Source organism: Cyprinodon tularosa, unplaced genomic scaffold (assembly GCF_016077235.1).
Source record: "Cyprinodon tularosa strain WSP-4 unplaced genomic scaffold, ASM1607723v1 ctg557, whole genome shotgun sequence".
Lineage (NCBI taxonomy): Eukaryota > Metazoa > Chordata > Actinopteri > Cyprinodontiformes > Cyprinodontidae > Cyprinodon > Cyprinodon tularosa.
Genome location: NW_024039293.1, coordinates 35,001 through 142,500, shown reverse-complemented (window position 1 = coordinate 142,500; position 107,500 = coordinate 35,001). Strand labels below are relative to the sequence as shown.

Genomic DNA, 107,500 nt, shown 5'->3' with positions numbered 1-107,500 from the left:
ACCTCAGGGACATGTTGATCACAGAGCGAGCTTTCTGGGAACTCAGAGGAGCCGCTGTGTGCTGTTATGTGCTTTGTTAATGCTGCTTCCTGCTGATGGAGGTTCAGGTGCCATGCCCAGGCAGGGTCCAATCAGAGGGACCGAGAGCAGAACACTGGACCAGATACCTGGATGATGGTTCCACCTCTGAGCACACCTCATCATCAAGAGGATCAACCTCCACGTAAAAAGGTCTCGTTGCTCAGAACCGGATCCTCCTCCCAGATGAACAAACAGACTGGTGATGCAAAGGCCAGTAGTTTCCAGGTGTGGTTCTGGTTCTGTTTCCAGCTTCCAGATCATTACCACCATGCAGCCAGACGACTGACATCTGGATCAGCTTCGTTCTTCTCAGCCCTTCCAGAACCTGGAATCACATTTTCAACACTATCTGTTCAGCTTTATTTTAGGCTTAAAACTGAATTATTTGATCAACTCTACGAAACCTGCGGAATAATTCAGAATAACGCTCAGAAGATGCTAAGGTTGACATGGAGGCGGAGCCTTCTTCCATCAGAACCAGGAACAGGAAGTTAGACCTCAGACCAAAAGCCAGAGGAGAACTGCTGGTGGCTGAACAGGCCGGTGCTTCTGGGTTTTGTTTGGGACATAAACGGCTGAACTGGACCTTCAGGAACCATCCAGGGGGCGTGTCCCTCTGCACTCTGAGTTCTGATTGGTCAGTCAGTTGAGTCCTCCAGCAGAGGGAGCCACTCCAGCCTGAGATGAAACTGAACATGATGGGAGGACTTTGATCCAACATGATTTAAAGCAAAAAGGACATTTAAACAAAACCTGTTTTAAAAATGAAACTTTAAGAACATTTTCTTATTAAAAAAAGTTGAGTGATATATAATGTATTTGCAAAATACACCCTTTTACTGTGACGTGTAAGGCCAGGCTAGAGATTTTTTAAATTGTTCTTATTTTGAAAATAAAGTCATAACATTACGAGAATAAAGTCGTAATATTACGAGAATGAAGTCATCATACCACAACCTGTTTCAGAAAGAAGCTTCGAGCTTCAAATAACCGGTGGTCACGGTTTGGTTGGAGGTTATTTGAGGAGCCAAATGCAGAGACCAGTGAAGCAGAGATAAGTTCTTGTTGGTTTAATGAATAACTGAGGCAGACATTCAAAAATACAAAATAGTAAGAACCAAAAAAACCAGAAAGCATCACGTAAAACTCATGTAGGAGGCCAGAGATGAGAAAACAACTAACAACAACTGAACAACAACAAGAAACCATAGCTGAGTGACTGCAGAGGTGGAGTATAAAAGGGGAACAGAACAAAGGATGGACTGATGAGCTGAATATGGAGCAGGTGTGGGTGGAACTAACTAGAAGGAAGCCAAGGGGAAGGAAACAAGCACAAGGGGGCAGCAGAGAGTAGCTAAAGACTTCTGGAATAAAATGGAAAATAAACCAAAGATCAACAAAACAGAATAACTGAAAACAAAAAAAAAATATTTGGAAAATAAAATAAAAAAATTGGAAAATAAAATAATCAAAAATAACAATCTTTAAAAAATAAATAAATAAATTTTTTAAGCATTTTTTAGTAACACTGAAACTAATTTCTCTCAATGAAAAATATTATATAAAAAAAACATAAAATTCAGAAGATCAGAAAAAAAAAACTAGAAATGGAGGTGAATCTTGTGAATACAAATTTTGAATTATTCTAAATATACAAAAATTCCGGTCATCAAGGAATAACCAACACATCATTATTTATACCTAAAACTAATATGTTCACAGTGATTTAATGAATTTTGCGTTAATCAGTAATAAAAATTATTTTCGTCGCCATCACTGAGTCTGGGAGCGGCCATTTTTGCCCAAATATAGTAGCCCCTCCCTCCTGCCATCTTCCAGCAGTGACGTCACGGTGCGGTAAGCCTAGCGCCATTCTCCCCGCTTTACAAGCTAAATCAATGGGAACTACTAGACACATCTGCAATCAACAACAATTATTGAAGATTTCCAGAGGACTTCACCATTGAAATTCACCAGAGCTATAGTGAAACTGACAATGCCCACGTGCATGGCAGCTGGATGCTGGAATACATCGGGTAAAAGTGGAAAAAAAAGAGTTATTCCACCTTTCTGATTCCTGATCCTCCACGGACGGGTTGGTCGTTGGATCGCCAACTTGAAGAGGGAGGATTTGCCATCGAACTTCTGGCCAGAGAAAAAACCCGTAATATGTAGCCAACATTTGGAAGAAGAATGTTTTCAAGATGACTTGGATAATAGCGCGTTGTGACAAACACCAGATACAGCACTGGGACTTGATCAACAGCCGATACCGCACCGTGACGTCACAAACCAGTAGGTGGCAGTAGTGTTCTTTGACAAACATGGATGCCTCCAGTAAAGCACATTCACATGAAAATTACTCTGAATTAAAAACACTGATCATTTATTGAACAGGATGGAATCATTTCAGATTTAAAGAACTTTCAGAAGTTTGGATTATGAATATGAGCGATTTTTCCTTAACAGAAATTTTGCTTTGAACTGATTGTGTTAATTGCCTTGAATAATATTGGAACAAATTTCTCTCCATACCTGCAAAAGGCTCTGAATATCAACCAGGTCTATACAGATTAATCTTTGTTAAACTCTGATCTGAATGTCAAATAGGTAAAGATTCAGTTTACTTTAGTTAAAATGACAGAAAGCGAAGTGAGGAGATCCTAATTGTCTCCATCAGTGAAAGTTCCCCATGAGGGACCCAGCAGCATCAGTCCCATGCACAGCCTTTTCTCCTCATCTCCATTTCCAGAATCTGCATGCAGATCAATTTTAATCTGCTTCCTATTTGGGTAATTGAGATGGAAATGTGATTATCTCCATGCTGAGTCATCTGGGAGTGGAACCACACTCGGGACTTTTTCCACCTCTGCTTCTTTTACACTGAGGGTGGAGACATGAGAACTTCTCAGCAGGAAAATATGTTTACAGTTTGTTTTACATCAAGAGAGCTGACAGCCCAGCAGGAAGAACTGGACCTGGATGGATCGAACAATGAGACGATCAGAAGGCATCCATCTGATCTTCACATGTGGACGTTTTCACCGATCAGCCGGGAGGAAATCTTAAAATACATCTGATTCTTTTTGGTAATCTTTTCCTTTTTCTCCAACATAGCGAACGCTTTGTTAAGGTAGATTATCATTTGTAACCAACCAACAGTGACTGAACAGGAGGTGTATAAATGGGAGACAAAAACCAGTCTAATCAGCAGATTGGGAGCAGGTGTGAACAGAGGAGTCTAGAAGGGAGCTAGGAGAAGGAGATCTGACACAAGAGGGCAGCAAAGAGCAAACAAGAAATTCCTAAAAAATAACCTGAATAACACAAAATGGAAATAAAACTAATGGAAACTCAAAGATAAAACTTAAACAGAACTAAAACCATGAAAATTTCATTTTTCAATATATTCTTTTCATTTATTTCTTCTTCAAATTTCTCTGTTTCAGAATAAGTTTTATGAGTTGCATTATTTTCAAATTGCATTTTACAGATCAACTTCTCTTCATTTCAAGCCCTATTCAGAGAGTGAACGCACACACAAACCAATAAAAATGTTGCTGCTAATGTCCAGCAGACCAATAGAAATTAGTCTTTACTCCTAAATATTGGAACTGATCATCATGCAAATAGAATATAAAAAACAATGACATCATATTCCTGGACGTTTTTACAGCCTTTGTCATGAGACTCTGAAATGAGCTGCAGCGGTTGACTCACCAGCAGTACTTGAGTACAAGTGTTGATACTAATAGTCAAATCTTACTCGACTACAAGTAAAAGTTACTCAGTGAAAATTTGCATTTAAAAATAATTAAAGGAATAGTACACCCAAAACATGATTAGCCTTCATTTTCTACTCACCCCCATGCTGAACAACACCCTGGAGTACTTTTTTGATATCTCAAATGCATCTGGAGATCTGGGAGGCTTCTTGCTGTCTGCTGACATTCAAATAATGGAGGTCTATGGTGCCCGAGACAGAAAGGTCCATAAAAGTCCACAAAAAACGTGTCAATATTCCTCCATACTGCTCGTCCAATGTATTCCAAGTGTCCTGAGTGGGTAGCGTCCATAATTTACTCGAAACGAAGTCATTTAGAATGTTTTTAGAGCATAAAGAGTAGTGTATAGGATTTCCTGAAAGCGTGCGCCGGCGCGTTCACGACGCTAGGGAAGCCGGCAGACCAAACCAGATGAAAGTGCGCATTCAGCGTCTGCTCTGCCGATAATGCAAGCGTAGAAGAAGAAATGTGCTGTTTACCTGTGCAAAGAAAGAAACAACGAAAGAAAAATGTCTGAGGACTTCAGTGTTGAGGAAGAGCATGAGTTCTTTGCAGAGCTGAATGCGCACTTTCATCTGGTTTGGTCTGCCGCGGTTTCCGTAGCGTCATGAACGCGCCGGCGCGCGCTTTCAGGAAATCCTATACACTACTGTTTATGCTTTAAGTATTCAAATTTTTTTCATAACAGTACATTTATGTATACGGTTAATTTTAAAGAACATGTAACTTTCAGAAACCTCCTGCATGTATGAATGCGTAGAACCACCTGCTATAGATTCTACACCACCTGGCAAGAACGTCCAGGCTCGGTCCATGGGGCCCCAGAACATCTAAGGAGGGTCTGTGTGACCATCAGCATCCCAGGCTTCCTTCAGGAAGGTCAGAGCCGATGATGATGACGCTTCTGCTTCTACATTTCCCACTGCCCTGCTGGAATCTGGGGTGGGGTGGGGGCTCAGGGTACGGGGGGGAGTCACTTTAATGACCCTGCCAGGCTGCTGCTGCTCAGAGATAATGACCTGTCAAGGACCGGGACACTTTGTGCCTTAACGTCATCTTTGAGGTGCAGGACTTCTCGTCATGGTCTGCCATCGCAGTAATCCATCGCCTGCAGCTACATGAGGCACCGAAACAAGTTGGGGGGGGGACCCGGCCTCAGCTGCCTCCATCCAAACCCTTTGAAACTTCCTTCAGCTTCTGGTGACTTCAGACGGCCCTCTCCCCCTGACCTTTATTGATTCTGCTCTGCACACTCTCTGACGCCCCCCCCACCCAAGCTGTCTCCACAGAGCCCTGCAGCAGCAGCATGACGAGCTGTAATGTTTCTATCACTGATTCTGCTCACTGTTCAGCACAAACATTCAGACTTTATTCTCTCATTTTCATGTTTGCTTAAAAACAACAGAGATTATGATGCTGAAAGTGATAAAGTTCGTAACATGAACAATGACATGAAATTATATGAAAATGCGACAACAACCAGGAGCTGTTTTATAACCAAACAAGTGCTGCAGATCTAAGTGTTGCTGTTTCAGATACATTTTAGAAAATTATGGCGAATAAAACAGCTTCTTTGCCAGAAACAGACGTGATAATTTCCCCTGTTTCTTACCTGCTGCAATCAGTGACGGTTACTGGATGATTAACCGGTTCCTCTGATAGTCAGATGTTCTGCTAGCCTCTGCCTAAGCCTGCTGGTTTCTGTCTCTGTGCTCCATGACCTCTGACCTCCAAATTTCTGACATTTTGAATTGAAAAAGCTTCCTGGATGGGAAGAGAAACATCTTCAACTTGGAAACAAAATCCAGTAGATTGTTTTTAATTTTCTTTTTTGAAATGTCTCTGACCTGGATGACTGAGAATCTTCACCAGAGTATAAGTCTGATAAAAAATTTACAGTTTCCAACAATCAGCGCTATCTTTTTTTTTTTTATAACCCCATTTTAAACAACGTCCAGCAGTCTAATGGAGCTGGGGAAGAAGCTGTTCTGGAATCTGCTGGATTGGATGCTTCGAAGCCTCTTCGAACCAGGACGGGGCCGCCTGTGGAGCAGGTTTACAAGTTCCTTTGCATCTATGCTTCTTTTTCTATCTTCTGTCTCCTTGAACCCCAGTGGGCCTCAGCAGATGGTCACTCACACTGAGCCTGGTTCTGCTGGAGGTTTCTTCCTGTTCCTTGTCTATTTTTATCCTTCAGGTTTTAGTTTGTTGTCCTCTGCTGCCCTCTTGTGGTCTCCTTTTTCCCTAGGTTCTTTCCTGATTCTGCCCTGTTCACACCTGCTCCCAGTCTGCTCATTAGTCCTCTCTTTGTTTCAGTCTACCTTAAATACTCTCACTGTTTAGTTTTTCATTGCTGGTTCCTCGTCTAACTTCCTCCAACTCCGTCTCCCTGAGCCTTTCTCCTCGCGATAGTTTCCCCCCTGATGTCCCAATGGTTTCTGGTTTGTTTTGACTTTGTTTTCATGTTTTGATTTTTGGATAGGGTTAGGGTTGAGCTAACCTTTCATTAAACCCAGAAGAAAATCACCTCTGCCTCCCTGCCTCTGCATTTGGGTCAACAAACTACAACCAAATCCTGACATACTGGAGGTTTCTTCCTGTTCAGAGGGAGTTTTTCCTCTCCACTGTCGCTACAAGCATGCTTCGCGTGAGGGATTGCTGAAGAGTCAATGAGTCGATGCAATCAGCTGGTTTTCCTTAGATAGAAAACTTTGAATCAATCTGACTGGATGATCTGGTGAACTGGAAAGTGCCTTTAGATGAGATGTGTTGTTAATTGGTGCTATAGAAATAAAGTGAATAGAACTGAATAGTGAGCAGCAGGGAGAACAGTCCATGGTGGGGTGTGAGGTCATTATAATGTTATGGGCTCAGGAAAGGAAGGAACTGGATTTTTGCTGTGGTTAGTCCCTACACTTTTTTGACGACCTTCTTCAGGGTTCTGGACCAAATCCAGCAGCTGGGGGTCAGCATCAGAGGGTTAACAGCTGAGAGGGGGTCTGGATAAATAAACTGTCCAATAAGTCATCAATGAGCCACAGAGAGAATCTAGAGCAGATCAGCAGCAGTTCAGATGTTATTACTTTTAAAAGTGAGGCTGTTTGATTTTTAAAACGCTCATTCTGCTTTTTGATGAAACCTCTGAGGATGAGTCAGAACATAAAAGCCCCCCCAGTGTTTCAGTCTAATGGCTGCCATCGGTTTGAGCTGAGTGGGAGTTAATTCTCTGAAAGCGACAGTTTGCTGAGTTCCCATTAAGGCTTTTAATGTAATTATTATAAAACCACAAATGTTGGGAAAACACAATTTCTGGGATAGTGATGCGGTTGCTATAGTAACCAAACTGGCTGTACTCTGTTATGCTGTTGTGACCCTGAAGGAGACGAAAAGTGAGTCTGGCTTAGAGAAGCTCATTGGATCCAAACTGTGGGCCTTCAGGGCCGCCGCCTGCTGATGTCAGAGCATTTCTCTGAGATACAGAGAGGCTCCTCCTCCTCATCAAAGTATCGGTTATTATCAAGCCGACTCCATCTTCCTCAGCTCCTCTAACAGCTGAGGTTTTCTGAGGTTCAGGGAACATCCTTTGGTGTTTGTTTGCAGTAGGGATAAAGATGAATGAATGTGATCAGTTTCCTCCCTGGAGCAGATTCTATTACTGTCTGCATTCCTGTTGTCCGGTAGCATCAGTGGGACTCCGTTTGGACCCCCGCCTCTCTCCTCGGGGGCTCAGGTGCTCCTCTGCACGGCCTTGTAGACTTTTCTTTCAGCGATTTGTCATGCTCCGCTCAGGCTGCTGTGTCGGCGTGTGCCAGCTCACCGAGGAGGCCGGACCTGAGCGCCAGACGGCCGCTCGGCCCTGCAAGCTGCCGCTGTCAGCCGGGGGCCCCAGGAGCCATCGGGTGCCCTGGCAACCAACCCCTCCCTAACCACCACTCCCCAGCTGCATCTCGGCGGGCTTTTTCATTAGTAGCAGAGATCTGCAGGTTGGGAGTCAAGCTCTTAACACTCAGTGCTTTGTTTATTGTTCCCATCTCTGCAACAGCAGAAAGTTCACAGGAAGAAATGAGAAGCAAGGTTGTTTGTTTCATTAAACTGAAAGAAAAAAAAAATTAATGACATTTTCATGAAAGTTAAAATAACCAAAATAAAACTCTCCTATCTAAACTGAAAGTAACCTGTGGGCTCTAAAACTGGATCTACAGGTTCAAGGAAAAAAGCCCCAGAAAACTCGATTCATGTTCTACTTCCACATAAAGTCTAGGAGGTGAAACGTTGATTCTAGATCAGGCATTCCCAAACTCAGTCCTCAAGGCCCCCTGTCCTGCAGGTTTTAGAGGTTTCTCTGCTTCAGCACAGCTGGTTATAATGATTGCAGTACACCAAAAGCCTGTTAATCAGCTTTCAATTAAAATCAGCTGTGCTGGAGCGAGGATACCTCTAAAACCTGCAGGACAGGGGGCCTCGAGGACCGAGTTTGGGGATGCCTGTTCTAGAGCATTTAAGATTGACAATGTTCCCTGTTAGTTCTGGAAAGTCATTTCCAAGGGTTGAAGGAACCCTTTCTGGAACTTACCCCAACTTAACTCTAACGTCTGGAAACAAACACCCTGTATGTTCCTACAATAAAGGAAGTGTAATGCGAACTTAAGGTTGGACCCAATATTCAGCAGACAAACAGAAAGTTTCAAAACAGGTTTATTTCAAAAATAACAGAAAGAGGACAATGGAAACTCGTCAGAGCGGGTTCTCTGATTCTCTGCTGAGACAGGAAACTCAGGTTAGTGACAAGAATGAAGAGTGGAGAAGACAATAAAAAGTCACTGACCTGGTTAACAGTTCAGTCAGAAACTCAGAGAGGTCGTTACCGCTTCGGAGAACAGAGTGTGGGGGAGCCGGCGCAGAGCGAGCTACAGTGTCCCTGAGGGATTATGCAAAGCCGAAATCCAGTCCAGAATAGTGTCAGAAACCAGGAGATCCAAGAGCCGAAGAGACATTCAGGGAGAATCCAAGCCGAGGTCAGAATCCGACACTGATGGCAGGAAAGCAAACAGCCTAAATAGCTGCAGGGAACAGGTGAATCAGACTGGCAGTAATCAGCCACAATTCAATTCAATTCAATTCAGTTTATTTATATAGCGCCAAATTCACAACACATGTCATCTCAAGGCACTTTACAGTTCAACCAGATCATACAGTCAAATTGATACAAAGTTTTCTATCTAAGGAAAACCAGTTGATTGCATTGACTCATTGACTCAAATACAATCCCCCACACTAAGCATGCTTGTAGCGACAGTGGAGAGGAAAAACTCCCTTTTAACAGGAAGAAACCTCCAGCAGAACCAGGCTCAGTGTGAGCGGCCATCTGCCGAGGCCGACTGGGGTTCAAGGAGACAGAAGCAGAGATACAAAAAGCAGCTGTAAAAGGCGGCCCCGTCCAGGAAACACACAGCCAGGCAGACGAGCTCCAAGGCAGCTCCCATGTCAGAGGACGAAGAGAGCACATCCACTCAGTCACGGTCAGAGAAACAGGACCACACTGGAAAACAGGCCGATCTCCAACATCTATTAACAAGGGTGTTGATAGAAGCAGCACAGCTGATGTTTTTTTCCAGGATGACGTCACAGCCAAACAGGAACAGACGAGGCAAAGCTACTCTGAGGAAAAGCAGAGAGAGCAGAAGGTTAGAGATTGAACTAACAGATTCTGCAGAATAGGAGAACAGAGAGAGAATGAAGCAGAATGATGAAATGGGGGTCCCTATGTCCTCCAAAAGTCTAAGCCTATAGCAGCATAACTATAGAGATAGCTCAGGATAACCTGAGCCACCCTAACTATAAGCTTTATCAAAAAGGAAAGTTTTAAGCCTAGCCTTAAAAGTAGACAGGGTGTCTGCCTCACGGACTAAAACTGGTAGTTGGTTCCACAGGAGAGGAGCCTGATAACTAAAAGATCTGCCTCCCATTCTACTTTTAGAAATTCTAGGAACCACTAGTAAACCTGCAGATTGAGAGCGAAGTGCTCTGTTAGGAACATAAGGAACAATCAGATCTCTGATATAAGATGGAGCTTGGCCATTTAAGGCTTTATATGTGAGAAGGAGGATTTTAAATTCTATTCTTGATTTAACAGGAAGCCAATGAAGAGAAGCCAGGATAGGAGAGATATGATCTCTCTTTTTAATTTTCATTAGAACTCTGGCAGCAGCATTTTGGATCAGCTGAAGGCTTTTAACTACAGTTTGTGGACTTCCTGATAGTAAAGAATTACAATAGTCCAGCCTTGAAGTAACAAATGCATGGACTAGTTTCTCAGCATCACCCCTGGACAGGATATTTCTAATTTTTGCAATGTTCCTCAGATGAAAGAAGGAAATTCTAGAAACCTCTTTGATCTGGGATTTAAATGACAGGTCCTGATCAAAAATAACACCAAGATTTTTTACTTTATTATCTGAAATCAGTTTAATCCCATCCAAATGAAGTGACTGGCTAATCAGTTTCTTTTTCAGAGACTCTGGTCCAAAGACTATAACTTCTGTTTTGTCTGCATTCAGAAGCAGAAAGTTAAGAGTCATCCAGGTTTTTATGTCTTCAAGACATGCCTGTAATCTATGTAATGGGTTAGCTTCATCTGGATTTATAGACAGATATAGCTGGGTATCATCAGCATAACAGTGGAAATTAATCCCATGCTGTCTAATAATTCTACCAATTGGGAGCATGTATAAAGTAAAGAGAATTGGTCCTAGCACTGATCCCTGTGGTACTCCACAGGTAACCTTTGAGCGTGTTGAAGATCTATCATTAACATGAACAAACTGAATTCGATCAGATAGATAAGATTTAAACCAGTCTAGTGCTGTTCCTTTAATTCCAACAAAATATTCAAGTCTTTCTAAAAGAATATTATGGTCAACTGTATCAAATGCAGCACTAAGATCCAACAGGACGAGCACAGATACAAGTCCATTATCTGAGGCCATGAGAATATCATTAGTGACTTTCACCAGAGCTGTTTCAGTGCTATGATGAGCTCTAAAGCCAGACTGAAACTCTTCAAAAAGTTCATTATGGTGGAAGTGATCGCAGACTTGTTTGGCAACTACTTTCTCAAGAATTTTGGATAAGAAAGGAAGATTGGATATAGGTCTATAATTGACCAAGTCATCTGGGTCAAGAGACGGTTTCCTAAGCAGAGGTTTAATTACAGCAATCTTAAAAGCTTTAGGTACATATCCCTGTAACAGAGATAGATTAATCACATCTAAAATGGAGGAGGAGATCAAAGGGAATACCTCCTTAAATAACCTGGTTGGAACTGGATCTAACATCCAAGTTGAAGGCTTAGATGAAGACAATCGCGGATAGAGGAGTGCTTATGATTTTATTTTTAATAAGATCAATCTTATTTATAAAGAATCCCATAAAATCATTGCTGCTAAGAGCAGGTGGAATGGACGGTTCAACAGAGCTATGGCTCTGGGTGAGTTTGGCAACTGTATTAAAAAGAAATCTAGGATTATTCTTATTCTCCTCTATTAATGAGGAGAAGTATGCTGCTCTTGCTTTACAAAGGGTCCTCTTATACAGCAGTAAACCATTTTTCCAGACTAGGAAGGACTCTCGCAGGCCTGTGGAGCGATATTTTCTCTCCAGTTTCCTAGCATTTTGCTTCAAAGTACGCAGCTCTGCATTAAACCAAGGAGCAAGCTTTCTATTTTTAACGGTTTTCATTTTCAAAGGAGCTGCGTTGTCTAAGGCAATACGCAGAGAACTAGCAACCCCATCAACAAAATCATCAACCTGTGAAGGGGAATAAGCTAAGCTTTTGCACTCTGCAGCACTGCTCAGTGACACAGAGCAGAGAGAAAGTGAAGCAGATTCTTTAAAATTTATAACTGCACTATCTGATAAAGATCTACTAAAATGTAACCTTCTTTTGGGGGAGGAGAACTCTGTTAAAGTAATCCTGAAGGTTATTAGAAAGTGGTCAGAGAGGACAGGGTTGTGAGGAAATACTGTTATTTCTTCACATTCTATGCCGTATGTCAGCACAAGATCCAAAGTATGAAGATGAGAATGCGTGGGACTATTCACATTTTGAACAAAGCCAATAGTGTCTAAGATAGCATTAAAGGCTGCTCTTAAGCTATCGCCTTCAATGTCAGCATGGATGTTAAAATCTCCCACTATGATGACCCTGTCAGTATTTAATACCAAATCAGAAAGGAACTCTGAAAACTCATCTAAAAATTCAGAGTAAGGACCTGGTGGACGATACAAAGTTACAAAAAGAAGAGGTTTTCTTGCCTTGAAATTTGGATCAGGGAAATTAAGGGTTAAATGTTCAAAAGAGTTGTAGGTATTAATTGTTTTGGGAGTAATCAGTAAGTCAGACTCGAAGATTGTTGCTACTCCTCCTCCTCGCCCAGAACTTCTGGGGATGTGAAAATTTAAATAGCTTGAAGGAGTTGCCTCATTTATGCTCACATAATCCTCTTGCTGCAGCCAGGTTTCTGTAAGGCAAAACAAGTCAATGTGATTATCACAAATCAAGTCATTAACTAGTAGACTTTTAGAGGAAAGCGATCTTATGTTAAACAGACCGCATTTAATTGTTTTAACTTTTTCCCCAATTGGAGTTATTTTGATTTTAATTAGATTATCATGATTTACTCCTTTGGGAATCTTTGCTAATTTATTAGATTTTGGTCGTGGGCAAGACACTGTCTGGATGGAGTAAAGAGTGGGTAACAGTAGAGAAGCTGCAGAGATGTGTGTTAAACTACAACTCTGCTTCCTGGTCTGCACCCTGGGTGGTCAGGGTTTTGGAGGACTAATAAATGTGGCCAGATTCCTAGAAAGAAGAGCTGCACCATCCAAAGTGGGATGGATGCCGTCTCTCCGAATCAGACCAGGCTTTCCCCAAAAGGATTGCCAATTATTAATGTAGCCCACGTTGTTTTCAGGGCCAATTAGGCAGGTGAGCAGGAGCAGAAAACCCAACCATCAGCGCCTGGATTATGACAGTAAGTTCTGGAAAATCTGTTCTTAACAATAGATAACCAGCAAGTTCGAGAAGGTAACATGTTGGTATAAGTTCTAGAAAGTTAACTGCTGGTTTAGAGAAGCAGCCATTATTTCTGACACATAACCAGAAAGTTTTAGAAAGTGCACTGTTTGGTCTATGAAGGTAACAAGGAAGTTCTGAACGAACTTTGGCATCTCGTGGAAAGCAATGTAAAGATGTGGAGAAACTGAGACTCTTGCAAAAGAAAGTTCAAATTTATTTAACGTCATTAGATGGAGAGAAAAGCTCTGTCTGGGGCAAGCCCAGCAAATTTACACCTTACAAAATCCCAACACAGTCTCTCTCCCATGGAACCATCCCAGCCCTGCATAAAGAACTTTCTCACACAAACATTTGGCAGAAAATAACTTCAGTTCATCAAGAACATTCCCTGTTTGGTTAATAATATCTTTCACAGGCCTAAGGGAGCCTTAAGCACCTAAGAGGGCATGTTATCTATATTTCACCCTTGTCTAGAGTAAGGAGGCAACGCCTCTCTGTCACCCCTACCTGAAACATTCAAGCATAAAGAATGGCACAAGATTTCTCTAAACTCGCTCCTATTAGGCCGAGAAAAGGCACAATCTAAATATTTCATCTCACAAAAAGGCCGAGGAAAAGCATGCTTTCACAGCAACTTAGACAGTCTCCTGGAAAATAACCACATTACTATTATTTAAAGTCGTAAGGAAGCGGCTGTTCCAAAGGTCGCAGTTCCAAATTCTCCCGACTTTACACGAGTGAATAAAGTGAATGTGATTGGTCGATCATAAAGGGGCGGGATTGTTGTGGCGGAAAGTTCGTAAGCAAGTTTGGATTGTGGCCGGTTTGTCGGAAGCATCTTGCTAACCAGTTAGCAACTTAGTGCTAGCAGGTTCCCAATGGGAAATTCCAATGGGACCAAGTAGCACTAAATTGGTGACTTAGAAACGACGCTGTCAAGGAACGCTATGGACAGCGGAAACATGCAAGAGGAGGAGAGTTTAGTGTCGGAGGTCGTGGATGAGTCTCCTCCGTCATCCATTTTTTATTTAGAGGAGGAAAGCGGGGACGAAGATGTTGTGGAAGAGGACGCCAGGGCGGCAGAAGCTTGGTTTGGTGTAGAAGGCTTCCAGCCGTACATGTTTGAGCCCTTGCCTCGCAACGCTGCCAGTTCTGTTAGCTCTACGCCTGCTGAAGACACAGACGTCCATCCCCGTGAACACTGGGACGCAACTCAATGGGAAAGGAAAGGATTCGGATTTCAACCGTTGCGTATATTAGCTGCGACATATGAATCAAGATGCTATGACCGAAAACATTTGATTGACAGATGACTGTTGATATATGATTGGACGAATTTAGGTGTTCAGGCTGACGTAGAACTAACTGGCTAAATTTTCTAACTTTTGGGACAATATGGTCTGATAAAGAGAACATTTATATACATGTTTAACCCAGAATGATTTGACATTTAAACATGACTATCCTACGACTTTAAAGAGTTTTTCCAAAAAATGAACCGGAGAGAGAGAAAGCTTCAGGGTGTAGACACAGAGCTTTTTTTTTAACAACAGTTGGGTTTCCATTTAGATTTTTTCATGAGAATTGAGATCAAAACTAACGTGACGTTGTTGAATCCCCAGAACAAAACCAGAGGAAAGCTTTTTTTCTGGACTGAAGGACCAAATCCTCGTTTAGGTTGTTTTAGTGGAAGTAGACGCCTACAGATACGCTCATCTCATTTATCACCATAATCACACTGAGATGGAAAAGGGAGCAAAGCAAAAGTAGGAGGATCGTCTGGAGGCTGATGATCCAGAGGAGGACAGATGATGGGATATGATCTTTTCTCCTAGAATATTTCTGTAATTCTTTACGCTATTATATATGTTTGAGGATCTAAGCCTACATCCTTTGGGTCAGGTCACTGTCTGCTCTCCTGTAACTTCTACTGACCTGGAGTCAGTTCTCCTTCAGCCCAGCGCCCTCATTAGGAATTCACTCTGAACAGCTTGTTATTATCTGTGGCCCCTGGACGTGTGAATAGATTTACAAGCATTAGGGCGGCGGCTTTGAGAGGAGCATGTGTGGAGGAGGTCCGGGCCCCATTGTGTTCACAGGAGCCCTTAAATCAGCTGCCAACCCGCCCTCAAACCGCCCTGACCCCACCCATCAGCTCAACGGTCGCAGCAGAAGCTGACAGAGTTGAATGGATTACAAATCAGACAGAAAAACGTCTCGTTTTGGTCAGGATTACAGAGATGATTACATAGACATGTATAGTTAATATTTAATCACACATTTTAATTCAACTTTTGCTTTAATAGGATGACATACTGCATGTATTTGAAGAACCTTGAATGCATGCATGCTCAGGATGAGGCATTGCTGCAAAGACTCAATGCAATCTGTTGGGTTTCTTTAGAAAGAAAATGCTCAACCAATCTCAGTAATCAGAGGAGGATTTACCATCAGGCAATACTAGGCAGTTGCATATGGCCCCAAGTTCCTGGGGGCCCATAAAACTCTTCAAGAAAATTCAAGAAAAAATGCACTTATTTTAAGAAAAAATTACTTATTTTTCCAGTGAGTAAACAGGCAGCATCTATCATACACTCCTGATCAAAATCTTAAGACCAGTCAAAAGATTGCAAGAATTTGCACTATTGGATCTAAAGAAAGGCATTGCTTATGCAGCTCAGCAATCCTACCTCGTTCAAAGTCAGTGAGCTTTTTTGCTTTTGCCATCAGGAGGTCTTGACAGTGTAAAGACTTGACAGAAAATGACATGGAATCCAGATTTTTGCAGCTTTTGGCTTTTAAAGACTATGGTCTTAAACTTTTGATCAGCTGAAAAAATAATGTTTGAGTGTAAATGCAGTTTTCAGAAAATTCCCTGCTCAAAAGTTATTCTCTCTTGCACTGATTTTTTCATTTAACATGAACGTGAAGCTCTACTTTGAACATTCTTAAGATCCAATAGTGCAAAATGCAAATTCTTGCAATTTTTTGACTGGTCTTAAGATTTTTATCTGGAGTGTATTTTCTGGGTCTGCCCAAAACTCACCCATTTCTGGAAATCTATATTTGATGCTCTAGAAACTATCCTCCAATACCCTTTAGAATGGAGGTCTTCAACAGGGGGTCCGCAACCCCTAAGGGGTCCACAAAGGTACTGCATCGGGGTCGTGAAACTTTTGGTTTATTAGACTTTTTTTTTTTATTCCCTCCTGCAATTTTTTTCCACTAATATAAATTTCTTTAAATCCACATTAACATGAATTCAACAGACTGCAGTAAACAGATAAATGGAGGCAGAAGATGTCTGTCAGTCATCAATGCCAGTGGCGGTTCTAGACCAAATGTTCCAGGGGGCCAGGAGGGGGCCAGTGTGTTTTTATGGGGGCCCAGAAAATCATGAAATAAAAAAAACAGGGCAAAGGGATTCAAGTATATTAATATAGCTGCATGAAGTGAAATTTCTATTCAATTACTGTAGGTTTTATTAAAATGATTCTCTTATTAGGTCAATATACATTCATTTTCAGGAATCCAGTTTGTGTGGTCTGTTTTTGTGTTTCCTTTTCTCCTCCACCAGGTGGTGCCCCTTCCTCATTGGGCCTCCCTGCACACCTGCAGCTCGTTGCCTCATTACCGGAGTGTTCTTAAGCTGCTGACTGCCTCTACCTCGACGCCAGAGTGTTTGCCAGTTTTGGGTACTCCAGCCAAGCTGAGTTTTGCTGAGTCAAACTGAGCTTTTGTTTACCTGAGTTTTAATCTTGCTGTTTTTGTCTTTGCCTCTCGGCAGGAAGTCATCCTGCAAACTGGATGTTTTGGACCTTCTCCCCCAAGGAAGGATTCTCTTAGCTCCAAACTGAGCTGAGGATTTAAGTTTGTGTTTTGGATCAACTTTCCCCCCAAGGATTGTTTTGGGCTTCTCTCTGAGCAGGGGAATTATCTCCACAATAACCCGTTCAAGTACCGCTGGAAAAGTAAGTGGCAGTCAGCTTCTCCGCTCACCAAGGAACAACCGCAATCTGGGTAAACCTTGTCTGCCCTCCAATGAACAAGTCATTCACTGGAACAACCCACACCGACTGGATTCAATAAGAGACACCTTTTTCTGGAAATGTGAGTCTGCAACCTTTATTCCCTTCTTCAATCAAGAAAACACAAATTTCCCACTGAGCCTGAACTAACCACAGAATCCTCCCCTTCTCTTTTCAGTCCCGGTTCGACAGTGTTCAGAGCAGCACTGTCCTTCTCTCTACTTGCTCTAAATAAAACCTGTTAAACTTTTCCTGGTCTGTCTGTTTGGTCGTCTGCATTTGGGTCAGATCTTTAGTTAAATCATGACATTCATAATTTAGGAATTTTACATATTTTTTACTTAATTTAAGATAAAATTACTGTTTTCTATAAAATCCGAATTAGAACTCATGAAAAACTGATAAATTCAGCCATGACAATTAGAGCAATTTGTTTTGAAAAAAACATTTTTTTAAATGGGACCATATCTCCATCCCATAATCACTGCTCCATAGAGCTGTGATTATGGGGCGTGTTTCAAACGAACCAGGGGAAAAAAATGCCTCTGCACTCAATTGGATAGACCTACAACCAATAAGAGCAACGGAGTGCGTGACGCATGTTAAGCGGCGCATAGTTGCTGTCAACAAAAATCAAAGCGTGCAGTTGCACGCCTAGAATAAGAAGATGAGCCTTGATCGCGTTTCTCTGTTTCTCTTTTAAAATTAATTTGCTGTCGATATCTTCTAGAACAGACCTTATAGTAGAATCTACTCACCTCAACTCTCCAGCGGCAGCCATTGTTGTCACTAGTGTTGCATCGATACCAGTATCAGACGGGGCCCTGATACTGCCCTAAAATGATGGTATCGGTATCGGCAAGTACCAACAAATAGGGCACCGCTACCATTCTGAGAGCCATAAATTAATTCAACTATTGTCACCCACTCCTGGTAGGCAATAAAAAGTTCTACTGGATTCACGTTGTATTAGATTTTTTCCTGCTTCACGAAGGTAGGCAGCAGCTTGACATGAAGCCATGATGGCAATTATTTTACATTATTATGGTATCGGTATCGGCAGATACTGCACAGCCAGGCAGGGCCGGCGATTGCTATAGGCGAGCTAGGCAATTGCCTAGGGCGACAAATGTGTTGGGGGCGCCCTCTATACTTAGCGTCGCCCTTAGGCTTACTTCCCATTAATCATAGAATTAGAAAAAAAAGCGAATTAAACCGGTTATGAAGCGTCCGTCAGTTTGACTTAAGCTTACGTATATATAAATATCAAAATATGAACAAATAAATATACCACCGTTTTTTTATTTATTTTTTCACATTTAAGAGAAAATCGGAAAAGATTCTGAGCTCTTTTCAAGCGCCCTCCAACCCGGAAGTCGTGACGTCAATCACTGCAGCATGTCCACCAATATTTTGGAATGAAATTGTAAGCAAACAGATATTAAAAGTAAAACAAGTGAATTCTGACACTTAACTTTGCTCGCGACTCGAGGATGGCTGAACGGAAAAGACTCCTCCTCCTCCTCCAGCTGCTGCCGCAGTCGGCCCGTCTTAATCATCCACTCAGAGTACCACTGGTAAGCGCACACAGACTTTGTAGCTTGTCCGGTCAGTTAAAAATATTAATTGTGAAATCCGTCTTGTAATCGGAAGCATACAAGCTAGTTAGCTTGAAAAGTAAATAAAGTTTCAGACGTGCTGCGTGATGATGTGTTCAGATTGGCTCAGTAAAACGACAATTAGGTTATCATGATGCGTTCAAGTGTAACGTAAAGAAAACGGGAAATTTTGTTTTTGGCGAAAAACATGAGTAATACAGTTGTATATTGCTCTATATATAATTAAACTACTGATGCCAACATTTATTAAAAATTACATTTAATTTAAAATACAATTATTTATTTGTTAAATATTTTCCTAATCACTAAAAACATGATGAAAAGTGACAGTAGACAATACATTAACCAACAATTGTGAAAATATATTCTAGTTAGTTTTATGTCATTTCCAAGTGGCCTATTACATTAGCCATGTTTATTGAAGGCTAGAAACGTTTTTGTTATGCTCACTTGTTAAGCAATAGAAGCAATACCAGTTCTGTTAATAAAATTTTGTTGCATCGTCTTTCCACCAAATAACAGAAAAGTATCGATAGTGGTATCGATAAAGACTCGGATCGATAAGGAGTATCGATAAAGGTATCGATATCAATAAATATTAACGATCCCCATCCCTAATGTTGACATTTTTTTCTCAGAATTATGTGCTATATTATTAGCTTGAGAATGGGTAGAAGATACTAATATAAATAAAATATTTTGTAGTGATTATCTGCATTGAGTGTTCAAAAGGGATGTACAAATAATCATCAAAATATATGAAGTTATGGCTGTTCATCATAGAATATGTGAACAAAAAAAAAACAACAACTTCAAACTTTTAATTTTGTAATGGTATTCATAAAAGCACTTTTGTTTGTAGAGGGTTAATCCTTTCTTTAATCACTAATCAATGTCAGAAATCAGGGTAAATATACCTGATATATTTTATTTAGAGGAAAATTTTGTTTATCTCATTTCTATTTATGTTCAAATTATTTAATTGAACTGGAAAAGAAAATTTAATTTAATGTTTATCAATTACTTTTTTATGTAGTCCTTGGTTGAAGAATTTCTTAAATTTATTATTTTTTATTGTTATTTGGTAATTTCTGAAATTGATTTATTTAATATTTGTTTAATGTGTGTTAAATTTGTTAATTGTCTGAAATAAATTCATTCAATGATTCAATCCAGTTTTTTAGTTATACTTTACCTAAGTGTCCTTACAGATGGTTAAAAGTGTTTTTGCACAGTCCTAACTTTGAGTGTGTAATAAATTATTTAAAATAAGAGGTACTGAAACCTATTCTGGTATTTGTCTATGCATCACTCCATGCTAAGTTACAGTTTTTTCTGAATGCTTAAACACAACCTTGATTCTTATAGCACAATTTCTAAAACTATTAATACTTATAGCAAATCCACTCACTGAACTCAATGAAGCACTAAACAGATGCTGAAAACAGTATTCGTATTTAGCACGGCAAAAGTGAGCGGGGGGGGGGCAAAACTCAATCTCGCCTAGGGCAACCAAAGGGCTAGAACCGGCCCTGCAGCCAGGTATCGGGTATCGGTATCGGGGCCAAAAAATGGCATCGGCGCAACACTAGTTGTCACCCAAGCGCGCTTTGGTCACGTGGTTGATTACGTTACTGTTGATCATTTGTCCATCATCGTATAAAGCCCGCCCTGACAATTTGATTGGCCCGCCAGATATTGTGCGAGCATACTCGCGCTACTACTGAGCAATGCCAGACGGAACTTCCCGACCTCAAACATTGTGGACGGGACTAAGTTCGGAATGGCACCCAGGCTATAATATCTGAGAACAGGAAGGACAAATGGAAAATCCTAAAAATGACTTTCCTAGAAATTTTAGACAAATCAAACAGTTACTTTACTTGTAGAAAATGAATGGTTGTTAAAAGTAGTGTTGCTTAATGTGGCTAACTGAGCGAGCTAAAAGAGGCTAACCTGTTAGCTACAGCTAGCCACAACGCTACCCAGCTCTTTATATCACTGTCTAACAGGTATAATCTGTCGTTAGACATGATAATGCTACAGAAGCTCAGCACACTGATGCTGTGTGATGTTATTATCGTTGTCTGGGCAACCACAATGTTTTCCATCATGTGGCAACGTTCAGCCAATCATGTAGCGTAACATCTTTAGCATGCGCCGGGCCCGAGCAGATCTGGTAGCTACAGAGTTTAACCCAAATGGGTTTAAACCCAAGAAAAGTAAAAGAAAAATCTGACCAAAGTCTAAAGCATCCAAATTCAGAACCAGGTTTGAAGTAGGCTAATACCACACAGAACCCGTACAGTTCCAACAAAGACCTGAAACCAGGTCTGCTCCGGGACCAGTCCAGGAGCAGAACGTTCCTCCGCCGGTTCATATGCCAACATCCTGATCAGAGGCGCTGAAATCTGATCAGAAAATCAAGTGGGACCCGCAGCTCGGTAAATATCTGAGAGGCTTTCAGCCCAACAAGGCGATTAGAGCTTAATGCGAGCCGCGCTAATCAGACGGAGATGGTATCACTGCAGCTGGGTCTGGTTCTGGAAAGCTGCTCAGCTGTCATCCACCCACGCTGACCTCGGAGTGAGATAAGATCTTTATAACAGCTGCTGCACCTTCTCTGCTGATTAAAAAGCACCTAAAAGTTTCACACCCCTTCTAAGCTGTTGACCCGTTCCAATATGGCAGGCTGTCAAAAAGTAGCATTAAGAGGTAAAAGGAGAGCAAATCACAGCAGTCATCCTTGTTCTTTACTAAATATTAAATCGTGTTCTGCTCATCACGCAGCCCCTCTAAACCGAGACCCCAAAATAAAACTCCCTCCAGAGGTTTTCTGATTGCTATCCAGAGACTGTATTGTCATTATGAACACAAGACATTTCCATTCTTTAACTTAATATATCACAGAACTGTGGAGAGCTGTTCCCGGCCGCTGCCTCAAGGCGCCACAGTCATATTATCCATATATAGAGGGCAGCTGGGCTTAGTTCAAACTGAGTCTAACGGCATAAAATAATGTAGGACACACAGTAAACATGGAGGAAGGTGGTCTACTCAGAGGAGACCACAACTAAACTTCTCTGAGAAAAAAACACAGTTTAGAAAAACCAGCACTGAACACATCATCCCCACAGTGAAGCACAGTGGAGGCAGCATCATGCTGATGGATAGGCAGAGATGGCAAAAGTACTCACTTTCCGTACTTGAGTAAAAGTACAGATACTTGTGTTAAAAAATACTCTGGTAAAAGTGGAAGTACTGATTAAACTTCTTTACTCAAGTAAAAGTAACAAAGTACAGGCTTGTAAATTTACTTAAAGTATAAAAGTAAAAGTAGAAACCACTTTTTTCATGCCGTTGCCTACATTTTAAATGGATGTCTGCCAATAGGACTAGATCTCCGTTGTGTTCATTTTCAATCATCTCGTCGTCCATGCTACTATGCTAACGCCACCGCCACCAAACTGCAATGATTTGCCGCCAATGAATACCGCCGAATCTGTCGATTCATCTTGTAGCGGTGCGTCAAATGCAACGTAGATTCCCATCCAATTAGATTGAATTTGGTATTGATGACGTGAAAAATAATAACGGTAACTCCATTGAAATGATTCAAAACTAAAGTAACGAGACAATTTTTTAAAATGTAAGGAGTAGAAAGTACAGATATTTGTGTAAAAATGTAAGGAGCAGAAATAAAAAGTCGCCATAAAAATAAGTAGTGAAGTAAAGTAAAAATATCAGAAAAATCTACTTGAGTACACTTCCCATCTCTGTGGATAGGATATTGAACCTTTGGCATTAGTGTTGGCCTAGAGGTCAGAGCAGTGCGCTTGTGCACTGAGAAAGTTGGAAATACAGTTTGATCCCTACAGCCTCCACTCTGGGTCCCTGAGCAAGACCCTTAACCCCACACTGCTCCTCGGGCGCCAGCAGTGGGAATTTCTCCATTGTGAGATAGAAAAAAGTTACATTTTTTTATTATTACTAAAAGAAAAGTCGCTCATATTCAGAATTCAAACTTCTGAAAGTTCTTTAAATGTGAAATGATTCCATCTGTTCAATAAATGATCAGTGTTTTTAATTCAGAGTCATTTTCATTTGAATGTGCTTTACTGGAGGCATCCATGTTTGTCAAAGAACACTACTGCCACCTAGTGACGTCACGGTGCGGTATCGGCTGTTGATCAAGTCCCAGTGCTGTATCTGGTGTTTGTCACAACGCGCTATTATCCAAGTCATCTTGAAAACATTCTTCTTCCAAATGTTGGCTACATATTACGGGTTTTTTTCTCTGGCCAGAAGTTCGATGGCAAATCCTCCCTCTTCAAGTTGGCGATCCAACGACCAACCCGTCCGTGACGTCACTGCTGGAAGATGGCCGCTCCCAGACTCAGTGATCGCGATGAAAATTATTATTTTTATTTTTTTGACACTAGATCCATTAAATCACTGTGAACTTATTAGTTGTAGGTATAAATAATGATCTATTCATTAACACAAATAGACTAAATCCATAAAACACTTGCATTTTGTAAAGGAGAACATCATCAGCATACGGTTCAGTATCCTCAGCATCACCCAGTAGATTATTACCTCATAGATTAATGTTTCCAAGCCTTTAATTCTGTACATTCTGGTGAATTTCTGTCAGTTTCAAGACATTTATGATGTAAAATTTTATCAGACCGAAAAATTATTATGAATCAGCTGCTGTTCTTTGACTGTCCTGTTCTGCTCTGAAGTCACACATCAGTTCTACGTCATGATATTGATCAGAACTAGACACACGGATCTATACCTGCAAACAGGTTTGCTGTTCACGCTAAGAGGTGGTTCAACCAATGAGGTTCCAGCATCGTATAAAAGGTCACCTTTTCCAACATCAGCTGACGTTGCTTTACTTATTTGAGCTGCTTTAAAAACACCTTTACAGCTTTAAATCCTTCTAAGGGTTGACCTTTGACCTCTTGGTGCCCTTTATTTGTCTTCTATCAGATGGAAACAATGAAACCAGGCAGCTGTGGTGCTTTTTCTCATTCATTCACTTATTGAACGTCTGTTTCTACTGGCTGCTGCTGCTTTTTCTGCAAGGATGATCTGGTAAGTTAAATAGTTCAGTTTTAATCAAACTTTATTGGTGAATAACCTCTTTAAGCTTCATTTAAAGATATTACAACAAATTTATTTAATGTGGATTTAATCTTAATCAGTTTATCATTGTATCTTTATTATTATATTTTTCTTAAAATTTTCTTTATTTAAACAGAAAGAATGTACGGGGTTTTAATCAATAGTCAGACAACAAAAATATGAAAGTATAGAAACAAATTTCACTTTATTAAACCCTTTAGAAATAAAACAGATAAATGAGTTTTGGCGTGATTGTTTCCATCTAGAACTTCCTCTTAAGATGCTTTGATAGAAGAATCAAAGAGCTCAACTGGGATATAATGATGAAAGAAAAACAGGAAATCTGATTCTCAGTTTGGTTTTATTGTTTTTTGGACACTTAGCAAAAAGTTACTGCAGAAACATCCAGAGCAGTTTGAGAGCAAAACACACAGAAACACAAGAAATGAGCAATAAATAAATAAAGAAGGTGATTGCAGAAGCGGCTGATGACATTACTGATTGTTTTAGAGACACTTGAACACATCACAGCCCCAAGACAACTCAACTGATTACAGCAATAAATAATTAATAAATAAAAGTGATGTTTTAAGGCGGTTTGACAGCAGGAGGCGGCTCTAAGTGAAGAAGCGGTACAGCTACTCTATCCTCTGCCTGCTGCAGCTACTGATCCAGTCCTATTAAAGCTACTCAGTGATGGGAACAGGCCTGTCCAGAACCAGACCGGATCGATTTGGACCGGACCTCTCTTAGGTCTACCAGCTAATAGCACTTGTGCAGATTCTAAAGTTTCCCCCAATCGGAGGAAAGTGCCCATGAGCAAGGCACCCTGTCCCAGCAGCTCTGAGTTTCCTCTCAGAGAAAAGCTGCAAAAGAAAAAAAAAAAAAAAAAAAGGCAAAATTTAGGAAAAGTGGGAAAAATTCCCGTGATCGTTCCCGGCCTCAGCAGGCGGGGCGCAGCGGCACCTGCAGCAGGATCACCTGGCGGCTCTCGGACGGGTGGCACTTGTTGATGTGTCGGGTGAGTCCCGGCGAGCTGTGGAACAGGGCGGGGCAGTATTTGCAGGGAAACACCTGGGCGGAGTGCAGCAGGCGGAGGTGGCGCTCCTGGCCGCCTCTGCTGCTGAAGCTTTCCCCGCACACGGGACACGCGTGTCCGGTGGACGCGCTGAGGTTGAGCGGGCCCGCGCTGATCCCGCAGCCTTGCGGCTCCTTGTGGTCCTGCTGCGGCTCTGCGGGTTTCTGGTGAGACGCCAGGTGCTTCCTCAGGTACGCCTGGCGCTTGAACCTTTTCCCGCACTGAGGGCAGTCATACAGTCCGTCCTCCGAACCGGACTCGGACGGTTCGGGGCTGGATGAGTCTCTGTCGCTGCAGTCCTTGCCGGATGCCGCCGGCTCGCTGTGCGCTCCGCTCTGCGGCTTGGGTTTGTGCCAGCGCCGGTGGGAGGCCAGGTTGGCCGGGCAGCTGAACACCTTGTCGCACTCGGGACAGCGGTACTCGACCCGAACTATCCTGGAGCATTTGTGCTGCGCCAGGGAGAACGGGTCCTGGTAGGATTCGCGGCACAGCTGGCAGACAAACCCATCCAGGAGGGAGCGCTCACCGCCGGTCGGCTTCTGCTCCAGCGGAGCCTCCTTGATCTTCAGCCCCAGGACCGGGGACGTGGTGACGTCGTCCTCAAAGTGCAGTTTCCGGATGGCTTTGGTCTTCTTGGAGGGGGGCGCCTTGGCTCTTCGCTCCGCGTCGCCCGCCGGCCTCTTGGCCCCTGCCGTGGGGAGAGCTCCGGAACCGATCTTCAGATCGATGGGGGCGAACAGGTGGTCCAGCGCGGGGAGAGCAGCCGGCGTGGGGAAGGACTCTGCGGAGACCGGGGAGCCGAGGCTGAAGCGCCGCTCCGAGGCGCGCTCATGGTCCTGGCTGACGGGTCGAGTGGGGCTGTAGAGAGCCTGGCACACCGTCTCCGGATTCCCGAACTGCACCGGCTTGGCGGCCGGATGTGATGCCGGAGCAGCGGGCGCCGCTCCGCCGGTCTGAGCGCGCGGGGGGATGAAGGAAAGGCGCGGCGGAGGCGCATCGGCGGCAGCGCGCTCCGCCTCCTCCTCCTCCTCCGAGCGGACCCGGTAGGACACCGGGGTGGTTCTCTTGTTCCTCTTCACCAGGAAGCCTCTGGGCATGTTCGGTCCGGACGGGAAGATGGAGGCGCTTCAGGTTCGCTGCGGGAATCAAATAAGAGCTGCGCGTAAAAGCCAAACATCGGCTGCGTGTTTCCGCTCCTTCCTCCGGTTCTGATCCACTGTTGTTCTCAGATCAACATAGCTGCACTGTTTTTAAGTCCACATGATGACACCGCTCCCAACCTCCCCACCGACCAATCAGGAGCGGCCCTGATCCCCGTGGATTTGGGGAGTGAGTGTGGGAGGGGGGGGGGGGGGGGATGTTTGCAGATTGGAAAGCAGATGTACCTGAGGGGTTTTATTAGCCCCCCCTCCCCCCTACGACACACGCCAGCAGCCTCCTGCTTTCACGGTCTGATGACTTTCTATAGAAATCCACGCGTGTCCTGCTCCGGGTGGGTTCCCGTTAAACTTTGGACTCAAACTGAGCAGAAATGTCTTTAAAATCAAATCAGCTTTATTCAGAAAAGGTCTAATTCTGCGTCAGGCTTCAGGATCGATGAGGGCGTTTCACAAACCGAACCCTGAGCTGGACCCACTGGCCCCGCAGGGGCCCCGCAGCCCGGGGGCCGCGCTGACAGTTAACTCCGTCTTTCACACATACATAATTAACGAGCAGAGGAGGGAACCTGCTTTGCATCACAATGGAAGCTGAGCTGCAGCTCCTCCTGATTGGAAAGGAAATTGCACAGTTGACCCCCCCCCCCCCACAAACACACACACAGACACCCCCCACCCCCCTCATGGCGCGTGCTGTGCGTAATCAACGCGCGCTTTCAGTCTCCAAATGGGGCAAAGCCAGATTATGTGTGGGTGGAAACAAATCAGAGCCAGTAGTAGCGGCTCGCTGCTGATCTGATCCGCGTCGGACCTGATTCCGGTTCAGGAACCTAAATCCTCTCCCAGTTCCTCTGGGTTCCTGCTGGGACCTTCTGCGCTGCTGAAGTCAGATGGCGGTTCCATAGAACCTCTGCTTCTCCCAATGAATCACTTCAACCAGTAACAAGTTGATCCAACTTATTGTTAGAAGTATTCATGATTATTCAGGGGCAGATTTTGGAAATTTGGGGCCCTAGGTAAAGACAGGCAGGGGCCCCTGTGAACTGAGAAGACAACACATAGAACATTCTCCAGATAGAGAAATGTTAATAGAATAGACATCCATTATCTGTTCTAGGTTGTGTCCCTCTCTTCTTGTCCCTTTTCTTCTTGTTTTCCTCTCTATGTTTTGTACTCAGCTGACTTTTCATGCTGTCTCTAAAGGAATGAAAGATTTTTTCCAAGCACTAAGCTCACTTAGCTGATTGCTCCTTCCTGTGTTTCCAAAAAGGCCAAAGTAAATAACCCAGTCCTTCTTTTCACTGTAGACAAGCCATGATCTGCTTCTCTGTTCTCCATTTTTCATTTGGATGAAATAATAGCTGCATGAATCATGACAGCAGACAAGATAGAGGAGAGCAGGAGGCGGGGTTACCAATCTACTGGCTCTGGAGAGCAGAGTTCGCTGCTTTTAGATGTTGTCTCCAAAGTCTCCAGTAGCAGAAAAAAGTCTCTAGATTTGGCGCTAGGAGCTTTTTAGAAATCAAAGTGCTAGAGGGGTCTGAAAAGTGGCTAAATATAGCGACTAAAGCGCTAAGTTGGCAACACTGCTCTTTGCATGGTTTGTTTTCAAATGGTTTGCTGCTGTCTGTTTGGACCTTTCTGAACATGTGCAGCAAATGGACTGATCCAATATGGTGGACACTGAAGGGGGGGGGGGGGGGGGGGGTTCGGTGCAAGAAATGCAGGAAACAAATGTTAAGGCCAGAAGCTTTACTGCTCTACCCTATTAAATGAACATTTTTCTACATTACTTACTTTTACTTTAATTTCATAGTTTTCATAGTTTTATAACTACAGTTGAGTACTTCATCCGCCCAACAGATTTTACTTTCACAGTGTAGCGGTATGGCTATTGCCATACTGCTCCATTTGTTTCATGCACCTCCACCTTCATCCACCTCTGCTTGTTACCAAGGGAATCCATCCATTAAAGTTGGAGCAGCGTTTTCTTTAGATGAGTCTCTCCGGTTCTGCTCTGTGTCCTTTCAGCAGGTTGGTTCTGGTTCTGAACCTGGTTCTGGTCCCTGCTGGACTCGGGTGTTTAAACATGTCAGAGACGTTTGTTCGGACTGACGTCTGACCAGAACACACAGAACCTGCGATCCGTTCAGCAGCCTGAAGGTCTGTGAGTCGGTGTTCAGACACCAGCAGCCTGAACCAGTTCAGACATATGCTGTGGGTGTGTGGACAGCTCAGCCTCATTAGCATACAGCTGAACGCTGTTCACTCCCCCCCCCCCCTCCCCTTTCAACATGGTAGCTACTGCAGAGAAAGTGACTGTAACGGGTTCTAGAGACGGGCCTGATCTAACAGAACCAGAACTGAACAGTTTCTATGGAGCAGCAGTGAAATGGAGGCCAAGGAAGTGAAAGTGTTGGATGAAGAGCAGCAGGGAGTCTGGAGCTGGGGGGTGGGGGGGTGGATGGGGTCTGATTAAACCTGCAGAACTACTGGTTCAGATCCTGGTCGCCTACTGAAGCTCAGCAGGTGGTCCTCCATCTCTTTCTTCTCATTAGAGAACAGGCGTAACTTTCTGAAGGACTGGTGTGGACATGTCCCCACCAGTAATCTCCAGTTCATCCAAAGCTAACAGGTTGGGTGCAGCTATCTGTGTTCACAGCGGTTTGAGTCTGCTCCCGCCTCTCGCCTCTCGGTGTTACATCATCAGATCTGTAGCTTTCAATCATCTGATTTGTCGTCTCATTTCACTGCGGTCAGAGTCACTACGTGTTTGGATGAGAGACTTACCAGCACTCTGAATATAAACCTGCATCTACTTCGATGTTTAAAGCTACAGTGTGTAATAATTACAGGGATATACAGTCAGAAATGTAATATATTATACATAACTATGTTATTTATCATCATCTACGAGCTCAGCCTCTTAACCTTAATATTTGCGTTGCCTTAGAATTCGTTATTTATAATTACATAGGAGCGGGTCTCGCAGCCATGGAGGCAGACATCTTTGCGCTACGGCAGCGCAGAGCCAACAAACTAGCGATTGCGAGATCGCCAAAACGTCACAACGATGTAGAAAAAATAACGGGTATATTTATTATCTTAAGTCTACATGAAATCTATACCCTACACAGACTAATGAAATACTTTCTGTAAAATTATCTATGTAAACAAACCTCATCACTTGAGAAGGTAGGTGATGCGGACGTCGTGGAAGACATTTTGTCCCGTAACGCTCGTCGTACTGTTGGGGGGGAGAAGCGGTGGGGGGGAGACGTTCATGTTGCTGCGGTCTGCAGTCTGACCGCTAGATGTCGCTAAAAGTTACACACTGTAGCTTTAAGTAAAAGTTAGGAGACAGTTTGGTTAAAAAAAAATTACAGATGTCACCGAAAAATCTGTTTGTTAGACATCTGGAGTTATTTTTTTAAGCTAAAAACAGCAACAGATTATAAATTTATACAAGTTAGTATTATAATGCAAGAAGCTTTAGAAAACATTGTTTAAATTCGTTATTATCTTTTTTAATTCAACGTATGCCAGTGTTTTGAGAAATTTTTTGTACGTTGGCATACACTGGCTAAATAGTCAAGTTGTTACAGCGCCATTACGGGAAGTTCTTGATATATTTCTAGCCTGGTGAGACCATCCTGATCTCGCGAGCTTTCAAGGTTTCACTCGCTAATCAGTCTGGAGACTCTCCGTTGAAGAAAATTTGGAGCCGTTCACCAAACGAACGTCCAATCAGCGTTGGCTTTGAGGCGGGGTGAGGTGTGACGCAACGAGAAGCGCGACAGTTCAGTCTAAAGAACATGGCGGCTTCTGCCGATGAAACTAGCGTTAGCGTGGCTATCGAGCAAGTTTTATCGGAATTACAGAGTATTTCTTCACTGAAAGAAGAGCAAAACACTGCTCTGGAGGCTTTTCTCAGAGGAAAAGATGTTTTTGCTCTTCTCCCGACTGGTTTCACCAAGAGTTTGATCTATCAATTGGCTCCTCTTCGTCGTCGCTCTGTTAGTACGTCATATGCCTCGTTGATCTGATTGGTTTATTTGGCCCGTCTATCACCAACATAGGCCAATCAGCTAACCAGTATTTTCGCCCCTTCCCAAAATTACTTCAACGGAAGGTTTCCAGATGGATATGAGGAGCAAATCCATCTGGCGGAGTCAGGTTAGGTATATTCTGGATCTAACAGGAAGATGATAGAAAGAATCTAAAATACAAATTTTCTTCTAGATATTGAAGAATAATAAAAATCACGCTGTCTACAAAGAAATTCAAGCAAAAGCAGCAGAAGAAAGAATTTAATGATGATGAAATTAGGATTTAAAAATGAATTAGCTCTTAAAGCTTTGCTTCAGTGCAGTAATTTCGTTAATGTTTTAAGAAATTATTGAAGAATGGAGTCAATTTAAACTTTTTAAACAATTAATTAAATGTGTAATTCATTAAATAAATAAGGAATTAAATATATAGATGTGTCATTAATTTAATAAAATACATCTTCATTTTATTAAAAAAATATATATCTAATTATTTCAGTGTGCATTTAATTATTTCATGGTCCTGTGTCGCAGTGCATCGAAACCATTAAAAGAATCTGTCAAACTCACCCATCAAAGTTAGGGGGCGGGGTTAACGTGAATCGAGTCTCTGTAATCGATTTGCTTCGCCTTAATGTGCAGGGTGACCAATCAGGTGTTAGATAACCCCGCCCCCTAACTTTGATGGGAGATGTATTTTTATTAAATTAATGACACATTTATATATTTAATTACTTATTTATTTAATGAATTACACATTTAATTCATTGTTTATCGCTGTATTTATTTATTTAATTGTGGCACTTTATATTAGTGACGTGGTTTTAATTAATGAATGACACATTTATTTAATTCTACATTTAAATAATTATTGACACATTTTATTTATTTAATGCTGTATTTATTTAATTTTGGCACTTTTTATCCTCCATATCCATCAGCCCCCACCTGAGAGCCCCCACCATCTTTCATTACAAAGTTACACCCTTGCATTAGAGCAACACGCTGTAACTTTGAGCCACTAGGGGCGCTAGACCTGCTGAAGGTAGCGCTGCTTCCAGCATAACTGCCTCCTCTGCTAACAGCTGTCAGTGGATGACAGCGAGCAGGAAGCCCAAAAACCAGAGGCTGCATCAGAGGTTCCCTGTTTGAATGTTTGAAAAGAATCATTTAAAAACCACACATGTATAAATGTTTTAACCTTTTTATTGGTAACGTTGAACTGACCACTGATTGGCTCCTACAGTTTCTCTCTTAAAGATCTGGTTTGCTCTGGGATGGAGAACATGGGCAGCAGGTTCCTGTTATCCAGCAGGAACTTCAGAGCGCTGCTCCTCAGAGCCGCCCGTCGGTCTGCGTCACTCGGACCGGCCTGAGGAAGGCAGGGTGAGTCATCCTCAACGTCACCGTCCTGCAGACAGAGAATACAAGATCTAAAGAGATTAAGGAAAATGATCTTCTTCTTTAAATGATGACAGAAGAAGGTTAGAAGGCATGAAGAGAAGGAATGGGGATGGGAAAACACCACAACTGTGAGTGAGGAATGAAAGGTACGGACCTTCTGCTCAGGTGACATCATCTTCATCATCCTCTGATGGAGGTCGGAGAACCTGTCGTGGAAAACAGGCAAACAGCAGCTCTGCTGGAAGAAGCTGGAAGAGAAGGAGTCAGGAAACCCTTTTAGACTTCCTGCATGATCCAAGCATCTGCCCAAAGTCCGGAGGAACAGCGAACCGAACCAAGCAAAAGTCTGTTCTACGGGTTCTAGAGCATTCTGATGGTTCTGACCTGGTCTGAAGGATCAGTTAAAAGCAACATATTTGGGTTTGGTTCTTCTATATGGAATATATACAGTATAGAAACATGTATGGGTTTCATTCTGCTCCTCTCCGTCCCGATTAAAACAATGAAAAACTTTTTCTGCTGCAATCTTTCTAATAATTTCTTCCACAGAGGTTTCTGCAGTATAGAGTTAGACTGTCTAGAATCAAACAGTAAATGTTGAGGTTCCCACAGATGGACTGTTCTAGCTCCTCTGTAACTTTGTGACTCAGCAAAGCCGTCCAAGCTCAGCTTTGTCCCGCCTCCCCTGACGGATCAGGGAGCTGCATAAACAGATTAGGAGGTTTGTGTTTGGGGGGGGGTGGGAGGTCATGTGTTGAAACCTCAGAAGCAGGTCACCTGCTGTTTGACAAACACTAATGGAGACAAAGAGAGCAGCCTGAGATGCTGCTGCCTCTACAGAAAGCTGTTCCACATCTGCTGTGGTGCTGAAGACATTTCTGGTGTTTTCAGGAGCTCATCAGTTCAGGTGGGTCAGTATGACTCCTACATGACTGTCTGCATGTTTTTATACCCTCACCAGTAAAGATAATCTGTTCCTCTTGTGTTTCTCATCCTGCAGGCAATTCAGTCATTTATCTCTTTGACCTCATTCTTCAGCTTCCATATACACATGCTCTTGTTGCCAGATTAATGAAAGCCTTCGTGCTAGTCACTGTCCAGCGTTATTTTGTCGGCAGTACCAAATTTTTTAACTTGTTCTCGTCTTTAGCCGTACCTCTGTTGGACATCTCATTAGTTTTTGTTTTTGGAAATTGATTGCCAGCCTGTTTCTCTGACCTTGTCCGTGACCTCTTGTCTAACCACTAGGATGTGTGAGCCCTCCGCCCGCCAACCTGTGTATGACCACCTTCTGGATAAGGGATTTACTGCTTGGCTCTGCTTCAAGATCAGATATAGATCCTGGTTCTAACCATTCAACATATTCTCATTATCAGTTCGTATGAAATCATACGAAAAGTTATGCACAGTATTTCGTAAGTTTTTGACGTTGTTCCTTGAAAATACAGATCAGTGCGCATGCGCAGGCAGACAGACGAAAAAAGCAGATCCGCGGACGGACGTAAAACTGGGAAAAACAGTGCAATAATTACTTCTTGATGTCTCTAACTAGGTTGCTTGCTGTTTTGTATCTTAGGGTCAGGGTTAATTGTATGTTAAATTCTATGTTATTGAATGGTGCGTAAGATGCGCATGCGCAAGGATATCTTGTCTCGAGGCAAGACGTAAAAATATGACGAAATACGATGAAAAAAACATCAAAAACGTACGGAATTACTGTGCATAACTTTTCGTACGATTTCATACGAACTGATAATGAGAATACACTGAACCATTGTTGGTTGGATTTGACTAAAGAATTATAGTTCAGACACTGATTGGTTCATAGGTTTAGGCCACAGTAACTTGGTCACTCCTCATACAGTGACCGAACCGTTCCTGTCCCACCTGTAAAGGTCCTGGACCAGGCCCTGTCGGTAGCGGTTCAGAAGTTGGCCCAGCAGCTCCTGGTGCTTCCCAAACAGATTCAGGTAGTTGGAGACGGGGAGGGGCTTCAGGGACAGACAGGTGATGGTCTCCCCCGTCTCCAGGGGGCTCAGATGAAGGCTGAAGTAGTTCCCGGTCTCGGGTCGTCCAGTCATGATGCCTTCACCCTGAATCGTCACAGTAGAGCCAATGTTGCTGTGTCAATATGTTGCACATAGTACAAACCCTATATATATTCTCAAACCCTATGCGTAATATTTTCCATGTAAAATCAGTGTTAAATTGAATGTGTTTTTTTTTTCTCTCCTTTGTCACCGGTTTAATTACTGGTACACAACAATGCGATAGTGGCGTAGCTCTGTCTGTCCGGCTAAACTCTGGAAGCTTTAGCATCGGTAAGATGTGTTGCGATGCTCCCTGCCTGCTAGCATAAATTACTCTGTCTTAAAGTGGATATAAAGGTAACCATATCATTGCTAACGCACTGCTGAATATATTTATGCTTGTCTTGGCCAGGGAAAATCACCATTTATTTCTTCAAATTTGACAGAAATTTCCCTCATTTGCATATTTTATGATCTGCTGCAGGAAACTGAAGGCTGGTTTATGCTTAGAAACCAGGTCGTCTGCGTGTGTCGCAGTTAACGCAGATATGCCCCGCCCCTTCCGCAGGCACTCTGCTGCACCTCTCCAAAGCTGTAGGTGAGCGCAGACAGGAGGCCTCTGATTGGTCAAATCTCCATCCGCTCTAAGCTATGCGTATTACCTGTTTGGTTCCTTACCGGCTGGTTTGTTTGTCTGACCGCCATTGTGGAAAACGAAAACGAGCATGGTGCTTTAGAACGCTGGGACCCTTTTTCCACCTGGATCCCACTTCCTCACCGCCACGGCCGTATCTAGACCCACAGCTAGCTCCTGATTGGCCCTCTGGCGTTGTGGCGTGGAATAACGCAGCACAGACCACGCTTCAATGTTGGTCTTATCTGCTACAAGCTCACTGCGACGCACGGCTGCAGGAGGATAACCAGGCCTTTAGAGGATCTAAAAGCCTGTGTGTGTTTACTGACTGTGTCCCCCACTACTCTTACAGGTGTGTTAAGGTATAAAATTGTTCTTCTGAATTCTGTTAGGTATTTTTTACTAAAGGACTGCATAGTTTATATAAAGATAAGCCATATATTAAAAGTGAAATTAGTTTTCCTCATGCAGTGATTTTTCTTGTGCACTTCCGTCCAGGAAACACACAGCCAGGCAGACGAGCTCCGAGCCAGCTCCCATGTCAGAAGATGAAGAGAGCACATCCAGTTAGTCACAGTCAGAGAAACAGGACTACACTGGAAAACAGGCCAAGCTCCAACATCTAGAAACAAAGGTGTTGATGGCAGCAGCACAGCTGATATTTCTCTCCAGGATGGAGTCACAGCCAAACAGGAACAGACCAGATGAAGCTACTATGAGAAAAAGCAGAGAGAGCAGAACGTTAGAGATTGAACTAACAGATTCTGCAGAGTGGGAGAATAGAGATAGAATGAAGCAGAATGATGAATAGATTCCTGTTCTAACTCTGCTCATCCACTGAACAGCTCAGGCCTCTCCTGCTGCGCCACAGATATCTGGCGCCAAAACACAAAGTGTTAGAAACCAGCTTTGCTCATGTTGCCTCAGATTCCCAAACTCTAATATGGAAGCAGATGGCAGCAGTTGTCCTGATGCAATCTGAACATTTTAAGTTTGTTATCTTTTATTGTTATTCTACTTATTTAAACTGTTGCTACAATATGAATATGAAATGAAAGCAGACTAATCTCACCATAAACAAATTAGCCTACAGGTATTAATAAAGTTAATTGATTAAATGATTGATTGAGAATCGGAGGCGTTGGAACGTTTGGAAACTGAGGTTTGGTCATAGGTGGTGGTTCTTCGCTGGCAGGGATTAAACAGAACAAACCGGGTCACCATGCGCTTAACGAGGAACTCACACGTTGGACAGGAGGACCCGTCCGGATGCTCGGAGACGGTTTGGTCACATGCAGGAAGTGATGTCCACCAGGAAGAGTCCCTCCTGAGAAAGAGAAGACATGAAAAGCTCCATGAAGAACAGATGTCTTCTGTTTTCTGCTCTTTAGAGGATAAAGCGTTTAATCAGAGCCAATAGATGGTTTAGGATTTAACGGAATGAATGTGTGCAGAAATGAAGCCTCTGTTGCTGAGAAACGTGAATCTGAAGCTGCAGAGACGGACAATAGTCCTCCCACTCAGCCCGACGGGCAGAGGTAATAAACTCAGATAACAGGCGGTGATGTGGCTGTGAAAAGGCCATGCGTGTGAGAAGGACAGCGCAGAGAGGCTGCTCTGTTGTTGGAACCTACGGAGCGGCCTTGGTGACTCTGCAGAACAAAGCCGCCCGCGGTGGACTGAGCCTGCATCATAACAACAGGGCTGTGGGTGGAAGGAGGCTTTTATAATCCACTAAAACACAGTCAGAGACCCTGGACTTGTTCTGGGTCCTGAGATCGGATCAGAACCCTGCAGGAGTTCATCAAGCACCTCAGTTAAGAGTGAGGACGGACCTTGGATCTTAGGTTGTTTGTAAAGCGGGATCAGAAGATCTGCCTCGGACGGGGGCTCCTGCGGCGCCGCCCGGGTCGGATCCAGCAGGCACAGCAGCACGGCTGCCAGGTCCCGGCCCACCTCCTTGGAGCTGAAGCTGGAGTGGGTCCATTCGTCTGAGTAGTGTCTACAGTAGAACTTGGTGAGGGGCCCGGCGGCGTAGATTGAGGCGTCGCAGGTCAGGAAGCGGCTGGTTATCAACAGTCGGTCAAGAAAGGGCAGGAAGCAACCAGTGATGCTCTGGTGGCTGTCATGGTCCACCCTTTTATTGGAGAGGTTGATGAAGACCTGGGAGGAGAAGATCCAGCAGAAATCAGTAGAAACAGACGGTGGATCTCTGACTGTACCACCATCTTTATTCATAAAACACTTTCAAACTAACCAGGTTCTTCACTCAGCAGATAGAAACATCCAGGAAACAGACGGGTTTAAATATTATAGATATTCTTGAAACTGTAGTGGCTGATTATTGCATTTAATCTGAGGAGAATCTCAAAAGATTAATAGTCTAATAATCTGTTCTTGATTAGTATATCAATTTCAAAAAAGGATAAAAAAGACTTTGTTTCAATCTAAGAGTGGAAGACTTGCTTAGATGGACACAGCAGTAATAGATGTGTCAGTGATGCTTAAATATAATCCCATCTGGATAAAATTAAAAATATAGATTATTGCGACAAACAGCTGCCTGTTGGCCTCAGATGGAGGAATCTGAATTCCTCGGTTTGTGATGATTGGCCAAGTTTCAAGGTCTATAAAGGACCAGATGAAGGTTTTTAGTTTATGGCCCTCTGTGCCTTTACACACAACAAGGTGAATTAAATAAAAAATCCTAAAAAATAAGAAACAAGATTCTCTTCCTTTTTTATATAACAATAACAGAACAGATCTGAACTCCTGGATGGGTTCTGAACTTCCGAATCGGTTCTGAACTCCTCAGTGATGAACGTTACCAGTTGGACGGCTCAGCACCGCTGTTCAGGTTGCGATTTGTTCTGAAAGAGCGGGTCCACCTCACCTAAAAAAGGGAACTTACTCCACACTGCAGATGGAGAGGCTCTGAGTCGGTGGTGAAGGATACGGATGTGATGGGGTCGGGCGGCCCCCCGTCGTTTATCTGAGCCAGGATGCAGTTCTGGTGGACCTGGACCTGGGCCGTCCTCATGGACTCCTCCACAGCCTTCTCCACGGAGGCGTCTGGGAGGTAGGAGACGCCTGGCGCTGAGGGGGGGAGGGTTAGGTGGATGCGGGGTCCAGGGATGCCCAGACTGAGGAGCGTCTGTACGGTGATGTAGACATCCAGGCTGTTCCCGTAAACGATGGCGTGATCTGAGGCCATCAAGAAGGAAACATAACGGAACAGTGAAGATTTCTACAATCAGCAGATCTAACTTTACAGGAAATAGACTGAGATCATTTCCTTCTCAGATCACAGAGGCACTCTGAGAGGGCCGACGTTCTCCCAGGAGAATCTAACAGCAGCTAAGAGCTCAGAGGAATCCACCATGGAGAGCGGAGGGGTTGGAGGCTCTGTCCATGGTGCTGAATCTGTCACAGCTCTTAATTCTGCTTCTTTTTACTTTAAAGCTGGATTAAATAAAAAACATCGAGAGAAGATAACCAAGCATGGGGGGTACGGAGGGTTAGGGGGACAAAATGAAACAAATAAATACAGCATTAAATATGTAAATCTATAAATAAATGAACGAAATAAACATACTATTTTTTTTCTCTAATACATCTTTAAATAATCAAATCATACAATTTTTAAATGCAAAAGTTAGTAAATAAATATAGCTTTTGAATCATGACATTAAATAATCAGTCATTTTTAAAATACATTTCATCTTTTAACTGATCCTGATCCTTCCATAGAAAAGCTGACGTTTGATTGGCTGACAGGAAAAGACAACTTCTTCCTTTTTACTATATTATCACTGAAAACTGGAGGAAAAAAATCCAAAAGTGGATGTAAAATAATCCAGAAAAACCTTTTTTGATTAAACAATGAAGTATATCAGTAAATACCAAATAGTTCCTGACAGGGGCTGATTAAGGAAATGTGGGGCCCTAGGCAAAGACAGGCAGGGGGCCCTCTGAATTGAGAAGACAACACATAGAACAGCCCCATTCTCCAGATAGAGAAATGTTAATAGAATAGACATCCATTATCTGTTCTAGGTTGTGTCCCTCTCTTCTTGTCCCTTTTCTTCTTGTTTTCCTCTCTATGTTTTGTACTCAGCTGACTTTTCATGCTGTCTCTAAAGGAATGAAAGATTTTTTCCAAGCACTAAGCTCACTTAGCTGATTGCTCCTTCCTGTGTTTCCAAAAAGGCCAAAGTAAATAACCCAGTCCTTCTTTTCACTGTAGACAAGCCATGATCTGCTTATCTGTTCTCCATTTTTCATTTGGATGAAATAATAGCTGCATGAATCATGACAGCAGACAAGATAGAGGAGAGCAGGAGGCGGGGTTACCAATCTACTCGCTCTGGAGAGCAGAGTTCGCTGCTTTTAGATGTTGTCTCCAAAGTCTCCAGTAGCAGAAAAAAGTCTCTAGATTTGGCGCTAGGCGCTTTTTAGAAATCAAAGTGCTAGAGGGGTCTGAAAAGTGGCTAAATATAGCGACTAAAGCGCTAAGTTGGCAACACTGCTCTTTGCATCGTTTGTTTTTCAAATGGTTTGCTGCTGTCTGTTTGGACCTTTCTGAACATGTGCAGCAAATGGACTGATCCAATATGGTGGACACTGAAGGGGGGGGCTGAGACACACTTAATATTATCAGCGTTCTGATGGCATTTTAGCCAAAGGATTTTTATGAAAAACATAATTGCTGTTCAAAAATAAGGAATAGTTGTATTAACCATACATGGAAACAGAGTTTTATGGGGCCCCCAGGAACAGGAACTTGGGTCCCTAGGCAGCTGCCTGGTATTGCCTAATCCCCGCGTGGTTCCTGCATTCCAGTTCACATTCAACATGTTTCCAGAAGCTTCACTGCCGTTTGGAAATAAAGTGACACTTTCTGCTCCTCGCAGCAGGAGGAACAGACCTTGACTCCATCAGAGACAAACACATTTACATGCACTCTGCGGTTCCCTTTAGTGGCTGTAGTGAAATATGGAAATAAATATGCTATTTCTGAGCATCTTCTGTTATAATTTGCATTTATTAATGCTTTTCCTTCATGACTTAGATCAGCCAATTAGTGAGAATAAAAGCCTCACTCTGGATGGCAGCAATTCCTTCAGAGAGCAGATTGATTTTCCTAATGACTCTGTGTATCTCGCTGCCTCTCAGACACCGATCTGATAATGGAAACATGGATGGAAGAGGCCGACCTGATTCACAGAGATGAAAGATTTCTCTTCAGCTAATTAGCGGCTAATTATAGCGGAGCACTTCAGCGTTGACTGGCGTAGTAATGACATGCTGCTGATTCATTTTAGGGCCCGGCTTTGGATGGAGGAGGGGTCAACTTACCCTCTATATTCAGGAAGTTGTCCAGGAGCCAGCGGCGGGCGGCCATGCCGTCATGGAGGTCGTTGATGGTGAAGAGGTTGGAGGGGATGGGCCCCGTGAAGCTGCACTCCAAGACCTCGGGGTCCAGCTGGCTGTTTGTAACAGGCTGGGTGATATCCACCCCGGTGGGACAGGGGACCTGCAGCAACATCCCGGTTTAGACTTCAGAAAACTGAACCACAAAACATTTAAAGATGGATTGATGGAGGAACAGATTAAAGCACAATGTAGATATACAGTAGCAGCCATTAAAAATGGCCCCTCCCAGTCAAACGCCAGCCAAATGGCAACCATTGGAGTGACCCCCTCTGCATATATTTTTACTCTGACTCTTCCCTTTCACTGAATTACAGGGTCTGACCAGGAGATGGCGCTTCTCTTTAGGCCTTAATGTCCACAAATCATGACAGAAATAATATTTTGGTAAAAAGATTGTTGTTGATTGATGTTTAAAAAAAGACCAGCCAAGGGCCAACCAATGAAAGTCCGGACATTTTGAACGGCTTCTACGGTTGCCGCGTATGTCCGACGTCCCAGAATCTCCTAAAACGCTGGAATATGCTGAACTTCCATGTATTTTTTCAATTTTGTGTGTATGCATAGAGTATTGATAATGTATGGAGCCCCTAAAGGGACATGGAGGGAAAAAAAAGAACTTTGGCGAGATCCCGCAATAGTTTTGCAGGATCATGAAGTCTGGAGGAGAACTGATGGTTTCCTTCTGTGAACCCCCTTTATACCAAAACGCTGCCAATACGCCATTATACAGTAGCTGGAAGTTAGAAACACGTTCAGTGCTCGTCTGGAACACGTCAGATACCTTGATATGCGTTGGAGAGAAGTTATTATTAAGTCTCTGTAGCTTACGGAGACTTAATAGTATTGGCTAGTACTGTAATACATTTTTCTCCTGTGCTCTGCCTAGCTCTTACGATGGTTGGTTTGGTTATGTTTGGTGCTTTCTGAGCATTTCCAGCAGCAGTATTTTTAGTTGCTCTGTAACAGTTTGTCTCACCTGGTACTGAAGGCCTGTGCAGAGGATCAGGTAGTCATATCGGACCTTCTTCCCATCAGAAACCAGGATGAATTTGGACTTTCTGTTGATCTTCACCATCTTTCCTTCCATCACACGGATGCAGGAGAGCAGGGGGGTCTGGGCCAGGCCTCTGCTGCTGAAGGCGTGGCTGCAGGAGATGGAGAGGAGATGTCAGGCGTTCTGGACTCACCCCGGCTGATCCTACACCAGCTGTTAAAATCACATTATCCTCCAATCCAATAAATATGTGATCTTATAAAGACTTCCTTCACTTAAGTTATTTTTCAGCCTGAGTTTGGACTAAAGTTACATCAAAGACATTTGTAGAGTTTCATGGTTTTGGTTCTGTTGTGCTTTACTTTGCTCCTTGTTTTCTAGTTTTATACTATTCTGTTGTAGTTTCTAGATTTATGTTAGTTCTCAGGTTTTTCTGTTGCCCTCTTGTGTGTGTGTGTTCCTTTCCCTTTGGCTCCCTCGCACCTGCTCCTTATCTGGTCGTTAGCCCTGCCTTTGTCTGTCAGCTACATATACTCTCCCTCTGCAGTCACTCCTTGTTGGTTCCTTGTTGTTGCTGGTCCTGTTGTCGCTGTTGTCCTCTCACCTCGTCTCTCCCTGGCTCCTTGTGCACGTTTCCCTTGATGTCTCCATGGTTCTGGTCTGAGTTACATTTTAGTTGGATTTTTGGATTTTGCATCTGTTATTAGTGTTTTCATTAAAACTACAAGAATTCACCTGAGACTCTCTGATTCTGCATTTTGGGTCCTCTTAACTACAACCACGACGTGACATAGAGGTGAGTTTAAATCAAACCGGACCAAAATAAACTTGGCATTAAATATAGTAGTAAGCATTCATAATGTCCTCACTTTCCTTGATGTGCCCTTAGCTGGTCCCCCACAATTCCCTTTTAAGCATCAATCTTTGTACTAAAATATTCTTTCTATCTTGATTTGTGGACATTTAGATCTAAAGAGAAGCGCCATCTCCTAGTCAGACCCTGTAGTTCAGTGAAAGGGTGGAGTCATAGTTAAAAAAATGCACGCCCAGGAGAAGAACAGTGGTTGGAAGTTGGAGGGGATTTGGCTGGGAGTCCCGGGGGGGAGTGGGCTGCCATTGGGCCGGCGTTTTACTGGAAAGGGTTATTTTTAATGGCTGCTACTGTAAGAACACGACTGCCATCCTTCCAAAAAGCACCTCGTGGACAGAAATCCGACTTGATGATGGTCGTACTTTCCAGGGAAACCATGGGTTGAAATCAGGGTGAGGTTGGTGAGTCTCAGGTGGGGGCTGGAAGCGGACAGACAAAACAGAAAGAAATAAAAACCAGGAACATGCAGACATCAGACTAATGCAGAAGTTGGTCTCAGCAGGTTGTGGAGCTTTTAATAGAAGGTGGAGCCGAATTAACCAGTGTCAACAGAGACATGGCTGTCAGACAACAGCTGATCATCAATAGAGGACGTGATCTTATTTGTTAAAAAAAGACAAATCCGAGCCGTTTTACTGAAGATGTTGATCCTTTATCCTCTACATGTCTCTCTGAGAGCTGAAACACTGACATGATCGTCAGAGAAGGAAAAACAGTTAGAGATCATCAAAGCAGCATTGAAGAGCAGACCTAAAGATGGAGCTGTTAGAAGGAGCCTGGAGGCAGTCCTCTCGGACTGACAGGACTGACCATGGCATGACAGACTATAGTGGGCATGGAGGAGCTGGTGTTTTAACCAGCAACCAGCTGCAAGGAAAAATACTATCTGATGAAAGCTGGCGGTAATTACAGGGAAAAGAAAAATCAACCTGCTTGGCTCAGTTTCTTAGTTTAAATGTATGGTGGAGGATTTTCCCCAAGTTCCTGGAGGCCCCATAAATGGTGGGTTAATACAACTATTCCTTATTTGTGCACATTAATTATGTTTTTGATAAAAAATCCTTTCAGTGTCTCAGCCCCCCCCTTCAGTGTCCACCATATTGGATCAGTCCATTTGCTGCACATGTTCAGAAAGGTCCAAACAGACAGCAGCAAACCATTTGAAAACAAACCATGCAAAGAGCAGTGTTGCCAACTTAGCGCTTTAGTCGCTATATTTAGCCACTTTTCAGACCCCTCTAGCACTTTGATTTCTAAAAAGCTCCTAGCGCCAAATCTAGAGACTTTTTTCTGCTACTGGAGACTTTGGAGACAACATCTAAAAGCAGCGAACTCTGCTCTCCAGAGCGAGTAGATTGGTAACCCCGCCTCCTGCTCTCCTCTATCTTGTCTGCTGTCATGATTCATGCAGCTATTATTTCATCCAAATGAAAAATGGAGAACAGATAAGCAGATCATGGCTTGTCTACAGTGAAAAGAAGGACTGGGTTATTTACTTTGGCCTTTTTGGAAACACAGGAAGGAGCAATCAGCTAAGTGAGCTTAGTGCTTGGAAAAAATCTTTCATTCCTTTAGAGACAGCATGAAAAGTCAGCTGAGTACAAAACATAGAGAGGAAAACAAGAAGAAAAGGGACAAGAAGAGAGGGACACAACCTAGAACAGATAATGGATGTCTATTCTATTAACATTTCTCTATCTGGAGAATGGGGCTGTTCTATGTGTTGTCTTCTCAATTCAGAGGGCCCCCTGCCTGTCTTTGCCGAGGGCCCCAGATTTCCTAAATCCGCCCCTTGTTAGGATAATAATATCAGTTTGTGTCCCTGCAGGGACACCAAGCGAGCAGCGGATAACGCCCTGGACAGGTCACTGTCCATAGAGCGTCCAGAAATCCTCATCAATGGTCCCACAGAGGGGACATCTGTCCTCTGCATGCGACCCAATGGATGGCCCCAGGGAGCAGTTTGGGGTTTTGGTCTTGATCAGGGACCCAGAGGGACAGTTTTGCTCCTGATGAAAGGTCTTGCTCAGCGTTCCTTTTGACCATTGACTCTCTGCTGACCTTCTGTTCATGGATGGAACCAGAACCAGGTTCTGATCAGTCCACCCTGCAGCTTCATCGCTAATTTAAACCTTTTCTCCTCCTGGTCTGTTGACCATAACAGCAGGATGTTAACCTGTGCAGTAAATCTGTCCAGGTGGACCTTTTAGAGCAATCCTTCACAGGCGGCCCGCCTCTTTGTCTCTAGAGGACAGCCGGTCCTGTGATGTAAATGAGCTGTTTTGTTGTGGCCTTGAGGACATTAAGCAGCTGATAAGAGCAGCTACAGCTCTGCTGCTTATCGCCTGATGGCCTGCTGCTCCGCTCTTATCTCTGCTCTCTGTAATATGAACGCCTGGCGGCTCTCTGCACAGCCAGAGAAAAAACGCTAATAAAGGCTTCACACATCAGGACTGATGGCGGCGGGGGACTGGTTTCTGTTCAGAATCGGAGCCTTGGACGGATGCTTGGTTCTGCTGACTGGATCCGTTTATCTGGGTTCTGACCCTCAGCTGAACCTAAAGGTTCTGCTTTACTGATGTGTGAACAGGCGAATCAGAAATATATGGAGTAAACTTTGTTCCATTATTGTTGCAAAGTACCTGTTAAATGGATATTTGAAAGAAATATAATCCACAAATGAAAATCTGAAAAAAAAGTCTTAATAAGAAAAAAGGTTTGAATTAACTTTGCTGTTTTTTTAGATTTTATTATTTTACTTTTTGTTTTTTCCAAATTTCTCTCCCTAAAAAAGCATTTTCTTCTATTTAAGCCCAATAATACGACAGAGTCTTAGGGCCAGACTTGTAATGGGTTCTGCACTGATTCTGGCCTGATCACTGTAATCACTTGTAATTTTACGACTTTATTCTCGTAATGTTATGACTTTATTCTCGTAATGTTACGACTTTATTCTTGTAATTTTACGACTTTATTCTCGTAATGTTATGACTTTATTCTTGTAATGTTACGACTTTATTCTTGTAATTTTACGACTTTATTCTCGTAATGTTACGACTTTATTCTCAAAATAAAAAAAATGAAAAACTCTCTGTCCTAATACTCGTACTCGTACTCGTCGTACAATAAAACGCTCGCTCTTGGCCAATAAAAATGTTGTTGCTAACGACCAGCAGGCCAATAGAAATGCGTCTTTGCTCGTCCCCCCAGAGGAAAGCCCGCCCCCAGAGGTGGACAGCACGTGATATGAGAAAACACATTTTAAAAAGAATGAAATTAATTAAACTCAATATAAAAATGTAACAAAATAATGACTGAAAATTTAAAGATGGAAAAAAAAATATGAAAAACTAACATTTTTTTTGGGTTGGTGGACAGTCCTTGTCTCAAGTCGAGGAGTTCAAGTATCCCGGAGTTGACAAGTGAGGGACTGATGGAGCGTGAGATCGAAAGATGTATCGATGCGGCGTCGGCATTGATGCTGTCGCTGTATCGGACTGTCGTGGTGAAGAGGGAGCTGAGTCGGGGGGGCAAAGCTCTCAATTTACAGATGGATCTACGTTCCCACCCTCACCTATGGTCATGAGATCTGGGTAATTAAAGGACAAGATTGCGAATATTAGCGGCCAAAATGAGTTTCCTTCACAGGGTGGCTGGGTGCACCCTTCCAGATGGGGTGAGGAGCTCAGTTACCAGGGATGAGCTCGGAGTAGAGTCGTTGCTCCTCCATGTCGAAAGGAGCCAGCTGAGGAGGCTCTGGCATCTGCCTCCTGGTCGCCTCCCTCGGGAGGCGTTCCAGGCATGTTCCATTGGGAGGAGAACGGGTGGAAGGACCAGGACACGCTGGAGGGACTATGTCTGTGAGCTGGCCTGGTGGCGCCTCCCCCAGAGCAGCTGGAGGAGGTGGGAGTGGATCAGGAAGTCTGGGCATCTCTGCCTCAAAGATAAAGAGGAAAAAAAGGATGGATGGATTTTTTTTTTTAAACAACTAAAAAAATATATTTAGTTTATTAATTTCCATTTAACTTTTACTGGGAACAATAAAGTTCCCTGCTAGGACCCGTGTTCCCCATATGTAGAAGGTGGAAGGATGTGAGCCGCAGCTCTGAGGCATAACGGCTCATTATGGGACAGAATCAGCGCTTCTGGATCCGTTCTGTTATCAGACAGTGACAGACGGCCACGGTGACCCTTCAGGCTGACCGCGGCGGGCGGAGGACCGAGCCGCCGCTCAGCTCTTTATCTGTCCGAGCCTGACCCAGTCGCTGATGGAGCTACAGAGGGGAGGGGGGTGCTCAGGGAAATCAGTTTAGGGTTAGAAAGCTGAGAGGGGGTGGAGGTTTGGATGGAGCTGATAAACGGCCTCAGCAGCCGGCGCTGACCCACAGTTCACCCTCTGAATGTGTCGCCTCCTCAGCATCACTCTAACGGCCTCATTAGTCAGCTCATTAGAGACAGCAAACACAGATCGCTGCCGCAGATCCCGACCAGTGGCTAATTAACGGGGGCTGGAGCAGGACCAGCTGAGCGGCAGGCCTCACGCAGCTGCCTGCTCCGGCCCCAGCAGCTCCCTGATATCTCCCTCTCCCAGAACAACGGCTCTGGTTGCCTGGCAGCTATCGGTCAGCTCTTCCTCTGCAGCCCCCAGCTCCCCATTGTCCGCCCTGCAGCTCGGCTCACAGGGAGGACAAAGGACGGCATGCAAAACGTCCACCGTGGACTCAAGGAACCATTCCAGGGAACATATTCCCAAAGTAGAGACGAAGCTCTCCTGTAAGTCAAACTGCCTCTGACTCGTGGCAGAGAGAAACATTTCTTGGATCAACATCTGCCAGATGTTTATCTCGTCCCTGCGCCGCGCTTCTATCACACAGGATGCAATTCTAAGCTGACATCTCCATCAGCAGCTGCAGAAATCCCTGAGGACACCTGGCAGGTCTCTATGAGATGCTCGAGACTTTCAGGAACGTTCTTCACTCAGCAGGTAAATCAGGCCGAGGTGTCAGGATTAGGGTTAGCATTTAGGAAGGGTTTGATCTTGGCCTTATTCTCTCACTATTAACTTTAGAATAAGATTTAATCCTAAAACTGGGAAATCAGCAAATCAAAGGGAGAAAAGCTTGAGGATTTAAAGGGACCTTTGTCCTTCAGAGAAGCATGAATTCCAAAAAGAGGATTTAGTGTCCTTCTACGGACTCTTTGGGCTCAGTGAATGTCTGAGACACTGGAGGAACCATCATGGGGGGGGGAAACCCCTGCATGGGATGTACCAGCGACAGAGAGCTGACTAAATCCTAGCAGCACAGCAGCAATAGAGGCCCAGATCTACCAAACCAGGCAGGATCCCAGGTCAGGCCATGCAAAGAGGCCCCAGATACAATCCAACGTGACCTGAAAGGAATACATCAGGTAAAAAAAATTAAATAATATTTTTTGTCACGATCACTGAGTCTGGGAGCGGCCATTTTTGCCCAAATATAGTAGCCCCTCCCTCCTGCCATCTTCCAGCAGTGACGTCACGGTGCGGTAAGCCTAGCGCCATTCTCCCCGCTTTCCAAGCTAAATCAATGGGAACTACTAGACACATCTGCAATCAACAACAATTATTGAAGATTTCCAGAGGACTTCACCATTGAAATTCACCAGAGCTATAGTGAAACTGACAATGCCCACGTGCATGGCAGCTGGATGCTGGAATACATCGGGTAAAAGTGAAAAAAAGAGTTATTCCACCTTTCTGATTCCTGATCCTCCACGGACGGGTTGGTCGTTGGATCGCCAACTTGAAGAGGGAGGATTTGCCATCGAACTTCTGGCCAGAGAAAAACACGTAATATGTAGCCAACATTTGGAAGAAGAATGTTTTCAAGATGACTTGGATAATAGCGCGTTGTGACAAACACCAGATACAGCACTGGGACTTGATCAACAGCCGATACCGCACCGTGACGTCACTAACCAGTAGGTGGCAGTAGTGTTCTTTGACAAACAGCCTCTAACGACCACCTCCCCATCAGGAATCATAAGGTCGGGAGAAAATCAAGCATGTTTGAAATTCTGTCAGCCGTCTTAAGGTGGTCATAGGGAAATCGCTCAGTGCGCAAACAAGGATTCTTCTTCTTCTTCCTCTCTGGAAAACTCAGCAGCATGGCGGGGGTGCAATGAGTGAAATGGAGTTCTTTCTGTACAATTGACAGACTGTAGTAGCCACGTTAGCTCAGCCATGTCTTTGTCCAAATACGTCGTCTCCTTTTCTTTTTTAGGGCTTTCAGCACAACATTGCACAAATTTCCAAGGCAGCGAGTTTCACTCTAGTGAGCTTCATATTCCTCTTCTACTCGTTTGGCTTCCAGATAGACGAGTCTGAGTGGCGCCATCTCACTGCGGAGCTGAGTCCCACCTGGTTTTTAGACCAGTACAGTAAGCAGGTAGATCGCATCAGAGCGTTGAGAGCAAACATTGCACACGAGGAAACTGGAGAAACACCAAGGCTTAAGGGAGGAACTAGAGAGAGTCTGTATAATGGTTATTAGAGGACTGCAAACACAAACCCCCACGGTGGGGAAGAGGCTCCAACAGAGACCTGGAGTAACATCAGAGATCTCGGTCCTGACGAGGCAAATTAACTAAACTTTATGGAGATGTGGAACCCAGAGAGCAGTCTGGGGTTAAGGGACCCATAGTGGCAGTCTGTGGGAGTGGGGCTTGAACTCGCAACCTCAGGATTCCAAGTGCAATGCCCTAACCACTGGGCCAATTCTCCCCTAACAGTGATTTCTGTGCACATTTTCATCTCTCAGTGAAAAACAAACATGGAGGAATTAGAGGCTATTTGGTCTGAGGCAAACTTGGAAGAGACAGCTGCTCCAGAGGGTTTCTGTAAGAGAGGTACTGCAGGACAGAGGGGAACATGGAGGTCAGACCAAAAGGACTCACCAGAAACACAACTCCTCCAGTAAAGACAGCGCCGTGTCTGAGGCCCCCACCACCACCACGCTGGTGTTGATCCGCACCTTCTGCTCCATCCAGAAATGTTTGCTGATCAGGTTAAGGGCAAACGGAGCCTAAACGACACAGAGACAACAGATTTTATCAGAGACAGAGACCACAGCGTCTGATAGAGACAGAGACCACAGCGTCTGATAGAGACAGAGACCACAGCGTCTGATAGAGACAGAGACCACAGCGTCTGATAGAGACAGAGACCACAGCGTCTGATAGAGACAGAGACCACAGCGTCTGATAGAGACAGAGACCACAGCGTCTGATAGAGACAGAGACCACAGCGTCTGATAGAGACAGAGACCACAGCGTCTAATAGAGACAGAGACCACAGCGTCTGATAGAGACAGAGACCACAGCGTCTGATAGAGACAGAGACCACAGCGTCTGATAGAGACAGAGACCACAGCGTCTTATAGAGACAGAGACCACAGCGTCTTATAGAGACAGAGACCACAGCGTCTGATAGAGACAGAGACCACAGCGTCTTATAGAGACAGAGACCACAGCGTCTGATAGAGACAGAGACCACAGCGTCTGATAGAGACAGAGACCACAGCGTCTTATAGAGACAGAGACCACAGCGTCTAATAGAGACAGAGACCACAGCGTCTGATAGAGACAGAGACCACAGCGTCTGATAGAGACAGAGACCACAGCGTCTGATAGAGACAGAGACCACAGCGTCTGATAGAGACAAAGACCACAACGTCTGATAGAGACAGAGACCACAGGGTCTGATAGAGACAAAGACCACAACGTCTGATAGAGACAGATACCACAGCGTCTGATAGAGACAGAGACCACAGGGTCTGATAGAGACAGAGAACACAGCGTCTTATAGAGACAGAGACCACAGCCTCTAATAGAGACAGAGACCTCAGCCTCTAAGAGAGACAGAGACCACAGCGTCTTATAGAGACAAAGAACACAGCGTCTGACAGAGACAGAGACCACAGCCTCTGACAGAGACAGAGACCACAGCGTCTTATAGAGACAGAGACCACAGCATCTGATAGAGACAGAGACCACAGCGTCTGATAGAGACAGAGACCACAGCAGACCACAGCGTCTTATAGAGACAGAGAGACCACAGCGTCTGATAAAGACAGAGACCACAGGGTCTGATAGAGACAGAGACCACAGGGTCTGATAGAGACAAAGACCACAGTGTCTGATAGAGACAGAGACCACAGGGTCTGATAGAGACAGAGACCACAGCGTCTGATAGAGACAGAGACCACAACGTCTGATAGAGACCACAGCGTCTGATAGAGACAGAGACCACAGCCTCTTATAGAGACAGAGACCACAGCATCTGATAGAGACAGAGACCACAGCGTCTGATAGAGACAGAGACCACAGCCTCTTATAGAGACAGAGACCACAGCATCTGATAGAGACAGAGACCACAGCGTCTGATAGAGACAGAGACCACAGCCTCTTATAGAGACAGAGACCACAGCATCTGATAGAGACAGAGACCACAGCGTCTAAAAGAGACAGAGACCACAGCGTCTGATAGAGACAGAGACCACAGCGTCTAAAAGAGACAGAGACCACAGCGTCTGATAGAGACAGAGACCACAACGTCTTATAGAGACAGAGACCACAGCGTCTGATAGAGACAGAGACCACAGCGTCTAAAAGAGACAGAGACCACAGCGTCTGATAGAGACAGAGACCACAACGTCTTATAGAGACAGAGACCACAGCGTCTGATAGAGACAGAGACCACAGCGTCTAAAAGAGACAGAGACCACAGCGTCTGATAGAGACAGAGACCACAGCGTCTGATAGAGACAGAGACCACAGCAGACCACAGCGTCTTATAGAGACAGAGAGACCACAGCGTCTGATAAAGACAGAGACCACAGGGTCTGATAGAGACAAAGACCACAGTGTCTGATAGAGACAGAGACCACAGGGTCTGATAGAGACAGAGAGACCACAGGGTCTGATAGAGACAGAGACCACAGGGTCTGATAGAGACAAAGACCACAGTGTCTGATAGAGACAGAGACCACAGGGTCTGATAGAGACAGAGACCACAGCGTCTGATAGAGACAGAGACCACAACGTCTGATAGAGACCACAGCGTCTGATAGAGACAGAGACCACAGCCTCTTATAGAGACAGAGACCACAGCATCTGATAGAGACAGAGACCACAGCGTCTGATAGAGACAGAGACCACAGCCTCTTATAGAGACAGAGACCACAGCATCTGATAGAGACAGAGACCACAGCGTCTGATAGAGACAGAGACCACAGCCTCTTATAGAGACAGAGACCACAGGGTCTGATAGAGACAGAGACCACAGCCTCTTATAGAGACAGAGACCACAGCATCTGATAGAGACAGAGACCACAGCGTCTGATAGAGACAGAGACCACAGCCTCTTATAGAGACAGAGACCACAGCGTCTGATAGAGACAGAGACCACAGCGTCTGATAGAGACAGAGACCACAGCCTCTTATAGAGACAGAGACCACAGCATCTGATAGAGACAGAGACCACAGCGTCTAAAAGAGACAGAGACCACAGCGTCTGATAGAGACAGAGACCACAGCGTCTAAAAGAGACAGAGACCACAGCGTCTGATAGAGACAGAGACCACAACGTCTTATAGAGACAGAGACCACAGCGTCTGATAGAGACAGAGACCACAGCGTCTAAAAGAGACAGAGACCACAGCGTCTGATAGAGACAGAGACCACAGCGTCTGATAGAGACAGAGACCACAGCAGACCACAGCGTCTGATAGAGACAGAGAGACCACACCGTCTGATAGAGACCTACCTGTTTTTTGTGGCTAGTTTTATATTTATGGGTTTTTTTTGTGCTGTTTAGTTTTTATTTATCATCTTTTTTTTTTTTTTGTCCCTTTTTTTCTGTTTGTTTTATGTATTTATATAGACATATTTTGGTGTCTTTTTTGGTTTAGCTTTTATTTAAATTAATTTTTATTTTATTGTATTTTTTCTGTTTAGTTTTGATGTTTTCATATTTACCTTTTTTGGTGATTCTATTCTTTAATTTTTTATTTTTAAGTTAAATTCTGGATTCTAAATCTTTTCCCCAAAGACGTTAATTAACAGGATTTCAGGGAAAATCAGAACATGATTTCACCCTAAAAATAAATGAAGTAAAGTGGATTTTTGAGCTGGTGTGGGATGGAGACCGCAGCGGCACCTCCTCAGAGCTCCATGAGACGCCTCCAACAGCGAGGAGGTGATCAGGTAAAGGCTGATGTCAGGTGGAGCAGGTGCAGCTGCTCTCATCACCTTTAGAGAGGCAGAGAGAGAACAGGTGGTTAAACTGTGAGGAAGAGGAGGCTGAGCTCAGAGATGAAGCTCTGCGTCACAGGAGGAGAGCTGATGTCTGGAATAGATTTAACATGAAGGACGGTAAAATAGATGGAAGCCACAAAGAGATTGAGGAGGATTAGAGGAAAAGATGATGAGATGCTCGCTCCTTCTGTTTCTCCCAGTCAGCTCTGATCTGGTCCAGAGCTATGTCGGTAAATCTGGTTTGGATTAAACCGCATCAGAGGTGTAAAGATGGGTTTAAGGGGAAGCAGAAGCTGCAGCAGGTTCTCCTATTAAAGGTTAAAAGGCTGATGGAACAATGTGAACCTGAAATTTGGATCAGTTCATCTCGTCATGAAATAGCGCCCTCTAGTGGACGCTCAGATGCTATCCCACTGATCTCAGCTGGCAGCTGCTGCTGGGGCCCACCTGGTCCTCTGTGATCCGCCGGGACGGGGCGTTAGTGCCAAGCTCCTCCAGCGGGTAGATGATCTGCTGCCGAGGCCGGACCGGAACCGACCGGTTCAGGATGAAGTCCAGGGGGTGAACGCAGCAGGAGGTCTGTGGGCAGGAGGAGAGGGTGCACAGCTAAAGGTGAACCAGGCTGATAATGAGGTCCTGAGAGGAGGTCCATGCAGCTGATCCTGTGTGAGCTGCTTCATCATCATTATGAGGGCGGGGTCAGAACAGGAAGTGTTGGATTGGGCTGCAGTGAGGTGGAGCTGGCAGCATCGGCAGCACCTGCTGCAGCCATTTTCAGACAGATATAACCAGCAGGAGCCCGTTGGACCTCTGCATCATACCGGACCGGACCGGCCTGGACAGGACCTCTGCATCGGACAGAACCGGACCAGCCTGGACAGGACCTCTGCATCATACCAGACCGGACCGGCCTGGACAGGACCTCTGCATCGGACAGAACCGGACTGGCCTGGACAGGACCTCTGCATCGGGCAGAACCGGACCGGCCTGCACAGGACCTCTGCATCAGACAGAATCGGACCGGCCTGGACAGGACCTCTGCATCAGACCGGACCGGCCTGCAGGACCTCTGCATCAGACCGGACCGGCCTGGACAGGACCTCTGCATCAGACCGGACCGGCCTGCACAGGACCTCTGCATCAGACAGAATCGGACCGGCCTGGACAGGACCTCTGCATCGGACAGAACCGGACTGGCCTGGACAGGACCTCTGCATCGGACAGAACCGGACTGGCCTGGACAGGACCTCTGCATCGGGCAGAATCGGACCGGCCTGGACAGGACCTCTGCATCGGACAGAACCGGACTGGCCTGGACAGGACCTCTGCATCGGGCAGAACCGGACCGGCCTGCACAGGACCTCTGCATCAGACAGAATCGGACCGGCCTGGACAGGACCTCTGCATCAGACCGGACCGGCCTGCAGGACCTCTGCATCAGACCGGACCGGCCTGCAGGACCTCTGCATTGGACTGGACCGGACCGGCCTACACAGGACCTCTGCATCAGACAGAATCGGACCGGCCTGGACAGGACCTCTGCATCAGACCGGACCGGCCTGCAGGACCTCTGCATCAGACCGGACCGGCCTGCAGGACCTCTGCATTGGACTGGACCGGACCGGCCTACACAGGACCTCTGCATCGGGCAGAACCGGACCGGCCTGGACAGGACCTCTGCATCATACCGGACCGGACCGGCCTGCAGGACCTCTGCATTGGACTGGACCGGACCGGCCTACACAGGACCTCTGCATCATACCGGACCGGACCGGCCTGCAGGACCTCTGCATTGGACTGGACCGGACCGGCCTACACAGGACCTCTGCATCAGACAGAATCGGACCGGCCTGGACAGGACCTCTGCATCAGACCGGACCGGCCTGCAGGACCTCTGCATCAGACCGGACCGGCCTGCAGGACCTCTGCATTGGACTGGACCGGACCGGCCTACACAGGACCTCTGCATCGGGCAGAACCGGACCGGCCTGGACAGGACCTCTGCATCATACCGGACCGGACCGGCCTGCAGGACCTCTGCATTGGACTGGACCGGACCGGCCTACACAGGACCTCTGCATCATACCGGACCGGACCGGCCTGCAGGACCTCTGCATTGGACTGGACTGGACCGGCCTACACAGGACCTCTGCTTTTGCTTGTAAAGCAGGGAGAAGCAGGGAAGATGGCAGGAGGGAGGGGTTACTATATTTGGGCAAAAATGGCCGCTCCCAGACTCAGTGATTGCAATGAAAATTTTTGTTTTTATTTTACTGATTAACACAAAGTTCATTAAATTCATTATAGATAATGATCCATTGATTATTCCTTGCTGACCGGACATTTCTTTTAAATAAAATCAGCTCATAGAGGTAAACCTTCAACCTGCTGCATTGATTTATTATTAAGCATTAGTCAAACTGTTCTCCATATCAATATTAAATGATGATCAGCCAATCAGCTCTCTCCGTTTCCTCCTTCTATTCTAAAATTCCTCCTCACTCCTACTATTCTTCACTGCAGCTCTCTGAGGCCCTTTGTGAAGAAACAAAAGGTCCCATCGGGCCCCTGCGGTCGGGTCGCCTTCATCAGGCTCCAAGTTTACTGACCTCCTCTGTGAGCAGAGGCGAGTAGATCCGGTGGTACAGGCAGGACTTGTGGGCCATCCGCAGAACCTTCTTGAACCAGTGCTTGGTGATGTGATAGAAGCAGGGCTTCAGGACAAAGTGGCGGATGTGAGCGTGCTCCTCGTAGCCATGGCGACTGAAACAGATCAGCTTATCGATGTCGTAGCTTGCTCGGAGGTACTCCACATCCTTAAAGACAAACATTCCCGACGGTCGGTCCCCAGAACGTCATCATCAACCCAAAGTCAGTGAGAAACGTTTACCTGCTCGTCTCTGAGGATCATTATTCCGACCACCTGACGGCCCAGCAGGGCAACAAAGGCCTGCAGAGAAGCTCCATCCTGACAAACAGCAACACAAAAAGGAACAGAACATCTGCACGGAACCAATCATGAGCCATGAATACACATGAAGGAGCAGCTTCCTCGTTCGAGAAGTAATTATGGCTTTTGGAGCTGCACAGTGACAGCTGGGGTGTAAGTCAGAGAGAAACATCAGCTGAATGCTCAGCAATCTGTTCCCTGACACATGTGCCAATCCTCATTATTCCCAGACAATCGGCACGGAGCTCCAGTCCAGATACAGAGAACCGTTTGAAATAAAGCTCTCATGTTGAAACTCGAAGTTCTAAAGAGTCCCGGTTTACGAAGGTTTAATGTCGACTGAAACCGGATCTTTATTGGGAACGGTTCGGAAGCAGATCTCATTTCTCTCTGTTTGATCCATATAATGTTCTGTTAAACATGCATGTCTTAATCCCACATACACCCACAGATCAGTGCCATATCATATCATATTTCTACAGCGGTGAGATCAGAGCCTTTCAGCAGATTAATGTTAACCATTTAAACCAGTTTGGACTGGTTTGAGATTATCGTCCAGTTTTAAACACCCAGCAGGTAGATAGGGTCCAGCTGTTGGTCTAAGGATGAGCTTCCTTTCCCTGTACCTCATCATGATGTTGCCACCGCCATGCCTAAGAGCTGGCAGCCAAACAGCAAAAGGAGTCAAAGGAACCCAGTCAGCCTGAATAACTGTGTACAGACTAACCGGGTCACTGCGCGTCCTGAAGAAAGAGTCCAGGTCCTCCAGAACTGATCCGGTGACATTCAAAGTTTTTAGCAGGTCGTAGACGGGCTGTCGGTCTGCAGGAACAGCTCGCCTGACATCAACACTCCTTCAAGAGATATGGAAGATACAGCCGCACAGATTATAGTTCAGAACAGATTATATCTCAGAACAGTTTATATTTCAGCACAGATTATAATTTAGAACAGATTATAGTTCAGCTTAGATTATAGTTCAGAACAGATTATAATTTAGAACAGTTTATAGTTTAGAACAGATCATAGTACAGCACAGATTATAGTTCAGAACAGATTATAATTTAGAACAGATTATAGTTCAGCACAGATTATAATTTAGAACAGATTATAGTTCAGCTTAGATTATAGTTCAGAACAGATTATAATTTAGAATAGTTTATAGTTTAGAACAGATTATAGTTCAGAACAGATTATAGTTCAGCACAGATTATAGTTCAGCACAGATTATAATTTAGAACAGATTATAGTTCAGAACAGAATATAGTTCAACACAGATTATAGTTTAGCACAGATTACAGTTTAGCACAGATTATAATTTAGAACAGATTATAGTTCAGTTTAGATTATAGTTCAGAACAGTTTATTGTTTGGAACAGATTATTGTAAAGCACAGATTATAGTTTAGAATAGTTTATAGTTTAGATCAGATTATAATCAGCAAAGATTAATGTTCAACACAGATTATAATTTAGAACAGATTATAGTTCAGCTTAGATTATAGTTCAGAACAGATTATAATTTAGAATAGTTTATAGTTTAGAACAGATTATAGTTCAGAACAGATTATAGTTCAGCACAGATTATAGTACAGAGCAGATTATTGTTTAGCGCAGATTACAGTTCCAGGGGTTATCAGGTTTTTTGGAATGTCTTTCATTTCCACTCGCTCTAGAAGTGTTGAAGCATATAAGAGGATCCAGAGCAGAAAACATCTGAGATTACCTAACAGGAAATGAAATGAGAGAAAAAGGAATCCACCTGAATCTGGACCTATGGAGGATGTAGAGACAGGTGAGCAACGAGGTGCCAGGGCGCGGTGGCACCAGGGCAAAGTTCTGTAACCAGGGGAACTCTGGACCTGCAGATGGAGTGGCGATCAAACAATAATCCAGGTCCTGGAAAAAAAATATATACAGCAGAGCCATAAAAAAATCAAGGTTCTTCTTCTCTGACCCTGATCCAGACAGCATGAGGTTCTGTTTATTGATCCCAATCAAACCAGCATTAAATGGAACTTAAACTGGAAGTTCTGCAGAATGCTCCGTTCACTGCCTGGAAAAAACTTTGGAAACATGAAACTTACATTTTTTTTCCTTTAATGAGACATTCTGACTCATTTCTTCATTTAACCCTTTATAGAGTAAACTGCGAAAAACTGAAATCTAAGTAAGTCAGTTTTTCTTAAAATAAGTGCATTTTTTTCTTGAACTGAGCAGGAAAGTGAGACACTTTGCAAATGGAATAAGAAAATTTACATTTAAAATAATGGAAAAAATGCAGTCTCCTATTTCAAGAGCACAATATCAAATAATCACATTTTAAGTATAAAAATGCTCCTTCAGCTCGGAGATTTTCTTATTTACCTTCTCAAATTAAGGGTAAATACACTTATTTTAAGACATTTTCACAAATGTAAAGATAATTTTTTGTCATGATCTGGCCTGTTTGCTCCTCCCTAATTAGTCATTCCTTTCACCTGTCGTTTTCCCTCCCTGCCTCAATTATAATTTATTCCTCTCACCTGTTTCCTCTGGTTTATATTCAGTTCAGCCTGAGCATTCAGGGCCAGATCATTACTTGTCTTTCTGTCAGTCTGTCTGTTCAGTTTATTTCTTGGTTCATGTCCTGGATCCTAGCAGCCAGTGGAAAGAGGGTTTTAGTGTTTGTGTCGTCTCCTGATCATCCACTGTTCCTCCCCTGCGGAGTCCTCTGGGATTTTGGCTCAATATGGGGGGAGGTTCAGTTTTTATCCAGTAAGCCTGGCTCCAGGGAGGAGATCGGTTTAAAGTCCTGCTTCAAGTTCCGGTTCCACGTCCTGTCTCGGCTACCCTCTTCCACTAAGCCTGCTCATCTGCACCTATACCTGTCTGCTCCTGTGCGTGACCACCTGGTCCTGCTTCTGGTCCCAGTCAGACTCTGAACCTGTCCCGGAGCTCTGTTTTAGCCTGGAAGCCTGGATCCTGCTACCTGTTCTGTTCCTGCCTGATCTGAATCCCTGATCAGGATCGGCTTCCTGCAACTCCTCTGGAGCTGCAGCACTGGTGACACTCGCGCGTCAGCTGTCAGCCCATCGGCTGGATTGCACCCCTCTCAAGGGGTATGGACTGATCTGCTAAACCAGGTAAGTGACTCACTGAGAACATCATCTTCTGTCAGATGATCGTGGTCACTTACCTGTGTCTGAGATTGGGCGGTGCCCCGCTCCCCATCCTGCAGTGCCTGCGAGCCACAGCTCCACTTTAGTTTGTTTTATTTAATACATTTTTTGAACTTTCCTACTGGCTGTCTCTCCTTGAATACTGGGTCCATCTGTCCGCGGTTCATGACAATTTTTATTGGAATCCAGGACAAGACCTTATTACCTTTGTAAAGTTAAAAAAATATGTATATTTTGATGGCATAAAAGAATGTCAATGTAATTACAAGAAACGGCAACTTGCTTGATATACTAATAAAAAATAACAAAAGTGCTTCTATGAGAAATTCATAAAAACACTGAGAGTAAAAGAAATGGCACTCCATTTGTAAGGTCATCAAAAATGGTAACTTGCTCTATAAAGGGTTCCAGTGTCTCCATTGGTCTTTATCTAACAGAAGGTTCTTAGGAAGGAGGTCAGAGAGAAGAACCCTGACCTCCATGTCTGCTGGGCCCCCTCCCCCACCGCCCTCTCCCAACTAAAGATTTAAAAAAAAACTTACAGGGAACAGCTGGAACAAATACGGGAAACAGTCGGCTGATCTGTAAGGAGAGAAGAAGAAGAAGAATTTAAAGTTTAGAGAAGAAATGGGCAGGAGCCAAAGTGATGATGATGATGGTGGAGGAACAACTGGTGGAGCAATCTGTGCGCAGCTCCAGCCCTCTGTCACTTTAAGCTGGTCGCTCATTAATAACGTGCTCAGTCTCTGCAGGAAGCGCCTCTGCGCCATATTCAGGAACAGCTGGGAGGTGAGGAGCACAGCGGGAGCCAACTAACAGTCACCGCTCTCCCAGCGTTCCCAGCATATGACGGACAGGGCTCTGGATGGCTGCCACCATCGCTGCCAGGGCGCCGCCTCGCAGACGCACAGCGTCCCAACGGGGAAGACGGAGAGGAGAAACATCTACGGCCTTTCAGGTTCGACAGATTCTCCACCTTGTTCACGTTATTCCTGCTTCCTCTGGATACGGAGGTTCGGTTTGAGGAGCCGCAGACCAGAAGAACTGATCATGATGATGCTCCCCTCCTCAGGTGAGGCGCTGGGAAGGTCAAAGGTCAACTCCAAACCATCAGAAGTCTGTCATGATTCCTGAGAGGAACAATTTCTTGGACAGCTGCCAGGTTTCCACAACGTGGAATTCCCTGAAGGTTCAGGCCCAAAGAAACCCAAGAACTCCGCCTGGGTTGGAACAATAGATACGTTCTGAGTCATAAAAAAATCCATATTTATGAACGAATGGTTAAAAAAAAGGAATATGGGCTGTTTCTCATTTCATGGACAATAACCTGTCACTTCATCAGGAGTTTTGTAAAAAGTATCAAATCCAGTGTAATGTGAGTAAATATAATCAGATCTTAAAAACATTCCCTTTACCTCTTCAGGCTATGATTAGACAAGATATAATATTTTCTGATATTTCTCCAAAGCTCAAACTAATCTCTTATAGACGATGTACATTTTTTCAGCACTCGATGCAACAATACATTTTTGAGGTGTTATTTGACATATTGTTCATCTTCCAACCACATAAAGAGAGAATATATTCTCAAAGATTTCTGTGTGGAAGCAAAAAAGATGATCAGAACTAAATTCCTATCATACCTCCAAAAATGAAGGAAATTCAATTTAAAATAATTAACAGATTTTATCCTACTAACGAATTTCTAAGCAAAAAAATTAAATTTTGACACTGAAAACTGTTGTTTCTGTGAGGCTGAAAGTGAAAGTCTGGAACAGCTGTTCTTTGGTTGTTCTGTAGTCCAAAGCTTTTGGCTTGATTTTCTGATGTGGATCCAATCTAAAGACTAAAAACACATTTGTTTAGGATCTCCTTCCACTGTTCTAGTTAAACAGTTCAACTAAAACATATTTTCTTTAGTCTACCTGTTTTTAATATTCTTTTTTGTTTCTGCATTTTTCATTTTATTTTTTTCCCTACTTGCTTTGATTCTGTTTAATCTTCCTGTATTTTAATCATGTAAAGCACTTTGCATTGTCTTTGTACTGAATTGTGCTATACAAATAAATTTGCCTTGCCTTGCCTTGCCTAAAGAAATTCAATTACCTGATTTTACCCTAAAAGCAGCTTAATTTGGTATAATTGCAAAAATTGAACATAATTTTGATTTTATCAGTTAAATTTTATTTACACAAATGCTGTTACTTAACATGTAAACCAGTTTTATCTCTTTGGAAAAATGAGACAAAATCTGATGTTAAATCTTTAGAATTTGTAAGAACAATAAGTGCTGGTAATTTTCTTTCTTTTGTGAGTAAATTTAATCTGCTGGTTTAAAGCCCTGTTCTTGAATCTATGTATAATATAATGTTTCCCCTTTTATTATTATTATTATTATTATTATTATTATTATTTTATTTTTACTATTATTATTGTTCCCTCTCTGTTTATATTTGGTCTTCCTCTGTATTCAGATATGCTTTATGCACTTTCTTTGAATGCAATGAATGCAGTTCTGTACTGGTACCTGGTGTAACGTACATTGGTTAAATAAAATAAAATAAAAAATTAATTAAAAAAAGAAAAAAACTCCACCTGGGTTAGGGGGTAAAGGTCAAAGGTTACGACTCAGAGCCAATCTGGCTCATAGACATTATATACGTAGACGCCTCATTGGAAGCTGGCTGACATGCCTAGAGGGCGGCCATCTTGGATCAGACCACAGTTCAGACAGCTGCTGTCAGAATGAACAGGAGGCGCCTTAGATCTCATTTTAATCACATGAAAGACGAGTCAGAGATAATATTAAATTCATCTCTTACATTTCACAACTTCTTAAAAGCCCAAAACAAATTTTAGCAGTTAACACGATTTAAAAAATGATCTTACAATATATTAATATAAAACTTTGTGTTTATCATTAATATTTTTTTGCAAAATATATAACTTTGCATATATCTCATTCAGTTTAAATAGGTTTTAATCTGAATAAATCTGTGTAATCTAACTGAAAGGTAATTTTAAAATTTCTTTTGGGCTTTTAAGGGGTTGTGACGTGTCAGAGATTATTGTAATATTATCTCTGACTCGTTTTCCGTGGGATTAAAATGAGATCTAAGGCGCCTCCTGTTCATTCCGACAGCAGCCGTCTGAACTGTGGTCTGACCCAAGATGGCCGCCCTCTAGGCATATCGACCTTGCTGCCGACAGCATCCAGTGAGGCGTCTATGTAAGTAATGTCTGGCTGGTTGAAGGAGAAAAGGGCACTAAAATGGCTGCAGGAGTGAGGTTAAAAAGCTGCTTCTGGGAATAAATCCCAACGGTCTAGTCAAAGTCCAGACCTCAGTCTGCTTTAAATATGGGGTCTTTAGGAAACTGAGCAGCACCTCTGTCAACTGAAGAATCACTGGGAGGCAGAGTGGACCAGGACCGAACCCAGACTAAGACGCGCGTTGGTGCTGGTTCTGCTGATGGAGGAGGACATGGTGGACTGGGAGGTCTGCTGTTCTGGTCCGGTTAGCTCCGACATTCCTCACCTGAGGAGATCCATTGGACCAACCTTCCAACCCTGAACAGGAAACAGGAATCCTGATCCCACCCTGAATTCTCAGTCATCCGGGTCACGGCGACCACTAAACTGGAGGCAACTGGACTTTTAGCGGACGGTTTAGCACCTATCCTGGAGGCTCTGATCATTCTGCAGCGAGGAGGTTCATCCTCCTCAGCGCATTCCCAGTCAGATGCTAACTGAGGTTAGCATCTAACAGGTGTTTACCTGCTCTGGAATTCCCTCTCAGCTATAAACTGCTGAATGCAGAAGCAGTTTGGCCCGGTGGGATCCAGGCAGGTGGGACGCTGCTGGTCCTGCAGAGAGACGGCAGACGTGATGGATCCTGGTTCTGAAGTGCTCCAGCTGAGAGCGGCGTCTGTGATACGTTACCTGGTTCTGATGGTTCTGATTCTGCTCTTCTTCCCTCTGCTGTTCTTCACTGTAGAAACCTTCAAACTGGCTGAGGTCAAAGTTGTCCAGCAGAAGCTCCTCATGAAGCGTAGAGGTAACTGTGATGAAGCCCACGACGCGTCCTTCGTCCTTTGGAGACAAAAAGAAAACCAGAACCAGAACCCGTCACCTTCAAGGATTTTCTCTTAATGGGTTCTCATTCCTGCGCCGGTTCCTGAATGTTCCTGATCGGCATCATGGGAACGTCTCTAATGGTTTAGAAACTTGGAGAGCAGGGGCGGATTAAGGAAATTTGTGGCCCTAGGCAAAGACAGGCAGGGGGCCCCTCTGAATGGAGAAGACAACACATAGAACAGACCCTTTCTACAGATAGAAAAATGTTAATAGAATAGACATCCATTATCTGTTCTAGGTTGTGTCCCTCTCTTCTTGTCCCTTTTCTTCTCTATGTTTTGTACTCAGCTGACTTTTCATGCTGTCTCTAAAGGAATGAACCGAATCAACAGATTCGATTCTGCTGTGTGATTCTTTCTGAACCTCTAACCTGCTTCAGAAATGACAGGTTCTAAGTGGAGCGCCGAGGAGCGGTCCAAACCACCAGGGACGGTGCTGCCCCTGCGGTTCTGAGCAGAGTCGCTGGAGGAGCCCAGAAATGCTTCTCCTGTCTGGACTCCATATGTTCATTGGGAGCGTGCGTTGGCCGAGCGTCAGTCCGCCATCTGCTGCTGTCAGTCAGAGCGTCTGCCGGGAAGGCGGTTCTGTCCGGTCCGGTCCTGAGGGAACCGCTGCTGTTCTTACATTTCTACAGAGATCACATAGAAAGAGAGGAACGGACCTCCAGAAGAGTAGCATGGCAGTTCTGGTTCTGTATCAAGTCCATCAGTGCCGGCAGCTCCGTCTCCTGCCGTCTGACCATCAGCATGATGTCATCATAATCCGCAGCCCTGTAGCACAGAGACACACAGCACAGTTACAGCTTCACTTTTCTGACCCGGTTTCAGGTCCGTAAAAAATACGGTGAAGCGTCTAACGAGTCCATCTGGACCGGCTGGAGGAACTTCAGCGGAGAGGCTCAGACATCAGGTTGTCTCTACAGGACTGCAGTGCCACCAGTGCAGAGCTTGCTCAGCAACGGCTGCCTCTGTCCAGGAGGAGCATCAGAGGAAGGTTACCTCCTCTGCGATCACTGCCTGCCGCTTGTTTTATTTCTCACTTCCTGTTTGTGAGCGCCCGCCTGCAGCTGATGGCCTAACATTAATATAAAGGTCAAAGGTCATCAGAGGTCAGTCAGGAAACGCCCTCTGCTGTGCTGGAGCGTCAGTCACTGATCTCTAATTATTCACTGGATTGCCTGAAAAAAGTGAAGTCACCGGCCGCCATATTGGTACTCCCCACTCCCTATCTGTGCAGCATTTGGCTGCAAAAACCAGCAGTTTCTGGCTGCAGGAAGATCTACAGGTAATTCCAGTCAGTGGATACATTCTTGCATGTATATTTTTTTCCAATTATCAGATTTTTGTTGTAACTAAGAACAAAAAGCTAAAAAAGAACTTGATGTTTTCTGTTATTTGACCAATTAATGTGATTTTTCTAGTGTAGAAACTGAGGCTCTGTGGAGTTATTAAATGGGTTCATTAATTTAGCTCTATTGTAAATCTGTCAGATTAAAAGGCTAATGCACAGACCCAGTATAAAAGTATATGGCATCATGCATGTACAATCTGCGAATAGGAAAATACTAGAGAATTAACAGACATGTGCATTTAATTCAGTCTGGATGTAAAAAGTTAAAATCATTTGTAATATGCAATTACCATAACAATGTAATAAATACATGTACATCATCAATATAGCACTTTTGGCTCATCTGTATTATTCTGCCCCATTAACACATTACATTTATTGTGATGGATTTGTATAATATGTTATATTACATGATTTATAGAATTCATTGACTTCATATTGAGTTTTCAATGTGATGGGCTGATTTTTTTATTATAAGTTTTTTATTATAAGCTGTTTAATAGCATCTACTGATGCTATTAAACAGCCAGTCGGTGTCAAAGTGATGAATTTATCTTTATTTTAAAAGTCTTAAGTCCCCCTGAAAATGAGAACATCATCGTTGCACACGGTTTGTTTACATTGTGACCGGTCTAACTAGGGAGTACCAACATGGCGGCTGGTGGCTTCACTTCAACCCCGCTCTACCAACAGGCAATCAGCAATAAATAGATATCAGTGGTAGAGAGTAATCCTGTCAAACAGCTCCCTCTACTGGTTACAAACATTTGTTCCTCTTTCCTTCAAGTTTTGATGGTATGGAGTAAATTCTGTTCCGTTTTTATTTCCAAGAAAGCGTGCTGCAAGAGGAAACTTTGAATGACTTCTTAATTAAAGGTTTTGAAAGTAACTTTACTGGAGCTTTTTTTTCTTTAAATGTTCTTTTTTCAAAGTTTATTTATGTTACATATTTTACAGCTTTTAGATTTTTAATTTTCTGTTTCAAATTTTTCAGTTTTTTTTCAGCCCAATCCAAACACTGGTTCTGACCAATAACAGAGGCTTCACTAACATCCAGCAGACCAATAGAAACCTGCCTTGGTCCCCCACCCCAGAGTAAAGCCCGCCCCCCCAGGGGTCAACAGCGATCTGTAGAAAATGCGAATTGAAAAGGCCATTTGTATAACAGTGTAAAAAACAGAAATCTGTTTTATAGAGACATTTTTCTAAGTTTTATTTCTGGATTGCACTTTTTTCATTTCCATTTCCAAAACATTTTCTTTGCCTTTCGTTGGTGTTACAGCTGCGGTTGAAGCTACGACAGAGTTTTAGCTCACAAACATCCCACCTGTTGGCTCTATATGGAGTCAGAAACGGGTCAAAATGTTTGTTAACTTGAGAATCTTAGTTGAAACTGAAAAAAATAGTAGTTGATATTTAAAGTCAAGTTTTTACCTTATAATGGGAGAAACTAAAAAAAAAACTTAAAATAATAAGAATTGAATCTAAATTCAGTTTAGTATTCTAATTACACTTTTTTTTTTAAATTTCTGTTGTTTATTGCAGTTTTAGATTTTATATTTTCAGATTCAAATCCATTTCATTCTTTTTTTTTTGTTTTTGTTTTTTTTTTTGTTTCAAATTGCTTTTTCAGTTTCCGGATTTTTTTAAATTATTTTTTTTTTTTTCACCTTCAGATTTTGACCCCAGACTTAGACATTAGACAACTTCTAATATCGTTTTTTATGCACATGGGTTTAAAAAAAACGAAATTTTGTTTTCTTACAGCTTTCAGAACGTAAATGAGCTGCAGCCTAGCAGTAAACTGAAAATGTCTATTTCCTTAAGTGCAGCAGTGATCAAATGTCCCGTTCCATGTTGCATCCATGTTGCAACATGGAACGGCGCATCGCTGCAGCGCTGCTGCAAGCTGTCAATCATGTTTCCCCGCCCCCTCCCGTCAGATTGGGGTCAAAATGCAAGGGTGAAAACAACTGATTTTAAAGTGTAAAAAAAAAAATTTAAAAAATCCTAAAACGAAAAAATGAATTTGGAAAGAAATAGAAAACTAAAGAGAGGGATTTGACTAAAAATTTTACATCTAAAACTACAATAAAGAAACGAACTAAAAAGAGACCAAGTGTTATTAAGATACTAAACAAAGTTATGAGTTTTTCATGCTGAGGAGAAGAATTTAGATTTAATTCTTATTATTTTATATATGCTTTTTTAGTTTCTCAGATTATAAGGTAAAAATTTGACATTCAATATGAACTTATATTTTTTCAGTTTCTACTCAGATTTATTAGTTTACCAACATTTTGACCCCTTTCTGACTCCGTAGATCTAGCTCTATGTGCAGGAGAACAGCAGCTCATCCCGGCAGTGAAAGCAGCGGCAGATAAAAGGCTGCAGGTGTGAAACCAGATGAGATAAAGCTGCTGTCAGCTGCTTTGTTCCTGCAGGCTGCCCCCCCCCCCCACCCCCCGGTCACACTTCTTCCCTCCAGGGTCAGGAACACCCAGAAGGAAACCTTCTGAACACATGGTTTCACTATCAGCTAGTTTCCTCCATCGCTGAAGCTGAAACCTGATTCTTTCAGGATTGAATTCAGATACGTTTGGTTCTGCTCATCTATTGATCCATTAATAATATACTTTTAATTGTGATTTATCTTTGCTCATTTGACTTGATTGTTAATTTATAGCAAACTAAATAACATTCAGATGTTATAAAAATGATGAGAGAGAAAGAAACATGATTTTGATCTTAAATGTTCTGCTCTGCAAAATCATTGAGTTCTCAAACTGGGGGGTCAGGACCCGCTGGGGGGACATGAGACACTAAGTGGGGGTCCCAAGAGGATTTTCAGGGTCTAAATAGTTCATGAAATACATAAAGGTATCATAAAATATGCAGATCTAACATTCAATTATTCATGCATAACGCTTAATTGAGGAATGCAGAATTAAATTATTTAATGTCGAATAAATAAAAAACAATTAATTTTTAAAATTTGAATAATAATATATCATTCAAAACTAAAAGTATTTTAACAAAAATATATATTATCTGCATTACTGAATATATAGAGAACTAATTCTGCTCTTCAGTTTGCTGCATCTTTATTTTTTGCGTCCCAGACTGAAATGTTTGGGAACCTGTGATGTAGAGGACTTCATAAGTCTCTTTCCCACTGAAAATGGCGGGTTAACGCGCGCTCTTCAAACATGGGTCAACCAGCTAACAATCGGCATCTGGCTCCTAACCCCTCGCTGGCAGCTGCGTGGCCTCTGTTCCCCCATCGCTGCTCGCTAGTGACATCATCACGCTGCGTTAGAGTTGATGATGTCAGCAATGCGACAGAAATCAGGAAAGTAAACAATGGAGAGCAACATGGAAGGAAGCCAGTGCGTAAAAATTGTGCTTTATTGTTTAGCTGGTGAGACAATCAGATTAAATCAGATTTGATTTACCTCTTTCCCTTTTGCCAAAGAACCTGTTTAAACCCGAGAACAACGGGCTTTTAGTGGAACTGGGAACTAGCCTCGTGAGACCATCCTGATCTCGCGAACTTTCAAGGTTTCACTCGCTAATCAGTCTGGAGACTCTCCGTTGAAGAAAGTGTGGAGCCGTTCACCAAACGAACGTCCAATCAGCGTTGGCTTTGAGGCGGGTTGAGGTGTGACGCAACGAGAAGCGCGACAGTTCAGTCTAAAGAACATGGCGGCTTCAGCCGATGAATCTAGCGTTAGCGTGGCTATCGAGCAAGTTTTATCGGAATTACAGAGTATTTCTTCACTGAAAGAAGAGCAAAACACTGCTCTGGAGGCTTTTCTCAGAGGAAAAGATGTTTTTGCTCTTCTCCCGACTGGTTTTGGCATGAGTAGCCTGGCTTGTGGCTGTGTTTTCGTCGTCACTCTGTTAGTACGTCATATGCTTCGTTGATCTGATTGGTTTATTTGGCCCGTCTATCACCAACATAGGCCAATCAGCTAACTAGTATTTTCGCCCCTTCCCAAAATTACTTCAATGGAAGGTTTCCAGATGGATATGCGGAGCAAATCCATCTGGCGGAGTCAGGTTAGCTGGGAACAGCTCAATGACGCTTGTCTTCTGGGTGAAATGACTCGGCAAACAACCCGAGTTAAAATCCCCTTAGCTCTTATTGGCGTGCTGTGGGAACACCAGAGCCAGGTTAACCCGCTAATTTATGTGGTCAGGAAATCAGGAAAGTAAACAATGCAGAGCAACATGGAAGGAAGCCAGGACGTAGTCATTGTTTCGCTCTATTATCTGTCTGAATCTCTCTCACCAGAGCTGCTCCATGTTTATCAAATGGAAACAGACTTATTTCATCTTGTTAGATCAGAAGACACTGGCGCGGTGTGATGACGTCCGTATGATGCATTCGTCTGACCCGGGTAGACACGGGTCAGTGAGCTGTTCCCACTGCCACTGTTCCCGGGTTTAAACAGGTTTTCCGCCAGTGGGAATGTTCAGACGGACTGTTCATGGACAGAGCAAGGGAAAAATGAGTGGAAGGAAAACCTATTCAGAAAAAGAAACTCAAGCAATGAATGCAGCCTTGGTAAAACCAGAAGCAATGCTGCAGATGACCTGAAGGCCGCTATCAAAACAAGCCGGGTTTAATGAATGCTGCAGCAGAACCACAGTGAATCTTTCAAAAGGAGCCCTGACCTGATACCAAGTGCCGGTACTGTAAATATTATTCAGTGAGAGCAAATTCAAGGATTATAATCCCTTTTTAATACATTTAATCACATTTTGGTGAAATTCTAATTAACTGTGTTTAAATTCACAAAATGATCCTTAATAAACCAGCGGCGGAAGATATTCAGGAAACACGTTTGTGTTTATCCAGACCTGGAAATGAAGGGAAAAGCGTCCGAACCGCCCTGCATAGGAAATGAGTCATGCTTGATTAAGGTTGTGGTTCTGTGCCGCGCTCACCTGGCTCTGCGTACATGCAGCCGCTGACAGTGATCCTCTCTGCTGCAGATAAAACCTGAACACGGAGGCCCGGGGTAGCTCACACGCTGCAGCGGCGCAAACTTCTCCAGGACCCGTTCTGCACACACACACACACACACACACACACACAGACAGGGGCGGATTTAGGAAATCTGGGGCCCTAGGCAAAGACAGGCATGGGGGCCCTCTGAACTGAGAAGAAAATACATAGAAAAGACTAAAGCGCTAAGTTGGCAACACTGCTCTTTATATCGTTTGTTTTCAAATGGTTTGCTGCTGTCTGTTTGGACCTTTCTGAACATGTGCAGCAAATGGACTGATCCAATATGGAGGACACTGAAGGGGGGGGGGGCTGAGACGCACTTAATATTATCAGCGTTCTGATGGCATTTTAGGAAAAGGATTTTATCAAAAACATAATTAATGTGCACAGATAAGGAATAGTTGTATTAACCATACATTTAAACAGAGTTTTATGGGGGCCCCCAGGAACTTGGGGCCTTAGGCCACTGCCTAGTATGGCTTAATGGTAAATCCCCCCCCTGCACACAGATGTCGTAAAGCAGAGTTTGATCAACGACCATCAGTAGAAGGAGGCGCCGCTCACCTAAAGAACAGCTGCCTGGGCAGAGCAGGAGGATGTGTTCGAGCTCCTCTGTGTTTCTGAAGACGGTCCTGTAGAAATGAATCAGGATGGACCTGTTAACCTTTTAGATCCACAGTCTGGGTTTGATCTTCCAGCCGTTCATCAGACCTTAATATCTCCTCCATGCTGGCTGCAGCCGCGCCGAACTCAGACACAAACAGACGCAGGAAGAGGGAGTTCACAGCCTGAAGGGATGAAACAGGAGCAGGCTCTTCAGTCAGAACATTATGAGGAATCTGCTTCCTAGATGTTTCTCAGGTCAACATTCCAGACGTCTCCAGGCTCAAGCTTCCAGAGTTTCAGGAGTTTTCCGCCTTTTTTAAAAGAAAACATTTCCAATATTTCCTGCCTGTTGGGTCAGGCCGGATCAAACATTGTTCCTGCATGAAAATCAATGTATGAAACCTTTTCATAGCATAAAGATGAGAAGTTTCAACCTGAGAATCAGTGATCCCAGAATTTCATTTCTATTCAGTTTATTTCTATAGCTCCAATTCACATCATGTCATCTCAGGTCACTTTCCAGTTCACCAGATCATCCAGTCAGATTGATTCAAAGTTTTCTATCTAAGGAAAACCAGCTGATTGCATCGACTCATTGACTCTTCAGCAATCCCTCACACTAAGCATGCTTGTAGCGACAGTGGAGAGGAAAAACTCCCTTTGAACAGGAAGAAACCTCCAGCAGAACCAGGCTCAGTGTGAGCGGCCATCTGCTGAGGCCCACTGGGGTTCAAGGAGACAGAAGCAGACATAGAAAAAGAAGCATAGATACAAAAGGCAACCAGCTCCACAGGCGGCCCCGTCCAGGAAACACACAGCCAGGCAGACGAGCTCCGAGCCAGCTCCCATGTCAGAGGATGAAGAGAGCACATCCAGTTAGTCACAGTCAGAGAAACAGGACTACACTGGAAAACAGGCCAAGCTCCAACATCTAGAAACAAAGGTGTTGATGGCAGCAGCACAGCTGATATTTCTCTCCAGGATGGAGTCACAGCCAAACAGGAACAGACCAGATGAAGCTACTATGAGAAAAAGCAGAGAGAGCAGAACGTTAGAGATTGAACTAACAGATTCTGCAGAGTGGGAGAATAGAGATAGAATGAAGCAGAATGATGAAAAAGGGGTCCCTATGTCCTCCAGCAGTCTAAGCCTATAGCAGCAGAACTATAGAGATAGATCAGGATAACCTGAGCCACTCTAACTAGAAGCTTTATCAAAAAGGAAAGTTTTAAGTCTAGCCTTAAAAGTAGACAGGGTGTCTGCCTCACGGACTAAAACTGGTAGTTGGTTCCACAGGAGAGGAGCCTGATAACTAAAAGATCTGCCTCACATTCTACTTTTAGAAGTTCTAGGAACCACTAGTAAACCTGCAGATTGAGAGCGAAGTGCTCTGTTAGGAACATAAGGAAATTAAGCATAACACCCACTGTGCATCTGTTAGCCCTGAAGTGTGTGTGAAGGAAGCCTTCCCAGCTTCCAGGATCAACCACGTCTGCAGCTGGATAGTCGTAGAAGGAGGCGTGAGCCAGGAGGACGTCCTCCCTGCTGGACACAGTCACGGCCAGGCTTGCCCTATCTCTGTACGTAAACAGACACAAAACATAAAGTCCTGCAACAGGGCGGCACTCAGAGGTCCGCATGGTTACTAGAACATTACGAGGAAATTAGGACGATGATGTCCTAAGTGGTGTTTCATCTACATTCAGCTGGAGGGGTTCTTTGATCACCATCAGAGTGATTCAGTGGCTGAGAGGGGAAGTGGACATGCAGACATTTAACCTCTTAACACCCACCTAAATTTGGATAATCCTCGCCTATTTTGCATACCCACATGGAAAAGCAAATAACAGGGGAACTTTAAGCCCAAATTCTGTGTGTGATGCATCATTTGAAAGCTACACCTTCTAATTTCTTACAATAATAGGTATTTTTTGAACAGCGGTAATAGAGAACATGCTTGAGAATAGGCATGTCTCATTGTATTACATTTTTACTACATGTTATAGGTCCAAGTTGGGGTTTCTACGAGTTAAATCCAAGTTTAAAGGGGTCATAGAATGATTTTGTATCTGGTGATGCTCCTTCAGGTCTCTAATAGGGTGATAGAATGATTCTATAGGGTATCTGGTCCTTCAGGTCTCTAATAGGGTGATAGAATGATTCTATAGGGTATCTGGTCCTTCAGGTCTCTAATAGGGTGATAGAATGATTCTATAGGGTATCTGGTCCTCCAGGTCTCTAATAGGGTGTGTAACATCGGTTGGGCTGAAAATGGCATATTAGCTGTTCTATGAGCCCTAATGCAGCCTGGTTAAAAGCCCTAGAATGAAACGACAGGTTTCCTTCCTTTTATGGTTTGATCATGAATATTTAGATTGGTTGGTTTACAACGAGCCAAGCTGCTGAGCAAAGACGCATCATAGCAACAAGCACTCACTCACTGAAAAATCAGATTGTTGATATGGTAGGGGGACCAGACGTCCTCTTTTTCCCGAACATGTCCTACTTTTCATACCTAAAAAAATGTCCGGGGGGGATTTCAAAATCGTCCGGGGTTTTGGTCCACTACAGCCGTCAGCTCTGGGGCTGGTCTTGGAACCCCGGCGGACGGGGGACGGAGCGGTGATGGTAGCCTTGGCCCCATACTTCCTCCCCCACCTGCCTTACCGTGCTTCCCCTCGCCTGTCCGGTAAGGCACCAGATACAGCACTGGGACTTGATCAACAGCCGATACAGCACTGTGACGTCACAAACCAGTAGGTGGCAGTAGTGTTCTTTGACAAACATGGATGCCTCCAGTAAAGCACATTCACATGAAAATTACTCTGAATTAAAAACACTGATCATTTATTGAACAGGATGGAAATATTTAATTTTAAAGCACTTTTAGAAGTTGGAATTCTGAATATGAGCAGACTTTAATTTTTAACGTTTACATCATGGTGTGAATGTGTTTAATTGGGTCAATAATAAAGCGGGTTCAGGTGTGGCTGATTAGATGGATCCAATAAATGCAGTGATGAAAGGAAGGAAAGCTAAAAGAGGCTGTTTTAGTGAATAGATGGGAAATCAGTGATCAGTGTGTGAGGTTTAGGAGAAACAGGACCGTCCTCACAGCAGATTGATGACATCGATCCGTCCAAACACCGCCTCTTCTGCGGACCCGATCAGCGTATTGATCCACTGAGCATCCTCTGACTGACTCCTTCTAATGATCAGTTCTTCCCGTTTCATGGCCGAAAGAATCATTTTCCCGCCTCTCGTGAGATTATAAGACATTGGGGAAAATAAAAAGTTAAATGACTGATTGTCTCTGAACGCTCTCTCTCTCCTCGGTGTTTTAAACCTCAGTTTTTTCTCGTTTTCCTCTCTAAACTTGTTCAGTTGCTTTCCGTTTAATACGTTGCCAGGACAACCGCTCGGCTGAGAATCCTCTCGCGATACTTTGATACCGCGCGGCATTGTGGGTATTGTCATGGCGGCTGTCTGCTGGTGACACAAAAAACGTTTGGCGGTGTGTCCAGAGAAACCTGCTCCCGGTGTTGGTGTTTTCTGTCAAAAGTTGTGAGACGGTTCTCGGTCGAAGCCACCGGCAACATGGCGTCAACGGCGGCGGGGAAGCAGCGCATCCCGAAGGTTGCGAAGGTAAGGAACCCCGGAGGGAGGTTAGCATCCGAGCGTCTGATGCTAACAGCGGCTAAAGACATGGAGGGAATTCTGGCGGTTTTGATAAACTGTTGATTTTCTGCTGGCAGAAAGCTGTTAGAAATCTACTAATTCAAGTTCGGGTTTTGGCTCTAAGATGTTTGATAAGATCAAATAATCACTTTTTATCACTTTTTCCGGTAGCATGGCACAATAACGCTAATGTTAGCCTCCGAATTAAATAAAGGAATATTCTGCTGTTTTAATGTTCAACACTATTTATTTAACCGCCCCCATAAATACAATTGTTTGGTTTGTCCTGCTGGTGAAGATTCACAGTCATCCAGGTGATAGTCGTTTCAAAATAAAGTTAATAAACAATCCACTGGACTTTGTTTCCAAGTTTGAAGAACTTTCTCTTCCATCCAGGAAGATTTTTTCAGTTCAAAATCTCAGAAATAATGTTGAGTTCCAGGTTTTATTGGGTGGAAACATGCAAATAGAAACGGATGAACGGGTCCCCCCCTTTGGAATGGGGGTCGTTTGGCTGCTTTGTTAGCCTGCAATGCCCCATACCTGTCTATGTCTCTGAAAGGGGGTCGTTAGAGGGAATAATTGGCCTGGCTGAATAGGTGAGGTCCTTTCTTCCACTGTGAAGGTGTTGCGATGATGGCAGGAAGGGATTTGATTTGTCATATTTATCATAACTATCCTTCATCACTTGCTAATTGTTTGCAATTGACAAAGATTGGAGTATTATTTGTACACATCTATCATCATGTCAGGCTCTGTTTCATTATGGAAATAGTCGTGAGGACCCAAAATATTTTCCAACTAACTTGGTCATCTTTTAAAGTGTTTATATTGTCATTATACTATCACAGTGTATTGTAGCGACAAAATGAAATCTCTACATTTAACCCCTCCCCTTGGGCTGCCATTGTGCGGCTCCCGAGGAGCAGTGTGGGGTTGCTTAGAGTGGCAGTCTGTGGAAGTGGGGCTTGAACTCACAACCGCGAGCTCTATGCCCAAAGCAGTAGACCACCAATTCCTTTATCTGATCATGACGTAGATTCGTGGTACACAGAATCTGAAACATGTTATATGCTAAAAGAATAACTGACAGCATTCATTCAAACAAACCAGTAAAAATAAAACCTTTGATCATTGTTTTATGATTACTAAAATAATGGATGTCTGAAGCCCTTTATAGGATTAGTAGAATTATAGAATCATTGAAAAATATAATTAGGGCTGCAACAAACGATTATTTTGCAGATCGATTTATCTGTCGATTATCTTTATTAATGTTTACAATATAACGCCTCCCTTGCTACTCAACCCTGGAGGATTCATTTATTCTTAGTGTATTATATACATAAGATGACTGGAGAGATAAAAAAAGGGAGAGAGAGAGAGAAATAGGTGCAGAGTGAGGGGGAACATATAAAATAAACTTTTTCTTTTTGATTAATTTGATAATTACATTAGATTCAACTTTATTGTCATTACACAGGTACAGGTACAAGGAAACGAAATGCAGTTTATGTCTAACCAGAAGTGCAATAGCAGCAAATGCAGGATGAATAATGGTTCCATAAATACAGGACATGGGTTCTACTGAATGAGTATAGAGATATAATATATAGATCACTAGTGTTATGAACTAAGGTGAGGTGAGGTCCACTGGAAGAAGGTGAGAACAGCAGAGAGCTCCTCTTCCTCTTTAAAGACATTTCATCCCAGCGCTGCGTGTCCCGAGCCCGTGACATCATCAATGACCCCCCACTTTGAGAAATGGAAATGTCTTGAGAGCTGTACTGAACCAAATTTCGTTTTGTATACACCCTGTGTGAACAAAAATCTTAAATGCCAAATGTTTATATATTTATTTGTAACTTGGTATAATTCCTGCCCTAAGTAGGTCGCTCTGTCAGCTAAAGGCAGGTTTTACAGTCACTATACTCCCATTAATGATTAATCAAATACTACTTTCTGCCTTAGATATAATTATTTTATATGAAAACTTTACCAATTAAAAAATGTGCACTTTTTCTGCAAGCTTTTGAAAATAGTTGTTTTTGGGGGGAAAAATATATGCAGCTATGCTTGTAAATGAGAAGATTTAAATGGGTTAACCACCTTTTTAATGCATTCAGATAGTTTAAGGCCGTTTTAGACGCCGTTTCTTGAGAAAACTCATGCTTTATATTGAGATTAAAAATGGGAGTTTATCACATTAAGAAAATAGTTTTATGCCTCTAATTGTAATTTTTGTATCCCTGCTGTATTGAAAATGGTTTCCAGGGTCTAATATTTTCTTAGTTGTTGTTGATGTCAAGATTAAAATGTTTGTTCCAGAACTTAAAGCAGGTGAAGCTAAAAGTGGCATCAGGATGGATCCTATTTACAGACCAAGCAGGTTTTTGGGTTATTTTTTGGTTCCGTTCAGCTTCATTCAGCATTATTTAGCCTGTTTGCTCCAGTTAACAGTGATTTGATCGATGCATTAGTGGACAGTTTTTTCAATAGTGATAATAAATCAATTGTTTCATCCCTGCTTATGGTGTTTGTGTCTGAGCTTTTTTTATGACGTAAAGACACAGAAAACCTCCTGGTGCAAATTTCTAAAGCAGTTTGTGTTTTCAGGTGAAGAATAAAGCTCCTGCGGAGGTTCAGATCACTGCCGAGCAGCTGCTCAGAGAAGCCAAAGAGAGGGAGCTGGAACTTCTGCCTCCACCTCCCAAACAGAAAATCACTGATAAGGATGAGCTCAACGACTACAAGCTGAAGAAGAGGAAGGTCGGTTCATTAATGCAGTTAAACTGTTCTTACCTCACTTTTTAAAACGTGATTATCATCAGACTAAACAAAGGAAAGCTGTTTCTCATGCTGTGAATCTGCCTTTTTTTAAAGGGCTTTGAAGACAACATCAGGAAAAATCGAACCGTCATCAGTAACTGGATTAAATACGCACAATGGGAAGAAAGCCTGCAGGAGATCCAGCGGTATGCATCTAAATGCAAAGGTCTTAAATGTCGATGTATTTGACGTGTAGCGTCAGAGCTGAACGGTTCGGCGAGGTCTGAAAGATGCATTTAGATCATCAGACCAACCTGTTCTCCGGTCTGCCTGCAGGGCTCGGTCCATCTACGAGCGAGCGCTAGACGTCGACCACCGCAACATCACTCTATGGCTGAAGTACGCCGAGATGGAGATGAAGAGCCGTCAGGTGAACCACGCTCGCAACATCTGGGACAGAGCCATCACCATCCTCCCACGGGTCAACCAGTTCTGGTAGGACCACCCCTCACTTTGGACCCATGTGGCCCCAATGTTCTGGTTATGATTTAAAGTTTAGCTGCCGAACAGAAACAGCTGGTGACACTCAGCGTCCTGCCTGCTCTCCATCAGAAGGCCACGATCTTACAAATCATTCAGTTACATCTCTAAATTTGTCCTGGTTTAAATAAAACTCCTTTGATTATTTACAGGAAATGTCTCGATTGGTCGAAAAAACATGAAAATCTTTCATTCAGATTAAATTATTTTTTTGTGTGTGTAAAACTTCCAGTTCAAACATGTTCAGTGTCATAAGGTAACTTCTATTCAGTTTATTTCTATAGCTCCATGTTAGGTTCAGAAAATGTAGGTTTGTAAAAGAGAAACTGGGCCTACACAGGAAAGAGATTCAAGCAGCTTCTGCAGGAGCGGAAAGAAAAAGCCCAACCCAACTTCAAGCTTTCTTTCTCCGAATCGTCTCCTGCAGCCGTCTTTTATTAACAGAACATAACACATGGGTACAAACAGAGTATTGTTCTGACAGAACAATTGATCAGTTCATAAAGACAGGATGCTCCACCAGAATGACAAGGCAGGATGGTCTCCTGACTGAATCACAAGACACAGTGGAGCGTCCCCTTGCTCAAATGTTTCATAAGCACACATTAATTTTATAATCATCATTGAATAAACCTAACACTCTAATTCATCTCAGGTCACTTTCCAGTTCACCAGATCATCCAGTCAGATTGATTCAAAGTTTTCTATCTAAGGAAAACCAGCTGATTGCATCAAGTCAGTTCTTTTTGAATGAACAAAAAAACAGATATAATACAGAAAATGAAGTAAATAAAAAGTCATAACAGAAGTAGCATCTATTTAGGGCTTATTCTACTGTAACTGTGGTTATTTTGCTCATTCGCTGTTTGTTTGCTTATTCTGTTTGCTGTAATCGTCATTAGATTTCTCAACCTCTAATCTTATTAATTTCAACACAACATAAATCCTTAGCTGCCACTGATCTCTTATTTATTCACTGGATTGCTGATGGCCCAAAAAAAGTGAAACCACCGCTCGCCATATTGGTACTCCCCACACCGAAGAAGACACTCAGTAAAAATCCTTCCCTGTGTAGCTTTTGGCTGCAGGAAGACGTTCGACAGTAACCTGACTCCTCCAGATGGATTTGCTCCGCATATCCATCTGGAAACCTTCCGTTGAAGTAATTTTGGGAAGGGGCGAAAATACTGGTTAGCTGATTGGCCTATGTTGGTGATAGACGGGCCAAATAAACCAATCAGATCAACGAAGCATATGATGTACTAACAGAGCGACGACGAAAACACAACCACAAGCCAGGCTACTCTTGCCGAAACCAGTCGGGAGAAGAGCAAAAACATCTTTTCCTCTGAGAAAAGCCTCCAGAGCAGTGTTTTGCTCTTCTTTCAGTGAAGAAATACTCTGTAATTCCGATAAAACTTGCTCGATAGCCACGCTAACGCTAGTTTCATCGGCTGAAGCCGCCATGTTCTTTAGACTGAACTGTCGCGCTTCTCGTTGCGTCACACCTCAACCCGCCTCAAAGCCAACGCTGATTGGACGTTCGTTTGGTGAACGGCTCCAAATTTTCTTTAACGGAGAGTCTCCAGACTGATCTGCGAGTGAAACCTTGAAAGCTCGCGAGATCAGGATGGTCTCACGAGGCTAGTTCCACAGGTAATTTCCCAGTCAGTGGATGAACTAAGCAATAAATCCATCTATAGCCAATGGATCCTTTACTAGAGTCAGGGGAGGATTTTCCATTGGACAAAACTAGATAGTTGCCTCGGGCCCCGAGTTCCTGGGGGTCTACTGATGCTATGAAACAGCCAGTCTGTGTCAAAGTGATGAATTGATCTTTATTTTAAACGTCTTAAGTCCTCCTGAAAATGAGAACATCATCGTTGTTCGATGCCGTAGCGCACATATTATTTACATAGCGACCGGTCTATCTTGGGAGTACCAATATGGCGGCCGATGGCTTCACTTCAACCCTGTACTACCAACGGGCAATCAGCAAGTGAATAAATAGAGATCAGCATTAACAAGTCATTAACCCCTTCTTCTACTTTAGGCACCAGAGCGCCATCTTCTGGATATTTCTTTATTAGCAGCCAGGAGCAGAATTTAATTAATTTGTGAATTTTAAGCTTTAATATTCCAAAGATGCATCACTTCAAATTAAAACTTTGATCAACTTTATTTACTCTTTTTATTTCTGTCCAGTATTGCTTTATTACGGGACGTTTTCTCTGTGCTGGAGTCACTAAAACCTGCCAACAGAGAGAAAACATAAGATCATTAGATGTTATTCGCTTGAAATAAGTCCTTTGGTTTCTTTTACTAATTAGTGACTCTAGGTGGTCATTTTCTAGCCTCCATTGCTCTTCAGATCCTCAGCCTTTGAATTTGTGTCCAGGTACAAGTACACCTACATGGAGGAGATGCTGGGGAACGTGCCCGGCTGCAGGCAGGTGTTTGAGCGCTGGATGGAGTGGGAGCCTGAAGAACAGGCCTGGCACTCCTACATCAACTTTGAGCTGCGCTACAAGGAGGTGGACAAGGCCCGCACCATCTATGAGCGATATATCCTACTGCTGGCTTAGCTGGGGGGGGGGCAGAGGGATCCAGAGATGTTTTCAACATCTACTTCAGGTTGTTTCAGGGCTCTGAGGTCACATTTAGTCCTTTCCATTGTTGGAATGATCCTGGATGGTTTTAGGTCAAGGATAAAACCAGAGAACAGTCTGGAACCCACTTTAGACATTTACAGATCTGATGGAGAAGGTCTGCAGACTTGGTTGGAACCACAGCAGCTGATGGACCTGAGAAGCTTGGTGGACAGACGTTCTCCAGGGGATCGCTGAAGGCAGAGGTGGTGGATCTGGAGTCAACAAATCATCTCCATGGCTACGTTCACACAGCAGCCTTAGGTGACCCAAATCAGATTTTTTTTTTTTTGCCCATATGCGATCTCGATCTGATCTTTTAATTAAATTTTTTTGGTTGGGAAAGATCGCTACCATCCGTGCCGTAAACGTAGAGCATGCTGGCCTGAGGCGTCATTGCATCCTCTACTGCGCATGCGGGACACTTGCGTTGTATGAATGCAGTTCACACAGGAGATCACAAACAAGTTGCTTATACTTGGAAATGTGAACAGCGACGCAAAAAAATCGGATTACTCAAAGAAAGTGTAATTGAGCATCAAGGCCTGCAGTGTGAACGTAGCTCATGTCATTTATTTGTGCTGCTCAGCCACTGAACCAGGGGAGTCCAGAACCAGGTTAAACCAGACTGGGCTCCCCTGGTTCAGTGGCTGAGCAGAATGAGATGACTTGCTGACTTCAGATCCTCTACCTGAAGGTTTCTGGGATATTTTTTGGCCTTTAATCTGAAAGTGGACTGACAGGAAATGAGGAGCAGGAGAAAAACCCAAAGTAACGACCTTTGAGTCAGAAACTAGAAAAGCTTCATGGAGGATAAAGGTCACTGACGTCCTTCCTTTGTCTTCCATCCATCCATCCATCAATAATCATCCACTATCAATTATCCATCCCTGGTTTTGGTTGACCATCAGAGGCTGACCTGTGCAGATGCTAGGGGTGTAAATCACATCCATCATGGCGATTCGATTCAGTATCGATTTCCTGACCCAACGATTCCATTATTTTCGATACTCGAGAATAAACCACGATATGATTCGATTAATCGGTAAATTTTTTTTTTTTTTTACACCTTACAGGCTAATAAATCAATGAAATATATATATAATCATTATGCATTTTTCTTTTTTTTTTGAGAAACAACAACAAATAACAGAAGTAGAAAAGTTGCATCAAAAAATACTGCAGAAAATCAGTGCAATGCAATACCTCGGCTCCAGACGTCCCGCCCCCCTCACAGACGCTCCGCTGCTCCTCTCCCAAATTGTAGCTGACCGCAGACAGGAGGCCGACTTGTTTTGTTTTTATGACCGAAATTGCGGAAAACAACTCGTGAAGTTCGACCCGCTAGAAGAGCGAGAACGCTGGGACCCTTTTTCCACCTGGATCTCCGCTCTTTTTGGCCCTCATGTCCCTCCGTCGTCGGACTAAACTGGCCCCCACTTCCTCTCCGCCTCAGCCGTATCCACAGTGTGTAGCACAGACCACGCTGCAATATTGAGCATAAATCAAAAATGTCTGCATCAAGCTCACTGCAACACACTGCTGTAAGAGTATAACCAGGAAGCGAGGGAGGAGGGCAAAATAGGTTTAGCGCCACCGCAGCACGGGAGGAGAATTACGCCCAGGAGCAAATGGATAAAAATAGACCGGAGGGAAAAAAAAACATGAAACGATTATCTTGCGGACGTGTCGATGCATCGGATCGTCGGCTGTTGGATCGATGCATCGATACAAAACGATTATTATTTACACCCCTAGCAGATGCCTTATACTGGTTAAACTGGTTCTGCTGGTGATAGTTTAGTTGAACACTCCAGTCATCCTCAGCTCAGCGGTGGTCTTCCTCCCTGTCATCGACTTTCTCAGCAGCGTCTTTGGTTTTAGCATCAGGAACTGGTTCATCTGCTTCCTGGTTTCCTTGACTCCAGTCCACTCGTCATCGTCCACCCTGAGGTGAAGAACTGGATCAAGTACGCACGCTTTGAGGAGAGGCACGGCTACGTCGCCCTCAGCAGGAAGGTGTACGAACGAGCCGGGGAGTTCTTTGGGGAGGAACACGTAGACGAGAACCTGTTTGTGGCCTTCGCCAGGTTTGAGGAGACGCAGAAGGAGGCGAGTTCTGTTGGAACTTTTTGGGTTGACTTTAGCCGCTCCGCGTCTGACTCTGTCCTTTCCTCGCAGTTTGAGCGCGTCCGGGTCATCTATAAGTACGCTCTGGACCGAATCCCCAAACATCAGGCGCAGGAGCTCTTCAAGAACTACACCATGTTTGAGAAGAAGTTTGGCGACCGCAGAGGAATCGAGGACGTCATCGTCAGCAAAAGGAGGTTTCAGTACGAGGAAGAAGTCAAGGTGAGCCAGAGAGCGGCTCCTGGAGATCCAGAGGAGGTGGTTTGCCTCGGGCCGACTGACTCCTCCTCTTTGTTTGAACCCAGGCCAACCCACACAACTACGACGCTTGGTTCGACTACCTGCGCCTGGTGGAGAGCGACGCAGACGCCGACACCGTCAGGGAGGTGTACGAGCGGGCCATCGCCAACGTACCGCCCATCCAGGAGAAGAGGCACTGGAGGCGCTACATCTACCTGTGGATCAACTACGCCCTGTACGAGGAGCTGGAGACCAAGGTGGGTTCAGAACCAGAGCCAGGGCGGCTCAGAACCGCCACGTCTAACGGCGGCTGGTTCTGTTTGCAGGATCCAGAGAGGACCAGGCAGGTGTACCAGGCGTGTCTGGAGCTCATCCCTCATAAGAAGGTAAGGATCAGAAGCAGGCAACGTCTCCCGGCGCCGCCCACCGGTTCTCGCGTCTCCGTTCTGATGATCAACGTCTCGGTTTTGTTCCAGTTCACGTTTGCCAAGATTTGGCTGCTCTTTGCTCAGTTTGAGGTCCGACAGAAGAACCTTCCAGGAGCCAGAAAGATCATGGTAAGTATTAACCCCCCTGATCTGAACACGAACCTGTAAAGTGGACCAGAACCGACCGGGTCCGGCTGCTGATCAGATGGGAAATCAGATCCCAGATTCCCTGTTGGATTTGGAGCTGGGCTTTGACTAGGACGTTCTAATGGCAGCCTGTTTTAAAGATGATGCTGCTTTGAAAAGTTCTGTTTAAAGTTGTACAGAACCAACAGCAGGGCCTTGCTGGATCCAGCAGAACTCTGTAGAACTCACTCAGATAGCGGTTAGCATAACTAAGTTTGGAACCGGTTAGACCCGAGTGGATTGGTACTGGTACCACTCCACCAGTGGTTCCTGTACCGGTTTAAGGTTCCAGATCTGATTGGACCCTCAGTAGAAATCTTGACCTCTGTCTGTAGAATGTTCTATAGCACAGACGGACGGGTTCAGGACGTGGCGCTGGTCCGGACCGGTCCGTTTGTAACGATGCTGTGGTCTGTCGTTGCCAGGGCACGGGGATCGGGAAATGTCCGAAGAACAAGCTGCTGAAGGGTTACATCGAGCTGGAGCTGCAGCTGCGCGAGTTCGACCGCTGCAGGAAGCTCTACGAGAAATACCTGGAGTTCAGCCCGGAAAACTGCACCACCTGGATCAAGTTCGCCGAGCTGGAGACCATCCTGGGCGACGTCGAGAGAGCCCGCGCCATCTTTGAGCTGGCCATCAGTCAGCCCCGACTGGACATGCCCGAGGTTTGACTTACCTGACCTCAGATTAATCAGAAACCATGACTCGGCAGATCAGGGGCTTGATTCCAGCTCCTGGGGGGCCGGGTTCCTGATACTTTTAGATGTGCCCTTGGTTCAACACACCTGAATGAAGCAAGTAGATGATTGAGAGGACTCTGGAGGAACCGACTGCATGCTGAGGAGGTAACTCAGGTGTTTGATTCAGGTGTGTTGAACCAAGGATGGATGTAAAAGTTGCAGGACCCCGGCCCCCCAGGAGTTGCCCACCCCTGGCGTATAGAGAGGCAGGGTGAGCAGATTTTTCCCCCCTTCTGTGCTAATAAACATTAAAACAATTTCTCACATTTTACTTGGACAGATTATGAATTTATAAAAATAAAGACCAGCCTATTCTATAAAGCAAAGCTTAACGAGTCTGTGGAGCATCTAGAACCAGAACAGATAGAGAATGTTAATCTATTAAAAACATAATGAGATCTACGTCTAAAGAGAAGAAAAACATGTGATTCTCAGAGAGATCTGGGAAGTTTATCACAGTTTTTCTTCCTTTTTTCCATGAAGAGGTGAGAGAGATGCGCTGCGCTGACCTGCTCTGTCTGCTCCTCCTTATTCTGGTTTCTGTGAGGCTCAAAGAGGATCAACTACTCTATCCGTTTCCTGTCCTCCTGAACTCCTGTCATGGGGAAAGTTTTCTATTTTAATGTTTTTGCTCCAGTCTGTCCTGCCGCCTATAAACACGATGAGCGACTCCAAACTAACTCTTTCTCAGTGAGATTAACAGATTTTATTTTGTATTTTCCCCCAAAGCGGATGTGTTTTACTTTGTAACCGCGTCTCTCTTCCTGTCAGACCCATGAAATTGCTGCTGAATTGCTGCTTAGTCCCACTAAAACAGACCTGGGCTCCATCTCAGTCGGAGCGACGCTGCCCCCTGCAGGAAATCATCACCATTGACTTTCAATCAGAGCTAAACGCCACCACCTCTATTCTGTCAGATCGGACACAAATGGAATCTGTGTGTTTTGGCTTTAAGAGCAGTTCACCTTTCTATGTTTCCGTTAGCAACAGTTACTAGAACCTGAACCTTCCGAACTGCACTAAAAACACGTCAGAGGACGGTTGGTTAGGGGGCGGAGTCACAGTTTGGATCAATCTGAAACGTCACTGATAGAAAGGAGGCGTTAGCTGCAAACCAGATACTCCATCAGAATCAACGGCGGCAGCACGTCGTTACGGATGGTCTGCCTCCTTTGATGTTAATTACGTTTTCACCCCCCCTCCAACCAATCTGAAAGGGTTAAACATCGGAAAGTTAATCCCAGTAAAGCACATTGAAATAAAATGAAACCACAATCTGTTAGATGACAGATTGATCACTTTTAAAACTATTTTATTTAGTCTGAGTTTCAAAATGGCCGTCAGGGTTTTTCCTTCTTAATTTCTTCTCTTAGTTGCTCTTTTATTTTTTTGCTCTCCCTCTTTTTACTGAATTACTGCTGGTTTTCCTGTAGGTTTGAGAATAAATGTGGATTTTCTGCTCTTGATGCACATTTATGACCAAAGCAGAGAAATATTTAGTTTCCAGCAGAATGAGGAGGGTTCCATCATGTTCTGCTGTCGGATGACGAATCGGTTTCATCGTTCAGGTTTTAAAGTTAACATCAGATTTGATTCTCCTTCAGTTTAACGGATTCATGTTATTTTTAAAGATTGTTTTTGTAGATTTAAAAGTGTGCATAGTTTCTTCATGAGGCCCCGGCAGATCCATCAGGTCCGGGTTCTGCGGTTGTTCCTGCTGAAGCAGCGGGATCCTGACGGTTTTCCCGCTGCTCCGGTTCCTTCCCGTCCTCTAAAGTCGGCGTCCTTCCGTCCCTCCAGGTTCTGTGGAAGTCGTACGTCGACTTTGAGATCGAGCAGGAGGAGTTCGAGAACACGAGGAACCTCTACAAGCGGCTCCTACAGCGCACGCAGCACGTCAAGGTGAGGTGGGACCGCAGGCCGCGCCCCCTGAGCCGGACCCAAAGCTTCTCACGGAGCCGGGTCCGTTCCGGAACGTGGAGCGGACTGACCGCCTCGTTTCCCCCGCAGGTCTGGATCAGTTACGCGAAGTTCGAGCTGTCGGTGGACGGTCCGGACCGGCTGCAGCGGTGCCGCCAGACCTACGAGGAGGCCAACAGGAGCATGAGGAGCTGCGAGGAGAAGGAGGAGCGGCTGATGCTGCTGGAGTCCTGGAGGGACTTTGAGAAGGAGTTCGGCTCCGACGGCACCATGGAGCGCGTCCGGAAGCTGCTGCCGGAGAAGGTGAAGAAGAGGAGGAAGCTGACGGCCGAGGACGGGGTAAGAGGAGCGGAACCTCCGGGGCGACGGGCCGAGCTGCGGCGCCTCCTTTATCATCGCCTCCTTTATCTCTGTGTCCCAACAGTCGGACGCCGGCTGGGAGGAGTACTACGACTACATCTTCCCCGAGGACGCCGCCAACCAGCCCAACCTCAAGCTGCTCGCCATGGCCAAGATGTGGAAGAGGCAGCAGGCGAAAGACGACGACGGAGAGAAGGAGGAGGAGGAGGAGGGAGGCTCCTCCTCGTCCTCCTCCTCCACCGCAGAGGAACGGGAACCTCCTCCTCCTGAGGACCAGCCTGAGAAAAAGACTGAGACGGAACAAACCTACGACGACCGAGACGATGCGGGTAGCAGCAGCAGCAGCGATGATGATGATGATAAGAAGAAACGGAGCAGCGAGGACGATAAAGATTAGACATCAAACACACCTCAGAGTTTCTGAAACATTTTCATTCAAGTTTGCAGCAGGTCAAAGGTTTTGTACGTTCAGCGGCTCTCTGACGTCCGGCAGGAGGAGCGCGGCGGTCAGAGAGCCACGGGCCGTTATTCGATGTCCTCGGGTCTGACGGGGTGCGGCAGCGGGATGATGGACTTCTTCTCCGTGTCCCTGGACAGCGCCTTCCTCATATCTGCGGGGAAACGGGAAACGTCTCAGCGGTTTAAATAAAGAACTTTTTTTTATGACACATTTCAGGAAAATGCCAGAATGTTATTTTGAGGATGCAGAGAGGAGCAGAGGCTCGCTGCTGCCACCAGCTGGCAGGAAAGAGCACAACGGCTGGGTTTGATTGAAATCTATGAAAAAATGCAAACTTTGGAAAATGTTTAAATCTAAAAACGGTTTGTTTTCAAATTATTTTCTTAAGATTTTGGTTTGAGGAATTATATTTTTTTCAAACTGCATTTTTCTAGATCTTCTCTTCCTCTTGATCTGCTGGATGTTAGCAACATTTCTATTGGTCAGATGTTTTGGATTAAGCTTAAAGTGAAGAGAATGTGATCAAAGAATAATTCAAAGTCAATCTGAAAAAGAGAAAACGAAAAAGTAACTTCAAAATTTTTTTTCTAATTTACAAAATGCGTCCTTTGCTTTCAACAATAATGGAACTAAGTTCCCTCCGTACGTACGGCGCTCAGACTGACGCCTACAGGAAGTCAATTACAGCAGCGAATTCGACACACAAAAAAAAGTTTGAATCATTTTTGGAATCGAGCGAAGCTGCAGGGATCCGAGGACTCGTCCCTGAGGGACACCGGAACCAAGCTACAGAAGATCTCAATAGGGCTTTAAGTAAAATAAGTTTCCAATTCTGAGTAGATTCTTATATTAACCCCTAAAAATGGTTTCATAAAGACCAACTTTTCCAAATCCACCGTCATTACAGCCATTACTGCTGTTTAATGATAGCGTTCCAGGTTTTATAGAGTGGACCAACTAAACCTTTAGAAAACATGCGAATAGAAACGGATGAACGGGTCCCCCCCTTTGGAATGGGGGTCGTTTGGCTTCTTTGTTAGCCTGCAATGCCCCATACCTGTCTATGTCTCTGAAAGGGGGGGGTCGTTAAAGGGAATTGCCTATTCAGCCAGGCCAACAATTTTTGGGGTCAATTAACATGGCCAGAAAAAGAGAACTTTCATCTGAAACTTGACAGTTTCTTTTTCCTAGAAATGAAGGCTATTCCATGAGAGAAATTGCTAATAAACTGAAGATTTCCTACAACGGTGTGTACTGCTCTCTTCAGAGGACAGCACAAACAGGCTACTGCGGGTACTATTTAATGAAGATGCCAGTTAAGGACCTGTGAGGCGTCTGTTTCTCAAACTAGAGACTCTAATGTACTTATCTTCTTGCTCAGTTGTGCAACGCGGCCTCCCACTTCTTTTTCTACTCTGGTTAGAGCCTGTGCCTACAACATAAGGCAAGTTAAATTTAAGACTTTTTAATGCCACATGAAATAAAAATTTAAAGAAACACAGAAAAACCTGCTTGCTACAACTTAACCCAAAGGTTTATTTGAACATAAACCACTGCACTAATGTTTCAAATGTTGAAAAGCTTCCCATACAGGAAGAAAGCTAAAAACACACAAATGACAGATATATTTTAACAATTAACTGAATTCACAAATCAGTTTTAAAGCCTCAACATAACCAGTGCTAAGTCTTTTTTGCAGCTATTTTTCTTTGTATGGTTTTCTTAGTATGTTTGATTTGGTGATAAGTGGAGGCGTTGCAGAGACAAGGGTGGAACTAAACTGAGAAATACCGGCTGTTTCTCTGTAACTCCATTTTGACGCTTTGTGTTTCGTGCTTCGCATGTGCGACTCCACTGCCTTCATTCCCATCGTTCTGAGCTTGAATGACTTCTTGCATAAATCCACTGAGCCTCATGTATGTTCCCTGGTTTTAGCCATGGAGGAAACTCTTGGCTGGAGACAATCTTGGTTACATTTACACTTGCTCATATTTTCCAGACAAAAAGTAAATGGTGCATCTCCCAAATGTCCCGGCCACAACAACGCCTTATTGGTTCCGCTATCGGGACGGAACCAATAATGGCGAGCCGATATTTTTTCTTTTATATAAAAAAATTAATAAATTGTCAATTTTAACTTTTTATTTAGATTACAAAAATAAATTGTAAAAAATAATCCTATTTATGATGTTTTAAAAATTAAGACCTACGAAAGACTGATTTAAGACATTTTAATACAAATTAAGGCCTTAGTTTTATTTTGAACAATTCAATGCCTTTTAAGACTTTTTAAGGACCCGCGGGAACCCTGATCTAAGAGCAAGAATAGATTGTCGAGTTTCAGATGAAAGTTCTCTTTTTCTGGACATTTTGAGCGTTTAATTGACCCCACAAATGTGATGCTCCAGAAACTCAATCTTCTCAAAGGAAGGTCAGTTTTGTAGCTTCTGTAACGAGCTAAACTGTTTTCAGATGTGTGAACATGATTGCACAAGGGTTTTCTAATCATCAATTAGCCAATGAGCAACACATTGTACCATTAGAACACTGGAGCGATAGTTGCTGGAAATGGGCCTCTATACACCTATGTAGATATTGCACCAAAAACCAGACATTTGCAGCTAGAATAGTCATTTACCACATTAGCAATGTATAGAGTGTATTTCTTTAAAGTTAAGACTAGTTTAAAGTTATCTTCATTGAGAAGTACAGAGCTTTTCCTTCAAAAATAAGGACATTTCAATGTGACCCCAAACTTTTGAACGGTAGTGTGTATATATATATATATATATATATATATATATATATATATATTTTTTTTTTTATTACAATCTTGGTAGAATTTCTGCTCCTAATTCCTGTGGGTCACTCTGTCAGTTAAAGGCATGTTTTACAGTCTCTCTGCTCCAGTTAACAATTAATCACTAAATTAGTTGACAATTATTTCAATAATCAATTAATCTGATTGTTTCAGCTTTCTAAATCTGATTTTATTCTCTTTATATGCTAAATGACCTGAAACATCTTCCTGTTTCTTATGAAACCATCCTTGTGTCAAACAGCGCCCTCATGTGGCCAAACTGAGCTCCAACTAAACCTCCATCAGAACAGAGACGTTCTGTAGAGAATTTGTTTCGTTTCAGGGATGATGGGGATTTAAAAACTAGAATGTTTTTGTCTAAAAGCCGCTGAGTTTTATTCCTCGGCTCAGTTTGGACCCATGAGGGCGCCTTCCATCGTTTCCTGTCTGAACCGCCAGCAGGGCTCGTGGCGTTGGAACAGAGCTGAAGACTTACCGTAGGCGTCTTCGTCCGGCTCGCCGTTACTCGCCGAGTAATACTCGATGACCGTCCTGTAGACGCTGTAGCCCAGACGTTTGTACATGTTCACCGCCACCTGGTTGGACACCCGAACAAACAGGTCCACGAAGAATCCGCCCTTCCTGCAGAACAGAGAACCAATCAGAAGCGTCCTCCTGCGCTCCGGCTCCGACCTCAAAGACTCCAGCAAACCTCTCTGAGATCTCCTCCAGCATCTCCATGAGCTTGGCGGCGAGGCCGAGACGTCTGAACTCTGGAGCCACGGACAGAGCCGTGACGTGACCGTGCCACTCCTCCCGGGCCACGGATCCCTCCGCCTTCCCCATAACTGAACCAGAACAGGCAGTCAGACAGGATCCCACCAGGAGGAGCTAATCCTAGTTCAGCCGGAGGGACTTACTGTAACCCATCAGCTCGCCGCCCGGCGCCTCGGCAACGATGAAGTACTCGGGCCAGTGGGCCAGGTACTGCAGGTAGAACGGGATCCCATACTAGAGCAGAGCGGTTAGGGAGAACTGGGAATCAGAACGACGCTGCTAAAGTACTCACAGCCAACTAACTTCTAAAGGGGAAAACTTATACATTCTGAAACAGAAGAGATCAAAGAATTAATGGCTTTTAGAATCGGTTCCCCTGAGTCAGGACTTTTAAAACCCTAGTCCCACAGCATGAGGCTGCCACCACCATGTTTCACTGTGGGCTGATGTGCAGAGTTCAGCCTTACATCATTTGATTCCAGTAGTTTTTTTCCTTTCACTTTACACATACTTAAAATTCTCCCTAAAAAACATTTCAGGATTTAAAAAACTTTTCAGGGGAGGGGGAATACTTTTAAAATATTAAAAACAATCTATTTCTACTCATTTTATGATCTAGTTCTGCCTGAACATGAATAGAAATAATAAAGATCCTTTATTCATAACAGCCATGGTGGTGAAGGATACCGTCTCAGTGAGTGGATCCAAATTTCTGGGGGGAAAAAGGGAAAAACAGGTTTCAAATTAATAATTTAGTCGCTTATTAAAAACAGTTAATGATCTGAACAGATTAGGAAAACTTTAAGAGACAAAACAACAAATATAGAGAAACATTTAATTACTTAATTTAAAAATTCCATAAAAAGTTAATTTCTTTAATATAGAAAAAAGATGGAGGATGGATGGATGATGGACAGTAAATGATCAGAGCCAGTCGGATGAAGCTTCCCGTGAATCACTGGATGCAAAAACCATGAAGTCTGTATAAAACTGGGAGGATTAACAACTGAAAGACCACAACTTTAGAGACTACGGAAGCCTGCAGCAGTCTTTCCTGATTAGCCTTTATTTGGTTCTTTGTTTTGTCCTAATCTGCCGCTTTGTTTGGGTGATTTATTTAGCATTGTTAATATTGATAAATTAGTTTTTATGTAAACTGCCCGGTTCTATTAGTCAATAAACTAAAAAACGAACAGTTAATGATCATTAATCCCTGAATTAACTCCTTTAGAGGAAGAGAAACGGCAAATAAAGCATCATTCAGAAACTACAGACAGTTAAAGAAAGAGTTTGACTTTTATGCTTAATTTAGTGAAGAATAACATAAAACTAAGCAAACAATAATCCGGATTATCCTGTTGAATAATTCAGAATCAATCTGAACGATCCGTTTTAATCATACGGTTGGTGTCTGAGCGTTCGGATCCGGATTAAACCCCGAACTGGACCGGAACACAAATGGGTTCTTATCAGACGGAACCAGGCGGTTCTGACTCACATGTTGTTGAATTTAAAGAGATCATCGCAGGTAAACGGCCGTAAAGAAGTCATCTTCCTCCTCCTGCTGCTGCTGCCTTCACTGAGGAAGAGGAGGAGCTCAAACACCAACAGCAACAACCGGTAGCTCCCCCTGCTGGAACCAGCGATCACTACAGCTGCTCTACTATAGGGAAACACATCTGCCCCCTGCTGGAACCAGCGATCACTACAGCTGCTCTACTATAGGGAAACACATCTGCCCCCTGCTGGAACCAGCGATCACTACAGCTGCTCTACTATAGGGAAACACATCTGCCCCCTGCTGGAACCAGCGATCACTACAGCTCCTCTACTATAGGAAACACATCTGCCCCCTGCTGGAACCAGCGATCACTACAGCTCCTCTACTATAGGAAACACATCTGCCCCCTGCTGGAACCAGCGATCACTACAGCTGCTCTACTATAGGAAACACATCTGCCCCCTGCTGGAACCAGCGATCACTACAGCTGCTCTACTATAGGGAAACACATCTGCCCCCTGCTGGAACCAGCGATCACTACAGCTGCTCTACTATAGGGAAACACATCTGCCCCCTGCTGGAACCAGCGATCACTACAGCTGCTCTACTATAGGGAAACACATCTGCCCCCTGCTGGAACCAGCGATCACTACAGCTGCTCTACTATAGGGAAACACATCTGCCCCCTGCTGGAACCAGCGATCACTACAGCTGCTCTACTATAGGGAAACACATCTGCCCCCTGCTGGAACCAGCGATCACTACAGCTGCTCTACTATAGGAAACACATCTGCCCCCTGCTGGAACCAGCGATCACTACAGCTCCTCTACTATAGGAAACACATCTGCCCCCTGCTGGAACCAGCGATCACTACAGCTCCTCTACTATAGGAAACACATCTGCCCCCTGCTGGAACCAGCGATCACTACAGCTGCTCTACTATAGGAAACACATCTGCCCCCTGCTGGAACCAGCGATCACTACAGCTGCTCTACTATAGGGAAACACATCTGCCCCCTGCTGGAACCAGCGATCACTACAGCTGCTCTACTATAGGGAAACACATCTGCCCCCTGCTGGAACCAGCGATCACTACAGCTGCTCTACTATAGGGAAACACATCTGCCCCCTGCTGGAACCAGCGATCACTACAGCTGCTCTACTATAGGGAAACACATCTGCCCCCTGCTGGAACCAGCGATCACTACAGCTGCTCTACTATAGGGAAACACATCTGCCCCCTGCTGGAACCAGCGATCACTACAGCTGCTCTACTATAGGGAAACACATCTGCCCCCTGCTGGAACCAGCGATCACTACAGCTGCTCTACTATAGGGAAACACATCTGCCCCCTGCTGGAACCAGCGATCACTACAGCTGCTCTACTATAGGAAACACATCTGCCCCCTGCTGGAACCAGCGATCACTACAGCTGCTCTACTATAGGAAACACATCTGCCCCCTGCTGGAACCAGCGATCACTACAGCTGCTCTACTATAGGAAACACATCTGCCCCCTGCTGGAACCAGCGATCACTACAGCTCCTCTACTATAGGAAACACATCTGCCCCCTGCTGGAACCAGCGATCACTACAGCTGCTCTACTATAGGAAACACATCTGCCCCCTGCTGGAACCAGCGATCACTACAGCTGCTCTACTATAGGGAAACACATCTGCCCCCTGCTGGAACCAGCGATCACTACAGCTGCTCTACTATAGGGAAACACATCTGCCCCCTGCTGGAACCAGCGATCACTACAGCTCCTCTACTATAGGAAACACATCTGCCCCCTGCTGGAACCAGCGATCACTACAGCTGCTCTACTATAGGAAACACATCTGCCCCCTGCTGGAACCAGCGATCACTACAGCTCCTCTACTATAGGAAACACATCTGCCCCCTGCTGGAACCAGCGATCACTACAGCTGCTCTACTATAGGAAACACGTCTGCCCCCTGCTGGAACCAGCGATCACTACAGCTGCTCTACTATAGGAAACACATCTGCCCCCTGCTGGAACCAGCGATCACTACAGCTGCTCTACTATAGGGAAACACATCTGCCCCCTGCTGGAACCAGCGATCACTACAGCTCCTCTACTATAGGAAACACTTCTGCCCCCTGCTGGAACCAGCGATCACTACAGCTGCTCTACTATAGGGAAACACATCTGCCCCCTGCTGGAACCAGCGATCACTACAGCTCCTCATTTACAGGGAAACACGTCTGCCCCCTGCTGGAACCAGCGATCACTACAGCTGCTCTACTATAGGAAACACATCTGCCCCCTGCTGGAACCAGCGATCACTACAGCTGCTCTACTATAGGAAACACATCTGCCCCCTGCTGGAACCAGCGATCACTACAGCTGCTCTACTATAGGAAACACATCTGCCCCCTGCTGGAACCAGCGATCACTACAGCTGCTCTACTATAGGAAACACATCTGCCCCCTGCTGGAACCAGCGATCACTACAGCTGCTCTACTATAGGAAACACGTCTGCCCCCTGCTGGAACCAGCGATCACTACAGCTGCTCTACTATAGGAAACACATCTGCCCCCTGCTGGAACCAGCGATCACTACAGCTCCTCTACTATAGGGAAACACATCTGCCCCCTGCTGGAACCAGCGATCACTACAGCTCCTCTACTATAGGAAACACATCTGCCCCCTGCTGGAACCAGCGATCACTACAGCTGCTCTACTATAGGGAAACACATCTGCCCCCTGCTGGAACCAGCGATCACTACAGCTCCTCATCTACAGGGAAACACGTCTGCCCCCTGCTGGAACCAGCGATCACTACAGCTGCTCTACTATAGGAAACACATCTGCCCCCTGCTGGAACCAGCGATTACTACAGCTCCTCATCTACAGGGAAACACGTCTGCCCCCTGCTGGAACCAGCGATCACTACAGCTGCTCTACTATAGGAAACACATCTGCCCCCTGCTGGAACCAGCGATCACTACAGCTGCTCTACTATAGGAAACACGTCTGCCCCCTGCAGGAACCAGCGATCACTACAGCTGCTCTACTATAGGAAACACATCTGCCCCCTGCTGGAACCAGCGATTACTACAGCTCCTCATCTACAGGGAAACACGTCTGCCCCCTGCAGGAACCAGCGATCACTACAGCTGCTCTACTATAGGAAACACATCTGCCCCCTGCTGGAACCAGCGATTACTACAGCTCCTCATCTACAGGGAAACACATCTGCCCCCTGCTGGAACCAGCGATCACTACAGCTGCTCTACTATAGGAAACACATCTGCCCCCTGCTGGAACCAGCGATTACTACAGCTCCTCATCTACAGGGAAACACGTCTGCCCCCTGCAGGAACCAGCGATCACTACAGCTGCTCTACTATAGGGAAACACATCTGCCCCCTGCTGGAACCAGCGATCACTACAGCTCCTCATCTACAGGGAAACACGTCTGCCCCCTGCAGGAACCAGCGATCACTACAGCTGCTCTACTATAGGGAAACACATCTGCCCCCTGCTGCAACCAGCGATCACTACAGCTGCTCTACTATAGGGAAACACATCTGCCCCCTGCTGGAACCAGCGATCACTACAGCTGCTCTACTATAGGAAACACATCTGCCCCCTGCTGGAACCAGCGATCACTACAGCTGCTCTACTATAGGAAACACATCTGCCCCCTGCTGGAACCAGCGATCACTACAGCTCCTCTACTATAGGAAACACATCTGCCCCCTGCTGGAACCAGCGATCACTACAGCTGCTCTACTATAGGAAACACATCTGCCCCCTGCTGGAACCAGCGATCACTACAGCTGCTCTACTATAGGAAACACATCTGCCCCCTGCTGGAACCAGCGATCACTACAGCTGCTCTACTATAGGAAACACATCTGCCCCCTGCTGGAACCAGCGATCACTACAGCTGCTCTACTATAGGAAACACATCTGCCCCCTGCTGGAACCAGCGATCACAACAGCTCCCCCAAAATCAATAAATAGCAGATTAGTTTGATTTATTCCACTTAATAACTTAATAAGTGAGTGTGTGATATTTAAATTTTGTGGAATTAAACACACCTAAAGCCAAATAAACCAAGAAGATCCGTGTTTAAAATAACTTTAGCGGTTAAGTTTCTTTAAACTTCTGTTAAATGATGATTTCCAGATCAACCACCTGATGGGTTAAACATCCCAGCTGCTTGATTTTTTTGGTCAACATTTTTCTATTGACAGCAACACTAGAGAGCTTCCTGAAAGTCAAAACTTTGAGATTTTTACTCTGCCCTACATCATTATGAAAGGCAAAAAGAACAACTAAACATAACCATAACTAATAATTCCAAGAAAAGGATTACTCTCCTGTGCCAACAGCAATATCTCATCATATTTATGTTGACTCTAACTTAAAAAAAACAGGGTGTTGAACCAGTAAATCAGTCAATATTAAGTCAATGATTACATCCATGCATTAAAAGGAAAATTATAAGAAAAAATCTGGAGTGAATTTTGTTCCAATATTGTTGTAAAATAATATATCTTATAAACTGAAATTTAAAAAATGCAATCCAGAGAGGAGACACTGTAAAACATTTTTAATAAAAATAAACTTTCAGATAAACTTTGCTGTTAAAAAAAAAAAAAATCTATTTTACTTCTCATAGTTTTTCAAATTTTATCTATGCAGGAAAATGCTTAAAGATTTTATTCTTTCCCGTTTTATTTTTTCAGATTTTATATTTTCCTTTTTTTGTTCTCTTTTTCAGATTGAGTTTTACCAAAAGTACTCTTTCTAAATTGTGTTAAACCGCTAAAACATGCATTCTTTCTTTTAGAGTGAAGGGCAAAACCACATCTGGATTCGACTGCTGGACGTTTTGATGGCTCAGAGCGGCCATTTTTACTGGGCTAGAAGTGAAGAGAATGTGATTTCTAAAATGTAATCCGCAAAGAATGCAATTTGTAAAACTCAGTTTGAAAAACAGAAAAAGTGGAAAATATAAAAGCAAATTCAAAAGCAAAATTTGTAAAAAATAGAATAAAATGAGAAAAAGATAATTATTAAAAAATTATGAAAACACTTTTTCAAAGTTTAATTTCTGGGTTGCACCTTTTAAAAAATTCAATTTACAAAATGGTTCTTTGCTGAAACAATATCGAAACAAAATTCACTCCATAGCTGAACGCAAAAACAATAAAGGCAGAGGATCAAATGAATCACTGCACAATAAAAACGTGTTAAGAACGAATAACTGAATCACGCAAAACAGCCGATGTAGAAAAAATGAAAATAAATGAAAAACGATACATGATTAAATGCAATAATCACATCAAAGCTTATTTTTGCAGCTAATTTTAAAGCAAAGCTGTGAATGAGAGCAGCAGGCTGCAGGTGACGCCTGCTCAGGTGGCACAGCTGGAAGGGGGCGTGGTCTCTTTCTGCAGGTATGAAGGCAGCTCCTGACGCCTGCTGCTCCCAGAAGCCAGAAGCTGCCCTGATGATGGATCGCCTCCAGCTGAAGGGAGTCTTCCTCTTCTTGGTCCTGACTGCTGCAGAGAACCTCACAGAACCTCACAGGTAAGCTCACCTGGAGCTGACAGAGGACCTTCAATTCATCTTATCTACAGGAATTTATGCTGAAAAATCATCTTTTCTCGTTTCACTTCTTTAAGGGTTTAAAAGCTGAAATAGAAAACTTTTTATTGATTAAATATTTATGCTGGACTAATCAGTTTTCTTTAAAGCTTTTGTATTTATTACAATTTATAACTCTTTAAAAATGCCTAAAAATTAAATGTGAATTTTAATAATCTGTTTTTAAAAAAATGGTTAAAATACTATTAAAAAAGTATGACCAGTTCATTTTTAAATCGTGCTTTATAAATAATCCTTTTAATGAATAAGATTTATTTTAATGACTTAACTGTTACAAATGTTAATAACATTTTTCTTTTTACAAGAAATCAGCGATTGATCGATTCATTTCTGCTTTTTAAGATGACATTCTTTTAATTTCACATTTTGGATCATTTAATTTTTTCCCTCAAACATGAGTTTCTGTTGTTTTAATTCATACCTTGTTGTTTTTCAAAAGGTCATACGGTGCATTTGGACCCGTGTTCTAAATGATGGTTCTGGTTTGGTTCTGGTTGCTCACATGAACTGGTTGTTCAGTCGTGTGAACAGAAACTGGAGCCTGAGTTCAGATCCTGTCCTCCTTTTTTTCCGTTGGTTTTCCAGGCCTGATTCTGGATGGGACTGGATCCAGCCTAAATCGGAGCCTTCTTACCTGCTGCTGACTCCCACGGCTCTCAGAACCGGACTCCCCACCTCAGTGGCGGTCACCGTTCTGGGCTCCTCCTCCGTCACCGTCTCTGCTGAGATCTACCAGGAACGAGGAGGAGTTCTGTCCAAGAACTCCACCGTCGTTAAAGGAGGTGGGTCCGGGGTCCTCTAACAGTTTGGGTCCGATCAGAACTTCCTCATCAGAACTTTTAACATCTCGTCTTCTCTGCAGGAACCACAGCTCAGCTGACTCTGCCTGCTGTAAGCACCAAACGTTTCTCTGGTTCTGACCTGGATCAGGGAAGCTCAGCTGATCTCCCTTTCTAATGTTCGGATCGCTCGTTGATCTGGTTCTGTTTCCGTTGGCAGATCAAAGAAGCCGAATCTGGTGCCAGAAGCTCCTACACCCTAAAGGTCAAAGGCCACAGAGGTTCGGTCCAGATCTTCTCCAACTCCACGCAGCTGCAGGTCCAGCCTGGAGGCGTGTCCACCTTCATCCAGACCGACAAACGATCCTACCAGCCGGGTCAGGCGGTGAAGATCAGAGCCGTGTCGGTTCTGCCTGACGGGAAGCCCTGTGTCGGGCCAGCAGACATCCTGATCCGGGTGAGAACCTTTCATTAGAACCCATCCGGATCAGGGATCGATCTGAAGACCAGAACCACCGGAACCTATTAGAACCAATGCTTTAGTTTAACTGAGAACAGAATTCCCTGAAAAGCATTCACACCCCTAAAGCTTCAGAACTGTAAAAAAAAGCCTAGAGTTCTCCGTTCTTCTTTGTAGAACATTAAAGCTCAGATTGGATGGAGAATGTCCCAGAACGTCCCATGGTTTTCTGTCATTTCATAGATGTTCTCCTCTGTGGGAATACTAAGGATGAAACCAATCAAAGCTTCTGGTTGAAAAAGCTCAACATGTTTAATTCAGTTTATTTCTATAGCTCCAATTCACATCATGTCATCTCAGGTCACTTTCCAGTTCACCAGATCATCCAGTCAGATTGATTCAAAGTTTTCTATCTAAGGAAAACCAGCTGATTGCATCGACTCATTGACTCTTCAGCAATCCCTCACACTAAGCATGCTTGTAGCGACAGTGGAGAGGAAAAACTCCCTTTGAACAGGAAGAAACCTCCAGCAGGACCAGGCTCAGTGTGAGCGGCCATCTGCTGAGGCCCACTGGGGTTCAAGGAGACAGAAGCAGACATAGAAAAAGAAGCATAGATACAAAAGGCAACTGTCAACCAGCTCCACAGGCGGCCCCGTCCAGGAAACACACAGCCAGGCAGACGAGCTCCGAGCCAGCTCCCATGTCAGAGGATGAAGAGAGCACATCCAGTTAGTCACAGTCAGAGAAACAGGACTACACTGGAAAACAGGCCAAGCTCCAACATCTAGAAACAAAGGTGTTGATGGCAGCAGCACAGCTGATATTTCTCTCCAGGATGGTTGAGGAGAAAAAATGGTGTGTTCAGTAAAAAATGTTGAGGTTTGTCTGTTCTTAGTCTCACAGGATCAAAACGAAGGTCATGAGAGATGAGAATGAGTTCAAACAGCTTCCTTCATGGCATGAAGGGGAAGACTACTGTTATGAGACCAGTGAAAGATATATTAACCTGACCTCAAATGAACTTGATGAACTCAGGTTGCTTTCTTCCATACAGTATATTCAAGTGTGAGAAAGTTCTTTATGCAGGGGGTGGGTTGGTTCCCCTGTGGGGAGTGTATGTGTTGGTAGTTACTTTTTCCTTGCAAGAAATGCCTCTTTCTCAGCTTCCTAACTACAAAAATGTAAATTTTTTTATCGAGGAACGTCGTGGATTCTGAGATTTTTGTCCTTTGATCCAGGATCCCAGAGGAAACCTGGTCAGACAGTGGTTGGACGAGGTTGCCGTCCTCGGTGTGGTGTCCACGGAGTTCCAGCTGTCTGAGAACCCTCCTCTAGGGGAGTGGAGCATCATTGCTACCGTGAAGGTAGGTCTCATCCTAGGTCTCCTAATGGAGGGACGGTCTCCATCTTTACTTCCAGATTTTTTCATAACGAGGCTAAAACTCCCACCAACCTCCCACCGGGGACAGGGCCCACATGCCCCACACAGGCCACCCAACCAGACCCCAGACCCCCCTCTCCAAACAACCACCCACCTACCCCAAAAAATTCACCCAGCCACTACCTCCACTGAATTCGCTATTCGCCCCTCCCTCCACCACCCTTTGGGGAGAGCAGATGTGACAGCCCCAGCACCGGCAGGCCACCCAGGCCTACTCAATTTCACTCGCACCCCCACCATGGAAGAAGAACAAAAAGGATCCTTGTTTGCCCACTGAGCAATTAGCCCACGACCAAACATGTTTGATTTCCTCCTGACCCTACCATTCCTGATTTGGAGGTGGTCGTTGGAGGCGGATCGCCCCTTGTTACCCCCCTGTACCACTTCCCGACACAGCTCAGGCTGCTTCCCCACCAGCGAGGGGACATTGCACATCCCCAGAGCCACTTTACAGATCCACAGATCGGGTTGCCAAGGCCAAAGCCTCTGACTGCTGCCCAGTCCCTCATGGTTCCGCTCTTTGTCTGACCTGTTACTAGGAGCCTTTCTGCCTTGGGAGACCCCACCAGGGGTTTTAAAGCCCCCAAGGACATGGCCTCTGGCACTGAAACCACTCCACCACCTGGAGGGGGGGGAAAGTTCTGATGGGTTCTGTTTAGGGGTCAGTTACCAGAACACGGAGGGAGTGGCGGCCTAGTTGTTAGGGTATTGTGCTTGGAATCCAGAGGTTCTGAGTTCAAAGCCCCACTCCCACAGACTGCCACTCTGGGTCCCTTAACCCCGCACTGCTCCCCGGGTGCCGCACAATGGCAGCCCACTGCTCCTCAATGGGTTAAATGCAGAGAGTTTATTTTGTTGCTCTGTACTTGTGACAGTGTAATGACAATAAAAAACGAAGGAAAAAACAAACCAGTGCTTAGTGGGATGTCGCCCTCTGGTGGCCTGGAGGGCAGGAGAAGGTTCTGCTAGTCTGGCTTCATCCTCTGTCCTGTTCAGGATTTGTATCAGAGTCGGATCAGAAGGACTGAACAGAACCAGGGCCTTGGAGACTAAACCAGTTTTTAAACCAGTAATGAACGTAATGGTTGTCTTGCTGTAGATGGTGGGAATAAAGAGGTCATCTCTGTTTTCTTTAAGGGCGTTTCCACGGAGAAGTCTTTCAGCGTGGATCATTATGGTGAGTTTGGTCCTCCTCACGTTTAACCAGGCATGTCCCTGTAGGACAACCAGTCCCTCTGATCCGCTAACCCTGTGTCTGCTTGGTTCCAGTTCTGCCAAAGTTTGAGGTAGTGATCAAAGCTCCGGATGTGATCCATTGGGAGGACAATCTGAAAGGCTTCGTCTCGGCCAGGTGGGACTTTTTTTTCGTGGTTTTAACCTCACCAGCCCTGGGCTCATGAGTTCTATTTTGGTCCTCAGGTACTGGTATGGCAAACCCGTCCACGGACACATGAACATCACAGTCAGTCTTCACTCCCATGGCAACGTTTATAGTCACAGCAAGGAGGGGGAGGTCAGGAAATAAAGAGTCCATCCTGGTCTAAATCGTTTTGATTAAATATTACATTTTTTCCTAAATTTACCTTTTTTTTCCAGATCCATGGGTCCGAAAAGTTCATGTTTGATGCTGTCGACTTTCCTCTAGACTGGGAATGGATGATGATGATATTCTATGAAGAAAGCCGGGTCTACCTGACCATCCAGGTGTCTGTGACCGAATACCTGACGGGTAAGTCCGTTTGAACATAGAAGCAGTTAGAACATGTTTTGGTCTCATTTATAGGCAGGGCAAGGCAAGTCATAGAGAACATTACAGTGGCAAGACAAAAGAAAAAAAAGTTACACAGGCATAAAAGCAAAACAATCAATTAAAGAGAATGAAATGGGTTCATAGTCAACCTGATGACATGCTAATGTACAGCTGGGTGTCATCTGCATCGTCATGGTTACATGGCCTGTATAACATAACGAAAAAACAGATTTTACAACAGGATTTAAAAAAAAAATAGAAATGATCTAACTTTTGGGACGATATCGTCTGATAAAGAATACATTTTTAAGCCAGAATGACATTTAAATATGACTTCCCTATGACTTTAAGAACATTTACAGTAATCAGTGTGAATTCCTCACATATAGTGATATTCATACTGTTAGGGTTGTTAAGTTTCCCCAACTTTAACCTATAAGGAATAAAACAAAGACAGTGTAAGATGCTTTGCAAAGGGTAAATACACAGAGCTTTGGGATCTCTCTGTGCACCTTCGTCTTGCTCCACGCTTGCAGGCTTTTTTATTGAGCAGTCGTTAGTTTCGATTACGCAATCTCTTAGACATAGCATGAGCTTTTAAGATAGAGAACATGTCTGGTTTCAGTATATGCTTTTAAAAAAGGTGTCGGGGGTCATAAACTTTAACTTCGGTGTTTCTCAAATGAAAAACAGGAAAGCATTTTCGCCAAACATTTGACCGTCTTATGACCTGCATCGATGTTTCCACTGATGAAAGTATCATAGAAAAAAACAAATGATTAAAAGCAATATAAAAGATATAAATTAATAAAATGATAAAAACAACAGAAATCATAATAACTCCAACACATATATATTCTATGACTCACCTCAGTGATCAACAGGGAGAGAATTATGATGGTGAGGAAAGGTTTAAATCCGTGTAGACTTTAGGATTTAAGCTGCACCAGAAAAAAATCAAAATCTAGATAAGTCAGGTGCATTTGTTCCTCGATTGTGGAGATAAAAGATACATTTTGCCAATGGAAGAAAAAAATTTAGACTTCAAATAAGAAAACACAACTGCATTGTCTTATTTTAAGTGCATATTTTCTAATTATCTTATTTTAAGAGTAAAAATACTAATTCCATTGGCAAACTATCCCCTTTACCTACTCAGATTAAAGGTATATACACTTAATTTAAGACATTTTTACTTATTTCTAGACTGTTTTTCCAGTGTGCTTATGAAGCTTGTTTTCGTATTTGACTAACAGGTCTCAGGACCGCCAGCATTTATCACACTGTGGTTTCTGATCCAATATAGTCATCTACAAATTAAGTTTCATATAAAGTTAGATTAATTTTCTGAGAAGAATTATGATGTAATCTGGCTTCAGTTCTACATCTCAGACACCATCTGTGTCGCCAACTTCTCCTCTTTCTGAATTAAGCAGACCTGTGCGGATGGCAGTGTTGGGCACGTTACTTTGAAAAAGTAATTAGTTATAGTTACTAGTTACTTCTCCCAAAAAGTAACTGAGTTACTAACTGAGTTACTCCACAATAAAAGTAACTAGTTACTAGTAAAAGTAACTATTGCGTTACTTTTGCGTTTCTCGCCCCCGTAACCCTCACCACCCAGCCCCCACCTTCTCGCCGTGTGATTCAAAAACCAGCTGAATAGTGCGGACAACAAAGACAAGAACCTGCAGAGAGTTTTGCATTTATTGCAACTCAATGTAAATGACATCAGGGGGAACGCCATGTGAAGTTTTTTAACAGGGCGTTCAGATCTGGTGAGTATATGAAATTAATAACTGGGGATGTCTAATTCTGAAATCCTGTGTGTTTGGGTTGTTATAGATACTGCAACATCTATCTATACATCTATCTATCTAGATGTATACTCTGTGTGTGACATAAAATATGGATCTCCATCCCTGCCACAAAGGCCATCAAATAATGTTTAAAATAAAAAATACAGTAGGTTGAAAAGGCAGAGTATCCATCCATCCATCCATCCATCCATCCATCCATCCATCCATCCATCCATCCATCCATCCATCCATCCATCCATCCATCCATCCATCCATCCATCCATCCATCCATCCATCCATCCATCCATCCATCCATCCAGATTTCTCCCTTTCTCCATATAGGCTATAATTTGATCGTTCACGCTCTCCATAGTGCTCCTGTGGCGCGAGCACAGGGCGACTGGTGCGCGCCTTTAGCGAGCATGCGCGTTTCCTGTCGCTTGCGCGGTGCGGAGATGCAGAGGAAACCGTATGTGATGGGGAAACGCAGCTCGACGTAACACCGGTATTTCCATGTGGAAAACGCTGTTTTGCTGCTGGAGTCCTCCTCACTCTCCATCTCTCTGTGTGTGCTGTACGTTAACACCCGCCAGCGGAAACACCCACCTACCCAACTGACAGACGGAATCTCACTATACATCAGCCATTCTCATCCTCTGGATGACCTACAAAATAATCTTTAATATCTCTTAAACAAAAGTAGCACAAACAATATTTTTTTCTGCACAAATCTGCACTAACGTTGCACTAACCATTCAGTCTATTTGCAGAGTTTTTGGACGTGGGTGGGGTGTCAGCTTCACGCAGCTGCGCACGAGTCCTATCATGAAAAAAGGTTCATTGTGCGACCTGAGTAACGCGCAGTAACGGGGTGTCTGCAATGGTAACTGCGTTATAGTTACAGTCAAAGTAATTAGTTAGATTACTCGTTACTAAAAGAAAGTAACGGCGTTAGTAACGCCGTTACTTTCAACCCCGTTAGTCCCATCACTGGCGGATGGATAGGAGAAAACTAAACCTAAAACTAAAATATGTGATTTAATGAGATTGTCGTTAATCAATAAAAAAAATTAAAATAATTTTTGTTGCGGTCACTGAGTCTGGGAGCGGCCATTTTTGCCCAAATATAAATCAATGGGAACTACTAGACACATCTGCAATCAACAACAATTATTGAAGATTTCCAGAGGACTTCACCATTGAAATTCACCAGAGCTATAGTGAAACTGACAATGCCCACGTGCATGGCAGCTGGATGCTGGAATACATCGGGTAAAAGTGAAAAAAAGAGTTATTCCACCTTTCTGATTCCTGATCCTCCACGGACGGGTTGGTCGTTGGATCGCCAACTTGAAGAGGGAGGATTTGCCATCGAACTTCTGGCCAGAGAAAAAACCCGTAATATGTAGCCGACATTTGGAAGAAGAATGTTTTCAAGATGACTTGGATAATAGCGCGTTGTGACAAACACCAGATACAGCACTGGGACTTGATCAACAGCCGATACCGCACCGTGACATCACTAACCAGTAGGTGGCAGTAGTGTTCTTTGACAAACATGGATGCCTCCAGTAAAGCACATTCACATGAAAATGACTCTGAATTAAAAACACTGATCATTTATTGAACAGGATGGAATCATTTCAGATTTAAAGAACTTTCAGAAGTTTGAATCCTGAATATAACCGGACTTTTCCTTTTTTTTATGAACCAAAATCTTTGTGTGGAAGCGCAGTTTTCAGGCCCAGTTTAGTGTGTACGCTCATTTTATGTCCTCTTTCAGGTCTCACGTATAACAACACAGCGACGGTCGCTTTGGCAACAGAGAGATACCACATTAGTTTTGAAGACTTTCCTAAAGTCCTGAGACCATCTTTAAACTTCAACGGCAGGGTAAGAAATTAACCATTTCGTCTTCCTCTTGGTCTGCCCAGCTCATAAACACCTTTTATTTCTGTTTTTAGCTGAAAATATCTTCCTATAATGGTGATCCACTGACGGCGAAGGATCAGGAGAAGATGGTCAAAGTTTCGGTGATGCAGAAACAGAAAGAGAAGGATGATATGAAGGACATGGAGTTCCCTTTGCCAGCAGACGGAGTCCTTCCTCTGAACATCCAAGTCCTGAATGACACACAATATCTCACTATTGCAGTAAGTTCACTAGAAATATGTACACATTTCTAAATGAAGTGTATTTACCATTAATTTGAGCAGGTAAATTAGATAGTTTGCCATTGGAATTAGTATTTTTACTCCTAATTAGTAGTTTTGCTCTCAAATAAAGATAGATAATATGCACTTGAAATAAGTGCTTTTGTGTTTTCTTATTTTAAGTGTAAATTGTCTTGTTCCATTGGCAAAATGTCTCTCTTATCTGCACAATCCAACAACAAATGCACTTATTTTAAGAAAAAAATTACTTATCTAGATTTGAATTTTTTTCCATTGTTAACACGTTTATCCTCACTGCAAAAAACATCTAGAAATAAGTAAAAAATGTGTTAAATTAAGTGTATTTACCCTTAATTTGAGCAGGTAAATAAGATGATCTGCCAATGGAATCAGTATTTTTACTCCTAAAATAAGATAATTAGATAATATGCACTTGAAATAAGACAAAGCAATTGTTTTTTTTTCTTATTTTAAATGTAAATTGTCTTGTTCCATTGGCAAAGTGTCTCACTTACCTCCTCAATTCAAGAAAAAAGTCACTTCATTTGAGCAAAAAGGAAAAAAGGAAGCTTTTTCAATTCAAAATGTCAGAAATAGCGTTTAGTTCCAGGTTTTATCCAGCAGCCCAACAAAGCCTGGTTTTAGTTTAGAAAACATGCAAATAGAAACGGATGAACGGGTCCCCCCCTTTGGAATGGGGGTCGTTTGGCTTCTTTGTTAGCCTGCAATGCCTCATACCTGTCTATGTCTCTGAAAGGGTGTCATTAGAGGGAATAGTTGGCCTGGGTGAAGAGGCGAGGTCTGGATGATGGATGGATGGATAGATGGTCTACCCCAACTGCTTTACAGGGGAACAGAAGACCTCGCCTCTTCACCCTTTGCAATTACAATAAACCGGTATAATGATGGTAATATATATATAAAAAAAAAAAGAGCTGTCAGAGGTGGACACACTGATATTTTGCATTGAAAAAGTATATATATATATATATATATATTTATATGATCTGGTTGAACTGTGTCTTAAGAGTTGGCACCTGAATTGTTGTGAATTGGCGCTATATGGATAAACTGAATTGAATTGAAATTATTTAGAAAATGTCGTCTCTCTTAAATTATCTTTCTGATGTTTTCAGGTTTCTTTAGAGGATTGTTACAAGGATCTTTTCATCGACACAAGCTACACCTCCCCGAGTCATTCCTACCTCCGTATTCATAAAGCCAACAGACCTGCAGAGGTAAACATTTTGCTCCACTCCATCAGGGGCCCCTCAGTATGTAAGATCAGGGGAGGAGGATCTTCATCCAACCCTGCAGAGAACAGGTGTTGGAAAGCAACCACAGTTTAAAACCAGGAGTGGGTAGTTAGGGTTGGTTAGGGTTTCAGGTTATTCAGGAGGGACTCACACAAAAAGCTGAAATGAATCCCAGAAATCAAAATAAACATTTTAAAAAGGTCCTTTTAATGGGCCCTTAGGGACCTCCCAGGGACATATCGGCGAGGACGTCGTCTAAGATAACCACATGTAGCTCTCATAGTCCAAAGTCAGGTGATATTTCACCATCTGTGCTTTGGAAACAGCTTTTTATTGAGAACTAGGCCAGTGGTAGTATTACATGTCCGAGCTTTGACACCAGAGAACAGTTTATTCTCATCCTTATCACTGATATCAGCTTTCATCCCATTCAAGTTATTATTCAACAGAGAATTGTATGGAGTCAGAAAGGGGTCACAATTTTTATAAACTTTTAAATCTTAGTTAAAACTGTTGATATTGAATGTCAATTTTCTTTCTTATAATCTGAGAAACTAAAAAAGCAAACATAAAATAATAAAACATAAAAAGAACTAAGCTGTAAGAAAAGTAAATTTAGTTTTGTAAACACTATACCAGGGGTCACCAACGCGGTGCCCGCGGGCACCAGGGGGCCCTCAAGGACCACATGGGGGGCCCTCCTCGTCTTCTGAAAACAGAAGAACTCACTCAGTGGGTTAAATTTAATTTTTTTTTATTCTGTTGCTCTTCTTTTTAATCATTTATGTATTATTTCATCATCTATTTCATCATTTTTCACTGGTTTCAAAATGACAATATTAAAAAGAAAATTAGAAATGAATAAAAGAATAAAATAAGAATAAAAATGAGTTTTTATGGATGAGATTTACTGTAGGTGAACACTGATCCCTCCAGTTCATAGGTCAGTATTGGTAGCCCTTTCTAAGACTCGGTAGCCATGAAGTAGCCCTCAGCCTTAAAAAGGTTGGTGACCCCTGCACTATACACTGGGAAAAATCAAAATCTAAATAAGTCATTTTTTCTTAAAATAAGTGCATTTGTTCTTGGATTGAGGAGGTAAAAGAGACATTTTGCCAATGGAACAAGACAATTTACACTTAAAATAAGAAAACACAATTGCATTGTCTAATTTCAAGTGCATATTACCTAATTATCTTATTTTAAGACTAAAAATACTCATTCCATTGGCAAACTATCTCATTTACCTGCTGCAATTAAGGGTAAATACACTTAATTTAAGAAATTTTTATTCATTTCTAGATCGTTTTTCCAGTGTATGTGTATACAAAATGATTGTCTAAGTCTCCAGCGCTGCAGCAAGCTGTCAATCACGTTTCCCCCGCCCACTCCCATCAGATTGGGGTCAAAATCAGAAAGTGAAAAATATTGAAAAGTGTAAAAAAAAAAAAAAAATCCTGACAGTGAAAAAGAAATTTGAAACTAAAGAGAAAAAAAGAAAAAGAAATGTATTTGAATTTGAAAATCTAAAACTGAAATTAAAAAATTTGAGAAAAAGTGTAATTGAAATTCTAAAATGAATTTAGATTCAAATCTTATTATTTTATGTTTTCTTTTATAGTTTCTCACATTATAATTAAAAAATTTGACATTAAATACAAACTTTTACTTTGTCATATTGAACTAAGATTTAAACTTTTGCAAACATTTTGACCCATTTCTGACTCCATAGACCAATTCCAGGCTCTCTAATAAATTATATACAGAATCTTTGAGTGTTTTAGTTCTGCTTCAGAGATTTGAACGTCACAAAGGTTGAGTTTAGAGAGAAAAACTGGATGTTTGGGCTGTTCTTATATTCAGAGATACCAAGAAGGAAGGACTTCCTGAAATCTTAAGGGAAAAAGTCCTGAGAAAACGAGCAGAAGTTACAACAATGGAACCAAAACCCTGGATTCAGTTTAAACTATTTATTCATAAAAACCTCATTTACAATTCATGTCACCTTAAACCACTTCAGAAACTTATTCCGGTCAAATCATTCAGATCTGTCAAAACTTTTCTATCTAAGGAAGCCTATCCAACTGCGTCCAGATTGCATTGACTTGGAGTA

The 107,500-nt window shown here is 43.7% G+C and overlaps 5 protein-coding genes across 5 annotated transcripts in view; 2 read left to right on the top strand and 3 right to left on the bottom strand.

The window, feature by feature from the left end:
- Positions 1-24,664: 24,664 nt before the first annotated feature.
- insm1a (insulinoma-associated 1a) lies at positions 24,665-26,064 on the bottom strand. Its single transcript, XM_038305335.1, has one exon. The coding sequence runs from the start codon at positions 25,898-25,900 to the stop codon at positions 24,668-24,670; it is 1,233 nt and encodes a 410-aa protein (XP_038161263.1). The 5' UTR covers positions 25,901-26,064; the 3' UTR covers positions 24,665-24,667.
- A 5,104-nt stretch (positions 26,065-31,168) lies between these two features.
- Positions 31,169-72,533, bottom strand: cfap61 (cilia and flagella associated protein 61). Its single transcript, XM_038305352.1, has 24 exons — positions 72,008-72,533; positions 70,320-70,470; positions 68,998-69,074; positions 68,851-68,918; positions 68,223-68,340; positions 62,581-62,689; positions 61,725-61,874; positions 61,560-61,639; positions 58,327-58,366; positions 56,386-56,522; positions 55,352-55,478; positions 54,565-54,642; positions 54,284-54,490; positions 52,122-52,253; positions 48,315-48,442; positions 41,705-41,797; positions 40,490-40,658; positions 39,436-39,613; positions 36,989-37,281; positions 35,913-36,240; positions 35,322-35,404; positions 33,301-33,506; positions 31,568-31,661; positions 31,169-31,420 (listed from the first exon to the last, which is right to left on the bottom strand). Exons 1-24 carry the CDS (start codon positions 72,367-72,369, stop codon positions 31,250-31,252), a joined length of 3,579 nt encoding a protein of 1,192 aa, XP_038161280.1. The 5' UTR covers positions 72,370-72,533; the 3' UTR covers positions 31,169-31,249.
- On the top strand, positions 72,333-85,201 carry crnkl1 (crooked neck pre-mRNA splicing factor 1). Its single transcript, XM_038305350.1, has 14 exons — positions 72,333-72,537; positions 75,187-75,339; positions 75,454-75,545; positions 75,676-75,834; positions 78,278-78,444; positions 80,461-80,639; positions 80,709-80,879; positions 80,963-81,154; positions 81,224-81,283; positions 81,374-81,454; positions 81,937-82,176; positions 84,052-84,153; positions 84,262-84,510; positions 84,596-85,201. Exons 1-14 carry the CDS (start codon positions 72,490-72,492, stop codon positions 84,926-84,928), a joined length of 2,226 nt encoding a protein of 741 aa, XP_038161278.1. The 5' UTR covers positions 72,333-72,489; the 3' UTR covers positions 84,929-85,201.
- On the bottom strand, positions 84,943-90,194 carry naa20 (N-alpha-acetyltransferase 20, NatB catalytic subunit). Its single transcript, XM_038305351.1, has 6 exons — positions 90,067-90,194; positions 89,256-89,280; positions 88,712-88,802; positions 88,504-88,639; positions 88,288-88,433; positions 84,943-85,142 (listed from the first exon to the last, which is right to left on the bottom strand). Exons 1-6 carry the CDS (start codon positions 90,117-90,119, stop codon positions 85,057-85,059), a joined length of 537 nt encoding a protein of 178 aa, XP_038161279.1. The 5' UTR covers positions 90,120-90,194; the 3' UTR covers positions 84,943-85,056.
- A 5,322-nt stretch (positions 90,195-95,516) lies between these two features.
- Positions 95,517-107,500, top strand: part of cd109 (CD109 molecule) — a 46,844-nt gene continuing 34,860 nt past the window's right edge. The window contains exons 1-12 of the mRNA XM_038305367.1: positions 95,517-95,647; positions 96,311-96,507; positions 96,588-96,616; positions 96,725-96,961; positions 98,206-98,331; positions 99,546-99,585; positions 99,678-99,759; positions 99,828-99,921; positions 100,005-100,137; positions 103,741-103,850; positions 103,922-104,110; positions 105,268-105,369. Of these exons, the coding sequence (XP_038161295.1) occupies positions 95,517-95,647; positions 96,311-96,507; positions 96,588-96,616; positions 96,725-96,961; positions 98,206-98,331; positions 99,546-99,585; positions 99,678-99,759; positions 99,828-99,921; positions 100,005-100,137; positions 103,741-103,850; positions 103,922-104,110; positions 105,268-105,369 (1,470 nt within the window). The remainder of the gene's footprint in view (positions 95,648-96,310; positions 96,508-96,587; positions 96,617-96,724; positions 96,962-98,205; positions 98,332-99,545; positions 99,586-99,677; positions 99,760-99,827; positions 99,922-100,004; positions 100,138-103,740; positions 103,851-103,921; positions 104,111-105,267; positions 105,370-107,500) is intronic.

Coding starts and splice junctions, on each gene's coding strand:
- insm1a (XM_038305335.1), bottom strand. CDS start 25,900: ATGCCCAGAGGCTTCCTGGTGAAGAGGAACAAGAGAACCACCCCGGTG.
- crnkl1 (XM_038305350.1), top strand. CDS start 72,490: ATGGCGTCAACGGCGGCGGGGAAGCAGCGCATCCCGAAGGTTGCGAAG. Junction 75,546..75,675: donor AGCCTGCAGGAGATCCAGCG/GTATGCATCTAA, acceptor GTCTGCCTGCAG/GGCTCGGTCCATCTACGAGC. Junction 84,511..84,595: donor AGCTGACGGCCGAGGACGGG/GTAAGAGGAGCG, acceptor GTGTCCCAACAG/TCGGACGCCGGCTGGGAGGA.
- naa20 (XM_038305351.1), bottom strand. CDS start 90,119: ATGACTTCTTTACGGCCGTTTACCTGCGATGATCTCTTTAAATTCAAC. Junction 89,281..90,066: donor CTCTTTAAATTCAACAACAT/GTGAGTCAGAAC, acceptor TTTTCCCCCCAG/AAATTTGGATCCACTCACTG. Junction 88,640..88,711: donor CGGCGAGCTGATGGGTTACA/GTAAGTCCCTCC, acceptor GTTCTGGTTCAG/TTATGGGGAAGGCGGAGGGA.
- cfap61 (XM_038305352.1), bottom strand. CDS start 72,369: ATGACAATACCCACAATGCCGCGCGGTATCAAAGTATCGCGAGAGGAT. Junction 48,443..52,121: donor GGCGGATCACAGAGGACCAG/GTGGGCCCCAGC, acceptor TGTGTCGTTTAG/GCTCCGTTTGCCCTTAACCT. Junction 40,659..41,704: donor GTCGGATTTCTGTCCACGAG/GTGCTTTTTGGA, acceptor CATCTCCTGCAG/CCACGCCTTCAGCAGCAGAG.